Raw genomic sequence first — 144179 nt, forward strand, 5'->3', positions numbered from 1 at the left:
TAGAGGCTTTGTTGGGCTTGAAAGGAGCTAATTCAGCCAAACTCCGGCGTTTGTGGGCTTGAAACGTGCTGATTCTGGGGGTTTTGGTTCATAGCGAGGAAAGCGACGCATTTGTGAAGTTGCATTGCTGGTGAAACAGGGGGTTCAACCAAGCGTTGCAGAAAACTACATTGACACTGCAATTGCTGATGTGTAGGAGGACACCTGAGGGGAAAGATGTCCATGTATTGAAATGTCTTCCTTTAACATAGTCCAGATACATAGATGGGCTTGTAATTTGCAAATCATTGTAGATATAGAATAACATTTACTGATGGTAGTGTTTTTACATTGTCCTTCATTGTCTGATACTGTAAGAAAACATTGCTTGTGTTGCTTCCTCCCACCTAGGAGGTGAGCAGACATTCAGTGTTGCTCAAGACAGCTCTGCCGTCACACAACCTTCATTGAGTTCAGTTTCTCTATCAGTAGGGGACAATCTCCTAAATCACCATCCTGAAGTCTCCTAAAGCTCTTACATGAAATTGGGAACAAATCTCCAGGAAGCCAGGGGAGATTTAGATTAGATACTATGAAATATTTCTTCACCAAAAGGGTTGTTAAGTAATGGAAGAGAGGCTACCAAGGGAAGTGGTTGAGTCACCAACCCAAAAGTATTTGACAGATGTGTAGATGTGGCACTTAGGGACATGGTTTAGTGGAGACCTGGCCGTGCTGGGTTAACAAACTTGATCTTGACAGGTCTTTTCCAACCTCAATGGTTCTGTGATTTTAAGTATGTAAATTGCTTGCCTACCCACTAATAATAACTATCAGTCAGTCACTGCCCAATTCTTAAGCATCAGCTTTAGGCAGAGCAGTAGCCTTATCAGCCACGGTTGCCTTCACCGTACTTTGTTGCTGTCTCAGGTTTCTTGTGTAAGTAGAAACAGACACTATTTCTCTGTTCAGGGCATAAATCAACTTTGAAATCATCCAGCCTGTCAGACTTCTCTCTCGTTTGTTTCTAATCTGGAAACTTTATTCTGCAAAAGCACAGGACAACAGCACTATTGTTTCAGGCTTTCAAGCACGCTTGCAGTGCAAATAATAACACCCAGTCCTATAAGAATCACTGGAAAGGAAAATAGAGCAGAGCACAAACCATCAACTTTCAGATGATGTAACTTTGTGCCAATCTGCTTGTGTCATGGTCTTCGTGCCAATCTGCTTGTCTTCTGCAAAGATGATTTGAATATCTTAGTTATTAAAATATTTACCCTAATTGTTTGAGTTTTAAACACAAATTATTCTCCTCCCAATATTGACATTACTAATAAATTGTCAATGAGCTCCGTTTAGTATCCCAGCAGTAGCTGATCAACCCAGAACTTCATCAGCACTTTACAAACCAATTGAAGACTTGATGACTCCATTCATTTTTTTTAAGGCATTGATAAAATATGTCTAACACAAACCCAAACATCCTAATGTGCCCATGAAACCTTCTATTTCAGGACCTGAGAAATCATATACCTTAAATCAGTAGAAATCTGCTACAGGGTGCTACTTACACACTGTCCTATAGCAAGAATTTCTGAATCATTATAGTTACTAATAGGCTACCAATGCAGAGAACAAAGAATCGGCAAGTCCACAAATCCCATCTGCTCTTTTCTGGTAATAAGCCTGTTGGTTTATGCTGCAATAGCTGCAGGCTGGACCTGCCTTTCAGGCAAGCCAGTAAAGAATTAATTGCAGTAATCCAGTCTAAGCTATACAAAAGATGTGTAACAATAAGGTCGCAGCACAGACAGTAAACTCCAAGTCTGGTGAGATTATTTTAAAGAGCAGTTCCCATCTGAAAAATGAAGGTGAAAATAGTTTTATAAAAATAGAGCCACTACGATCCCAGCAGAAGTCCATCTAATTGAGTATTCTACCTTTAGCAAAGGCTGATAGTAGCTTTTTAAGGAAAATACCTCAGAAACAAGGAAAATATTGAGGGATTTTCTACATCTTTCAGAAGTAGTCAAATTGGGACATCTGGATCATTTATTTTTGATAGCTACCGATGTGTAATAATATTCCATTTGCTGAGCCCCATTTTTAAACCATTGAAACATTAGGCCTCTACAACACTTTGTGGCAATTAAAGCTGCAATTTAATAAGGTATTGTTAGAAAAACTACTTTGCATTATCTATCTTAAATCTGCTGCCTAGTAATTTAATTGGGTGTCCCTTATTCTGGTTTTCTGAGGAAGACAGAATGATTAATCATTCTCTATTCAGCTTCTCTTTGTCATTCATGACTATGTAAAACTCAGTTACTTCTCTTCCCAGCTGACAAGCCCTAATTTCTGTAGCCTTGCCCCCACAGAAGTCAGTCTGAACCCTCCATTGTTTCCTTTCTCCATAAAGAAAACTGAATTTTTTAGCCCATTATATTCTTTCTGTTCTTACTCCATGTTTTCTTATGTCATGATAACTTAGGGAAGAACTGTGAAAAAATTCTTCTAAATCCAAGTGTACTCAGTTAAAGAAATCAGCTTAACTGAAAGCATATTGGCTTCCTTAGAAACACTCATATATTCATGAGCATGCTCTGATTTTAACGTATGGACTTTTCTCCAATGTATCATACATATCCAAATGCCTTTGTATGCTGTTATTTATTATAATTTGTACAAATTGACTTGATAAAAAATCAGACTCACTGGAATGCAGTTCCCTAGACCAATTTTCATGTCTTTTTCAAGGCTGATGTCCCAGCTGATGCTTCCAATTGTTGGGCACCAAGCCTACTTTGAATGGTAGGGTAAATGTTTGTAAGAAGTTCAACATTGTCCTACTTGACCTTCACAAAGTTTATTCATAAATACTACCTAGATGTAGCAATTTTTTATTGTTAAATTTGTACATATGCTCTGCAATATTTGAGCAATAAAACATTTTCCTGAATTCTTTATTCTCAATGTCTCTTGCAAACATTTTGACTTTGTAGCTGTTGCTAATATCATGCTAATTGACTTTCTCTTTTTTTATACTGTTCCCTTCTCTGAACTACCAGGATATATTATAGGATGAAATCCAAAATTGCTCCAGAAAACCAGCATTTATGGTATCCAAAGATACTGTATGCACATTAAACTTAGGGTATGCTAGTTTGTAAATCCATCTAGACAAAATTATCCATGACAGCTCTAATTCAATGGATTGTTATTTTAACTAATCAGTTCTGTATCAAATCACTCTGACTTTCAAATGCTTTAGATCTTTCCCTCCCCTTCCCTTTTTTAAAATTAATTTCTGTTATCTTTACTTTTGTCTATCTATATATAGTTGGAGAGATTCTAGAAATTCATCAGTTTTGCAATAAAATGGACAAAATTGCTATCCATGTTAGAAACTCTATCATATGAATAACAAAGTGATTTTTAGAGTTTGCAAAATTTTAGGACGTGTAGGCCAACAAACTGAACAATTTAGGATGCTACAAAGTAGTTTAGAAGTTACTATCTTAAAAAAATATGCAGCAATATGCTTAGCTTTGATTATGTGATCTTTGTTAGAAAAATGAAATAATACAAAAACCCCTCAGTCTGGAAGTAAATGGGTTTCAGAAGGCCCATTTGAATGACACTTATCCTGTGTCAAAAGAGCATGGAAAATTTGCAGTTGCTTGAAAGGTTTTTCTTGTATCAAAGCGGGTGTGTAAAATTTTTAGATAGGGAATGGTTTAAAAAAATAAGTACCTGAACTTTTATCTAGGTTCAGTTTGGTTGAGCAAAAAAATCATTGCTGAATATCCAGAAAAGCCCATGTAACTTATTGTTATAATTTATTTTTTTCCTCTTAGGTGAGATTGAGTCAAAAATCCTAGCATGTAAAAACTTGTCTTGCACTGTCTGTAACCCACTCAATCACAAAAGATCCAGTAAATGGCAAAGATACCTAGAGGGTAATTTAGGTACAGTTAGAAAATCTAAATGCAAACTTTTTTCCAGACCCTCTCTTCCATATAAACTGTATAACTTGCAGGGTACTTCAGATCTTTCCTGCAACATATCATTAGACTGACTGGGTAGGGATGGATCTATCAGTCTTTCTTCCTCTGGGTCCCTTTTGTACATCCTGGAGGTGTGCAGTCAGTGTCGAACACACTTCCAAGGCTGGGGGAGAGCTGGTCTATAATCATCTCTTTCTAGGACAATCTGGAAATAGAAAAATGCTGTGCAGCAAAGATATTTCTCATTTTCACTGGATTGATGAAGGGTGTATGAATTGTGGTATTACAAAAAGAGCATATTCTTCTTAGTTAGATCTTTCCTTTGTGTTTGTTCCAATTTCATTATAAGAAGAAAAGTCCCTGCTACCTTAATTCCCTGATCCATTTATGTTCCTAATGAGGGGATCTTGATTCTGAGTTAGAAGGCAGAGGAGTTTTAAAACAGTCCTGGTCATCTCTGAATTAAAACCCAGAAACCAGAATTCTCAAAGCATGTCCCCTCCTTTGACTGGGCATCTGGTATCTCTCTCACTAGAGTGGAAGAGGCAGAAAAAGTACTGCTTCTTCCCTGCTTTCCTTCTTCAGCTTTCCGCAGATGTAATTCATATCAAAACTGGTATGCTTGCTACTGAAACAAGAAAAATGGCTTAAAGTTAACTCAGATGATGTTGGTACCTAGCTCTGCAAAGTACTGTGTGAACCTTTGATAGATTGTTCTGTCCTTCTGACTAAATAGAAGATGTTAGGAATGTACTCCAAGCACCCAGAAATCATAAATAAAGATTAGGTGGACACTCAGAGAAGATAGAGAGGACATGAGTCAAAAAGATCTACAAGCGTCAGCACTTGAATCAGGCTATCAAAGAAAGTTGAAAAGTTCAAAGTGAGGAAGAGGAGCAGAAGACCCCAAAAGTGAGGCTGAAGGCTGGAATGACCCCCCTGAAAACCCTGCCAAAAGAAGGTCCAAGAAGACTACATCAAGCTCCACCTAAACCCTGCCTATTATGAATATGATAATGAGATGTCAAAATTATATTTGTATGTATGTTAAGATGATGTAACTTTGTAGGAGGACTGTATAAATACCCCATTTTTCATTGGAACTTCGGAGCTAGATGCCCAGTGCTATCTGGCTAACCTCCTCATGCTGGAAAATAAATACCTTGCTGCTTAAAGATAAATTGTCTCTAAGCAGTTCTTTTGGTTCCATGCCATTTTGGCATAACTACCACAGAGAATTTTGCTGAGAGAAAACTGTTGTTTTGGTACAAAAAGCTTTACTGTTACTTTTGTATATGTTACTTTGCTAAATGGATGAAATCAATGTTCAAATGGATTGTCAGTTTTAAAAACACAAACAGTGTTCAAATGGACTAACAGTCATATACTTCCCAAATATTGTTAAAATATTTGGCTGTTTGAAATTATAATGCTACAAATATAGTTAGCTGGATTCTCATTCTTAATTCCAAGATCTGAACTGTGTGCTCAAAGTTCCATGCATGGAAACTCCCTATAGGAACCAGAGGATAGGAAGACAGGACAAGGTGTTCTGGAATATTCATCTTACAGTCAAGTTGGACTATTAATGGTACCAGTAATTACAGCAATATTAGTACTTCTAAAATTTCTTGATTGGCATTCATCTTTTTCTTAGTATTTTCTCCTTTTGCTACTTCTTTTAGTATTTGTACATGTGCAAAAATGGCTTGAATGCCAGAAAAAGTTTGCCTTTTCTTTCCAGAAATGATTGTGTCTTTTTTTTCCTGAGTAGGTAGTTTTAAAATGTTGGCTGCCCATTGTTTTGACCGCAATAGCTGTCTGAGCTGCCTGAACAGATGTGTGATGACTGCACAGCAATGCCAAGACTCAGACAAGTGCTTTTGGCATGATTATATTTAGGTATTGATTCTAGCAGGACAAAACCAGTCCATTTTACATCTTGGCACAGGCTAGGAGACTGTAGCTGTCAATTTATAACTGACACAGTTATAAAAACTCCCCGAAAAATAGTACATTTCCAACTGGCTTGCTTGGAAAGGGAGCTGAAATCTGAATTTTTCTTGGGTCACTTACACAGGTGCAGCAGTACCACCCAGAGGCCACTGTTGTGCTGGGCACTACTCAAACAGAAGATAGTTCCTGTCCAAAAGAGTTCAGAGACTGGAAAGACAAAGAAGGTTCTTAGGCTTAGAAGAGCTCATCATATGAAGATGTTTTTAGTACTCTGGGATGAAACCTCCCAAAATTTCGCTCCCTCACCATCCTACTTGAGCCAAATCTGAGTGACAACTCCTCTAATGTTGCTGGAAAGGAACATAGCATTAACAGAGATAAAGAGAGAATCATTCACACTGCTTTTAATTATTAATTAGACCACTCAGATGAGATGGTGAAATTCCAAGCTTTGCTTTTTGCTCTCAGGACTATGTGTGTTCTACCCAGAGTCATTCCTGAGGTATGTAGTGAACATGCAGGCAGCGTGGCTACCCTGTGGAACTTGGACCATAGGGATCCACTTTTTACAGGTCAGGGAACATGCTAAAACATTAATGGGAGCATCTTGTTTATTCCTCACAGCAGCCTGTTCCACTGTGTTAAGCAGCTTGATTAGGTACACTGAGGGAGAAATTGAACTTGGCACTCCCACTATCTGGGCCAAGTTCATTTGTTAATCTGGAGAACACCCTCTCCATGGTTTTAAAAGGTGGTAGTTACTGAGATTTTTGAGGAGATATGATTTTAGCAGTGTGTGCCAAACACATTTTGAGAATATCTGCAGATTCTTCTCCTCAAAATGCATGAAATGTTTGTAAGTCCTAGTTTTTCTTATGCCAGAATTGGAGTTGAGTTGCTCAGAGCAGGCAAAGCACTACACAGGAGAGGAGGTCAAAGAATGAAATACCTCTTCAGTTTAAGAACGCTGTTGTTCTGTATCCATTACGGAGCTAAACAGAGCTATTTTAGTCAACAATTTCAGACTTCGGCACACAAAACCTTCCTAAGTATTCTCTCTTTATCCTTTGTCTTTATGGAATGAAGGATGCCTCTGCTGTTATGCTGCCATGCAGAAAAACGAGATGTTTTGGTGCATTATAAGGAAGAAAGGGAGGCTACATTTCTCCCTTGTAATCTGACATCAACCAGACTGGAAAATAAAACCACCTCCTGGTGTTACAGAGTAGCTACAATGAGCCGTACGCAAGTATGATCAGAAAGCAAAACCAAGGAAGAAAGTGGATGCTTTTCACTCTAAACAACAGGATTATGTTAAACTACCAAGAGGCAAGCAGCGTAGCAGAGTTCTGACCGCCTATGTTCTGAGTAAATAAAGTAAGCACATTAAGCTATCCATATATGAAGGGGAAAGGAATAGAGCAGACCTACTAAATAAATGCAAAATGCCTTTGATGTTTTCTAGTTCCTTATAAGCCTAGATAAGGAGGCTCTATGAAGTAATGGAAAGCCTGTTTTGTCAAACTCACAGGGATGTTTATTTCAAGAGGAAGAGGAGGAGAGGAGAATGTTACAGATGTTTGTCACCTTGTGTTGAGCACTGCTAGAGAGGGATGCACAGGCTGAGCATTCTGTAAGAACCTATGCAGGATACAACAGAATATATTAACACAGGAAAGCTGTTCTTACAATATTCCTTGTTCTTGTAAATATCAGTAGCTTTGAAGGAATCAACATATTTAAATTCATCAATATGCATTGTATGCATTATTTGACTCCTGTCCTCTGATTGCTTGATTCCCCCACTATAGAGCTATACCCAGGCTTTGTAAGATAAAGTATCCATTACACACTGAAAAAAATGGGCCTGATGAATCACAAAACCCCACATAATTCAGTGCATCATCTCTCAATGCAGCTTTTCAGTCTAATTTGAGGCATTATTGAAGATACCACTTTCATTAAAACAGCTGCCAGCAAACTGTTTATTTGGATTGTTTCATGGAAGCAGTAGTCAAAGGGAAATAAACCATCACATGCTAATGATATGCAGGAAGGACAAAAAACATTTAAGTTTTGATACACTGGTATTGAGATGTTAATATGATTTTTCTTAATGAGTACTGCCATGCCAGTTTTTATATGGTAAATCACAAACCTGGTGTTTCTTTTCAGGAAACTTATACAACATATAATAAAAAATAACAAAAAACCCATATGGCAAAATATGGCAGGGCTGTTCAGCTAGGATGACTTAAGGAGGACAGAATTATTATTTGTTGTTCTTACTGGTACTTCACTGTCAGTGAGTGTTTAAGTAGCAGATATTTTGATCCAGAGTTTGCTCCTGGTCTCTAGTGGAGTAAATTAAAATCTCTCGTGCCCTCAAACCCAAGGAAGTCCTAGATCAAATGTGTTGGCTCAAATGAACATCTAACTTCTTCCACTGTAACTGGACCTTAGCAATATCTGTTGGTCTCCAAACAGGACCAAATGTGGGACATTACAATTCTGCCACTACTTTTCTCACCCTGTTGTGTCATTCTCATCGTTTCCTGGTGAAGCACAGAGTAATAATAAGTATGGTTTAACTAGGATATGTCATCATCAAGAGACACACACCAGAAAAAAATATCTACAATAGGTTTATTAGAGCTACCGCCATTAATTAATTAGAAATTTTCATAAAATTAACAAAACAAAATATCTGCTGTTTCATGGTTCCTTTGCATATTAGCCTGAACATCCTTTAAGCCAGCCAAGGCAGATTACATCATTATTCAACTGCATGCCCAATGGTTTAAATTACACAGACATCCATGCCTCCTGTCTCCACTATGAAACGTGGATTCAAGGAGAGGGAGTTTGACTGATACAGCCATTCACCAGTCTAATATTAATCTATGGATTTGACACTTTGTGTGCCTCTAAGCTCTTGCTCAGGTTCACCAACCTCCAAACATTCTAACCCTGTCATGGCCATATCCAAGAAGTCCCTTTAAGCTGAGGTGTAAGGAAGAAAACCCAGTTCTGAATAACATCTAATAGCAAAGACCAGGAGTCAACACCTTTATATGTCCAGTAAATTACTCAACTATTGATTATTTTAGGTAGCATAACAAAGCATGAATTCTTCTTTCAATTTCTATACTTTAATACACATACACTGTCCAAAAAGAAACAAAAAAATGCTTTCAGTGTAGTCTTGAGGGAGTTTATCTGGCCTAATGTAGATGTCTAGAAATCTGAACTTCCTTTACAAACCATGGAAAGTAAGACATAGATTCAAAGCATGGTTAACATCACAGCAAAATAGACGTTTCCAATCTGACCAATTGAATTGCTTCCTAAAAATGTCTGCTTCTTTCTATATGACTGCAAGACAGAATAGGTTAAGTAACTCAGAAATAGATGTCTACACTGTATATAAATTTATGCAAAATAAATCCATCCAAAGTGTTTAGACAGTTTAATAAAGTAGGAAAGATAAATACAACAACATAATATCATGCAAAGTATGTACTTCATTACTTCATGACAACTATTAAGTGTGCTCTTTTTAAAAAAAAATTGTAATAAAATAGTTAATAGAATTATAAACATGGAGTGTGATACTTCTTCTTCCTAAAACCCCCTAACAATTTTTGTCTAAAATCTTTCTGTAGTAATGGAGATGCATTTTCCAAAGATGATTTGTTCTGTCTCAAAATGACAATTAAGTTACTTGAGAAGAACCTTTTTCTTGAGATTGATGTCTCTCCTTGAAGGTACAGCATGAACCCCTTTCCCTCTGTACGAAAACAGTAGTTTAAACTAAATAGCTGACTTTTAAGTGGCTAACCCTGGAGGAGATGAATCCCATTCATGCTATATTAAGCCAAAAGCTCTTTATGTCAGAGGAGATGTGTTTTCACAAAAGAGAATACAGGCCCTTCATAAAAAGTGTCTAGGTATGTTCTGACATTCAGAAAATTTCAATAAATTATCATTGGTTTTACATATAGTTTAGCAGTTTCACAGAACTGATGAATATACTGAACAATATCTTCTTTTGCTTCCTGCAACGTGTGTATGAAAGGACACCTAAATTCCCAATAAATTAATTCCTTTGATAACCATACAGTAGGACTTGAGTTAGAAAATTTGTTCATAGCAATACAAGTGAATAATTTTCCACAATGCTTTGAATTAACAGGCCAATGCACTTAACTAAACAATAGCGGAACTTCCTTATAATGTGTTCTGTATGTCAAAATTAGTAGATCCATTTTTCTGCAAGAGAAAAAAGATTGGTCAGAAATGCCATGCAAAGCAGTGTACTCTAAATGTCATACAAGGAAACTTTAGGGTTTTTTTCTTTTTTAGAATGTCAACTGAAATCTGACTGCTCTATCTTGTAATTTGATGAAATAGGACATGTAAATTTATAGTATATAATATAGAGAGCCTTAGTATGTCTTTCTGTAGTTTTATAACTATTGCAATGTCTTATTAATTTTCTAATCTGATTAATTGCAAAATTCACTCTTCCTGTCAAATTTTGCAATGGCATAACACAAAGTATTTTAATGAAACAAATTTTAATATAATTTTAGTTAACATGATCTTATCTCAGAATTGTGTAGTTTATAACCAGTTTATCAGAGTATATAATCTACCTTTCCATTTGTCTTAATTTTGTACAGGGGTACTGATTTTATGAAATAATAATTGCTGTGAAGAAAGAATATTTAAAATCTAGCAACTTCTAGAAAAATTATTGTAATAAAATGTTCATTCGGCCCTGCTTTGCACATTTGTTTACTCACTATGCTCCTCACAAAGGTAAGAAGGGTAATCACAGTATAATATTTTCATTGTAACTTAATAGATTCTGTGTCTTCTCTCCAATGGTCATAGTTACCCCACTAGGTGAAAATACCTCTGAACCTTGGCTTATTCATTTCAACAGAGCAACCTGATTCTCAGATGACCTTGTAATTTATTCTTCTCACCTCCAGGGCATGGTGCCATTGCCTCACTCTAAGGTGTCTCCATTGACTGCAAAGGTAGGTCTCTATGGGTTACAGTGAGAACTTAAGAGATCTCCCTCACAGATGCAGAATAGTTGTGTCTAGCACCTGGGATTGGTTATCATCCATAAGCTTACTGAATTAGGTACTTTGAAAAGGCTTAAGTACACAGAAATGAGCAAAAGCAACAGCTATGTTGTATGCTGAAGTTATTTGAAAGTTCTCTAAATTGTTTTTCTTATGTTCAGTATAACACATCTTGTACCTTACCTTTAACTTTGGAATAGCAAGGCTCACAATGCACAGTCTGTCTGTAAATCCAAATGCTGTCTCCTGCTTTTAGATCTTCCAGGGGTCTCTTACATACTTCACACTTCAACACATAAGTCAAAGAAAAAAGAAAAACTAAATTGAAACCCTTCTCTAATATTCATTCCCAGCATGCTGTCCTTTAGGAAGAAAGCAATCCCAGACCAGAATAGGGCTTTTTAGTACTGTAGTATCATCAAATCTGAACTCTGAAATAGTAGTTTTAATGAACAAGAAGTTAAACGTCTGAATATCTCACCTTTACACATCTGAAAATCAGATACCAGTGTCTCAATTGGTTCCCTAGGTACTCATTATACCCAACAATCCTCTCCTTCCCTGAGACCTTTCCAAAGGGTACTTTCTCTGTCTTAGCTTAAAGGTTTATCCTAAAATAAGATGAATGACCATTTTGAGATCCCTTTCTTTCTTCACTGAGTAAAGGAAGCATGATCACACCTAACCATCCAACTCAGAGTAGATCTTAAAGGGAGTAAACCTGCTTACTTCAAAATATTTAAGACACTTTATCTTAACAGTTAACTATTTCTCCCATTCTTGCAGAACACTGCTTTCACAAATGTCTAAACAAAGGTAGTTTTTGAGATAGAGAAGCACTGCCTGCGTCCCACGTATTAAAATACACAGATACACATAGAGGGTGACTTCCCAAGATCACAAGGAAAGCCTAGAGTGAATCAAGGTGCATGGTAATTAGATATATAAACTAGAATCTTGATGCCCAGATAATCCTATTTATCTATTTAAGCCTAATAAAAGAATAGTAAATTCTAGTTTCTTTGGATATTTCATTCTCTGATAAGTGAAAATAAACATTAGTATTAAAGTGCTATTAAAACATTCTGTTTCTTTGTTTAAATCAGCAAAAGGATGGGCATGTCTTCAAAGCTTTGATCACCAAGATTATCTATTTCTTTTTTTATACAGAGGAAACCCCCTACAATTTGGATTATTTACTCACTGAACTTTTGGTATATACCTTTACAAGAAAATTAAGATGTTATACTGCTGTCAGCTACATGCAAATCTCTAATGGATACAGGGTATTTTTAAGGAGCTAAATGAATATTTATTATGAGAAATTGCATGGTTTAGCTAAATACATAACTACAAGCATGAACTACAGACCTACATCAGTTGTTTAATATTTCTGACAGTATTTTCATAAGTGTCTAGTTACACAAAAATTAAGCTGAATTTTGCTGGTCAGACAAGTCCCAAATGGAGAATACATAGCAAAAACAATATAGCTTAAAAATAAGCATAAATATATAACAGATAATTCAGCCAATACCAACATGTTAATACTCTTAACTACATAAAAAGCCCATTCCTCTTTAGGTGGGTTGATGTGTCTAAAAAGAATGGAAGCAAACCAAAGCTTATTACCTGCAACGATAGTATTGAGGAGATATTATATAGTGGTTTCCATGAAAGAAATTGCATTTCTGGTACTCACAGAGCTCAGAAAGTCCATATGAGACAAAAAGCACATGTAGCTTCAGACATGTTAAGTGCAACCTTACTGCTGTATTCTGCTTTGTGCTACTTTCATGAAGTAAATAGGGAAAAGAACTGCTGTCAGAAGCTGAAGTAAAAGCTGTGCAGGACTGGGCAGAAATATGAGCTATGCTAATGCAATGATATTGCAGAGTATTGCTTTAGAACAACAAACTGTGTGTAGATGAAAGCACAAATAAGATAAATGAGGCAGAAAGAAAACAGACTATAGGACTGGGCACTGTCAGGCATACCAAGAGAAAAGTTTAAAAGCAAATTTTAGGCTGAGGCTTAGATTTTGGTATACAAGCCAAAAAAAATTCTCTTGTGTGGCTCATTCTTAATGGAACCGGAGAAAAAATTACCTAGTTTTTAATAAGACTGTTTTACATGTCACTTAATCAAGAACATCTACAAAACTTCATAAAAAAAGAAATTGAACAAAATTTTATAATATGAAGAATGTGTAAGTTGGATGTAATTCAGTGTATCAGACTGGAAGTGTGTATAAGTGAAGGCTTATAAATGTGTGGGACATTCAGGATACATTCGGCAGCCACATCCTTTATCCTCCTTGTGGTTGCAAGAGAGGAGAGGCAGGAGAACACGAGTAGAGGGAGAAGGAGAGAGAGAAATAGAAAAAGGAAGGGCCTGAATAGGGGAGAGAAACAGAGAGATTAGTATTTCTTACATTAATCTCCTCCAGTTGGAAGCCTTCCTATTCTCCCAGGTGGAGAAGGCCTAAGGCCTGAATATTCTCTGATTATATGTGTGCAGGTATTACATTCAAATTCTATTTCTTAATAGCAGGTGAAATCTTACCTTGAAGCAAGTCGAATGACAGCAAATTTGCAAGGCATCTAAGATCATTTTGGCATCTATGCCCAAGGGCTTCCTGCAGTATGTACATATATCTTTTCCAATTATACTCCTGTGTATATAATATAACATCAGCTGTCAGAAAAAGAGCTGCCATTGAAATCTCAAGCAGAAAATTGATAACCTTAGTACACTGTGTGGGAAAGACATTTGTATACTGTAAAATGGCCATAAATGGAAAAATGTCATGTGTGTATTCCCTCCATTCCAGTTGACAAGTGTAATATACTCCTCCTGTGATGGGTAAATTGCTGAACATAATTGTCAAGTAGAAAAATACCTTCATAGAAAGAATAGTCTTCTCCAGTGAAATGAACTAAGCTGCTGAATGTCTGGGAACACGTATACTAAATAAGGATGAAGTGGAGGACAAGGATTTTAACATTTTAATCACAAAAGTAAATTGCAATAATTTGATCAGTCTGGTATAGAACTCTCTGTGTTGCTGAAATGCTTTAAAGGTTTTTTGATTTTCTGTATGTCAGACAGAACTTAAAATTCCATGGCAGTTACAGTGAACACATGTATAGAACAACCTACCTGGTATTCATGACAATAGTACTTTTAAAAATTTTCCCAGCTCATGTTGCATTCTTGTGTGAAATCAATCTATACTTTATCTAGATACAATCGTTGTTGTTTTTACATTAAAAAATGAACAGGTCTTGCTCTTTTCCACTCAATGACAAGCCATTGTAATATTTAATCATTCCCAGATTTCTTTATGTTGGAAAGGATACAGGTCTTTCTGATTTGGTAATTCCAAGTAATGGGACTGTCCAAATTATCCTTTAACATTTTTTTTTCACTCGTGAAGTAAGGTATTAATGATTCAGCAAACATGCTTTTTACATTTGGGAATATCCTGTTTGTTGTGAAAACATAGTTTTTAACAGCATTGTCACGTTAATGTATTCCTCCACATCTGTACATAAAATTGGTCATTACAGACACCATTCTCACAAAGGAAGGACATTTTGCAGAGTAAGCAGCTGCCTGAGAGAGAAACTACAGAATCACAAAGCCAACCCTATTGCTTGAGGCACTGGCTATTGTTACTATAGATATTTTAAAATGTCAGCTGTGACAAGCCTAACATAATATTAAGCTGCTTAACTGTGGTAATGATTTGATGGCAAGATCCCACGGAAGAGAGCTCTGTATGAAAAGCTGTTTGATGAGCCTAGTAGTGACTTCCACTGCTCCCTTTTGTCTGAACACTTGAATGCTTATGCAAATGTCTGTATCCTTTGGTACTCTACGATGTTATTAATGTGTACGTACCGATCAGAAGTAGAGTAAACTGTTTTAATAGTATTTCCACTTATATTTTCTTCATAGGAACCATATGATGATTTGCTGTGAAGCAGAGAATGCATAGCAATCACTAAACAGTACTCTATATTTTTAAAGGTTTCACTACACTGATGATAATACGCAAATTAAACTAAAGTAACATGCTTGTAAAAAAAAAAGTCATGGTGATGAGTTCTTTTTCGGTACCTTCGCAACCATAAGGAATAATATATCAAATAAAACCCCCCTAAATTAGAAACACGGTGTCTTTGGACTATGTTTTATTGTTGAATGATTCTTCAGCATTTCAAAATTAAATCCACATAAGCCCATTGAGCAGAATTTACATGGTATTGTGTTTGCCAATGCTGATATCCCAGCCTAAATGATACGTATCAGGAAATGGTGACAGACTGCCTTTTTTTTCCCTTTTCCTCTGCTTCTTTCACTAGTCCTCAAAGAGCTGTCAGCCAGCCAAACAAAATTACGTGTTCCTAGAATTAGAGTGAGGGTCTTTATAATACAGGCTGTTCAATGTGTGCTTTGTGTTCACTACAGTAACTGTATTGTTCTTTGTATCAGAGTAGAAAGGAATATACTGATTTAACATAAGAGTAGTTAAATCTTCCTTTTATAGCAGTCCCATTTCTAAGTTGCTTAACTGTCAGTTTTGTTTGCATGGAAGGGATGAACATGTATGTGACAGCTGAAGAAGCCGTCTTGCCATACATGTTTTGAATGTTTCTGAACTGATTTACTTATTCTTTTCTCTAGAAATTCATAAGGCATATGGCAATTATTACATGTTTCATTTCACTCTGGAATAACATTCAGCAATGTTAGGAACAATTGGTTGTAATCATATATGTTTGCAGAACGCATCTCATTCTTCAGGCAAAGTATAACAAAGTGATAATGTGTGTGTGTAAGGTGTTATAAAGCCCAGATACCCTTTTCTATATAGCTGCATTTTGTAATAAAAATATTTCTTATTTGATTTCTATGCAACATCAGAAATGTAATAAAATTGTGGTTACTGAGAGGCTTAAATGAAAAATGTTCTATTTATGTTTTGTAGAACATAACAACGTATTTGTTATTTAATAGTAATGTAGCAAACCTGGGTTTGCTCACCACAGAGGAAACTCCTCAAATAAACATTCCATTTACATTTCAGGAGAGATGAAAGTAAGCTTATGAAGTAGGAATAGAAACTGAGGCTAAGTGATTGCTTTTTGAAAGGGTTTTTCTGGCTGTTTTGCCTCGACCAAGGACAACACGTGTCACAGGGTGGAGCATATTGGTGGTGCAATTGCCTAAATTTTCTTGCTGCAGTGAAAAGAGGCATAGGGATATAACTTCTCTGTTCCTATAAAGTAGGAGCCTGTGCTGCTTTTTTTTGTAGTTATTTTTTCCTAAATCTTCTATTTAACTCATTTTACTTCAGTGTGGAATCTCATGCTGGGTCAGGCTAACATTTCAACCTTAAATCAGGGTTGATATCAGGACAGAGTACTGTGTATTGCACATTCAACATAATATGAGCATTTACATGCAGCATGACTAAAAGTAACACTATATTATAGCAAGTTTTATAGGGAAAAATAATTTTCTTCATTGTCTTAGTAGTAACTGACTAGAGCATTTTGGTTTAAATACACAAAAATAAATATAACCACAACTTAGGAAAAAAAATAATTGTACTCTATAGAACAAAAAATGTTGAAGCTACATCAAAAATATTTCCAAAGAATCAGCTTCTAACCTTGTCAACTTAAAGTGTGAAGAAACTCAGAACATTTTAAAATAAATGCATAGTCTGACAGTTTGACAAGTCACTAAGTGAAAACTGAGTCACAATGTAGCCTGAGAACTGTGTATCTGATCATGTCCAATTGTTCAGTTCACATCACTCACTCCTTTGCTTGCAGTGGTGTGACTTATTGACACAGCAAACTACTCGGCAACAAATACTCTGTAGAACCTATTGCCTAAGACGTGAAAGAAAAACCTACAAAGACCATTCATTTAATAACATATCATGAATTAAATTAGATTTAGAGCTTCAGATAGAGGGTAAAAATTTTGTGAAGAGTAAGGTAACGTTGCATATTGCAGCACATTCTTTGCTCAGCCATTCTTGTATTATTGTCTCTATTTTAACCATTAAAGATAATCAGAATATTAGAAATCAGAACCTGTATTTGTGTAAAATGCTGCAAAATGCTAATTATATTTTCTATTGGATATTCATTTTTAGTCTTGTATTGTATGCTGTTTTGCTTTGCCTTTATCCTCAGCCAATTTATGGGTTTGTCCTTTGAGGCCACGCAAAAGTTTCAGAATACATAAATTTTAACTCTTCTCCAACCTTCTACAGCAAACATAAGAAAATGAGAGATTAGAGATCCTGTGCCCATTTATATCCACACCAAGGCTCAGGTGTTCATAATGTTAAGGACAGGGAGATTGCCCATAAAGTACCAGACTGTGGCTGCTATTTTTCCTGTCAGTAAGAGTCAGCAGAAGATTTCTCATCTCCCTGCCAAGTCATGGGCCTTAACTCAGGTAGTTCACAACTACTATACAGCAATACAACTTACATATAGGGTTATGTCTTTAAACACTCCTGCCTACATTAATACTTAATTAATCCATATAGATGGGTGGATTAGTATTGTAGAGAGGTTTTCCTAATCTGAAAAGGTCTTTCAATCAAGAAGTTTTTGTTGCTGTTGTTGTCATCATATTTCTTGAAAATGCATTTTAACCATGAAGAACAAGGTATAATTTCCTTTGTTTCAATTATTTCCTGTTACTAACAGACCTGGTATATAGCTAGCTCTATTAAATATCCCTACATCCCCTTTTTTCACTCAGATTTGCAGTATGTGTGCTTGCAGAAGTAGAATCCAGCTAGAGCACGAGTATTGCAAGAGAAATGGCTTTTAAAATGGCTTGTTCCTGGTCAAAAAGTCAGAAACTCCTGTCACAGTTTCACAGATTGGATTGGTGTTACATGGGTACAGATTAATCCCATATAGTTTTAGGAACTTAATAGAGTCCTTGAGTAAAGTGCGTAATTTTTTCAGCCTCATAAAGAAATAAGTTCATAAGAAATAAGAGCCTTTCCTCTATTGAATCATGTTTCAGCTACATCTCTGGAGCTACAACAGTATATGTCTTGTGCTTCCCACTCTGTGCACCTGAGCTGTGATTTGTGGGCTTCTGTGCATGGGATCCTGGAAGCAGATTTGGAAGAGAGCTGGTATGATTCTAGAGACCAATGTGAGGTTTCTAAGCATCCCTGAAATGTCTTGCATAAAAATGTGTTTTCTTAATTTTTTTCAAGAAATGTCATTTTAGATGTTACAGTGCTCAATTCATTGTCCACAGTACCTGGTCTTTCTTTTGCTGTCACTAGAATAGTTTGTTTCTGGAAGACTATTTGGAGCCCTTGGAGGATTCTCATATGCCTTCTCAGTTACCCTAAGAAAAAAGAAACCATGCAACAGGAAAAGAAACACTTTTTAGAAATAATTTTGAGCTACACATCTTTAATTTACATTTACGGCCATAAATGCAGAAGATTGAGCTTGAAAAAGTAGGTAAAGAAATTTCTCTTTTGTTGCTTGTGAAAAATAATGTAATTACTGGCCTATAATTTTAAGTCCTTCAGTTTATGCTGATATATTCAGATATATTCATATCAGAAACTTCATCTAACTTTAATTGAATTCATTTCCTCGAAGTGCCCACTGAGGTTTTCAACTGTGCAACAATATCTCAGTGGTGGATGGCATTCCACATTTTCTTGTCAGCATTTTGTAATGTATTCTTAGGCTTGCTATATTTTGGTCCTAAATTTTCCTTTGGTTTTTTTTTCTTTTTTTGGATATACAACAGTTATGTATGTTTTTTCTTAGAAATGGCCAGCTCAACAGATATGTGGACTCACTTCAAAAAGCAGGATTGTGATTCAAGCAAAAGACACCTTGTCTCTGTGGTTTTCCCTGCCACAAACATGACAGTCAAACAATCATTAAAATAAAACTTGTCATACAAATTACAGAATTTAAAGAATAAGTGCTAATAACATTTTTGTTGACTTTACAAAGCAGCTCAGACAAAGGCTGCTCGTGTTTGGTTCTGCCAAAGGTTCTGAAACAACTTGATGATTGCAAGCCTTAACTCTGGATGTTTGGGCTGCAGTTTGCTTTATTTCAATGAGTATCTTATTTCAGTGAGCATGCCAAGGGCTAAAGCTCTGCTGAACGACCCTTGTTCAGTGCTGTCATGTTTTATATGCGTAGCATGCGGCATGAAGCAGCGCCGTCTATTGTGCTCAACTCCTAACTGGGCACACCTCCTTTCAGAACTGAAAGAGAAACATTCACCATAGATACTCAGTATATGCTTCTCTGGTCAGATTGTCAAGTGGAACTGCTAGGATAAAAATATTTTCTAATAAAAAATAACAAAACTGTCTATGTATACAGGTAGCTAAGCTCTTCTTTTTCACTCAGATATACACTAAATGAAAGACTCAAAAAGATACCATCAGAATGGTAGTTAAAAACATAATAATAACTTCACTTTAATTGACTGAAATGGATCCTAGCTTTTGCAAATAGTGAAACCTAGTAGCAGTGAAACTTTTATAATAGGAATGCATTTACTTGTATTTGTTTGAGATTCTAGCAGCTGAATTCACAAAACACCTAGATAAGCACAAAAATACTTATGAGGCTCTTATCACCAGTCATTTTCATTCTCTACAAGAGGTTATAGGTTTGAGTCATTGCTTATTATCAAAATACCTGCAGCTTTCTTGTTACATTTGGTCAATAAGGAACATCTTGGAAATAATACAGAGATCTCACTCATAATGGGAAAATTTTGCTTGCTTGTATTAGGAATTCAGATTTTCTGATACCACAATAAACAGCTACAACTGTTTAGCTCTTCAAATTCTAGAGAGAACTATGAATTGAGTCTCACCGCTTTTTACTTTGGTCATCAGAAGACTTTACTTCAGTGTTATCACCAAGATCCTCATCTCTGAAAGTGAGAGAGACCTCAGAATTAATAGAAGTATTTTATTTAATCTAAACGTATTAAACGGGCTGAATTTTGTTGAAAGAAGAAAAAATTTTATGTATTTCACAGGGAAGATTCCTGACTATATGAAGTAATTATCTGTTCAGGCTTCAATATTTTTCAGTTTCTTTCTAGTGTGACACCACAAAAAAATTACAAACAACTTAAAAATGCCAAGTTCATTATAGTATTGTAGGATAATTCAGGCTGGAATTCAGGGATCTCAAGGGCTCTCTAGTCCAATCTTCTGCTCAGAGCAGGGACTCTAAGGTCAGACCAGTTTGCTCAAGTCTTATCTAGTGGGTCTTGAAAGCCTCCCAGAAGAGAGGTGGCGCAACCTCTCCAGGCAACATGCTCCACTGGTGAACAGTCCTCCATATACCCAGTCAGAATCTCTCGTTTCAATTTATGGCCCTTGTGTCAAATTGTGTTCCCATGCTACATGTGAAGGTCCTGCCTACACCTGCTAAACTGATTGTGGCTTTATCATTTTAACTTCATAACAGAATTTCATTCAGTACAGGAGTCCATGAACTATGGAAATGGCTGCCAAAATATATTACTTGTTTTATTATTATATGTAGACCGAATTTCTCTTACAAGTGCTGTTATCTAGGGTTGTATGCAATTTCTAGGTCCATATGGCCACATTTATACCAGTAATTCATTAATCAATGACTGTGAAAAAGCTGATTTCAAAGAATAAATTTCATGCATTAACATGTCATATATATAATTGTATAATTTTAAGTTGATATTGTATATTAAATGCCCTGTAAGTAAACAAAAACATGACCCATTGGCAAATTGTTTAAGATTATTAAAAGGTCACCCAGGTTCTCATTTGTAAACAAATAAAAATCTAATGATTTTACAGAACAGATATTAATACTAATATCCAGTCAAACATAAACATTTCATAAGTATATAAATGAAAGATTATGACAGGCTTGCCTCTTATTTTTCTGATCAGCAGTATTTATTTCAGTAAAAACCTGAAGGTCTTTTCCTCTGAAACAACAAACAAATACAACTGTTAAAATATTCTCCCTGTCTAGAAAGGGCTAAAGTGTAATAAAAGAAAGAAATATATTTATGCACACCTTTAAAAGGAAAAAAGTAAATTGTTAGTTACATTTCTATTCGAAATTTGCAAACATTTATGCTCTTGAACATAATAAGAAAATATATTTACAATTTTCCCCATCGAGGTAAAGTTCTGTAGAATTAAATAAAAAATATTATCTAATATATCCAAGAAAATAAAAAGGCTTTGTTTAACCAGATCAATGCCATATTTTAAGATTGTTGTTTGCCAGTGAAGACAGTGAAATAGAAACATGAAATTCCAAAGAATTTAGAATTAATTTACAGGGTCCAAGCAGCTTAATCCATGTTTGCATCATTAATTTGCCAAAATAACTTTTTATTTAAAATAAGAAACTTGTATTTCTTAAGACAACACATAAAAATATGGCCAAATTTCCACATACTTTGCTTCTGGAATGACAAGAAATTTTCTCTGTGTGTCCTCATGGGGAACAATTAATGCATTGATTATGTCTGTATTTACACTAAAAATGTAAGCATCAAAAGACTCACATAGTTTACATATAAGGAAACAGTTTTTAAAAAATTCATAAATACAATTAAACTAGAGGCAAGTTTTCCCTCTTTATTCTTTACTATTTTAAAATGGTTCTGTGAATTAGAGGATGAAATTACTTACAATAAGCACTCTTAACTACTGCAAAAAACCCCATGATTTCCTTTAGGTAAATAGGGAGCAAAACAAAAGGCCAAGTTAGCTGCATGAAACTTGTAACTCAGTTCCTTCAATTAATGATGGACTTATTAATCTTAAAAATTCAGATACTCCTACAATTGAGTAGTAGTCTTGTACTCTATCCTATAAATTCTCTGTGAATTAAAATCTAAAATAAAAAAGGTACTCAACTTACAGGTTAGTGCTAAATGTACATATGAATGTGTATGTGTTCATATATGTAAGATGCTTGTCTACTGTAAAATAGATGATCACAGGTTGACAAAATTTATATGTTACTGTTTAGAACATAGTTCTTGAAATTTATCAGTAGAATATCAGTGTTAGGTGCAACAAATATTACATAGCTCTTACTAGCATGGTACCCTGCCAGTTCCTCCCCTTCCATATGTTCAAGGGCTGCTTGTAGACCTCAAGAAACTTGGACTGAAACACATGGAACTGACATGCTGTTCAAAAAAGTAAGTTCAAACTGCTCTCTGTGGATCACTGCCCTTGCTGACTGAAATGCTTTGTTACACTTATTGGGGCAACATTTATCATCTGTGAGTTCTACAATATTTTGTTTACTGCCCCTTCTCTAAACATATCAAAATATTTCATTAATAGTTTAATTGCAGAAGTATATAGAGCATGTATGGATGTTACTGTAGATATTACTTGGTTAGCTGACAGCATACATGCCAGTGAATTTGTCTGTAATTTTATATTCATCATTATGTATAAGGAATGCTACTTATTAAACATTTTACAGATTTGAACATTACCTTTCCTGGCATTCTCATAGTTGCAAATTACTCACTGCCTTAGGAAAGTAGAGCATGAGAAACTTTGAAGACTTACTCCTTGTCACTTGTGGAAGAACTTGGGTTCACTTTGCTGAGGTTGTCAAGGTCTTGGTTCCTTAAGAGATAGAACAAAACCCAGATCAAATCACAATCAGTATAATGAGCTGTCAATTAGTAAAATTAAATAATAAGTTAAAAATACTATAATTGGCACATCCTTTATGAAGGAAAAAATTGAACTGATTAAAAGTTCAAAACATACATGATTTTAGTCCTTCAAAGATAATCATAGACACAGCCATATGCTCACCATATGCAAATAAGCACACACTCTTCCTGTGATAATCAAAAAGTCCATTTGTCTGTTTGGTAGTTTGTCTAGACTAGCTCCTTCCAAAGTAAACTCTCCCTTCTCACAAGGAATTTCATGTTAAAAGTGAGGGAGGGATGGTGAGATCTGGTTAAATTCACTGATTCTTGAACTTCCAAACAAGACATAGGATATATTTATTGTTATTATTATTACTTGATGTAAGGGGAAAAAAATTGTTCCTTGAATTAGGTCTTGTTAGTTAATTAGTTTCCTTTTTCCAATATACTAACATTAAACATATATATTAATGTAATGTAAGTATTAAAAATAGAAATGGTAATTAATGTATTTTATACTCTTTGAATGGCACTTTTAGTAGTATCAAGTCAAAACATGGAGTATTGTTTTGACTACCTTTATTACCCTTCAAAGGATTGCGCTGGTGGTAACATTTTATAAAACACTTTATGTCTGTGACAATGTGTTTTCAAAATGCAAACTTCTTTACTGAAAATTTTCCAGCAGCTTTACCTATAAAGTTACCATCTGGTTACCTTAAGTCCCTAAAAATAATTGGCAAATTTACTCCTCAAAGAAAGCAATAGTAAAATAGTGATGCCTTTGACGATATGACAGCATAGGACCTGTTCTATAACCTGGCAGTCAACAATGTTCCATATGTCTGTTTACTGACTTTTCAATCTGACCTGATCTGTCACGAAACAGTATCTCAGTGAAAGATAAGGACAGACTTTTCAGTTGTGGGATTCCCTTTGATGAGATTATCAAGATCCCCGTTCGTTTAGGAATGAAAGAAAAATAGTCCAGTGCAAGAAGAGCTACTGTCCTTAACTACAATTCTAAACCAGTCATTAGTAAATGATATATTTTTGGAAAATGTCTTATCCCAGACTTCACACTTTCAGACTATTTCTTCAGAAGCTGGAGCCCTGCAGTTAGCTGAAAATATCCTTTCCTTTCCTGGATGGCAAATTGCTTCCTCAGTACATGGAGGTAGCAACACTAGTTTAGTAAGTGTAAATAAGGGCTCAGGTAGTCCCTTTAACTTATATTTTTGCAAATTTTATTTAAAAAAAACACAAACAAATGGAAAAAAACCCAAAACACATCCAGCTGTGCACGTATCTGGCAGGAGTAATATATGTGTTATCATTTTTGTCTCTTGCATCCTCCATTCTCTTTATGTTCCTAGACATATCTTAAACATGAATTCAAGTCTTCTCTAAAGCCTACTGAAGCTGTGCAATTGCAGCTACCTCAGTTCTGATCTGTACATGCTATGCAACCTGCACATACTTATTGGCCTTAGTGTCGTCTATTCACCCAAACCGCAGAAAGCAGGAGATTTGGGACTCCTGTTCATTCTGGCTGAAATCATGGGATTACATGCAGTTTACTCAGCATGGTTATCAGTAGCCTTTCTGCTTACTTCTGCTGACTTTCACAGCGTGGAGCAATTCAAAAGCTGTGACAGTAGCAAAGCTGTGCCCTGCAGGCCACTGTCTGTATGCCCCTGTGTCTGATTTTCAAAGGCATATAAACATTTGCAGAACCAAATTCCAATGTGTTTTAATGAGATTTAAGTCAGTAACACAGATATGTTTGAAATTTTTGCTCACAGTGCAGGTATAAAATATTCTACTAGCTTTTTTACAATTTTCAATGTAATATTTTTTGGTAATTCCTGGGGGCTCTTCTTTCAGGATTAGATAAATTATTTAAAGAAATCTTCCTATAAATATAGTCCAATGCAATGCAGAGACAATATGCTCCCACAACAAGGCCCAAATACTAGAATTTTCTGTGTTAATCTTTGTAAGAAATGTTAAAATATCTTAGTGTTTTTGAATCAAATACAATGCAATTGAATGAACAATGCTATAAAAATTTATTTTAGAACACCGGGAAGTTATATCACCTATATACTTGTTCTTGTAGGTAACAGTTTTCTGTCAAAAGTGAAGGAAGAAACTCCCTTAAGTTCAGCAGAAAATATTCTGGCTCTAAAACATGCTCTTTTTAAGTTCACATGTATTTTAACACTCTACCCACGTAACTTCAGACTTGCTTTACCTTAAATTGCTCTGTTCACTTTGCACAGAGTTTTCAAAAAACCAGAATTAGGAGGTATCTAAAATAGTTCAACCTTGACCCACTGCCTATTTGGATATAATGAGGGGAAAAAATTACAAACTTCCAATAATTTAAGACTTACTTCTTCAGAAATGGGTGTACTGGCCTATATTAATCCTTGGTGCAACACAGAGGGGAGATAAGTTAGTTCCCTGCTGTAGTCTTTAAATCATCATGACTTTGCAGCCAGCAGCATTTTTTACTTCCTCATACTTTATTTTCTGTGCTTTGGGTTTCCCAGTACACTGACTGGCTTGCAAGAAAGATTTCACTTATCATCCAAAGGGACAGTAACAAAAGTAATAGAAGTCTAGGCTACATGTGCACTCCTTGTCAACTACAGCCTGATTTATAGAACTCTAACTCTGAAGAGTCCTAATAAGTGAACAAAAACAGTTGCAGCTGCAGATTACAGCACCGAAATAGGTGCAGACTGACCTGTTCACTACACTTCATGGTTCCTATAGATCAAAACTTCTGTAAAACAGAACCCTTACAAGATATTAATTTATTACACTGGTAACACTTCTTGAACTTTTGCCTCATGGAACATCCTGACATGACTGCAGCAAGTAATCAGGACTGACATCTTTCAAGTTCCTTGCCTTGAGGTGGCTGACTAGTGTAAAGGAGAGGTCACAGGATATTCAGCTGCAGGTTACTTGTTCAAGCACAGTTCAGGCTATTAGCAACTAAAGTTTGAAAGCTGTTATTTATAAAAGGATAAAGTGTAAAGTAGGCAAGCTACAGGATATGATGCATAACTCATAATTTATCTGCCTATGTTCAGGGCATACTTTTGCTCACTTATTTAATCTCTGCTAGCAAAGCTATGTTTACCTTAGCATTAGCACACAGTGGTCACCAGTGTTGATATCAGCACTTAGTCCAGCCTCACATCAAAAATTAGAGTGAATATGTCTAAACAGAATTTCAGCTTAGGTTTTGGTTGAGAGTTGTTACCTTGTTAAAAGTCAGCAATGCATTTTATCCCTTTTTTAATACTTCTAAAAGAGATGACAAGCATTACAGGGAAAGAGACTAACCTATATTCATATATTAAAAAAGCTTCTGGAATATCAGAGTATTAGATGCAATGCAAAGCTGTCATGGAGAAGGATTTCCAGTTGCAAGTGTAACTTTCACTTGGAAAAATTAAACTATTTTGGTGGCCAAGATTGGCTGAATTGAATTCATACTGCTTACATTTGTCAACAATTTTTTTAAATATAGATGGTGATGGAAAACAGCAGCATAAAACTTCTATAGAAAGCAGTTTAGACAAACTGTGGAAATATATTTCTGATATGGTGGGTGACTTGTAATAGATGTTGACATTTTTCATAGGTCATTCCAAAGGATGCCACCTCCAAGCACAGTATTTTTTGAGACAGCCATTACATCCCTGTGAACATTCTGCCTAGGGTGAGTATTTTTGAAATGTACCAGAAGGAGGTCAGAGAGCCAGCCAGGAGAACAGATAGTTTACTTGCAAATTCAGTAAATGAAATATTTTATTAAAGACTCATGACATGACTGGAAGTTTTTGGGAGCACCTAACTCAGGATCATTAATATATGTTTTCTTATGCTGCGTAAAAATACTTGTGACAGCAGTACAGAGGATTTTGTATCACATTTTGTACCAAAGGATCTAAAGTGTTGAAACAATTAATGAATTTATTCTAAAATAAAAATATTAAGGCTTGGATTAAGACCTAGGTGTGCTTGTTATTATTGCTGAAGTATGGAAGACATTTCTATTGCTTCATTTACTTTTCTGTTTTTAAGTGAGCACCTTTAGAAAAAAAGTCTATTCTGCCTTTAAAATCACTTTGCAGAAAAATACTTAAAATAGCACTGTGAATCCAAAAGAAAGCCCTGCTCTACAGGACAGAGAAATCTGTGTGCAACTGGACCACTGTGGGCCTCATGCTATAAACTTAGTAACCATGATTTTTCTGCTGCTGTCTGCTATTTTGCCTCTAGCTGCTCGTGTAAAATAGGATTAGAAATCTGACAATTAATGAAGAGAGCCCAACAGAGTAAGAGGCGACCAAAGAACTTAGTAAAATAGGCTTTAAAAAAAGCTGTCAAGACAAGCTGCATGCAAAATTTGTGGCTTAGTTTAACCAGGGACTCTTATTCTGCCATGTCTTGGACTCCTTTGCCTCTCAGTTACAAACAGAAAGGGAAATTATGTAAGGCTTGTGTGACAAGCTCTGCAGCAATTAACTAAATTTCAACAGCTTAATATCTCTGACCCTGTATCAATATCAGCAAATGTCTCTTCATTTAGAGAAAAATTGTCTTTTGCATTACCTCATTCCATGAATGTTAGATATCTGATGTCTTCTTTGATTTAACATTCAAGGCATCTATGGACAATTTCAGTAAGTAACTTTTAAAAATATAAAATGAATCTATTATGTAATCATAAAGTATGAATTTTTTCCCCCCACTTTATGCACTGTATCAGAAAGTTAGAGAAATTGAGTTGTCTACATTTTGCTTTCATTTTCAGTGTGCATTTGATTACTAACTCAGTTCACTTGAGATAAAGATCTAATACTTTTCAGTCCTTCTGCTCTGTGAGCTATGCTTGTGGATCTCACTTACTTCAGTGGATAATAGTTCTGAAATTCTGGTTTAGCTGGTGAAAAGTCAGATCACCATCAAAAAAAAAAGCACAAATGAATCCCATCCACACATTCAACCACAGCTCTTAGTTCTTGTTGGTTTTTTGGTTGTTTTTTAATTTAATCTTGGAAACATTCCAGTAACATTTCAAATGGCACGGAAGCAGGAAACATGTGAATCATGCCTACAAAAGAGCTTCTGTGATGTCATTAGTTGTTTAGTGAAAGCAATGAAAGTCTTTCTGATGTTTGTATTTGCAAATTCTGAGGTCAATGAAGAAAACAGTCAATAAAAATACATTTTAACAGTTTGATCACATTTTTTCTGACTGTCCTTAATGCTGAGGTGAAATAGAAGTTGATCCTGGACATATGTACTAAAGGGAGCGAGAAACTAAATTTTAAACAGACCACAGCCATGCTCTTGAACCTCAAGGATCATGCAGGAGAGTATATACCCACAACTATCCAGGCATTCAGTGAATGCTTTTTTAACCTGTAAAAGTCTTGCTGAGCTCCTGTCTAGTTCCAAATGTTCCCTAATTCTTGAAGGCATTTTTGTCTAGTTACCTCGAATTTCATCATCCCTCTTTGCTGATACACCAACAGTTGACATAATACCCAAGTGCCAATATTGTAGGTGTCGTTTTATGGACTTGAAAACTGAAGGACCATGCATATGTACTGTCTTTACCTAGTGGGACACTTCCTGTCAGACCCCAGGATGCTCAGTGAGGTTTCAAGTCTAGTCACTCTGTCATCATCAACATAATTGTGAGCAATAGAGAGGCAGGTATCAAAGGATACTATTAATTAGTATTAAAGGAGCCATGCACAGTGTTTTTAATAGATCTCCATCTGTCTTCTGATTAAAAGCACAGAATTATAAAAACTACTGAGATGAATCCCTACTAGATGATATTGCAAGATATATATAGTATTTTAAAATGTGATACCAAACAAGTTGCATATGTTGTCCTTCCTTTGGGGATCTCTCCCAGCTGACCAACAAAGTATTCCAATCAACAGTTTCTTCTGACATGATGAACATGCAAAGAACACACTAACCAAGTCTGGCTAAAACCATAAGGGTATTTCTGACTAAGTCATGTCATCCCAGAAGACAAAACCAACAAATTTCCAAGTTGACTTTCCAACTCTGAATTAAAAGAGTTGATCTAGAATATATTAAATATGTCAGGCATCTTACTGGGTAAAATTTAACATCATGGGCACAGCTGAATTTTGATCTGCTGTTATGGCTATGTTACTGCCCCTGTATCAGGTTTTTGTCATGTCTAACTGAGAATGAATAAAGGAGTTATATGAGAAAAGGTTGGCATTTTTTCTGAAACAGGGTGCATTTCCTTCCACATCACTATGCTTACTAATCAGTGCCAGGAGCCCTCACTCAGACCTTTCATCAATAACAGCTGAGGATCAGAGAACAGAAGAGGTTTGCAGTCAACTGTGAAAGCCAGTTTAAACTGTGCCAAAACCAGTGTAATGCTTCGCCCAGAGGATTTTGGAGTTAAATACAGAGGAAGAAGCTATTGATCAGAAAGTTTTGTAGGAGGTAGACTGGGAAAGATCACTGAAAAAGGACAACTTATTCTGTTTAGCTTGAACACTAACTTTTCAGTTAGGAATAATGGGCTTGGGTCTATTCACATAAGCTGTGCAACTGTGAGTTGTTTGTATCAACATGCAGAAAAGCTGCAAACCAGCATTCCAGTGAGTGCTAAATCTGTCAGAATTGAGAAACAGAAGGTGCCTGTCACTTGGAAGTGCCTTCTGCAGAAATGCAAAAATGTATCATGAAAAATGACTGTATTGATTTGTACTGTCAAAAACAATTTAGAAAGTGTAAAGCCACTTCCCTGGAAAGAAATGATTGTCATTGTAGCCAAAGCAAGCTACTGAACTGTGGGTGTGCCTATATGACTTCTGTTTTACTATCCTTGCTTTCAACATTTTTTGAGGCTCACAGGTGTCCATCAGAACATTTTAGAGGTCTCCAGAAGGTCTAACTAAAAAGTGAAAGCAAATAAAAAGACATCCTGAAGGAAAGGTCACACAGAAATGACAGGTATGGGAGCCATGTCTTCAACTTTTGGTCAGTCTAAACTTCAGTCTAAACTAAGATAATTCCTTAGGATATTTCTAGTGGCTCTTTGGAATTGTCTATCTCATAGACTCATAGAATGGTTTGGGGTGGAACAGACCTGAAAAATCCTCCAGTTCCAACCCCCCTGCCATGTGCAGGGACACCTTCTACTAGACCAAGTTGCTCAGAGCCCCACTCAACCTGGTCTTGAGCACTTTTAGTGATGGCAACCTGTCTTTCTCCCTAAAGCAAATTTCTCTTTTTCATACAATGGGAACACATAATTGGCCAATGCCTCAAAATGCACCTACATGTTGTCTTAGTTTTCTGCTCTATGCAGCTCTAAAACATTAAAAGTTTTATCAAGAAGTATTCATTTAGGAGACCTGACGTGATGGTTTTAATTCCATTGGTTTAGAAAATTACAAGTTGATAACAATCTACTCATTTTTTAAAAGTAATTTGAAAAGAAGTTCTGTTTCTTATTTTTTTTCACTTTTCAAAGTTCCAAGATGTTGCTGGACACAGAAATGTTACAAGAGTTAGTTTAAGCACAAGTAAATAATGTGATATTCTTTCATATTCTGTGATAATTAAAACTGGCAATCCATCATTGGTCAAATAGGAATATCATTAAAAAGGAGCAAAATACAGACAGATTTACAGTGTTGTCTATATTTTCTGCTATCTGACAAGAGTAATGATATTAAATTACCCTGTACAGTATAAGAAAACCCTATACATGAGCAAGATTATGGAATTCTCTTAATTACGTCAGAAAAAAAGTATTTTAGTTCCTTGTTTCTGTTCCCTAGAAATTGTCTCTCTCACCCACATACATACAAATTCACAGCTGAAACATTTTCTTCAACCTAAATGCTATAGATGACTTACCAAAAAGATATGGTTTTGTAAAAGTTTCTGCAATATGCCCTGTGTCCCTGCAGACTAGCAGTCATTTGCTGGTAGCAGACAATCTTACTACAGATGCTTTACAAACTGAGTGAGATCTCTCTCTAATATTTAACCACTGTTACTATCACCTCATCACTTCTGGAATTTATGAACTCTTGGAAATATGTCTTTTGATTATTGTGCATCTTTTACTGGTAATATCTTTGTTAATGCTCTGATAAATGCGGCCCACAGTGCCAAATACTATTACTTTTTGTATCAGAGTGTGTGTGTGTGTGTGTGTGTGTATGTAAGGAAGCAGTGTATTTGAATACAAGTGAACCCCATTGTACTAGCATTTTATAGAAAAACACATCCTTGCACCCTAATTGTAATCATTAATGAAAGTGACTAAAGCACTATTAAACACTCTCAAGATATTTGAAGTAGTTTGCCAAGATTTTCTACTGAACGTGGGTCTTTTAAAATGCAGGGTTTTAAACACCTGCAGTTAATGGTTGCTACAATTATATAGTGGAAAAATGCAGAGTGAGAATCTTGGATCTTCCTGGAAGTGGAAATAAAATGCAAAACGAACCACATAAGCAACAAATAAAAGGCCCACTGAAGAAATCAGAAAAATGTCTCTGTAGCCAGTGTAGTGCTCATCTGCTGCCGCATTTTTACGATACCAATAGACCTGATTTGACCAATTGTGCTCTGAAAAATGCACAATTATTATACAGTAGTTATCTTTACTTTTTCTGGGTCCTAGCCTACTTATGCTGTTTAGGGTATCTATAAATGCCCTGACTAGTCATGACCTGCCTATTCTGTTCTGTTGATCATAACCAAGTGTGGAGGTCCGTATGTCCATGTCTCTAGATATGAGATAATTATATACATTATCATATACTCTGTGTTTTAAAATGGATGCCACATCTAACTGTTGTCCAAGAAAATAACACAAATTTGCTTTTTACATTAACAGAACCAATATTAGGCCTTACATGGGGCACTACACAATGACACAATTTTAGCCCAAAGAGATAGTATCTGGCATCCCTTCCAGGTAAATCCCTTCTGAAAGACTTTCCTTGTATCACTGACCAGTTTGATAGGAAGCCAATTGCCATTTTCCACTTATGTAATACTGATATTAATTCATTATTCTGTTAACATCCCTATTAGAATTCTGAGCAAAAGATAAATAATCAAGCATGACTTAAAAATCTTTCCATTCTAAGTAAAGATATAGGAAGCTAAAGGATGTAAGTTAAAAACATTATTCTAATAAAAAATGATGTTTCTATATATACTCTTCATGTAACTGTTTACTTTCTTTGTGTGACACAACCATTTTTGCTAAAACTGTACTATTTATATGACATCTTTAATAGAAAAAAGGCACTTCTGCTGACAGCTGATTAATACATTTTTCATTAGGGTAAATTTAACAAAAATCTGTAGTTTTGTAAAGCTAACACAGCAGCAGCAGATGGATGACATCTGAAGCACCAGCCAAGTGTAAAAGAATTACAGCAGCAGCAGAGAGGGCTGAATTTTGCCCAGTAAGATTACAGACTACTTACAGTTTATATACTGACACAAATAGCAGTGCAATGTTGCCATAGAAACTTGTAGACCAGTAAAATATTCCTCCAGCTCTTCACCAATGAAGGAACAGGAATATGGAGCTTGATATGGTAATGAGAGCAACCAGGGGGTGATGAATGTGAACTGATTGAGGGTGAGGATTAAGTAAGACCTTAACAAGCCTTTAGGAGTGAAGAATGGCTATGACTTCCCTAGTTAATATGGTGGCATATTTAGTCCTCTAAGATCTCCTACATTTGTTGACAGGAAAATGCCTTTTTTTTTTTTTTAGGGATTACACTGCCAAGCATCTTTTGGATGCTTCCTTAGTAATTTTATGCTGGTTTTACATACTGAGGACTTTAGGGGAGGGGAAGACAATTTCAAATAGTATAGACCATAGCTTCAGATCCCACAAAACTGAAATTTATGAATCTAATTAATTAAAATTAGATAATTATAATTAATTTTAGTGACTGAACCATTTAATATTTTTAAGTATAAACTGCAAAATAAGCTATTGTAATTCTCAATGCATATCTAGAAATCTGTTTCTAATTCTTTCAGTTTTTCATTTCATATTCAGGCATTTTATTCTCTTCAAGGTCATGGAGTAAAATTTTTTGCATGTTTATAGAATCATAAAATCATAAAATGACTTGGGTTGGATGGGGACTTAGAGATCATCTGGTTCAAACCCCACTGCCAAGGGCAGGGACACCTTCACTAAATCAGCTTGCTCACAGACCCATTCAGCATGGACTTGACTGCAGCCAGGGATGGGGCAATTATTGATAATTGTTTTGAAAAGTGTAACATCTCCATCAATACAGAACCTTACAATTTCCTGTAATTTTAGTTAAAAGAAGTCTCTGTCTTTTCCACCAACAGGTTTTGTGGTATTCTGTACACTTGCTAACATATGCCATCTAACTCATACCACAAGAACAAGTCCATCTGTTTAAACATACTAATTTTGTCACGTTAAATGGTATATGTTGGGATTTTGCTATCTAAAATGTTAACACTGCACTGCACATGTTGAGGTGTTTTTATATATGTAGTAGTTACTACCCATACCACAATGCATTGAAGAGCAAAGAAAATACACTGTATAATCCATACTAATCAAATATTTCTGTTTCCAAATGTTTGAAGCAACTATATATGTGCTGCTTTTTAAGATGCAGGCTAGACAGACTGAAAGATTAAAAAATGTAACATCTGAGATAGCTTAGCAAGTAAATGAGATGGAACTCAGAGTTTGTGCTTCTAGGTCAATATTTACGACTAGATAAATGCTGCATTAATCACACATATGTCCAAACAAGCTATCAAACATAGTAATAACACAAATTGAGTACTTTCTATCACATTCATCAGTGCTAATCAAAATATGGTTTTGATTATAGCTGTTTATGTTACCTTGCTGTAGCTTGAACGTCCACAACAGTCTTTGGTTTCTGAGGGGTCACCTGTTCTGGTGAAAGGGAAGCCCTGCAACAGAAATGGTGAAAACGTACTTAAGGTACAAGAAGATATTTGAAAAGATACTGTATCTCTTAAAAGACTATTTCCAAGAGCCTGTAGTTTCAGGAGAAGGGGGAATGGTTTCCAGTGCAAAAAGAGTAGGTTTAGGTTAGATATTAGGAAAAAATTCTTTACTGTGGGGGTGGTGAAACACTGAAGCAATTTGCCTGGGGAAGTTGTGGGTGCCCCATCCCTGGAAGTGTTCAAGTGTGTCTCTGAGCAACCTGGTCTAGTGGAAGATGTCCCTGCCCACAGCAGAGGGATTGGAACTAGAGCATTTTCAAGATCCTCTTCCAACCCAAACCATTCTGTGATTCTAAGAAATGGTTTATCATTATAGATATTATATTTCTTACAAGCATAACCACAATGAGTTTACATTTTCTTTGAGAATTTTTAATATTATATATATATATATAAATTTGTATAAAGAATTATACATATATTAAAATATATATAAATATATAAAGAGCTACATGTAATGCCTTTGCTCACTAGCTTACTGAATCTACTGAACCTTTTGAAAAATTAATATCCCAAGACTAGCTACTATGGATATAGTAGTTAAGTGGCATTTCCTTACAGTTTCAAAATTATTTTGGTAATAAAGGAACTTCTAAATCTTTTTCTCTTACCTAATAAATAAATTTTACTTATTTAGTAAAGACAAAACTTTTACTTAACTATCAAAGTGCAGATTTTTTAAAAGCTAAATAAGTGAACAATTACACTTTCCTCTTTTTATTTATTTGTGTGAACAATGAGATTGGTCATTACAGGAATACTAAAACTGTAAGAAATTAAAAAGTAAGGAAGAAGGTGGCTGATGCAGTTAATGAGAGTTATCTGCTTCTTTAGAGAATTTTTCTATTAGTATAGCAACTAAAACATGACAAGTCGTGTAGCCATCTTTATTATAAGCTGTGAAATTGCAGGTTGATTCAGTAATATTTTCTTAATTTAAACCATATGAAATGAACATTTAATTAATTTGTTTAATTAATTTTCTTAAATTAGAGCAACCTTTGCAGGCACTCAAATAAGTTTAGAGAACTTTACATCTATTCATCTTATGTTAATGCCATCTATTACAAGCCTTTGCAAATCTGAATTTACCACTTCCTTTTTCTTCACTTTGCTCACAGTGTCTTTCATTCTGTCCTTAGGGCATCAGTTGAATATAAAAGAATATTTGTATTAGCAACATATGTAACTGTGGGGCTAAAATTGTGAAGCAGTTTTCAATTTTTTTTTATGCAGTTACAGTTGTTTTTTCAATTTGAATCAATATCCAATAAACTGTTCTAAACCATGTGAAAATAATTGCATTTCTACAAGGAAGTCTTCTTCATGCATTGTGACATGAACTATAGGGGAACCCTCCCAGATAAATTGTGCAGAGTTTGTATTATAAATAAATCTAAAATGATACTCAAGGTTTATGCACAGGAGTGTGTTACATTTCTAAAACTACTGAGAAGCAAAGTAAGCAAAACATACCTTGTTGGAACCTCTGAATTTTCTGAAGTGGTCCTAGAGAAAGAAAAGAGTAACCATTTCAGAAAGCAAGTAGCAAAATGCTGGTATCAAAGCACTTTACATGATTTATATCAATCAACAGCAATTAATTCTACTTTTCCTTCCTTCCAAGATTATATATTTTTTAATGCAGAATACATGTTTAAGTCAAGTAACATATTAGTAAATTTTAATCATACTCTTCATACGTTACTAAGATAATCATTCTTCAGTTGCCATTCTCCAGTCAATCATTCTGATTAACAGTTTTGTTTTCAGCATACAAATCAAACCAAAAACCTCAATTCCAGTGAGCTGCTTATAGTCTTAGCTCTGACTGCAATTTCTTTTAAATGTTCTGTAAAGTGTGCATAATCAGCTGGGAACTGAGGCAGAGAACTCTGGAAGTTACATACCATGTTTATCATATATATCATATTGGCATATAAATAACTCTGACCAAAATATCCCACATAGCCATGATTGATGAACTCACTTCCTGAGGGTAGCAGAACTGCCAGCCATTCCCCAATTTGAAGAAAAGACAGCTCTTTGCTCAGTCTTTAAGACTGATAGTGACCTTTTAAAACTGTGCTTGTTAGCATCTATGCATGGCACTTCATTTCCTGAAACTCACAGGCATGTAAAAGGCTTTCCTTTCATGACTATTATTAGTTATAGTAATATTTGCGATTTTAAATAGCTTTCATATCTTCAAAGTGCTTTTAAAGGATAAATCAATTAATCATTAAATGCTCATCACTGCTCAATCAACTGTCCTTGATGATATTGTTGTTAGAGGATCCAGTAAGGGTCATAAAAGCTTCAGAAAGAATAGTCCTGTATTTCAGTCTCTGTGAACTATAACACTAGAGGAGTAACTGAATAACTAGTGTTTAGAACAATACAGGAATCCCAGCTTCGTACTGGGAGCAGTGTGGATGGCATAGGAGGATGCATCTTATCCTAAGCTTTCAAAAATACCATTATCTAGAAAGACACTGAAATGAAGCCAGGTAAATTCATCACAGTGGGCATATTAAAAACATCTAGTAAGCACTGACTTAAAATAAGCCTCAGCATCTCCAAGCTATCATTCTGCTGGTGGAGAGTGACTTGGAATGTTGGCCAAGAAGATGGATAGTAGTAAACATGTAAGATTAAAATTAATTGCTAAACTTGGTTTTAAGGATTCACCTTGAAATCTTCTGGTGACAGAGATTCCACAAACTCTCTGAATGATAGTCTACCAAGGGTTATACCTAACATAACAATGTATCCATGCATTTCTGGTTCATTTATTTCTCATTGTTGCTCTGCATGAGACTTGTGTTGGAAGTTCTTAGATTAAAACTAGGGAAATGGCAGGCCTACTGCAGACAGTTGGGGATTTAAGCAAAGAATATCATGGAAGTTCATTCATTAATATTTTGAATAATCCATATTCTGCTTTTACATAAGGGCAGAAGAAATGCTTTCCGTTCTCTTTCTAATCTGCCAGAAAGCAATCACAACTTCAGAAATGACCACTAAATGTCCATCTGCAAGTAAATTTATCCTGATGTTTTCTTCTAAACTATTTCTTAGACACTTAACTGACAAGTGATTAAGCAGATCTTGAAATTTTGTTCATATTGTTAACGAAAAGGGCCAAGGGTTAGCCCCTGTCTGTTAACCCAAATAGCACCAATAGATTCTTGTTCTTATGGCTAGTCTCTTTATCAGATTTGCCTTGAGGAGAATTAACTGCAGTAGTCCAAAGTGAAACATGAAAAAGCATGCAAGCATGAGAGGATCATTTGGGAGCACTTATGTAACCTCAAGTTGCTGGCACTTCATATACTCAGACCTCAGTCATGCTGGGTATCAGGCTGCTAAGAGCCCAAACAAGTACTTAGGCATGGAATGCTTTATCTTCACATGGCATCTTATGCAGCAAACTCAGTCCATCAAAGAATTGCCCTGTTGTCTCACTCACCAAATTAGCTCCAGCCAAGATTTAGGAAATAACTTGCAATCCTTCATACTTACTGCTTGGTTTCCACCGCTTGTGTTGTGGTCTTACTACTCAAAACCGGGGGAGGCATCCAAGATTGCCTGTCAATATTAACAAATTTTTGAGCATAGGCTTAATGCTGTGGGGCTGAACAGCATACTGTGAATGTTGGAATGTCAAAAGTGGTGTTAAAAATACCTTAATTTTTTCTGAAATTGTCAGTATTTTGAAAAACTGCATGTAGATACTTTTTAGGCCATTTTTTTACATACAACAGAATGAAATAGGAAATAATACAGTAATTTTAATTATTATTGTAAAAAATTATTCTATGGCTCTAGGTGATCTTTTCTGCAATCTGAATAGTACAAATAAATGGATCAGTCATGGAAAGAACAACAAAATAAAATGCACAAAGGACAGGGTGTCAAGTATCAACCCAAGGAACACATTCAACCTTTACAGGTCACATAAACAGCACAAGCACCAAACACTTTCAGTTCCTTTTTCTATCCCCTCAAAACTATCAATCCTCCAATTGTGTGTGAGGAAAAACCAATTGCACGAGAACTGCAGTTCACTGATGGCCTTCCATATCTTCAAAGAGCCTGAAGAGTACTACTGGACTGAAAACACCATAAGCTTCCACCAAATACGCAGGGCTATTTATCTAAAAATGATGGCATTTTAACTTCTACCTTCATAATTCTATTGATTGCATTTTTTATGCATGAAATATGAAATAGAACATAAAAAATTAACAGAATTTGCAGCTGGGAAGGATGCAAAAAATATGGCTATCACCAGCAGTACATTTTAAATACAAAATTTACTTTGTTCTACACCCTGTTTTTATTCTTGCCCACGTAATACAATCTGAAATCCAGACTTTTAGAGGTAGATGTGTATCATTTAGAAAACTGTGCTTCATATATACTGCTACAGCACAGGGTGAAGTTTAGCATGAGAGACTTCACAGTTCCAGTGGGCTACAATGCTTTAAATTTAGACACTGAAAAGGCATAGGGGCTGCAGCAAAGAGTTAGCACTGTGCTGTGTCCACTGGGGTCACAAAACTGACTCTGCAGAGATAACCTTGTAACTCCCAAGGAAAAAGCCAGAGCATTCAAAAGTTTAGTTCTTGATGCTGGCTGAGGAGTGTGAGTGTGCTGAAGAAGGAAGTTGGTATTTTTTTTATGTAATTGTGGTAAATTACTGAGGCTAAACACAGTGCTATGTATCTTCTAGCAACCAGGTAATGGTGGCAATGAATACCTTTTTTTCTTGATTGAAGAAGTGGCAGCAGTGTTTGTGGGTGCTGCATTAGGAGTCCAAGACTGTCTGTTAAGGAAATATAATTAATTCATTAATATTAATAGGAGTATCATTTTAAATTATTAAAAAATCAATTGTAAGAACTCATTTTTATACTCTCAGGATCATACAACTCTGTGTGGTAAGTGGTATAACTGTTTATACATGCCAAATGAAATTTTGGGAATACCTCATAGAATGCAAAATTTGGGACACCTTAAGGGATTCTGATGTTGACATCTGTACCTACACTTTAGGCTCCAACCTGTATAATATTTAAAATCCTTATTTGTCACACTTTAAATTTAATGTTTCTTGTTCAAGTAAGCTGCTCTATCTTATGATACACTTGTAAAGGAGATGGCATTCCTCATAATTCTATGTAATACACAAGCCAGTGATTTTTCTCATAAAATATATCAAAAAGTTATTGTCATGTCATCTGCAATTCTTAATGATAGTAACTGAACTATAGAGCTTTAGAGCTTTACAAATCATTTTATTGCTTTCTGGCAGGAAAAAATATACACTATTAAAGTTCTCACTTAAGTCCCATTTCAGGGTTCATGGTTGGTCTGTTAAGAAACCATCTCCAGGCAAAATAGCATAAAATCCAGTTTATATGATGTCATCATCACCATGATTTACAGCATAATGGTGCAAAATCATAATTTGAAAGAATGACCTCTCTTGAACTTTAAATGCCAGAGATACTCATTTGCCCTTCAAAGTAATATCTCAGCTCTTCACAAGATGACTTTTAATTGCTGTGCCCTCTAACAAGTATATTCTGTGCAATTTATTACTGATAGAACTCTGTTTACATTCATAAAGGCACAAAGTGATGTATTTGTCCCTTTACATTTACAAGTATAGTGGCTGAGCTCTTCTGATTTTCCTCACATTAATAAAAATTTCAGCTAGCCAGTAACTGTAAGTTCTTCGGAAAATATTTTTCTGTGTTGTGTAATCATATTACTTATATTAAGTAAACAATAAAAACTTTTTTAATAATAATATGTCAAAAAAGTTGTGCTAATTTATTTTCAATTAAAACTATTTTAAACAAAAGACTGACCTTCTGACAAAAGAAAAGTTTTCCACTGGAAAAATCAGTTAGCCTGTCAAATTTTTTTTTTAATGTTTTGATACTCAAGTTTTTCATTAGCAATGGACACTGGCATTTTCCACTGGAAACAATATTTAGAATTTTTTCATGCAGTTCTTCCTCAGAATTATGTATTCTATTTGGTTGACGTTATGCAAAGAAAACTAGAGCTCTAGAACATACCCACACTTTTTAAAACACTCTTATTCTTTCTTCTTTTGGTATTCAAAATACTGTAATTATTAAATAATCACTGTGCTGAGCAAATGTGTATTCTGAGCTCATCTCTCTTTTAATCTGTGTGAAGAAAGGCTCTTTTAAGGAAAAGTCTTTTTACTGTAAAAAAAGTATCTAAGAAACATCAGGTGAATTGTCCTTCAAAAGACCTTTTTTCTCCTCACCAGCTACAAAAAGTCTATGGTAATCTAGATATAGATGTCTACATTCCAGATGTCAGGTGGTGCAATGAAGGAAACTATTAGAAACATATGCTGTACAAATAATTTCTCTATATATTCTTGGTATGTACATGTATTCTAAAGTTATGAAAATATATAATACTCAGATGATAATGCATAATAAATGATAAATGATAAATTATAATACATAATAAGTGGATGATAATGCATGATAAATTATAATATCTAATACACAGATGATAACATTTCCAAAAGTCATACCTGTTGTTTTGCTTATCATTCATAGTTGGGGTGTCATTTACTTTATCAATATCACTTCTGGCTGAAATTCTGTCAGAAACACAGAAATTATTTAAAATACCCACTCTGAGTGTTTTTTAAACTCAGTTCCAATAAAATTAAAAGATGGAGTATCATTTTGCCCTGCGTACAGATAAAAAAATTCCCCATTATGAAAAATTGGTACAGAATAGAAGCTGAAATTATATAAATTTGGTGCCTTATCTGAAGAGTCTCAGTAGCTCACTGAAAAAGACTTTTCAAAGGTGATGTGAAACAATAATAGGCAGGCAGTATTAAGCCTCACTGTTGCTAACAATTTATTACAATTTATTACAATTTATTTATTGCTTTGAGTTAGATCTAAATACTAGAAAGAACGCAATCTTCAGTTAAGTAGTACACATGGAACTAGTGCCTTGAGAGATGTGACAGTCTTGTTTTCTTTACAGATTTTCAAGATCAATGTGATGTGAAAATATTCTGATGTCAAATCCCTGACAAAGCCTTTTAATGACCTATAGGAGCAACTTCTATCCAAAAAGTTAGATTATTTGTGTTTGAATTAAGCCATGAAATTTACATGAAGAAACAACCACGTGATTTTTCAAGCCTATTATGGATTCTACAGTTGTTGCCTAAAACCCTTCAGAATCTTCACAGAAAGCACCATGTAGCTATCCTAGCTAAAGCAGATTAGGTTCTTATTTTACCCTGCCTTTCTTCCCATATATGAAATACCCGTTAGTAAGAACACGGGGACTCCCAAAAGCTCAAATGTAAAGTGATGTACATTGAAATAGATGACAAATGCTGAATTGAAAGGGTTATCTTAAATACTTCATTAAATCAGCTACAACTTATTTACATATAGAAATTCCTTAATTTTAGTTATCCATTTCTATCTATGAACTGGAGCTATAGATGCAAAAGAACTAATCTTGGAACTATAATCTAATGTTATGTATAAAAACCTTTTGTATTCTGCCTTCAGCCAAGCAGTACAGAATCTGTTGTTTTTAATTAAAAGCCTTCCAGGGGGTTGTGGGACATTATCTGCACCAGTACGTGCTCTGTGCTTTTTGCAAATCAAATTTAATTGTGCAAACAACCATCACATGTCAGGGCAGCTTCTGACTGCGACAGCAGTTGCAGTTGCTCGGAAGATCACTAGAGGTCTCACCAAACTTGCTGACTTGCTACGGATGCAAACCCGAGCGTTCCTTCTCACAAACAGCATTTCTTTCACATTTCATCGCATATTTTCAAAATTTTAGCACAATGCTTTACATAGTTTTGTATTTCCTCATTTTAAGGTCTTAAAGGTTCTATCTGCCTTCCTGATCCGTTGCTGCCCGCTGGAGCAGAAGCTTTGAAAATAAAAAAGTGTTAACTGTTAACTTCTTGTTCAACTTTTCAGCTTCTGATAAGCAGTCAAAGAATATTCTCTCTGTTCATGCCCAGGTGTCTCCAACAGACACCTCTGGATCAATGGTTCAACCTATGTACTGTTTTTATTGAATCAATTTACATTTCTGGTCTCCACAGTGGTAGTGACTCCTACAATTAACATATGCATGAAAACAAATGTTCTCTTTCTTTCTTCTTTATTTTTTTCTTAAATCATTATCCAAACATTTATAGAGTATCTCCTGATCCTTACATTGCAAGAGAAAATATTTCTTCCTTACTCACTTTCTCTGTGTTACTCTTTTCCAAGCTGAGGACTCTTTGTCTCCTCAGACATTCTGCATATGAAAGCTATTCTATCTTTTCTCACCTTCTTCTTTAATTTTTCTTTTTTTTGGTGGTTCTAGTGTTTCTTCACATAAGTGAAAAGATGCATGCAGTGTTCAAGGTCTTCAAAACAGGTTCATACCACATACCAAAGTGGTTTCTGGTTTCCTCTCTGGTCCTTTCCTAATAATTTCTACCATTCCAAAGGCTTATATTATTAATAAAGCTTACAATGAAAGTGTCTCATTTTCTTCAGTCCCACCTATTGACACCTCATTCCTTTAAATGTAGTTAGAATTCAGTGTTTCTGGAAGTTATTTTGGACTCAGCAGCATTCAGTACTTGGAAAAATAGCAATGTAACTTTCAGCACTATCTGACTTAAGTTTTTCTCCCATCTTTTGTCAAATATTTAGTTAGTTGCTAATAATAACAGAAATAAAAGGATAAATAAAATGTTTCCACTCATCCAGAAAGGCTGTCTGTGGTCATCTGCACAATGCAATTGTCTGAGTTAGAAGTAGTGTAGATCTACATGCCAGTACAAGTACACTTGCATCTACTGCCATCAATCTATGGATTTCTGGAAACATCTTAAGAGGATTCAGTGTTTTCTTGTGCTTGCAGACAATGGTGCAATTGCATGCATTCTTCTGTCATTTTACAGAACTTTAGCTAGGCAAAAATGATTTTCCATAAAGACAACATGACATAATTCTGTAAACAGTTCTCCAATTCAACATATCTTCAATATCAATGCATTTTTTTCTCTAGAAGCACCTACTAGGAGCAGTCCTTTTGACATTTTTCTACATTCTGGACACATCCCCTGTTTTCAGATCTGCCTTTTACATTTGAAGAATGATATATATATTTATGTATGTATGTATATATGTGTATATATACATGTATGTATATGTGTATATATATGTATATATATGTGTATGTGTATATATGTGTATATATATGTGTATGTGTATATATGTGTATATATATGTGTATATATATTATATATGTATATATATATATATGTATATGTAAATGTATATATATGTGTATATATATATCTGTTTTGCAAACGGGTCAGTTCCAAGCTTGGAGACTTCCATACTATTGCTATGCTTGACAGAAATTATTTATAAGAAGATAAGGGAATTGTACTGAGTGAAGAACATCCTTCACAGAGGAGGGAAAAGTACCAAATTCACCCATAAAGAAGGTGCTAAGAGAAAATACATCACCAAACCCTGTTATGCCTTAGGTTGCAAATTTGAGGAGTTACAGAACATGTGGTAACCCCTTACTGAACTGCCTTCTGGCAACAGGTACACACAAATTCTTCCTGAAATGGCTATATTCCAGAGTTTTGAGAACACCTTTGATGACTGAAAAATAAACAACTTGACCACAGCTTCCTCATGGTGACAATTTCAAGGTAGAAACATCATTATTAACTCTGTTTAGGGACATATTGTGCACTAGTTATCAGAATTTATAGGCACACCTATAATCATTTCTTTGTATTCTCTGTCATCAGTTAAAGAACCCTTTATGTTAGATATTTGTGTATATGAAAACACAGATTGTATATCAGCTTACAATCTCGAGTAATTCAGACATTTTAATATCAGCATAACACGAAAAGATACAGAGTATGAAAGGACAGTGCTCTTCAGTGACACTGTAGAAACTGGAACTGTCATATGACTTCTAAATTAGTAATCAGAGTTTGATGCCTTAAAAATGGTTTTGAAGTCAATAAGCATGTTGATGTGTGATATAGCTGATATATTCTACTTGAATTTCTCAAAAGCTTCATAGAAATTTGCTTTAAGTGCCCTTAAATAAACTGGTCTCCTATTGGTAACAGAGAAGGTCCTTCCTTTCATAAATAACTGCTTAAAAATATGAAACAAAGGTTTGAAAGAAATGGCGAGTTTACAGAGTGGAAGCAGAGATCTGTGCAAGACCTGTGTTTTTCCATATGTTCATGAATTATGTGGAAAAGAAGAGTGAGATGATGTTGCATTCAAATGCCATTGATTCATGACAGTCAAAACAAATGCTGACTGGCAAAGTTTTCAGAAGACATCTGCTAACATGTCAGATTTCTAAAATGGCAGATGACATTCAGTTTTCTTAGATGCAAAGTAATGCCTGCCAAGAAAAACAATTGATCTCTGAACCAGCTATTATTACTAAGGAAAGAAATCTTGGAATTATACAGATAATGTTATGAAAATTAAAATTCTATTTTCAGTAGCACTCAAAAGAGCAAATTCAATGTTATGAAGTACAAGGAAGGGAATAGCAAGTGCACCAGAAGTAATTGTTATACTCCTCTGTGTACATACAAGATGTGCACACATCTTAAATATGTGCATTGGGATTTAGATCCCCAGATCAAAAAGACTAATGGAAATATAAAAGATACGGAGAAAAGCAATAGGTAAACTGAAGTTACAGAATGGCTTTCTCATGATGCAAGAACAAATAGAGCAGGATTCACTGGGCTGTAGAAGAATAGGCAGGGTGATCACACCACACAGGTCTGTAGCCTAATCTTTTCCAGCCTTCTGTGGAGAAGGTAAATTGTATGTAATAATTTTGCCCAGTTTCTTCTGAGAGAAGTATCATGAAATGAAATAACACAGTGCTAAGAAACAACCAAACAAGTGCACTTTTTCCACAGTGTGTGCGTAAGTGCAGGTATCTGTAGCCTCAGCATGTTTTGGATGCCAGATGTTAATGGGCCTGGATTTTGAAAATGCAATGCAGAAAGAATCTGCCAACACAGGCATGGTCATGTCTTAACAGAGGTCAGGGTTGAACATAATATCCAAATTAAGCACTTGTATGACAAGCATAGGATTCTGATATTTGTACTGATCATGGTATAAAGTGGCAGAGAGGATTTGAAAAAAACAAGGAGTTTAAACATGTGCTTAACTATTGGAGATAGGACTTTGGTTTATAGTTTGAAGAGCTGTATCATCTGTGAAAAGATACTTACATTTATGAGGACAAGAATACACAGAAATTGGTACAGAAAAAGAAGAACAAGATGTCAAAAGAACCTTTTCTCAAATCACATTTCCACTTGTCTCATTGAAAAATCTTGCAAAAATCATTCAAAGTCTTTTACTGAGATGCTTAATAAATAACAAAACTTTTAAAAAAACCCACATAAAACTGCTTTCATTTTTAAGACTTTTCACAGGTATGAGAATAACAAAATATACAACCTCCAGAAAAAAGTCCTACCTGTCCAAGGTGGTATCAGATCTGTATCGTCCAAGCACAGCTCTCTGATCTTCCTTTTCATTTGTGCTACTGCTGTAGAAAAACCAGTTAGAAATGCCACTTTGGTCACTGCTTTTATTAAACAGCTCCCCATCAATAAAACAATATCTAGATCTCAAATTAAGGTATCATACAGGATTTCAGACCATCCAGGTGTCAACAGATCCAACCCTACATTCACTGCAGTGATCAACTTAACAATAATTGACACTGGAGTTGAATTTACAGAGGAAATATATATAGACTAAATTTGAACAAAGAAGCTCTTGCTATAAGCAGGATATAATAAAAAGATAGTCATATTTCTTTGGTAATATCATTAGAAAGGGATTAAGATAGTCTACCATACCTGTGTAGGCTATCTTGGGATTTGTATTGATTAAGCACAGCCCTTCCATAGTTTTCATCAGCACTTCAAGTGAAAGAAAAACAATAGTTAGTTAATAATTTAGTATTAAAAATAGATATTTTTCTTGGCAAGACTTCTGTCTTCAATCATTTCACAGCCATCCACTACCACTGTAATTGTACCAGCTATAGACCTCTGCAGTTGAAGACTTCAGACATTTTGGAGTAAGAATTTTCTCTTCCTACAAGCTCTTCATGGGCCATATAATGAGGGCATGGCCTCAAGCTGCTGTTTCGCTGTAATGCAAGTCCTAGTTTGCATTAGAGTAAACCTAAAATGCTTCTGACTTCAGCTCCTTAAAAAAACTAGCCAATATTTATAGTCTTCATAGTTGTAAAAAGAAAAAGTCATATCACAGTCTTGCAACCTAAATATGTGAAATGGGGATTTTTTCTTGTAGAGCATAGGCCTGACATCTCATTAAATACTCAACACTTAGAAGTCCCAGGGAAAAACATAGTCAGTGAATATTCAGCAAACTACTACTTCCAAAAAAGCAATCAATACCTCACCAAGATTAATAAATAATAAATTTAATTCATCTAATTCTGGTTGATACCATCCATGAAAAAGTAGACAATCCAAGAAAATGTACATAGCATGCTGAACTAAATACAGAAGAAATGCATTTTATGTTTTTCTTACCTTTCCTCTTCAGGCCTCTTCTTTATCCAGCTGTTATCTTGCAAAAGGGTCCGTCGTTTGTTGATATCATGAGTGGCCTGTTGTTTGCTTTTAATTGCAACAGAGGGGCTCTTCTTGTCTGCAAATGCAGAGAAACAAGTCTTGAAGAGGAACATGTAAAATAACTTTGGAAACCTACAGTACTATTACAAAGGTTGACATATGTAAAAGTTTAGCACAGATTGAATTTTCAGATACTACACCCATTTAGTGCAGATTGTTTCCTTGATAAGTTTGTGGCTTCAACACTGAAGAGGCTGCAGAAGCCAGTTTACCAAACTAAATAAGTTTCATCCTTAATATGGAAGAGCTTCATATATTTTGATGTAAACAAATGTCACAGATCTCATAAAGGAATTATGAATTTTGCATACCACAGTAATCCCAGAAAAGTCAAACTAATGAATCCTGTTTCCTGGGATATTGTCTGTGGGGTTCATATTTGCAGATTTGTGGCAGGATGCAAATTTTGAATGCAAGCTAACCTTGAGTTGACCACATGGTCCTCCAACTACACCCAACTCAACAAATGTGGATTTTCATGTCACTCAAAATGTCAGACTCCCTCTGAAGCTTTTTCCTCAGTGGGAGAATTAACATAGTTTCTTTTCTAATGAGCTACTTAGTTTTATTGAGCTTTAATAAAAGCAATATCTTTAAGATCTATATCTTTATGTCACATTTAACTAAAATTAGTGTAAGATTTCAAAGGCTATTGGGAGAGACAGACAGACATGCACACTCACATGCTGTGTGAACATGGAAGCATTATAGCTACACTGAGTGGAAGAAAAAATCACAAAAAAGCGCAAAACATTTATTTTAAATGACAATGGCCAAGACTGACTTTTTAAATACATTTTTCTCATGAAAGAAAAGTGCTGCACTGCAAAGATAAAATTCAATCTAAGAATGTATATCTGACTGTAAATCAAATTGTGTCTGAAATTATCTGTTTCAATTCATTGTAGATATGTCCATACTGTCAAAGGAAAGAAGGCCAGAGAAGGAATGAAAGGCTTGAACTCATCATTCATGTTTGCCTAGTTGCTAATATTCTCTGGGCTTGTGTTGTATTTTCTCTCTCCAAGACTGAGGTGCCAGAAAATTTGCAAATGTTTAAGAAGCACGGCTGTGGTAGCGTGGATATGTGTCTGTCTCTTGGCCTTGATGCCAAGTTTTGACTTTCTCTTTTGAAGCAGCATAGATGCAGCCCTGTGACAATGACCAGCGACATCAAAGATGAGGTTTGTAAGCATGTGTTGAAAATCACAGTAGATGAAAAAAAAAGTATTCTGTACTCAATGATTTCTGCATCAGCCTGTTCACTGCCAATTGAGATACTTCTTCTCTTAAAAATATTTATTACAATCTGACTTTCAAGACTTGAAAAAATGAAGGCAACCCAGGCTTGTCTGAATAGGTCCAGTGGTTCATCAGAATATCTATTAAAAAAACACTTCTTGCAAACCAAAAGGAGGAAAGACCTTCACAAGTTTAAACAATAAAATTGTCTCATAGTCACTATCAAAAATGAAGATAGTTTTAATTAGCAAACAAGACTATATGAAGTCTGTTTGCTCTAAAAATGTACACCTTTCCGTTCTTGTAAATATTTAGATATTTTTAATTTTGTACCATTATTAGCATTAGAGGGAAAAAAATAAATTTTCAACAGTAGGAAAGATGCGAGCTCAAGTTTATGCATTCCAGAGAGAAAATTCCTCTACAGTAAGGATAGCTGATGGCAGCCTAAAGGGGTGGAAATGTTTCCAACATTCTTTTCATTCTAATAGTTTTAACCAAAGATGCTTTGATCTGTTTCCAGTACATTTTAATCTGTGCTCTTCTGAATCTCGAAGAAAAACTTCAATGACATGAAGATCACATAAACATTTCTATATAATCAAGAAGTGCTCAGTAAATTTACAATTATTAAAATTGACCATCCATGTGATGTATTGGCTTTTTTCCAATAGCATTTTAGGGAAACTATTATCACCTACCCAAAAATCACCTGTATTTCACAGAAATCATGGCTTTTTAAACTGTTTGGTACAAAGACTTTGGGAAACTTCCTATAAAGGTGGTAGCCAAGGGATATACACTGTTTTCTTGTCAAGAAATATCACAAGCAATTTGTTAATGCCTGAAGCCCTGGCTTTGCTGAAGAGTACTCATTTCTGGTCTAATGAATTTTCTCCTGAGCTTCAACTAAAAAATTAAACATAGATCTGATACAACAGTTCAAGTCACATGAATGCAGGCAGATGCAGTGTGTCCCTGTCTTAATTTGGAAGTAAAAAGTTTAAGTCCTCAACACATGAGAGCCAAGCAGCTCCCAGCAAAGGCTGCACCTATTTTAGTGTACTTAGGCCTGGCACATCTCACCCAAACCAGGTCCTCATGCATTTCAGAAACTTTTCAGCCTTTAGAAATATTTTTTATGTTTCAGGGAAATGGAAAAGTTCATCCTGCTTCAAGTTTGCCTCTGGCCATTTCTCATCATAGAAAGAAAACTCCAGCCCCCTGCAAGTTTTCTCCCTCCAGAGGAACAAACAAACCCCACACACAATAAATAAAAAGTTTTTCTCTCCCCTTCCCCATTCCCCTCAGTTTCTCCTCATTTTCCCTGAGCGAGTCAAAGAGGTGGCACTGATTATCAATGCACCTGCTCACTGCCCTTCCAGCTGCCATGCTCCTATCTGGTTCCCACAGCAGGGGGAACCACGACCTTGTACCAACCCTCCGGCTCCCCACCCACCCACCACACCGCACGGATCAGTGGGATGTCCTGCCCTGAATCCCTGCCAGCCACACTTTGGGCACAACACCAATAGTCCGGCATTGGAAGCGGGTTGTGCTGTGAGAAATACGCAGCCTGTCCCTGCTGAGGCGTGACGGGCGAGCCTGGGGAGGGAGCTGCGGGAGGGGATGCTTAGAAAGGAGGGGCCATGCCTCAGCCCCCAAGTGCCCTGAGAGCAGAAAATGGAGGAGACTCAGTATTACCACTTTGATTAGGAGACTGTTTTCGTATGCTGAAAGCTGACATTTGTTCTGTGGGATGTTGTCCTTCTGTGGGAACCTAAAAGAAAATAGGACAAAAAAAGGAGGAGATTAGGATTATCTCCAAAGACAGCTTAAGTTAGTTGTCCACTTTGATCACCTTCCAGCACAAGTGTAGTCTGATAGGGTGGAATGGCTCAGTACTGGCTGCAGCCCTCCTCAGACTGAACCTGGGGCATGGGGATGGCTTTTCCCTGCCCGGTGATGCCTGGGTGTATTCCTGCCCTGTGCTCTGCCTGTCACGCTGCCTCTCCCTCCTTTCCCTTGCTGGGAGCTCCTTCCCTGAGAACAAATAGTGTAGTGAGAGCCTTCAGAGGGCAAGACAGTAATGAAGAATGGGGTGAGGTGATAAGCTTGCTGGGAAGATAGTATCAGTCTGTGGCTCTGAGTGGCACCTAGAGCACAGGGGGGCTCACCCAGCCCTGCTGAGGGGTCCCACAGTGGCCAGCAGCTACCGCAGGGGGCCAGGACACAAAGTGTTCTGCTGCCCTGCAACAGTTTTCCATGCACTGATTTCTTCCCTTATCTCAAAACAGGTTAAAAAATGAGCCTCCAGGAGCGCTAGTTTAATAAAGCAATTATTATTTGAGAGTTGAGACACTCAAAAGATTTAATGTTTTGTTTTGAAACTGAATTGTGAATATCAGTTTTCCTAGAGAAAGCATCAAGCAGAACATAATGACATTTCAATGGCATAAACTTCTCCATTAAGTTAAAAAAACCTCTAAGCTAACATTGACTTAAGAGTGTGGCCAAAACTGACCCTCTTTAGCAAATGCTTTCCTTTTTGAAAAGCAGTGTTTTCTAGGAAAACAAAGTTAAGCTGGAGAGCTCCCAGCCAGTTCCATTGTCAGGCTGCTAAGATTTGCAGAAGCACCAGCAAACAATTTTTATGACAGAAGCACTCCTTAAGAATCAGAAACATTCCTGGTTCTCTGGGCGACACTGTATTTTTCTCACTACAGAGGTAAAGTGCATTGCTCCCCCATTTAAGGCAGAATGGATTGAGACTGGAGACTGTGGCTCTTTTGTTACTGATGGGAGGGGAAGAAGATTTTGGATTCTGGCAAAAGCTTAATAAAAATGTTAACATTGACAATAAAACATTGTGGATACCACAACGATGGATGGCATGTAGATTAGATTTTTCTTTTCTATGATTTTACTGCAGATAATTACTAAAAAATGCTCCAACTCACATTCTTATTTTTTTAAGCTTAGTTGTTGATGTCAAACAGGCATTGGCACAGTGCGTGTAGAAAACACGTGACTGTTGGATCTGGTTCCCACACAATAAAAATATGCTCGGGGCTATGGTAGCCTTATTTATTTTGCAATCAGTTATAAAATATCTTTTGAAAATATTTATATAAGTTTTTAAACATATATGCACTGAATTTCCTAGAAACTGTTCAGGTAGGTTATCAATCAGTTTTAGATAGTTACCACTCCCCTTATAAATTTTCCTCCTAAGATAGAAGAGATTTATTTATGTCTCTGATTTATTTACATTTTCAGCCTGGCAACATCTGATGCAGACAGTCAGTCTTGGGATAACAGAAAGTTTGATACTTCAGTATATTTTACAAACAATGATAACTGGCACTTCATCTCAAGAAGAAGTAATAGTTTATATAGAAGAAATTAGTATTTATTTTCTAGTAAGTAGTTTTAAAGCCATTTGCTAAGGGAAGTGAATCATAAAACTTTCAAAGAAGATATTTCTTATGTGAAAATTAAACCAAATGTGGTCCTTATAAGACTTAGAAGATCTTGCTTAAAATACAGATTTTGAAATTTAAATATTTCTTACTAAAAATGATAGGAAACTGCTACACAGACGTTACATTAGACTATAGCCCCCCTTCCTAAATATTTGCCATAGAAACTGAAATTTCTCACAGAACTGACAAGGAAGCATCATATGCCTTTGTTAGAAATAAATAAACTCAGGCATTTGCTCTGAAATAAAAATTATAGCCAAAGTAAAAAATCCATACATTTTGAAGTTTGTCTACTATTAACTATATAATAGTGACACTGAGAGCACGAAAAGCAGCTATAAAGCAGGTTTGCAGGTCCTTCGTGTAACCATGCAAGACAAAAGAAAGTCCATCAAGTGTGTTTCTTTCATCCTCCACCATTTAATTAAAACTGTGTTTTGTCTGTTGTCCTATATTTATTTTTTAATGATTTTAGGGCAAAACAGTATTTCTGTTCCACATGTGCACAGCATCCAAAATAAACTGCTATTTAGTCTCCCAACCCAAAAGTAGTCTGCATAAATGAATATAAAAAACAGGAACAGTCCCTTTTATAGTCAGGACTGAAAATGTGCCAGGTATTCTGAAATTTTAAATCCAGGCCTTTTAGGCCTACAGAATACTGCCATATTGCTCTCAAGGCTTTCTTCTTGCTTCTGAATTTGCAAGTTGTATATTATTAAAATTTAAAATGCAAATTGAAAAAAAAATCTCACTTTATAGCACAAACAATCAAGAATTGTCAGAGTAAGATTTAAATTTTGGGATCTTTGAAAAGAATAATGAGGCAGAATACAGCTCATCAGAGCATTTTTTTTCTTGGTCTTCACTATTTTGAACTCGGTGTCCATCTGTGTATTTGGAAAGGGGAATGAACAAGAGATTATGAGGATTAGTTTTAAAAATTCCAGCTCATAAAGATCTGGAACTGTCACATTGTTCACACAGGTCAGTGAACAGCTTATCTTTAGCCCATGGGGAGATTAAAATAAAAGTTTTGAACTTTGTGAGAAGGAGGAGTTCAGGCTTCTATATTATTCTATAGTAGTAAATTATGTTCAGACATCCTTAATAGGATCTCAGCCACTGAAGCAAAACAACTCAGCTGGAATGCAAAACAAAAACAAACAGGAATGCAGCTCCAGTGTAATTTGAATTTAAAAACAGCGTCAGGAAACTTAAAAAGAAAATTAAAACTGCCCCAGCCAGTCCAGTGAGCAGTTCTGAAATGGCTTTAAGACATGCCAGTCCTGGATTCAGACCCTCACCCATTTTTGAAGAAATGCAAATATAATTCCAAAGAAATTCAGAAAAAACTTGAGGGGAAGTCAAACTACCCTCTAACCTGACTTTATTCTGAAAGCAGCACAGGTCTCCAATCCTATTTTTATCATAAATATCTATATTCACACATCTCCTTTCTGCCTCCTGCAGTGTCTGATCAGCAGAATATCTCAGGCCTGCCTTAAATTCTGAAAGCTAGACCTTCTAGTTTTCAGATGGTCTGAACACACCCATTCTTCCATCACACATTCCTTTTGCCTTCCTTCTTCTGCTCTTGGCTGTAGCTTTCTATGTGATGAGGCTTCACATATATGCATTACTGTATTTAAAAAAATATATAAGAATAATACAAGCATTTCCTGTAAGATTTATATTTTCCACATCAGACTGAACTACTTGCAACAAACTACCCTTTGTTATTTGGCTTCTAGCTATGACAGTGATTAAGACCTTACTTATAAATATTCAGTTTATATGCATTTTGCTTTTAATAAACAATATTTATTTCCACAGCTTAGAGGCAAAAGGACTGCATATCATCACAGTGTATAATAAGTAAGTCAACATAGTATATGTTGAAGGAGGGGTGAGATAGATACACCTTCTTTTAAAAGTAAAAACCTTTGCTTTTATACTGAGGTTTTTGATATAAAGCATTGCCAAATGCAAATGGCTAAAATGTCAAACTTTCCAATATTATTAATGAACTGGGTGATACAATTAGTTGTAACAGAACAACTGGTTTAAAACAAAAATTTTCAGAATTTTCCTGTCATCCAGCTTCTCCTGCTGCATTTTTAAAGCAGCCTGGATTGTAGAGAAGTAGCTGAGTTTGGCACGTCCACATGAAACACCAGCTGGAACAAACAGGTTTCTTATATATGGCTCTACACAACCACAGCTTGCTGACTGCTGTTTGTTACATGTCCTTCAAGTCACAGCTTTTCAAAAGCATCTAATATTTGCCATATGGAAAATAGGTGTATATAGTTTGTTCTTCATTTATCCCAAATATGAAACTTGCCACCAAAATTTCATCTTCTTGAAAAAATATTCTGCTCTGGAGTAAGCTGAACACTCAGTACCTTGTGAGCAAATGGAGATGAAAATTTTAGAACTATTCCATTAGAAATGAAAACTTACTCCAGCTCTACTTTTTGATTTCCACCATAACTCTTAATGTCAATTCTATAGTATGTGGCTTAGCTTTCATTTATATGAAATTAATGTGGAAAATATGACTTTTACAGAAAAGCATATTTGGTCTTAATTACAGTTAAGAAACATAGAACAGTATTCCCTTGCTTTCAGTTAACAACTTTCATGTCAGCAAACCTCATTACGTTCTCCATCATTTCTCTTGAACATAGTAGGTGTGAGAAAGCAAGTGATTAAAGTAGTTCGTACAGAAGAGATCTCCAAACCTTAGAACTAAGGCACTGGGGACACACATCATTACAGTTGTTCTTCTAGACAGGGATCTATAAGTGTGTGAGGTAAAATCTTTCTGGTTTGGAACACCAATTTTTCTCTACATCCATTATTTCTCCTCTCATACATCAATAGTGCTGTGAATGGGCTGGCAGATCATGCCACTTCTATTTAAAATCAAATAAGAATTTATATTTCTTCATTCCAGATAAAGGCTGTTTTACAAATCACCATCGCAGCCAGAACCAGTCAGGCTGTACTATCTTTCATAATCCAAACTTGTTATTTCAGTCAAGAATATGATCTCTTCAAATAGCCTTAAAGGCCACTCTGTGAGGTGCAGATCTCAATGAATAACTCTTCTTTCTTTCCTACAAAATTACCACTAGTAACACATCCCTTTGCTAAAAATTGCATTTAAAAATAACTAAATTTACTTTACTGACATTAAAGAATAATAAAAATGTGTTCCTAGATTGATTTTTTTTTAAAAAAAAGATACATATCAGAGCAATAGCCATATAATATATTTAGGACCTTTTGGAATTGATACACTGTGTTTAAATTAATATTTTACTCTACTGTTTCAGCCATGGAATTAACAGCAACTCTCACAGAAAATAAAAATAAGATGTATGGGTGTAAAAGAGAAAACAGGCAAGGTTTGAACAGGTAAGGTAGGACTACAGAACACATGAATGTATGACAGAAATCATTCATCTTCATGGCTGAAAGAACTCTCAAAACTGGTTTTTCAGGACGTGGGTGGAGGAGATTCTGTTTTGAAAGAAGCTTAGGAACTGTCACTAATATAAAATCAGCTGCTAAGTCAAACCCTAAATTTGTACATAGTTTCAAATTAGAAATATGTGATCAGTTTTAAATGTGGTAGGTTTTCTGGTTTTTAATAGAGTGCAGAAGAGGGGGTGATAATTTTACTCATTCAGCTGCATCATTCACTTTCCTAGATTTTTGGTGGAGAATCCATTCTGTCTATACAGGGGTTCAGTTAATTGTATAGATAAGTCATTGTGTCCAAGTAGAATGGGTATTTTTGCTATTCCTTTTGCAGAGGTGAAAATGAAAGTGAACCGTTGCCAATTGGGTTTTTTGCCAAAAAATTAAACTTGAAGCAAATTCAAGTAAAGGAGAAAAGAGTAAATACTCTTCAATTTTATATAAAAATTCCAAAGAAAGAATAAACAAGCAATAAAATTAACAAAAGAGCAAAAATCACATAAAACCAGCCATTCATGAAAAGTGATCTGAACAGTGAGTCTGTCATCAGAGTATTAACACTAGAATAAAATACAATTAGCAATATAATGTAAATAATGAAGTAATTAAGATAGTATGGCCAGAAGTCAGAAAGATCCAGGGAATCCAAACACCTAAACCATAAAACTTTTATAGCTGGATTATCATAGTCAGTACCCCACACTTACTGAAAATCACATGCTCTGAAAGAGAATCCTTAACTGGACTCTAAGAAATCAGAGAACATCTGAAAATTCAGGACTTTCCATACATGGTGTATAAAGCCAAAAGAGTGAACATCCTTACCTAGGTATGGTAGAAGTTTGTGTCCTAACGTGGGTCAGTGTGGTTCGTCAGCCTGGAGATAGCTGGGAGTGAGGCACAGTCAAAGCAGACAGAGAGCTGAATTGCTGTTTGCCATCCAGCTGTCTGAAAACTCAAGAGATTTCTCTCTCAGAGGCTGAGTCACTTAAGAAGGAGGTAGGAGGTGTGGAAAAGGGTGGCACCTTGTAGAAATACCAGATCAATTAAAAGTACGGGTGAGTTGTTATCCTTCTGTGCTTGCTGTACTTTTCAAGTGCAGGAGGGCTGGGTTTCACAGACCTTGAAACAGAAAACCAAGCAATTACCATTTGGAAAAATGTACCAGAGTTATTTGGATTTTCTACAGAAATACATGTTGCAGAGCTATAGGGCTGCCTCTCAGCTACAGGCTTTAAGATATTCACACAGAAGAACGTGAAGAAATGCTTTATTTCACCAAAGAAAAATTCTGCAAAAGTGTTACATGGGCAACACACACTGGGATCTGATCTGCATAAAGTATTTGCACTGTTTGAGTATGCGGGCAGAGGCAAAAGACCTGGGAGGAAATCCCTCCCACATGAGAACTTGCAAGACTCTCTTATCTGTGCACATTTGCATTCTCCTTCAGTACAGCCAGCAACAAACAGAAACAAGAGAAGAGCTTGCCTTCACTTTTTTTCTCTCTCTTTAAAGTGGCTGCAAATAAATTTGTAGGCTGAGAACTGCCTTATTATTAGTAAATACAGTAGCATGGAATCAACAATTTTCTTACAGAAATAGTGTATACAACTCCACGCTTCTGTTTAACATACAGTGGCTGGTTTTAATGTAGCTTACACAAGCCCACGCTTCTTTTATATTTGGAAAACTTTTGTAATGAAATATTTGAGAAATCATCAAGCAAGATGCTGGGAAACCTTTAGTCCTATTGTCTTTTTGAAAGTTAATTTCTTTGAACACAAATAAACCAAACTCTGACATGACATAACTTAGTAATAGTCCTTATTTTTGTTGATGCTTACCTCTTCATAGGCTTGGTACTTAGTAGCATGAAGTTATTGTCTAAACATTAGTTATATCTGATGAAATAGAGCTGATGAAGCAGAGCAGCAGACAAGAAAATACCAAGTATAAATTACTAACTACCACAAGTATCAGAATTAATGAATACAAGCATGCAAATATTTCTGAATTTTCTACATCTCGACTTCTGTGTTTCTGAAAGTGAAAAATACTTATAGCAGTCCTGGAATGTTTCTCTTTTTGCAATCATGAAGAAACTTTTGTGAATATATCTCTTTACAGACATATTGAGAATTTATAGTTGCCTCCCAAATGAAACAGATGTCATTCCTCATAAGAAATGCAGAATTAGCATTAAATGGGAATTAACTTTAAAAATATACATACATTTTAATTTGAAATGATGTCTAGCTTTGAATTATAGTAATAACACCTGAGACTAGGAATATGTTTTTGTTTTGAAACATTTTTCTTTCACAATCCAGGTGTTACATGTTATGAAATTATCATTTTATGTTCAACCCAGACAAATTCTGCTTGTAAATCATAGATAAGCTTAACCTGTCTCACAGCAATGCCTTCTTTAGCCAAAATGTTTGAGAAACACAAATAGAGATGCAAACAATAAAGTCTGGAGAAATTAAATTGGTATCTTCCAGTATTTATGGCCTTTGAACACAGAGAAGAAATTATGGGACAGAGCAAGCCAGTTCTGCTACCCAAAAGAAGCCCAAGGCTTATTTTAAGTCAGTCCTTGCTAAGCATTTGGTGTGACAGAATAGATAGTCTACAGGAAATACATACACTATATGAAATTCCAACAATGGTACTGACCTCAGCTTAAGAATAATGTGGGCCAGCTGTCTTTTACTGGCTGATCTGCAACAACCAGTATATTCAATGGATAGCGAATATTTGGTGTGAGCTGTGCTGATTACTTACTATTTCAAAGCTGGGAAAAGGAAAAAATACCAACCCGAAGTATTTGTTCACACTAAAGCAAATCTAACTTACTGCTAAACATTCTGTCTTGTTTTCTGTATGAAAACCACATGCAAGTATTGTTCTTGGTGAATAAAGAATGTATGATGCAGTGCCATCTATCAGGAATTGAACTTGTTCAGCAAAACCATATGGTGAAATCAATCCATAACATTTTCCATGAGCAAATTTCACATACTCTGAAGAAATTCAGATTTCAGAAATTCAGAGGAACTCAAACTTTGCCTCTGGATCTCAGTATAACAAATGAGATCAATCACAAATCCAGCCATTCCTAGATTGTGTGAACTGTTCTGCAGTCAGGTTTCAGTTTTCTTTTAATTCTGTAGTTTAAGGTCCAAATTAATTGAAGGAAGACAGAAATATGGATACAGTGAAATTTAATTTCTCAGACTTTTTCAGAACTGAATTATGTCTCCATTATTCCCTTTCTCACTCTCAAGAAAGTAGCCAAGTTGAAGCACAGAAAGACAGTATTCTACACAAAGATTTTTCCATGGTGTCAAAAAAGAGCAATGCAAAAGAGAGAAGCAAGTCTATATATATTTGTATGCATATATATGTATATGCATCTGTACTGAAAACCAGTGGCTTTTAATCAAGGATGCAATTTTCCTCATCATTTCACTGGGTCATGTTCTACTATTCATTTATCAGATTTGAAGGATTTTATTTTTTTTTAGTTTATCTAGTATGGTGCTTTGGAGCTAACAGAAACTCGTGTCACATCTACCTATCAGTAACCTACTTGCTGAGAGTCAGGTAAATATTCAGCTTTTGCTTGCCATTCTCTCAAGAAAAAAAAAAAAAGAGAGTGTTCTCTGAAAAATAGATACAAGCATAAATGGCCTCATCCTAGGCTTATATAACTGGATATAACTCCACCAAAATCACTCTGATAGCTTGATTTAGCAGAGTGCATGGCCTGACATGATTTTTGAGAAAAACCAAGAAGTGTCTTAGAATTCCTTGCTAGGCTAAATCCTCTTTATTAATAACAAACAATAGGGACATATTAGTGATTAGTAATCAGAGGCCACTATCTCTTGCTACTTAGATTTCTAGCACATATTAGAGGACATTTCAATCAGGCTCATTTTAAATACCTCATCAACAATGGAGGCTTATTTGTCATTCACAGAATTCTTCGAAGGCCTGCTAAGAAACTGCCAGTAGGCGATGTTGACATTTTACAACACAGTAGCACTGGCAGAAAACTGAACCCAAGGAGTTCAGAAATGCCAGAATTGAGATTTGAATGGCTTATTCAGTATTACTAAAGCCAAATGGTCAAATGCTTATAGCATCCTACAGTGACAATACATTATGATACTTCCCAATTCTCATGGTTCTCTGAACAGCCTGGTTGTGTTCAGTGTTCTTAGCTTTAGCTTATACAGTTTTCTACAAAGTCTATGTCCTTTGATGGCTAGTAAAATGCACTTTTCTTTACATGATTTTCTTGTCAATTTTTGCTGAGTTTCCATTTTTCAGTGAAAAATTTATTGCAAAATATTGTGCTACCTCCACATTCTTACTAACATTTGTAAGATGGCATCATGAAAATATCATAATAGACTCTAGCTCTATTGAGCTTTATGTCGATTCACAACAGAAAGTTGGGAATTTGCAGTGACTCAGAGGGCAACTTTTTTGACAAATATGATTCTGTGACTCCTCCCAAAAAGAGAGGAATATTTCATGAATATATATATTTTTTCATACACTCAGTCCTCCAAACATGAAATCCTTTAATACTTCGAACTTTCCAAGTAGGATTGGTTGACTACTGTGTTTTGGGTTATGAGATTCTATTATTGTAACTGGTGTGTCTGAAAGATTTGAAGACAGTCTTGCAAGTTCTGTTACATTTTTTGAGTTTCAAGATATAGATAAAGCAGATACATTTATCCTATTAAATTAACCATACTAAGGCCAAGTCTTTGCCTTGAGGGCAAGTAGCACAGCATGTTCTGTCCCTGTATCACTAACTTGCTTTCCAGAAAGAACTGCCACCTCAGCAACAGTCCAATTGAAAACAGTCCAGCACTAGTACTGGAGATATCTGTGCCCAAGTCTTTTTTTCAGAGATAACTAATTGACAGCAGCAAAACTGTGTCAAGGAGTGTGCATGAAAATAGTATAGACAAACAGAGAATATTGCTCAAGTCCAAATCCTACTCCTAATTATTTAACTAGTTTGGCCCTATTTAGTGGATCTGATTTTTCCAAAGTTAATTGTGTTCAATATAACTCATGTCAAAAGATGACTAAAACTAAACACTCTGAAATGTACAGATAGGTGTTGGCAATGGATGATGGCCAGCTGCCAGGCAGCATTTAGCAGGCAGACACAGCTAGTTAATGTAACCTTTATCTGGGAGGTGGGTTGCACATCTGAGCCAGCTGCAAATTTTTCTTGGTCACAATTGGTGGAAGATCTCTTATGTACATAGGCAGCAGTTCAAACAAGTTAAGTCGAAAGGGGAAGGGTCACTTTTAGAAAAAAAGAACCCAGCACAGGAAATAGAAAAGGAAATGATGCTCTTACCTAGGGTGACACCTTCCTCTTGAAGGTGACTAACACAAGACCTGCTCCTCCCTAAATTCCCAGTCCAGCCCTACATAAAATAAGTCGATGCTTGGGACCTATGATACCTCTTTGTACAGAGGTACTTTTCACCCTAGTCAAAATAATTAACCAAGGGAACGTATTGCCTATGGGTACAACCTTACCAAGAGGTATGTGTGACTCAGAACCAGATTAGAAATGGTTGCATGAATACCAGTATCATCCATGACTGCAACAGAGAGGAGAGGGAGAAATAAGGAGCATGACTTTTTCCCATGGGCACATTATTCTATCATTAGACTCCATGGGATTTATTTAAATTGCCCCTGAAGATTCTGGTTCTCTTGCATCTAGACAGACATGTCAAAATAAAATATACTAATGATCTGGTGAGATGGAAACCCCCTTTCTCCATGGGCATCCTAGCTCCTACTAAGATGCAGGTTTTAAAAGTAGATAAGCAATGTCCTGGGCTGCCTGCAAAGGGCAACTACTGGAAGAGCCAGATGCCTGGTATCCTTTGTAACAACTTTGTTCTTTCCTTCATGCTCAAAAATTAGCATTCTTCTGCCTAATTCACGTGCAAGGCTCATCTCCAAACATGCTGTTACAATCCTGCTAGTAAGAGATGAATCTGTCCAAATTAATGTGCAAATGAGACCATATGCCCAAGTCAATAATATGGATTTTATGTAACAACGAATGTGAGGCAGAGAGATAGAAAGAAGTAGAAAAGAGGTGAGGAGGGGGTGGGGGAGTGGGGGGAGAGAGAGAGAGAGAGAGAGAAAGAGGGAAAAAGATCAAGCAGAAGACAGTCACTGCCCCTGGACCCAGTGGTGTCCTGTTGGTCCTTCTGTGTGGTGGGGATCCCAGGGTTGTTCAAAACATTTCACTATTTATACATCTTATTGGCTACAAATTAAATAGTTCTTTTAAGAATTAGTAGTCTATCTTCTATTGGTTAAGTGATTCCCTTGCCTCTAATGCTAATTAGTCTTCATGCTCAGTCTTTCTCTTGAATCTGTGGGTTTCTTGGGTCAGTTGGCTGTGAGTTGATCTTGCCCTGGCAGAATTACCTTTTACCCAGTCTGAGCTGCTTCAACACAGTTGCTGAGTTGGTTTTACTAGTTTCTTCCTTATCTTAGGAATTCTGCCAAATGTTCTTGTGTTCTGTAAATTTTACATTCTTTGTGTCCGCTATCAGTGGTACATCGTTCTTCCCAAGCTTTTTTAACTTCTCCCTAGGTCTGAGATCATTGAAGCATGTCAAGCCCTAAACTTTAGCCAGTTCTACAAACAAGTCATTTCTCTCCCTAACAGCCAGACAACAGTGCCACCTTTACATAGTCCAAGTTCTGGGTATCCACAGAGGTTTATTCAGTGAGGTGTCGTTGGTGGTCGCAGATGCCATTTGGCACATTAATTAGAGTGATCTTTGACCAGTGATGTGTGTATGAGCAGTTGCTTCTTTCCACACAGTTAGCCACAGTGGGACTTTTTATCCAGATGCATTAACCAGGATGTGCTAACCAGATCTTGCCTCTGCGAGGTCTGAAATTAGGGCTGTCCCATCACAAATTCCTCCCTTCTGTTATCTCAGGTTCTCACTATGGTGGCTTATATTATGGCAAGTTCCTTCTGTGGCCTTGACATTGTTCGAGACAGACAACTGTGCTCTTTAACCTCCTTACACATGCTTAACTCTTTCAAGGAATGGGACAAGAAAGCAAGAGCTTACCAATTGGAAAAGTCACTCGGCCTATAACTAAATCCAATCTCAAATCATTCTGCCTTGTGGTAACAGCCCATTTTTTACCAGCAGACTACCTTACCACTGAGTTATAATTTTTTGTTTGAGGGAAGACCATCACCACAGTTTTTCTACCTCCTGAAAATAAAGTTTAACAAGAGAGAATAAATCTACAGCTCTTTTCCTATGGCATACAGATATTGGTCTCACCACCATCTAAGTGAATATTTAGGTATTATGTATGGAATTCTCTCTTTTTATGTTGTAATTTTTCAGCATTTTATCACTTGGGTGACTAAAATAGCTAGATATAAGAGTAATTTTGTAATATCATATAGCGACAGCTGTTGTGCCGAAGCAAAAGAACTTAAAGATGTTTTCACTAGATTATATTACTGTTAAAGTGAGTACAACATTTCACTAAGTCTGATATGAAATTCCAAAATGCACCAAGAGTAGTATTGTGCTTTATTGATTAATTTTTGCCAGCCCAGCCTACATTTGCTATAGTTATTGCAGGTTGCTGTTCCTGGAGAAGAACTTTCAGCTGATTAAAGTAAGGCATGCAATATTTTTTTTTAACCACACCTTTATGAATACAGGAAGGAGCAGAGTCAGAGCTTTTTCATATGCATTTTTTAAATGCTAAGAAAACTTTAGTCATAATGCAGACGTATTTGCAGTCCATTGTTCTCCCAAAAGGTGTGGCAAAGTTCATAAACTAAAGAAGGAAGAAAAAAATGCTATAAATAGCATGCATAATGTCTAAACCTTTTCACATCTTCTAGTTGCCACGGAAAATGACTGAGCAGTGTCTTCTGTTTACAGCAGGTACCAACACATTTCATGGAGATACACAGTTCACAATGTTAGTGGACCTTATTTTCCCACAATTTGTATAGCTCTCTACACTGCAAATAAGTGAAATATCTTGCAGAAGTCCCTGAAAGTCTGGTCCATAGCATGCTAAACTTGAGCATCTTGATCTTGTACAACTGCCATTACTGCCTTAGCTAAAGAACACAGAGTTACTGATAAAATCAGTTAAGGAAAATTGTGCTGGAAATCTGGCTAGGTCAAATGACATCTGTGTGGTACCAACTGAATGTCTGTAACCAGTTTCATAAGTTATGTAGTTGATAAATAGCTTATTTGTTAATTTGTTGCCAGCACCTGAATTAGCAAAGAACATTCATATGAGTGGCTAAAGAAACTAAAATCAGATTCTGACCAACAGTAGAGGGAGTGTGAGAATTATGATTAGATGTGCTTTTTTAATTAAAAAATAAGAAAGACTTTGTAACATCTCTATCAATTAGAAATGCCAGAGCTCTGGGAAAGAACCAACTGTGCTGATCGCAAGGAAAGTCATCTTTTAAAAATATGTTAGAGGCAGCAAAGTTAAGGGCAGAAAAGTTTTTCTGCTCCCTATCTGAATTTTTCTCATAGCGATTAATTGGTCATGGGCATTATAAATACATAGGTGACACCACCCACCCCCACCCCCCCCCACCCCCAGCTGCTCTTTTTATGGTGCAGATAGGGACACGTACCTGCCCCATAAAATGGCATCCATGTGAGGAACTTCCCATTACACTCATCTTATAGATTGTTTCCTCTCCTTATCCTAGTGTTGTGCTAGGGCTGAGCAGCCTTTTCTCTGGTCATTTTTCTTTTATAATTTGGATCAAAATAGTTGATTGAGAACTTGACTGTGATTTGAAAACCTACATGGAAATTTTATATCAGTCAAAAAATCCTGATGAACCAGTATCTCACCTATTTCATGAAATCTTGACAGGTGCATTCCATAATGGTGTTATCAACACACATAACTGCTATGCATGCTACCAAATCTTACAGACTGTGATCGTGTTCTCTACCCACATGAAAGCTGAATATGAGTATGGAAGGAAGGTAGGGTTGACCCCTTTCCTGGAAAACACTGGATGTGGTACAGTTAGCACAAAACAGCTTCTTGTTAGAAGAGCTCTTAGAAAATATGTTCCAAAATCAATAACTGCAGAAATAAGACAAAGGCAAAAAATGGGAATTAGAAAGGATGGAATTGAATTTAAAAACATTCAGAGAAGGACAAAAAAGATGATGGAAGATATAAAATTACTTCTGAACACAAGGAACAAATGCATCATCTAGGACTCTTTAGTGTGGTGAAGGAAGGTGTAAGTGGTGTAAAAAGCATAACAAACAGTATGAGAAGGGTGTATTTCAATTCTCCAGCAGTACAAGAGCTGTTTGGCATCAATATTAAGTTATCAGGAAGAAAAAGAAAGAGCAAGAAAAAAAGGAAAAAAAAGGAAAAGGAAAAGGAAGAGGAAAAGGAAAAGGAAAAGGAAAAGGGGAAGAGAAAAGGAAAAGGAAAAAGGAAAAGGAAAAGAAAAAGGAAAAGGAAAAGGGAAAAAGAAAAGAAAAAAGAAAGAGATCTTTCTTCCCACAGATGTAGGACAGCTGTCCTTGCTTCAGGAAGATGTGTTTCCATTAGTTTATGAAATGAAACACTTTATTTATATATGTGTGTATCTGTACCTGTGCACATGTTCATATCTGTGTTCGTACATAAATATTTATGCATGTGTGTGTACCCATACATAAACCACTTCAATGAGGGTCAAGACAAGCTTGCGGAAGAAATGCATTGATGGTTACTGAGTAAAAAGAAACTACACTGGGCTAAGAAAGACTGTGACAAGCAAATTGATAGAGACTGTAAGAGCACTTTCCCTATTCTTCCCAAGTATTCACTTTTTACAACTGTTGAAGACAGAATATTGGGCTAAGGACTGTCACTGCTTTGTTATGTGGTCAAAATTTGTATAAGGCACATAACTAAAATTGCATTACAATTATTTCCTAAGTCTTAGGTGATAAGATAAACAATTACCAATACAATCAAGGTTATAATTTTTTTCAACTTTTGATGCTTCAGATGTTAAAATAAACCAGTCTCTTTTGTGATGGGGTTGTCATTCAGCCCATAAACCAAGAGCCATTTAGCATTGTTGTTTTAGTTTCTTCAGAATGAATTTTTTCTCTAGTTACATGACAAATATGGAGAGTAGTATATATGTAAATATGGAGAGAACTTTACTTTGTTAGCACATGTATAAGGCTCTTTCCTTACTCATAAATACCTTTGCAATCCAATAAAATTGCTCACCTCTTCAAATAACAGAAAAAAAATAATGAGGCAGATTTATGACATTTGTTGAAATGTGGGTAATCTGCAGGAGTAAAATTGAAAATTGTATCACAGAAATGTCATCTTCCCTCCACATTCCCCTCACAGTTTTTCTGGAGAATTCAGCTTTCTTGTTGTTCTCCCTTCTCCACAGAAGTAGAATGTTTAATAGCATTCCCAACCATCTTCCAAGGAGGTGCAGATTACAATCCCAAACTATGTGAAAGAAAGGAGAGTGCATTTCCTAAATTAGCACATCTTCAAATAGGGCTTTATGAGCTGAGAAGATGAAGACCAACTGAGCTTTCTTCTTGCCTTTATAAAATATTTATCCTTTGATATAAACTGGTCAAATAGACTTTTACAATGTGTGGAAGTTAGTACATTTTAAACATCAACTTCTCCTTCTCTTTTATTTTCAGGAAATTATCTTTTTCTAATAGTTGTTTTCCAAACTGCGAGTAATTTGGAAAGAATATTATCAGAAGAAATCTTTTGTGTAAGTTTTAATGTTCAGTACCCAAAGAATTGAGGCAAAGGTTTTTTATTTGTTTTTGTTCCTGTCGTTCAGTGACATGAAAACAAGGCCGTGCTTTGGAACAGGGTGATTTTTAAATAATTTGGGTGATATTACAAGGGAAAGAGTCATAGCAGAATTACTATAATTATCTGGATTTAATCACAGAGGCCCATGTAAGTTCCTCAGGTTCCAGATCCTGCCACGGTGCTTTAAGAGCATAATGTGAAGAACCCAATAATTTTGAGTGTAGGTTGCTCTGGATCCTCATGCAGATTATTAGCCTGAGAGACCTAAATGCCAATTAATTTTTAAGCAAATAATTTGAAGTCTACTCAATGAAGAAGAAGCCAGACAGGTGGCAGCTATTTTCAAACATTTCTTTCCTCAGAACTGGGTGAGACTTTCCATCCAGGCCCTATTTAGCCAAAAAGCTAGGCTACATCAAAAGCTACGCTCCTACCTCTAAATTTGTCACTCTAGACACCTCTAATGTGATCTCACACTAATGCAGATGACTAAAGTAGGTCAGAGGATTGGGCTGTAGAAGTTACTATTTCTCTCCACTGTTTTGAAAGGGAACATAAAAATGACAAGTGAGATGTAGGCATCTGCACCATAAACACCTAGACAAGTCAGATGAGTTCCATGTAATGGCAGGATTTCAAATAATTTTTTTTTCTTGAAGTAAGCTGTGACTTCATGCCAAATTAGAAGGAGAAGGAAACAAGGATTCAGATTTATTTTTTCTCTCTCTGTCTGGCCAAAATTCAGGCTGCAAGGCTCATTCTGCAGTCTCAACATAACTGCATCTATAAAACCAGCTTCCCTACTGCGTTTTGGCCACTTACACAAAAAGTGTGACAAGGAAACTATAATCTGGCCATGTAGGAGTCTGAACCATAGAGAAATTGTAAGATGAGACGACAGAGAAAAACAAAAAATCATTGTGCTTTCCTGGCAGTCCCTTTTTCTCACAGGTACAAAGTAAATATTCGTTACATTTTTAGAAGGAGTATGTCAGATTTTTCTGGATTTAAATCCTCCAGTTGTAGCAAGTGAGACTTTAGTTTAGGGGTTTAGCTGCTTTACTTGTAGATATCTATATTCACTCTGTTTGGATCCCTGAGCAGCAGACAAATAGTATAAATTAGGTTTGGCATATTCTATGAATCTCTGAGCAGAACCTCATAGCATTGTGCCAAAATCAAAATCTTTGAATTTTTAATAGTTCTCTAATTTCTTAATTTAATTTTGAAATCTGCAATTTTGCTCCAGCATATTTGAAACATTTAAAATTTCAATGCTGAATGCATTTTAGGCTGAAGCAGAAAGCTTCTAGTGAGTGAGTTCTCTTGTAGCTTAATTATATGGGCAAGCTGGGTGTGTGAAAATAGCCAGCGCACACTGGAGAATAAATTGCTGGGTTTGGTTTTTCTTGATTTACAAGTTGCTATAAGTGGTGTGTGTTCCCAGGGAGTGGTGAGAAGTAGGGGTGTGTTAAACAGGTTTAAGGACATTTTAAAGAAACACTGTCAGGTTTCAGACGTAGTAGAATTGGTGTACATCCTCCTTCCTTCCAAATAACATTTCTTGTTTCTGTGGTTACAAACAGCTGAGCTGCACCCTGGCTCTCTGTTTAAGTGATACCAAAAAATCCAATGTTGCAGTTATGTGTCACACTGGGGCACTCTCTGTCTTTTTTCATTTTCTTTTTTTTTTTTTTTTTTTTTTTTGATGAGTGGGGAAATGAAACTGCCAGAACTGCAGTTCTTTGCACCCATCGGAGAGCTCAATTCACATGCCATTGCATTCAGACAGTAAAAATCTTGTGGTTTTCTGCAAAAATAGTTGTGGTGAGGACAAGCAACATTTGGATCAAATTATTTCTTCACTCAGAGTGGTACAAGAGTTACTTCCTAGTGTTGCTGGGGCCACCATTTTAAAGTCTGAAACACCCCAGTCCAAAGTCTAGATTGCAAGTTCCCAGGAATCTTGGCCAAAGACACATGATTTTGAACCTGAATTTTTTTTGTTTCTCAGAAATTTTACTTGGAGAATGGACATAAGTTTAAAGCTTTTATACACATAGCATTGGTTTTGAGCCTTGGAGACCTACTCGGTATTTTCTCCTTCTGGGTATCCTACTGGAACTAAAGATAATTCCACTTAAACTGAGAGCAAACTTTCTTAAACAGATTTCATAAGAGATATTTGGAATATCCATTTTAATCCCTTGCTTAGTATAGCAGAATAGAATTAGCTGAGCACAATGTACATACAAACTTCTGTATACGCAAGCAACTCTTGGCCATTATTGCAAATAACACTGAAATGTTTGTTGGGAAGGATTCCACCTCACTTGCTAGGAAACATTTTTAAATCAGTTTTTTGATCTCTCCCTTGTCATTATACTATAGTACTTACAATGCTATTCAATATTCTATATAATAAAAATATTCAACACCAAAAGGTCCAGCAGAATCATAGACTATCCTGAGTTGGAAGGCACCCACAGGAGTCCAGCTCCTGGCCCTGCACAGGACAACCCCAAGAACCCAACGATGTGCTTGAGAGAATTGTCTGAATGCTTCTTGAACTCTGGCAGGCTTGGTGCTGTGACCACTTTCCTGGGGACTCTGTTCAGTATTCAGTTATTTGAGTAAATACATCTTTTATATTCCCCCTTCCAAAGGTAATAAGGGAGCCCCATTATATACACAAATCATTGCTTGCCAGGTCAAAACTTAGTCCATGAAAAGAGCAGAGGGGAGTTGTGACTAGCAAGTGCCACTGTTGGAAAGACACAGAGAAGAGGGAGCCTGAAATTTGGAAGTAGGTAGCAAAGTAACTGAAAAGGATTTGAAAGAAAAATAAAGGAAAAAGATGTCAAAGAGGAATTGGAAGCAAGCAGGAAAGGACCTCAAAGGTCAAAGATCAGCTGGTTAGAGCATATAACTAATAACACCAAGGTTGTGGGTTTGATCCCTGTATGGGCTGTTCATTTAAGAGTTGGACTCAATGATCCTTATGGGTCCCTTTCAACTCTGAATATTCTGGGAAGTCTGGAAAAATATACTGACAATGCAAAAAGGTTTTCAAGAACTGTATCATTGTAAATCATAGAATCATAGAATCATAGAATCGATTGGGTTGGAAAAGACCTCCAAGATCATCGAGTCCAACCCTTGGTCCAACTCCAGTCCATTTACTAGATCATGGCACTCAGCCCCAAGTCCAATCTGCATTTAAAAATCCCTAGGGATGGTGAATCCACCACCTCTCTGGGCAGCCCATTCCAATGCCTGATTACTCTCTCTGGAAAGAATTTTTTTCTGATATCCAACTTAAATTTCCCCTGGCAGAGCTTAAGCCTGTGCCCCCTTGTCCTATTGCTGAGTGCCTGGGAGAAGAGACCAGCCCCCACCTGGCTAGAACTTCCCTTCAGGTAGTTATAGACAGTGATGAGGTCACCTCTGAGCCTCCTCTTCTCCAGGCTAAACAACCCCAGCTCCCTCAGCCTCTCCCCACAGGGCTTATGCTCCAGTCCCTTCACCAGCCTTGTTGCTCTTCTCTGGACCCACTCCAGCACCTCAATATCCTTTCTGAACTGAGGGGCCCAGAACTGAACACAGTACTCAAGGTGTGGCCTCACCAACGCAGAGTACAGGGGAAGGATCACTTCCCTGGTCCTGCTGGTCACGCTATTTTTGATACAGGACAGGATCCCATTGGCCTTCTTGGCCACCTGGACACACTGTTGGCTCATGTTGAGCTTCCTGTCAATTAGTACTCCAAGGTCCCTTTCTGCCTGGATGCTCTCCAGCCACTCTGTGCCCAGCCTGTAGTGCTGCAGGGGGTTGTTGTGGCCAAAGGGCAGGACCCAGCACTTGGCCTTGTTGAACTTCATCCCATTGGAATCAGCCCATCTCTCAAGTCTATCCAGATCCCTCTGCAGAGCCCTCCTGCCTTCCAGCAGATTGACACTCCCTCCCAGCTTGGTGTCATCAGCAAATTTGCTGATGATGGACTCAATCCCCTCATCTAAATCATCAATAAAGATGTTAAACAGGACTGGACCCAGTACGGACCCCTGGGAAACACCACTGGTGACTGGCCGCCAGCTGGATGCAGCTCCATTCACCAGCACTCTCTGGGCCCGACCCTCCAGCCAGCTCTTAATCCAGGAGAGGGTACACTTGTCCAGGTCATGGGCTACCAGCTTTTCCAGGAGTATATTATGGGAGACAGTGTCAAAGGCCTTGCTGAAGTCCAGATAGACCACATCCACAGCCTTCCCCTCATCTACCAGGTGGGTCACCTGATCGTAGAAAGAGATCAGGTTGGTCAGACAGGACCTGCCCCTCCTAAACCCATGCTGGCTGGGTCTAATCCCTTGTCCACCCTGAAGGTGCTGTGTGATTGCACTCAGGATGAACTGCTCCATAACCCTGCCAGGCACGGAGGTAGTTGCCAGGGTCCTGCTTGCAGCCCTTTTTGTGGATTGGGGTGTCATTCGCCAACCTCCAATCATCTGGGACCTCCCCAGAGAGCCAGGACTGTTGGAAGATGATGGAGAGCGGTTTGGCAAGCTCTTCTGCCAGCTCCTTCATCACCCTGGGATGGATCCCATCTGGTCCCATAGACTTGTTAGGATCCAGCTGGCTCAGTAAGTCAGTAACTATATCCTCCTGGAATACAGGAGGGATATTCAGCTCCCTCTCCCTGTCTACCAGCTCCAGAGGCCAGTTGTCTTGAGGACCACCTGTCTTACTGGTGAAAACTGAGGCAAAGTAGGTGTAAAGTACCTCAGCCTCAGCCTTCTCCTCATCTTCCCTAACTATATTTCAAGGTTGGTGTATCCTCCTGGTTTTATGCAATGGCAGAGGTTAGTATAAAACCTAGAAAATTCTTCTCCCAGAAATCGTTATACTTTAGAAAAACTGCAGTCAAATGAAGAGAGACAGGATGAGCAGTGATGTTGCGTGAGAACTATGTCATGAACAATGCATGGCATGTCAGCTATTCTGTCCATATGGCTTGTGTTTTAGACAGATTAACATCTGCAAACATTATGCTGCAAAAGGGGCAAATAAAGGCAAACACACAAGATGAGAAAAAACAGTTGCTTAGTTGCAAACAAGGGAATCAAGTGATTTGAAGACAGTGCCACAAACAAGCAACCCTCAGAAGTTCATGCATATGGGTAGTGAGAGCCTCTCAATGCAATTTTTTCTCAGGGTTTTGCAAGGTCAGTCTCTTAAACACTCAAAGGTATAACTGCAGGGACTACTTGTTCAGGAAACACCACAGAGATTGTCTTGATTGAGTATCTCTGTCATTTATCTAACTGTACAGTGCACTGATCCAGTAAATGGGTGTTGACAATAGGTTTTGCAGTGAACATCAAGGGTGCGGTTTCTTTATCAGTTTAAACTGATCTAGTACCACATTCCCACCAAAAGTAACAGTTGCGCCTTCCCTGTCCTGCCCTTGGCAATGCTCTCTAACTAGTCCCTTAGACTGACTTGGTCAGATCAGCAAACATAAAGATATAATTCACTACAAATCTCATAATCAAAAGAACTGAAGCCAAGCACGTGGAGAAAAAATATTCAGGGTAGACCAAGACCATTCCATTGTCATAGTGTGTTATTGGGTGGGTTACATCAGTCAGGAAAACAGCTCTTTAAGTTCAGCAATTTAATTTAGCAACAACTGAAACAAGAGGACACTTCACAGCTCAAAATCAGTATTTTAACCTCTCTGTAAATTCAGTTATACTAGTTATTTCCCTTCACTAAATTCCTTGCCCTAACAGCTACAGTGTTTTTATTACAAGAGGTCTCCCACAGGATTTCAAATGAAAGGACTTGCTAACACTTAGAAGGAATCATCTATGGCCTTTCAGAGGATGTCGTAAGTTTCTTGAAGTAAAGCATTAGCTTTCCTCTCATCTATAAATCACACCTTGTTCAAACTTCTACATATACACTTATAGGAAAGACTATCAACAACAAAATTCGGTATATGTATATGTATGTATGGCCAAACTTCATGAACAAAGATTTGGGAAGGGCTCTCCCCGTGTGTGCGCCCTTCACACCTGCGCAGTGGATTTTTTAGGTGAGGCACAGCGTGTGCAGAACTGGCCCCACCGTTTAAGTCCTAAGGTCCATCTGACATGGCCGAGCAAGCTTGGACAGTGACAGTGAAGTCCTCAGAACTGTCTACAGCACCCGGTATTAACTGGGGCTGACCCTGTTGAGCATCCGAGATCTGATGGGATCAGATGGCAGGGAGGCATTGAACTGCAGGGGGATGGTTCCTACTGAGACTCAAACTCAGGTCCTTGGGATTCAGAGTCCAGAGTGCTCTCCATTACACCACAGGACCAACCCCATAATTTGGTATATGTAGGTGATTTGCCAGTTATTACCAATTCATGTTCTTTTCCATATGCAAGAACTTTTTCTGACCTCAACATTTGTTTTCATATTAGTCGTCTTTGACACCTTTCAGGTACTGCTGGGAAGGGTAAAACTTGAGGATGGGATTTGAATGACAGGATCTTCAGGCTTTAAAGAAGCAATCTGACCTCCAAGGTAGCCAAATGTGTTCCATTACTTTATCCATTACTTTAGTCATCCCTGCACTGGACTTGCTCCAGGAAGTCCATACCTTTTTTTGTACTGGGTGTTTCATAACTGGACCCAGTATTCCACATGTGGCCTCATCAGGCAAAGGACAACCTTCCTCATTTTTATGGCAGTGCTCTTACTAATGTAGCCCAGGAAGCTGCTGTTGCCACCGCTAGTTCTGGTGGTCTGAAGGACAACACCCACAAGTTTCGTTTTCACCTTAAAAGGACGTGTTTCCAGCCTTAACCTATGGAATCGGACATCCATACCTGGGGCGGGGTCATTTAAGGTGATAAATACCTGTGTTTTTGAATAAACTTTGGATTTGTTTGAACAGCACATTGGTGTGCGCAGTCTCCCTAGGCTCTGGTTTGCAACAAGCTGCTTCCCTTTTTTTGCCTCGAAGGGTGCACTGGTAGCTCCTGTGGAATTTATTGTTCATTTCCTGGAACCTTTCACTCCAAGTTCATTTTAAGCAAAGTAGCTTTTCAGCCATGGGTCTCCAGCATGTACTGGTGCCTGGGGCTATTCCTCTACACATATAAGGCTTTGCCTTTACCATTGTTGAAGTTGACGAGATTCCTCTCTGCCCTGTTCTCCAGCTCATGGTGGCACAACCACCCTCTAAATGGTGGCACAACCATCTGGCACATCAGCCAGTCTGCCCACCCTGTGAACCTGCTGAAAGGGCACTGTGCTCCCTTGTCCAGATCATTAATGAATATGGAGAACAGTATTGGCCCCAGTATTAAGGCCTGGGATACACCACTAGTGACTTCACTAGATTGAATTAAAAAATGTAAAGCATAGACCATGATCCCTCTCGTGATGAAAGACAAATCTCTTGTCCCTAAGCTGCATATATACTTTATAAATTGCTACTTCCCCAAAGGGAAGACCAAGCCATAATTAATAACTTTGGAAAGAAGTCCATGCTCGCTCTCTCTCTAATTATATATGTCTTCTTTTCATATGACAGCATTAAACTGTTTCCTTCCTCATTTTCTCCCCTTGTTGCCACATCCCATATCTGACAGCCATGGTAGATAGAAAAAAATTAAGGTCTTCAATGAACACTTCATTTAATAACAGACAAGAAAGAAGGAGGTAATCACCCCTACATTGGCAACTCTATAATTAAATGTAAACTATCTCCACTTCTGCCTTCTAAATAATTCATTGTAATTACTAAAATGTACTAATTTATTTTCATTCTTCTGTTGCAACAGAGATGACTATTACAAAGTTTGCAAAAAGAAAGACTAGTAGAAGTCCAAAATCCAAAATTCTTATACAGGAAGCTGTTAACACGTAAACAGAAATCTGTTTAGAAGCAAAGGAGCTGAACATAATAAATAGGCATATTATATTGCAATATTCCCACTGAGTCAAATGGCATTTAATCATTTGTAGTTTTGTGTAAGTACTACAGGTGTTGCTCCATGATGAACATTCAAGCTAATCTGAATCCAGAGGTACAGTATCTCATTAGCAGTAGTACTATGAAAGGTAAAGTATGTAATTGCTTTGATTTATCAATAAGGTACTGAATATGTATTCAGGTAAATATATGATGACACAGTAAAAGCAGACTCCATAGATAGTGTACAGATGAGTGAAACTTTAACCACTAGTTTTTATATTTCAATTCCACAGTAAATTTAATGTATTCATAATATGAAGATTAAATATGGTCATGTACAAATTTAATGTTCCACATGACAAGCTTTCTCTATAGTTGTCTTGGACAGTATGCCCCTGTACAATCAGGAGGAGTCCTGGTTCTGGCCCCTGGGCTGCTCATGTAGAGTCTTTGATCGCAAGGTGGCCACATATCTCTTGTACTACTTTCTCCTAAATTTGTATTTAATAAAGTGTCCTTAGTCGATGCTTTGAAGGAACAGTGGTGGAAACCCATCTGTCTCTGGTTCCAGGTGGATAGAACTCAGAATAAGGCATCTGCAAGCCAAATGTAAGACATGCCCTGCCTCAGTACTTCTGTATTGACCACTCCTAGGTGACTGCACAGAGGGTATTTCAGGTGGCTCCATGCATCATTTAAGGAAGGCAGAGATGGCCTGACTCAGGTTTGAGAGTCAGTGGCAGACACCTCACTGGTGTGGTGAGGTCACACATCCTCTGGTTATGTCTGACCTTCCCTAAACTTCTCTCATTTTCTTGTTGAGACCTTTATAAATTCTACCCATAAACTCAGGGAGAAACTCAACATTAAGACCGAGACAAGTGGAAGTTCTGAAATCCTCACAAAACAGCACCAAATACCAGGGGTTAGATTATTCCCTTGTAACAGACACAAAGAAGTGTTTTCTTACCTCTCTCAGGAGAGAGGGATTTTCAGTAAACGTTCTGAAGTATGTTCAGGTGTGAATTGTTATGGGTCTTGGACTAGGATCTGCCTGAGCTGATTCTGCCTCTGTCTCACAGCCCCATACAGTGCCTCCAAGTCACAGCAGATATTCCTTTTTTTTTACACTGAAGCTTCAAGAAAGGATCAGACTTGAGAGCTTCTGCTGTACTTCAGAACCACTCAGTACAACAGACAAAAATCTGTAAAGGGTGTATTCCTTATCTCTGGTACCACAAGATGAATCTTCAGGAAGCTGCTCAAGCTGTATGAACAGATGCATTATCTTCACACTAGAGGGAGAGCAGTGCACTCACTTCTGTCTGTAGGTCCTACATCTGAGGCATCTGCCTCTGGGCTGTCAGAAAAAAATTACTGGCCTGGGTGGTGTGTAGGTCTTATCTAGTGTGTCCATGCCTCTATAATAGGAAATACTAAAAGCAGAAGTGCCCTTCTTTCTACCAGCCTTTGCAATAGAAAAGAATGATTCAAAGTATGATATTGCCATAGAACTGTTACAAACATTGAAACCAAGTTCCTCTCATTTTTAACCCTAATAAGTGATTTAAGTTATTTAATTTTTCACACTCTCTCTCAAAAAAGCCAAATATTTTCATCCAAATACTCATTAGCACAAAGATCACAGGATAGGACAGTATACACAAGCCTGAAGAGGATATATAGTGCTAATTTAATTTAATCACAATCTATTAAGTATTTACATAAATACAGTCCTTCAAGGAAGTAAGCATTTATTTTGCCAAGAGCAGTTTCTCGAAGGATGATAGGTCAAGAAATACTATACGTATTATTACAAATAATTACTTAGAAGTGAATGTACTAATTTTAATTATATTGGGTAATGCTGTCAGATACAGGCAGTATTTTTTCACCTGTAACGAAGTCCTACCTTCCACCCCCTTAGAAGGACACTGTCTCAGTCACACTTTCTCTGAAGTATTAGAAAGCCTCAGATAGTCTTCACCTGACTTGGCAACTGTAGGGAATAAAACAGCCTCCCCTTACCATGATCCAAGACACAAGCAGCTGTTATCAAAATGAGTGGGACTTTCCGTAGACCCCACATACAGAGTCTGCTTTCTACACTGTAGAGCTACATCCACAGCAATCCCTTCCCTAGTTTACATTTCCTACTGGATGATTTAAGGACTGAAACCAAAGCACACCTGTGTTTCAATGCAGAAAACTCTCCTTCAGGAGCAGGGGACTCAGGTAGCAACAGACAGTACAATCACACCTCCTCCATGCATTCTTCATTAAAAGCATTATTTAATTAATATTATTTCACAAATTAGGAGAATTTAATTGTAAAAATATTTTGATTTTCCTATTCAAGCAAGAAGGTTGCATAATTTGAACTGGTGTATACTTGAGACATTCTGTAACTCAGAGTTCACAGTAATGTTCACAGTGGTGAAAATAATAGTGTTTTAACAAGGAGGTTCTGCTAGAAAAATGCTGACCTATACAGTCCTATGCACTTACTCTTTCAAAAGGTTAAACAGATTGTTCTGTAAAATGAAACTTTAATCCCTGTAACTTAAAGCCGTAACTGTAAAAATCTCAGCCCACCGGTTTCCTCTGTCTAGAAAATGAAAATTCCACAGGCAGGCCATTTTATTCGGAGTTCAATAATGACATACATGTATGTTTCTGTGTAGGTGTCTGCATGGATTGGAGCAAACAACTTTGTGTCTACCTCACATTCTAAGATGGGTGAGGATTATGCAGAAGACCTAAAATGAGTTTGGTTGCCTAATCCAGCAGTCAATGCTGGACACTTCAAAAAAACAGAGTTGCTGCATAAGTGTAATGGTTTGACCCATGGCTTCCTCAGTAACCATTGTATCTAAGGAAGTTACAAGTATTCCACACGTGTCTTCCACGTAGCAGTGGGGGAGTGGTTTTTTTTCTTCTTCCCTTCCTTGGCTGAGGAGCTGGAGGGAGGTGGTTGAAGCCTGGTCCCTCCGGTGCCTGGTGGTTCTCCTGTCCTGGGTGAGATTGTTTCATTCTTGTTCCCCTTCCTTGAGGTTTTTAATTGTGTTTCTTTTGATTCATTCGATTTCTTTGGGTTGGGTTGGTGTCTTCCCTATTTTCCAGCTAATCAATCCCTTTTTCTCCCTTCCCCTCTCCCCTGGGGGGTGAGATCCTATGTATTGTGTATACAGTGTGGTTTGTAAATGTTAGTAAATATAATTTATTCTTTTTATTCAGTTCAGTTTCTTTAGAGTGCGTTTCTTTTCAGTTTTTTTTTCCTTTCCTTTGCTGGGAAGGTTCTGGGAGGGGGAAGGGGGGGGGCCAGTCCAGGGTTGGCAACAGCTAGGCCAAACCTGCGACATTATTGGAGGTTCCACCGAGATACTGACCTTGAGTTGTTTGGTAAATAATTCTCTGTTTAGAGAACAGTGGCCGGGAGAACTGCCAACTGAAGTGGTATTATCAAAAGAGTATCTTTTTGTTATAAACAAGGTTTTTGTTTGGGAACAGAGGACTCAGGCATAAGGTAAACAATAGAAAGAATGGTTTTCACCCTTTTTAGCAAATACCTGAGAGGTACCAGAGGAGGTCAGTCCAACCATGCTGGCATGGCCTGGCAGTCTCTTGTAGTGAAAGGCCTCCTGTTAAGTGTCTTTCTATTCTTTTACATACTGATGGTGCTAATGCTTACTCCCACTCTGAGAGGTCTCCTAGGGACATACCTAGGTCTGCCTGATAATTGTCATCCATGTAAGGCCCTCCTGAATCTTGACATTAAAGGTCTGTTAAATTATGACATTAATGGACTATTGAGAGAGATCCCTACTGTTACAATTGGTCCCAGTTATTACCTAAATTGTATTGTGACAGCACTAGTGTTTATGAAGGTAATGAAACTGTTGTATAAGATTGGAAGAATGCTGGCACTTTGTTGCTTCCCTTGTTTCAGACCTAAGAAAGGCTATGCCTCTGGGGGACTCGCTGGAACTTTGGAAGGGGCTTTGGACAGGCCAGTCCCTGGGTGGGATGGGCCTTGGTCGGATCTCGGTAAAGTGCTAGGGCGTATCTCACCCTCCGCTCTTTGGAAGTTCACGCCAGAAGAAGTGTGTGACTCTGCTGAGGTGGCCCGCTGTTTATCAGAAGAGTGTTTTTCCTATGAGGACCCGTATACGCGAGTCTCTGCTTTGTGTTGGGGCCTGGCTAGTGCTTATCGATGTGCCATAGACTACTGTCACTGGCTTGAGGACAGGATAGAATATGGAGATATGCCATCCGAGACCTGTGCAGTCCCCGTTCAGGCTACCGAAAGTGAAGTCCAAACACAGCATGAGGTCGATGTTGTTTCTGTAGAAACCCAAACTCAAGCTGCAGACCCGGACATGGCTACCTCCGCTGTCCCTGCTAAAACTACAGTTGAGACTCAGACTCAAACAGAGGCCAACAAAGCCCCCATTCACTCTGTAGGGACCCAAACTCAAGTTTCAGCCTCTGTTTGCTCAGTAGAAACCCAAACTCAGGTTTCAAATCTGGACAAAGCCATTTCTGCTGTCCCTTCTACAACCACAGCTGAAACTCAGATGCAGGCTGAAGCAAATACAGTCTCTGTTTGCTCGACAGAAACCCAAACTCAGGCTGCAAATCTGGACAAGGCTATTTCTGCTGTCCCCGCTACAACCACAGCTGAAACCCAGACGCAAGCTGAAGCTAATACAGCTTCCAGTTGCTCGGTAGAAATTCAGACTCAAGCTGTAGATCTGGAGGTTGCCATCTCTATTAAGCCTGCTAAGACCACAGTTGAAGCTCAGACTCAGGCCGACGTCGATACAGTTTCTATTCGCTCTGTGGAAACTCAGACTCAAGCTGCAGATCTGGAAGCGGCCATTCCTACTAAACCCACCAAGACCACAGTTGAAGCTCAAACTCAAGCCGACGTGGATACAGTTCCTATTCACTCTGTGGGAACTCAAACTGAAGTTATGGACCGGAAGATTATCACTGCCCCCATAAAGAAGAGAACAACGAGGACAAAGGAGACTACAAAACCCATAGAGCCACCTCCGCAATTGGAACAAGAAGAAGAAGAAGAGGAACAAGAAGAAGAAGAAAAAGAAGAAGAAGAACAAGTAGACGAAGAAGCAGCTGCGAGAGAGGAAGAAACTACTGTGACGATGGAAGGAGCGACGGCACAAGAGGAAAGAATAGTCACAGTAGAAGAGGGAGCAGCCGCCAGAGAGGGAGGAGTGGTCACAAGGGATGGGGCACACCTAATGGGACTGGAGGCACGCCCAAAAGAGACCAGAGGCATGCCTGGAGAAAGGAAAGGGACGGTGCGAGCATCCTGGGATAGAATAACATTCGACGATTGGTGCTCTGACTACACACGCAAGTACCCAGTGGAGGAAGAGAGGAGGTCAACGCGCTTCCATCAGCCTGAGGAAGGACCGTTTCAGCCTCTCCAAAGGCAACCCTCCCTTGGAAGTATGATTCCGCCTCCCCATACTAGACCTACATTTGAGGGAATAGATGACCGGGGAAGGCCCTTACCCCGGCCTTCCAAGGACTATGTGCTACCTCCATTCATCAGACCTGATGAACAACGCAGGAGCTCCCTTTCACGGGGTGCACGAGCTAGGAGTCTTTCCCCACGGCTCGAACGAAGTAGAAGTCTCTCTCCACAGCGTGGGCGACGTAAGAGCCCATCCTCCCGGAGTGAACACCATAGAAGCTCATCTTCACGGCCTGAACAATCCCCATCTTCGCGTGAGAGGGTCAGAAAGGAAGTGAGAGAGGTTCCACGAAGGAGTGGAAGAGTAAAAACACAGGTAGAGAGAATAGTACGTGGAAGAGATGGACAGGAAATAATGAGGGAAAGTGAAATTATACGATCATTGACCCCAAAGGAGATTCGAGATATACGAAGGGATTACAGTCGGTGGCCCGATGAACGCATCCTCACCTGGCTGGTGCGATGTTGGGACCAGGGGGCCAGTAGTCATGTGCTGGAAGGTCATGAAGCACAACAATTGGGATCTCTTGCCCGAGACCATGAAATAGAACAGGAAATGGGACAGGGGGAGATGGCATCCATTCTCTTGACCCGAATCCTCCGTGCCATGAGGGCAAGATACCCATTTAAAGAGTATTTGGTGAGTGCTCCAAGAGAGTGGAATACTGCAGAAGAAGGCATCCAGTATCTGCGGGAACTGGCCATGCTGGAGATTATATACTCCGATCCAAATTACTATGACATCTTGGTCCCAGAGAAGATGCCATGCACACAGCCGATGTGGGATAAGGTGATGAATGGGGCCCCTAAGTCTTATATGCCATGTCTGATATCTGCATACCCTCTAAGTATGGACGAGAATGAGATACACGTTGACAGAATGTGTCACTGGATACGGAGAATATCGGAAACCATGAGGGTCCCCTCTAACCACCAGCATTCTTCCCTCTACAGTGGGGAAAGGGTAGGGAGGAATCCTAGACGCTCTGTGTATGAAGAAGAACCTAGAGGCAAAGGTCCCAGAGGTCACAAAGAAAGGTCTCGTTCTCATTCTCGTTCAAGTTCCTGTTCCTGTTCTCGGTCCCGTTCCCGTTCTTGGTCACCTCATGCAGCACGAGGGAGAACTAGAGGCCACCAGAGGAATACTAGACGCTCTGTGTATGAAGAAGAACCTAGACGCAGACGTTCTAGAGGTCGCAAAGAAAGGTCTCGTTCTTATTCTTGTTCCAGTTCTCGTTCTCATTCCTATTCCCGTTCTCGGTCATCTCATGCAGCACGAGAGAAAACTGGAAGCCCCAGGAGTAAGACACAAAGTGAGCGTGGTTTCTTGTGGGCCCTTCTGCGCGAACTAGGGGAAAACATGAAAAAATGGCACGGTGAACCCACCTCTAAGCTTAAAGCCCGAGTGCAAGAATTAAAACGGAAAGTAGCTGGCAAGAAAGCTGTCCACATAGTTGAAGCAAAGACCTCGAAAAAGAAACATCGATCTCCGAGACGCAAAAGAAACAACTCCCCCCATGCTGATGAAGGAGCCTCTGACAGAGCATCACACACGTCAGATGGAGAATGCTCCGACCAGAAACAACAATAGAGGGGCCCTGCCTCCTGCCAGGAGGAGGAGAGGGACGAGGATGATAATCGGGTTTATTGGGCTGTGTGGGTTCGATGGCCTGGCACATCGGATCCTCAGAAATATCGAGCTTTGGTAGATACTGGTGCCCAATGTACATTAATGCCATCAGAACATGAGAGTACAGAGACTGTGTCTATTTCTGGAGTAACTGGAGGGTCTCAGGACCTGTCGGTGGTAGAGGCTGACATGAGCCTAACAGGAGACCAATGGGAAAAGCATTCCATTGTGACAGGACCAGAAGCCCCTAGCATTCTTGGTATGGACTATTTAAAAAGAGGACACTTTAAGGACCCGAAGGGGTACCGGTGGGCTTTTGGTGTAGCCACAGTGATTGAAGGAGAGTCCAAACAGTTGTCTACTCTCCCTGGTCTCTCAGAAGACCCTTCTGCTGTGGGATTACTCCGAGTCAATGATCAAGAAGTACCGATGGCCACTGCAACTGTACATAGGCGACAGTATCGTACAAACCGAGATGCTGTGATTCCCATCCATAAAATGATCAGGAAGCTGGAGAGCCAAGGGGTGGTCAGCAGAACACACTCACCCTTCAACAGCCCTATCTGGCCTGTACGTAAATCAGATGGAGAATGGAGACTGACTGTGGACTATCGTGGCCTGAATGAAGTTACGCCACCGCTGAGTGCTGCCGTGCCAGATATGTTGGAGCTCCAGTATGAGTTGGAGTCCAAAGCAGCAAAGTGGAACGCCACTATTGACATTGCTAATGCATTCTTCTCCATTCCTCTGGCACCAGAGTGCAGGCCACAGTTTGCTTTCACCTGGAGGGGCGTGCAGTACACTTGGAACCGATTGCCCCAGGGGTGGAAACACAGTCCAACCATTTGTCATGGGCTGATCCAGGCCACATTGGAGAAGGGTGAGGCCCCAGAACACATCCAGTATATTGATGATGTCATTGTATGGGGAGACACAGCAGAAGAAGTCTTTGAAAAAGGACGAAAGATTATTCAGATTCTCCTCAAAGCTGGTTTTGCCATCAAAAAGAGCAAGGTCAAGGGACCTGCCAGAGAGATTCAGTTCCTTGGGGTGAAATGGCAAGATGGACGTCACCAGATTCCAACCGACGTCATCAATAAGATTGTAGCAATGGCTCCACCGACTAACAAGAAAGAGACCCAAGCATTTCTGGGAGCCATAGGCTTCTGGCGAATGCACATCCCAGAGTACAGCCAGATCGTGAGCCCTCTCTATTTCGTGACCCGTAAAAAGAACATTTTCCAATGGGGTCCTGAACAAAAACAGGCTTTCAAGCAGATCAAGCAAGAAATCGCACATGCCGTGGCTCTTGGACCAGTCAGGACGGGACCAGATGTGAAGAATGTACTTTATTCCACAGCTGGAGATAAAGGTCCCTCCTGGAGCCTCTGGCAAAAGGTGCCTGGTGAGACACGAGGGCGACCACTTGGTTTCTGGAGCCGAAGCTACAGAGGCTCTGAGGCCAATTACACCCCTATGGAGAAGGAAATCCTAGCGGCATATGAAGGCATACGAGCAGCCTCAGAGGTAATTGGTACTGAAGCCCAGCTTTTCCTGGCACCTCGACTACCAGTGTTAAGCTGGATGTTCAAAGGAAAAGTGCCCCCTACACACCATGCCACCGATGCCACGTGGAGCAAGTGGATTGCTTTGATTACACAACGTGTTCGAATTGGGAGCTCGAATCGCCCTGGAATTCTAGAAATTATAACCAATTGGCCTGAAGGTGGGAACTTCAGCCTGGCAGATGAAGAAGAGGAAGAGTCAGTGAGTCGAGCTGAAGAAGCTCCACCATATAATCAGCTGCCAGATGAAGAAACACGTTATGCCCTTTTCACTGATGGTTCTTGCCGTATCGTAGGGAGGAGCCGGAAGTGGAGAGCAGCTGTGTGGAATCCCACCCAGCGGGTGGCAGAAGCCACTGAGGGGAAAGGTGAATCGAGTCAGTTCGCAGAACTCAAAGCTGTCCAATTGGCCCTAGACATTGCAGAAAGAGAAGGATGGCCAAGGCTCTACTTGTACACCGACTCATGGATGATAACAAATGCTCTCTGGGGATGGCTAGATCGGTGGGAGAAGATGAATTGGAGGCGTAGAGGGAAGCCCATCTGGGCTGCAGATCTGTGGCAAGACATTGCTGCCAGAGTAAAGAAATTGAACGTGAGAGTCCGCCATGTAGATGCCCATGTGCCCAAAAGTCGAGCTAATGAGGAACAAGATAATAACAGACAGGCAGACCGAGCTGCACAGATTGAGGTGTCACAAGTAGACCTCGATTGGCAGCAAAAGGGAGAATTGTTCCTAGCTCAATGGGCCCATGATGCTTCAGGCCATCAAGGCCGGGACGCAACCTATAAATGGGCACGAGACCGAGGGGTGGATTTAACTATGGACACTATTTCCCAGGTTATTCGCGATTGTGAAACCTGTGCTGCCATTAAGCAGGCAAAAAGATTGAAGCCCCTTTGGTATGGTGGATGCTGGGACAAGTATAAATACGGAGAGGCCTGGCAGGTTGACTACATCACATTGCCACAGACTAGCCAAGGTAAGCGCTATGTGCTTACCATGGTGGAAGCGACCACCGGATGGTTAGAAACATATTCAGTACCACATGCAACAGCCCGGAATACTATCTTGGGCCTTGAGAAACAGGTCTTGTGGAGGCATGGCACTCCAGATCGCATTGAGTCAGATAATGGGACTCATTTCAAGAACAATCTAGTGGCCACTTGGGCACGGGAGCATGGTATTGAATGGGTATATCACATTCCATATCATGCACCTGCTGCTGGAAAGGTTGAAAGGTGCAATGGACTATTAAAAACAACTCTGAAGGCACTAGGTGGAGGAACCTTCAAGAACTGGGATAAGCATTTAGCCAAGGCCACCTGGTTGGTTAACACCAGAGGCTCTGTCAATCGAGCTGGTCCTGCCCAAGCAGAATCCCTCCACACGGTAGATGGAGACAAAGTTCCAGCGATTCACTTGAGAGGCATGTTAGGGAAATCTGTCTGGATTACCCCTCCCTCGGGCCAAGACAAACCCATTCGTGGGATTGTTTTTGCCCAAGGGTCCGGAAACACCTGGTGGGTAATGAGGAAGGATGGTGAGATCCAGTGTGTGTCCCAAGGCAATCTAGCCTTGGGGAAGAACTAATGTTGTGCTTTGAGTTGTGTTTTGCAGGAAACCAGACACGAGACGAGGAAAAAACCCAAACAAAGCCGGTACTGGTATCCCATGATGTCCAACGATAAGGCAGCCCTAAACTGTGGACTAGGCCTCAACTTGGAACTGTGACTCTAACCAAAAGGCAATGGACTAAAGCTGAACTTATGCTGGTGTTGATCCTTGATGACAAGACATCTGCCTTGAAGGACTGCATATGGACTATATATATATATGTGTGTGTGGGATATAAGCAAATGCAATAATACAAAGATTGCGAGGAAAGACCAGTGTGGAATAAGGGGTGGAGAATGTAATGGTTTGACCCATGGCTTCCTCAGTAACCACTGTATCTAAGGAAGTTACAAGTATTCCACACGTGTCTTCCACGTAGCAGTGGGGGAGTGGTTTTTTTTCTTCTTCCCTTCCTTGGCTGAGGAGCTGGAGGGAGGTGGTTGAAGCCTGGTCCCTCCGGTGCCTGGTGGTTCTCCTGTCCTGGGTGAGATTGTTTCATTCTTGTTCCCCTTCCTTGAGGTTTTTAATTGTGTTTCTTTTGATTCATTCGATTTCTTTGGGTTGGGTTGGTGTCTTCCCTATTTTCCAGCTAATCAATCCCTTTTTCTCCCTTCCCCTCTCCCCTGGGGGGTGAGATCCTATGTATTGTGTATACAGTGTGGTTTGTAAATGTTAGTAAATATAATTTATTCTTTTTATTCAGTTCAGTTTCTTTAGAGTGCGTTTCTTTTCAGTTTTTTTTTCCTTTCCTTTGCTGGGAAGGTTCTGGGAGGGGGAAGGGGGGGGGCCAGTCCAGGGTTGGCAACAGCTAGGCCAAACCTGCGACAATAAGCTTATTATAAAATAAATGTGATCACAGCTGGTGTAATAGCAAGGGACCTCTCCTGTTGTATTCAGACTTCATGACATGCTGTTTCATTTATGATTGGTACCCTGCTTTTATCCAGGAAAACGTGGCCACGGCTGTGTTGCCTTCTATCTACTGAACCAGCACCTAGTGTGCTCTCCTAAGCAAAGGACAGTTTCTTATACTGGGCATTCATATTTTGCACATGCTCAGAGAGAAAGCACAAGAGAAAAGCAGGAGCTGAAGCCTTTTTTCTAAAGAAAATATCCAAACTATAAATTGTGAAGATAGGATCTTCCTGCACATCAGATGCTAGGAGAAATAACAATCCTGTGGTGCAACTAAGAGTCATTTAGCTACTTTATGCTATTTACAACAGCAGGGAAGTAACAGGATTGCTGCTTCTAGATTTTGCTACAAAAATAGGAAAAAACCAAATTTTATACTTGTTGAAGTTAGTGCCATGCTTGTGTTGTGCAAAGTGCTGTTTGAGATAAGGAATACTAGTTTTTTTTTGCTTTTTGTAAGCATATATAACCCAAAATTTTTGTCTTAGAACAGAAAGAGATTTAAACATCACTTGTCCTGTCTGTGTGTGCTTCTATCTGTCCATTAGCTTCCTGCTACATTTCCCAAAATAAATCCAGAAGTTGTGTCTTCTAGCTCTCCTAACCTCCTGAAAAAATACAAATTTCATAGTCCAGCATAAAATCTCTCCTTTTCTCATCCTGCAGCATAAGTGAGTTTTTGAATCTTGTATTTCTGTTACTAAAATGTTAATTTTGTTATAAAATATGTGAGGTACTTTATAGCTTGTGTTCTATGGGGAAAGACTGAGTCCACCTCAAAATTTCCAGGTGGTTTAGCTATCCCTTTCTAGACTTTAACATAAGCACCAACTTACCTGTGAGAGTAATGAATGTCTCTCAATGACATGGTGTGGTCCCTTTTATTCACATGAAATCATTTATCTTCAGTTAACAAGAGAACAACCACAAAAATTGCATCCACAAGAGGGATGCTAAGAGTTAAATAACCGATACTTCTGTTTCTGAACAGATCACGCAGCAGACTTGACAGCCTTTAGTCTGGGAGCTAGTGCTTTTTATAAATCTGATATTTAATCCTACATTGCCTTATTTGTAATGCAGATTTCCTGCAATCAGAGCCCAATACCAATTTGCAGATATCGATTCTAGTACATACAAATAAGTGCAATGTGCGGTTTGAGCACTAGGTGGAAACAGAGCAATGAAAATAAGACCCGTTATCAAATCTTCAGCACAACAAATGGAAGCGCTTTTTCAAACACACATGACCGAGATCCCATAAGGGAGAAATGGCAGCTGAAATCTACTTCCTTTTATTGGAGGACTTCTGTCATTCTCACTTCTTTAGCACAAGAACAAGAGAAAATATTATCCTTAGTCTTCTTAGTCTTGATTTTTAATTTTCTTACTTCTCTGACTCGCTTTATATTTTCAGAGACTTGTATTCAGAGTCCTCAGATACATTTTTGTTGATTGTTTTTCGATTATTCCACTGGAAATTAGTATTCTAATTGGACACATAGCAATCTTTTCTCTATTTCTCTTGCAGATGTGCAAAACATTTTGTTGAGCATATACTGATGCTTTTCTCTGCTGCTCTTTTCTTGTCATAGATTATAAGCAAAGAAAATAGTAAAACCAAAAAATTAATGCTTTCATTTCACTTGCTTATGCAACAAAAAAAAGCAGAGCTTTTTTCCCTCCTCTATAAAACCCAGTTCTAGAAGCCTCTTTTTTATAACTCTATTATTTTTTTATCTCAGGAAAGAGAACCTGATATCTAGCTTTGGACGGTAGCCATATTTTATGTATTATGTTGCTTGTGGAAAACTTGGCTCCAGAAAAATCCATATGCAGAATGCAACTGCAGCAAAAGCCCACAGCAATAAGGACAAATGACGTAGCATTACACTGGAAATCACAAAGCAGAACTGAGATGCACAGCGGTAGTGCTGGTCCAAGCACACATGGGCAGAATGGGGCATTCAGAGTTTCTCATCTTACTTGTAAGAAATGATCAATCTTAGTATAAGACTGTCCATTTGAAAGGATAGAGTCATGGTTTACGCAGCCTCAAATGAGACTGAGACCTAGTCATCCCTCACCCCTTTCTGTACCATCTGCAGAGCTTGAAAATCTGGGTTAAGAAGCCAATAGAATAACAAAGGACATCTCTAGTTTTATTTAGGATTCATGACATGCTCTTTCATTTATGACCATCACCCTCTTTCATGCAATTTTTTTACTTCTTACAAATTGTTCTATTTTTTTTTAGTAAAAATATTGCTGATTACCAATAACTTGTTCTATTTCATTGTGCATATTCGCCCAAGTTCTGCATCTTTGCCCACTTTTTAACACAATAAGAGGACAGACAGTTGTATCATAGGCCAGTTTTACAAACTGAAGCAGATTTCAACTGCCTGAGGTGACTAAGTCAAGTGACTCAGATGCCAGAGCAAGTATTCATACTGGTGGAATGCAAGTCAAAATCTGAACTGAACTTGAAACCTGATGAAGCTGATGAAACCTGATGGGGGTAAGTAAGACCATTGTTCCCAATCCAAGTAAATATAACCTTTTATCTACTGAGTAAATACATTCAGTAAGTTAGATTAAATGATTTTGAGTCCATTTCCTATACTCTGTAGGAACAAATGCTAAGATAAACTAAAAGCACAAACATCAGGTAGGTGCATAAGGCCTACTGTCCACATTCCTGAAGAATGTTTGTGTGTGATGTGTGCAATGAAGGTTAGATAGGCCAAGATAGAAATGCAGTTGTAAAGTTAAAGCTTTGGCTGTGAAAAGGTTTTGAGGAATTCAGTGTCAGTTGCCATTGAATTAAACCTACCAGTAGGATACTGTATATTTCCTCAAAGCTTTCTGAACATAGTTTAAAAAAATAAATTCCATAGAACAAGTAGAATCTAAGTTACTCCTTTGTCCCTCACAAGAGGGTCATCTTAATCCTTATACTTACACTTATTTTTAGAGAAGAAACATGTTAAATAGCATAGAAATCTCCTGGCAATACAATAAAAATGTCAGTCATTCTTTGCTTACAATTGAAAGGTATGAACTCCTAAATAAAATACAGCAATTGTTAAACACATCTTTAGAGGTTCTTGTGTATATTCAGTAATGTCTCTGCTTGAAAGTGTCAGAAGATACTGGCATGTCTTCAATTTGTCCTATTATTCCAACTCTGCTAAGTGTCTGAGAACTGGATTTTATATCAGTGGAACTTTTTCGTACAGCCCAGCTGCATGAACTGAACAGTTTCCTGACGCAAATAACATATTAGAGCTGAAATAATACCAAAAAAAAAGAACTTTTGAAGACAATCAGAGCCTAGATTACAGATGACAGGAGCACAGAAGAAATCCTACTTGTAAATTAAGCAGAGGTGATATGGAAAACACTGAATATTGAACACAGATATTCTTTAAAAAAATCTCATTAATCCCCATTTCCAAGTTTCACAGATAAACATACTGCTATAACATGGACTTACCAATTTTGACACTGAAGAGCATAGGCTGGGAGAGCTTTCCAGATGCAAAAAACCTCCACTGCTTGTAAAACTTTTGATGATTTGATCACTGAATAGAGGATGCCTAATGCACCTCCAGTTACCCCTTCCAACAGCTAAAATGCCTTTTCTACCAAGATTCAAGTTTCCAGTTAAAGCAGACTGAAAGTTTGCTCTTATCTACTTTTGCTGGCTGGCAGTTGCTGTTGGTGACTGAAAGTGTTACTAGGAGTGGTTTTTGGCTCTGAATAGGATAGTTGTGAGTCAACATGTGGGATAAATCCAGACATGCCCAGCTTTCCTCCTGCTCTGTAAACAACAGTGATGTGATACAGAAATCTGACTTTTACGATCTTTCAATGCAATAAATATATCTGCCTTTGTGGCACATAAAGACTGTCTTGTGTCTTGTGGCACATAAAGACACAGGTTATTTTTGAGGCACTTTAAATTGCAGTGACTTCCTTGCCTGCAAGGTCAAGCATGAGTGATAAGCATCAAGACTGAGGTCCTGGCTGCTGTAAAGCCAAGAGAAATCCCATCGATCTCAGCAGAATAATGGCATTGCCTCAAGACATTGCAGGCCACTTTGGAGTAAACTTCCCATTTTCTTCCTCCACATCTTACTGTTCTGGCCACTTCTTTGAATCCTCTCCATCTACAGCCAGTCTGCTCTACCAGAAAACCCCTCATGACAAATTTCCCTGTTCTGTTTCTACTGTTTTCTCAAACAGGCTGCCTTTATATTCTAGTTTGTTTTGGCCAAGTTAAATTCCAGCTAATACCATAATCTGAAATCTTTACTGACTAATTTTTTTCCAGGTAAATGGCTGTGTCAAAGCAAGAGTTTTTCAGCCCAATTCTTTAGAGTATATCTTCATGCTACACATCATGAAGATAGTAATTTATTTCCTGGGCTTAGTATCACATGTCACACAGGTCTTGGCAGTGTAGAATATCTTCTTCAGACAGACTGGATTTTAAGCAGGTGACCAGCAGGATGCTGTATGCATTCACTGAGGCTACTAATTGACAGTAAAAATAGAATTGTATATATGACATGTTAAAGGAATATATTCAATAGACAAACTGAAACTGGGTTTTTGCAGCAGATGACATCATTGACAGAAACAGACACATATGGCCATATTCTTTGCAGTCTCTGCCTAATCCTACTGTCTCCAATAAACTGAACAAACTGGCATAAACAGTTTTCAAAATGTTTGTTAAGAAAACTCAAGGAGAAATGAAGACAGAAAGAAATAAGTAGACTGACTCCACTGAAGTCAAGATTTCTACAAGAATGGCTGCTTTTATCACCTGCTTATCCAATTATGAATTTATGGGGGTTTGTCCCTATAATATTGTAGAATCATAGTAATGGAAGAGACATCCTGTAAAGGCCACTGAACTGCTCTGAATTTTGTTTATATTAGAATGCCCGTTTTTTTTTAGATGAAGTGGATAATATCATAATTTATCAGACAGTGTAGTATACATTCATCATAGATAATAGAAAACTGGATCTTTGCAGCAATGCTAAATCTGCAACACAGGTATTTGCAGAATCTCTATACAGGGCATAACAAAATTTGTTCATTACTCAAATTAGGCCATCAAACTGGAAGGGCATGGAAGAATTCTTAAATGGTTCTCAGAAAATTTTCCATCATACTTTAACACTGTAAAATTTATTTGCCATTGGACCTTTGAGTAAACAGGAATGATCTCTCCCTTTCTTGTCAAAAAGTTTGATAGCACTTGATTAAAATGTATCTTAGATGCAGAGCTGCTTGTAAGATACTTTCAGAAGTTCAAGCCTTACCTAAAACTAAAAGTAATTTATCTATGTGCCTTGCTCAGCTTTTGGATGCTGGTCTTCATACCTATAAAAGGTTCTGAATGTAATTAATTTTGAGTTCTGTATACACAAGTGTACTCATGTTTAATTCAGTCTCCACATCAAATAGGTTATTTAAATAGACTGATGGATTGAATGACTTTATTATGAGTCTTGGATAAACTATAATGATAGTATACAACAAAATAGAGCAGTATCTGACAATAATCAGTGGACAGTACTGAAAATACCATTTATACATTAATTCATTAAGTTGACACAATCCTTTCCTATTGAATTAGTCCATAACTAAAAATTTCTTAGAATATTTAGCATACTTGATGCAGCATTTCTAACAGCATTTTAATAAGACAAAAGTGTATTCAATGTCAGTGATGAGTGTAGTTCTAAAAATCTACACTGTCTGCAAGTCTGTGATTCTTGGATAGTAATTCAGGACATGTTAATTTTGTAATGTCAGTCCTCTGTCACCCCATCAAAACCTTTGATTCAGTGCCCCTTGCAAAATGGCAGAAGTTCAAGAACATATCAAGGAGTGGAGAACTTGAAGCACATGCAGTCACTAACAAGTATTATCATGCACTCAGAATAATTGCTACTAAAAAAAGCCAGGAGCTATCAAGCAGCATTTTAATCTTAATTCAGAGTAACCACAGCATATTAAGCCCCCCTCTTCAGTTTCTAACTGGAGATATTTAAAAATATTTTCCTTCCCAGGTGGAATGAAGGGAACTATTGAAGAACTCTTATCGACTGGTGTTATCTCAAAGTACTGAGGAAACCACAACAGACTTTCAGTTACAAGTAGGCACAACTTCTCTTTCATTGTTTTATTTAGATTAATTCATTTAGATTGTTTTTTGATTAAAAATTTAAAAACAAGCTGGATTTTGACTGACAGAACATCTTCTTATTGCTATGTTTTAAATAGAAGCCTATTTGGCACATGAAAAAGGAAATCTTGTCTTCCTACACACAGTATATAAAAACATGTGACTTTTATTGTAAGAATTCAGTTCATAGTGTTTTGTATTAACCTACTGTACTGTGCCTTCTATGACTCTAAAGAAGACTAAACTCAAAATGTAGAAATACATATTACATATAAATTGAAATAGACTGCTTTTGGTCTTGAATAAAGAAATCACAAAATCAAGTAATCCATTATAATGCAGCATGGACATGTGACACACTAACAGAAAAAATCAAAAACTCCCTAGAGGGGGGATTGTTTCTTTCATAGAAGGTAGCTCAGCAATAAATGCCTGCATCCATTCTTCAGCATTGAAATGACACACCCTAAACCATTCCAAGGCAGAAAGGGCACATGCCAGATTTAAAGATGGCAAGAAATTCTTGCAATATCTGCTGTGAACTAAGCCAGCCTGCATAGCTTAAACAGAAGAAAATATAACACAATTACTTCCAGTGTTCTCAGTTGGCCTTATTCAAATTGGTAACCAAAGCTACGCATCACTTTTGTGATTAACTAAGCTGTTTCTTTCCACAGGTGTGAGGTAAGAAGAAAAAAATTATGGAGGCATAAACTCTCTTCAGGAGGGCTGTCAGCAGGTCACTTAGCTGCCACATTGGGCAGAGTGGCTACATGGGAAAGCCCCTTATTCACCAAGTAGCAGGGAGAAATGTCTCTCTTGCTTTGCTAGTGGAGAGCATGCAGGGTAGCAGACAAAGAAGTCAGCTGGTCACTTCAGCTTTGCAGAACCGGTGATCTCACCCTCTCCTCCCACTATTACAGAGTAAAGAGCTGCTACAGTTTGACTGACTGGGTTTATTTTATTACCTACTCTCCTGACATATAAAAGAAGTTAACACCCAGTTCTTGAACACTTAAATTAATTTGGAATTATTGGACAAAAGCCAGCTTATTATGACAGTGCTTGGGATTTTTTCTCCCTATAGAAAAAAGAAAACTGTGCCGGGCAGTTACATCAGAGCTTTTTAGCAAGGCATTAATAAATCATGTGAAGATTACTGATACTTATGATTACTCACAAGCAATACTTTAGAGCTCAAGTTCCTGAAAAGAAACAGGTGCCTAAAAACATGTATTTCTGTGATTATTTGTGTAGTGAGAATGTTTGCTTTCTCTGTTCTGTTTAATGGCATGAAATGAATGAATCACTTATAGAAATACAATGAAAATGTTTTGTTTGATTCAATGTTATGTTTGTGTAAAAATAAAAATAAAATCTGCTTCATTTCGAGAATTTTTTCTTATTAACAGAGTGCCTTGGTTTATTCATTGTCATTTAAAAGAAAAGTTTATATTTGTCTCACAAACAAAGAAAAATATTGGTAAAAAATGCTGTTTCTCACTGTAATGGAAAATAGAAACATTGTTTTGAGGGCTGAACTGATTATCTGGACTGACAAATGGATGCTGAAAAAATTTACATGCTCAAAATCTATATAAGGAATTTTTGGGAGAACAAAAATGGGGAGAATATCTGTTGACTAAACAATTTCAAAATTGTGTCATTTGATCTACCTAGTTATTTTGCACACTCGCAAACTGATGAAAAAACAATTTAGATAGTTCAGGTCTTGTGATTCTGCCTTGATCTGTGGTGCTATATCCAACTCTAGATGTTCTGAAATGCTGCTTTTCTATTGCTTTACACAAAACCTGCTGCTTTGATCATCTCTAGCATATACCAAGACACAAGACAGAGGCTCAAATGGTGCAGTTGTGCACTTTTAAAAGAAAATTTATTTATGGAGAAGAAATGATCTCTGCACTTGAGATTAGAACAAGGATTCACTCTTCCTTTGTTTATTCTCCTGCTGCAGGTAAAGTGCAACTGCCTCTGCAAATGGCCACTTATCATCAGAAGGGAAGATGTGTGATTAATGCAAAGGATTACTATTCTGATTTAACTGTTAAATGCCTCCCTGACATCCGATCCCGTCAGATCTCGGAAGCTAAGCAGGGTCAGCCCCGGATTAGTACTTGGATAGGAGACCTCCTGGGAAATGCCAGGTGTTGTAGGTTCTAGTCCTGAGGAACTTCACTGTCACTGTCCAAGTTCGCTCGGCCGTGGCAGATGAACCTCAGGACTTAAACAGTGGGTCCAGTTCTGCGCATGCTGAGCCTCACCTAAAATCCACTGCACAGGCAGGAAGGGCACACCTACGTGGGGACAGCCCTTCCCAAATCTTCATTCGCGAAACCAAGCCACACACACTATTCTGATCTTTCATCATCACCTGGGCAAGTTCCCTAACTGTGAGATGTACTACACCCACTCTTTAGTGGAGCTGATGATGGTAAATCTCCATCAGAAGCTTTAAGAACAAAATGCAAATTCAAGATTATTGTTTACTATTTGCAAGGGACATTCTCAAGTATCTTGGAGTTTTCCCTCAGAAACACAAGCATTTCACACTTTATAAAGAAGCAGCTGTAGACAGGCATATACCATGGCATACCTAAACTTCTACTTAGAAGGCAGTGCTAATAGCAAGTGCCGTGCTACTTGCTAATGGCAGGGGAGGTGGAAAAGGGACTGAAGAGATCCCACTGCTTGCATAACTGCAAAAAATAAAGGCAACTCTGTCTCTCACCAGCCTTCAGAAAGAAGGTCCCATTAGGGCTGCCTTCTCTGCCAAAATGTTTTCAAAAGGCAGCCTTACAGTCAAAGGTGCTGGCCAGAACATCCAGATAGCATTTTGGGAGGGCTTTTTTTCAGAGTTAATTTGCACTTAATTTATTTATTTATTATTTATTTTCTTAGCAGTTTAAGACCAAACACTGAATTAGTCTCAAAAGGTGGGTTCTCACTTCTAAATAAATAGGGAGAGGCTGTGGGCTCTTGCTTAGGATCCTTGACCACCCATGTTACTTAACTTTTCTTCTCTACATGGATGCACTGTGGACTACACCAACCAGCAGTCTCCAAGGCAAATTTGATAGAGACGTGAAAAGCCACAGGTAGTGGGGACTTAAGCCAGTCTGTGACAGATGACTATGGGGTCAGGAATTGGCCCCTTGCCCTCTCCTGTTAGCAGTGTAGATGTAGCCAAGCATTATGTGTTAAGCTATCACCAGTGGTATTTGGGGTCAGCACACACTGGGCAGTGCACTCTGACACTCGCATCATGATCAGCACTGGATTACTTCAGTACCAAGAAAAACTGGGAGGATATTTGAGCTTCTTGGGTTTCCCAAATGAAGTGCATTGGTATGGGATGAGTCAGTTGCTGAAAGCAGGGTCTTTATTGACAGTGAGAAGAGCACTGTGAGTTATCCAGGTTTTAGTCTAAGTTCTTCTCTGCTGTGGACAGTGTCTTCCTATGATACTCCTGGAAAACAGTAACAGGAAATTTTCATCTGGAGTACAAATTTTGGGAACTTTTAGGAATTTTGTGAATGACAAATGACATAACTGGCAGATGGCATTAAAGCAAAGAGATGTTCAGGCCTATGATGAAGCTCTGAGTATTGTTTACAGAAGATGGAGACACCACCATTTCACAGCAGTAATGAATGGTAGTTTGGTCCAGATTGCCTAGATTTGCAAGTAAAGGAAATAATCTACAAACAGTTTTCAGGAATGCAAAATATGCAATGAACTCCTCTACGTATAAAAGTGAAATACAAAGCAACACATATGTGGTAACACTGGTTGATTAATAAACATTCCGTAACTAGAAAATGGTTACAACTTAGTGCTAAAACAGCCAGGTTAATAGAAAGAGAGACTATAGAATACATTCACTTTTAAAGTCGGGGGGAAAAGGAAGGAAGGAAAGAAGGAAGGAAGCAAGCAAGCAAGCAGGCAAGCAAGGAGGCAAGGAAGAGAACAAGTGGAAGAAAATATAAAAAGAAAGGGAGAGGGATGGTGGAAAGGCTTTATTTTGGTGTTTATTTTCTTTGGGGTTTTTTTTAATTTCCCAATGAACTGCATGAGTAAATAAAATTTTTATATTAAAGCACCACAGAAATTCTACAAAACAACCTTCACAATTGACATATTCTGAGTTTCTTTTAGTTTTAGCAGTTTTTGCTGTAGTAGAGATTTGTGCTCCATCTCCTTCCCATCCCCTAAAGATTTGAGATGTAACCACCAGGGCTGTGTTAACAATTCAGAAAGACTCAGTCCTGTACTCCTGCCAAATCAAACCCACTTGTCTCAAATCAAGGAGGAACTACATGGTTTCTGTTAGATACTTCAAATATGTCCTGAATATAAACATTTTCCCTTATTTCCTGTGATCAGACAAGAAGAGCCACATCTTAAAAACAGTCTTGAAATGTTTTTTAAATGCCATAAATAGTGATGTTTAATGGCTGAAGTAATTTTCCTGTAAACTATTATTTAGGTTTAATTGTTTAAACACAATCATAGCTTTATACCAGAAATTACATTTATTGATACACCCACCTTGCTGTTACATTTTTGTGGAAGTGAAATGACCCTCTCTAATGACCATGCATGCAATGTCTCTCAAAAAAGAACAAAATTAAGAATAAACCTATTCACTAGTTAATATGGTTCTGTCATCCTTTCTTCTAAATCTCAGAGGTATTTATGCGTATACAAGAGTCAGTTACAGTCCATCATGTTGTTCCAGCTCTACATTTGCAGCAGCACAATGCCATTAGTCATTCCCAGAGCCATAGCTATTAGACATTGAAGTGACCTTTTAATGTCATCATATCCTATCCTGACTCCTACTATCCATGGTAACAGCCTAATGTAAAACACACAATTATGACTTCACTGCAAAATGTAGCAAAGAAGAAGCTAATTTAGTTGTAAGCCACATTTCAGAAGGCACAGGTCTAACCTTTGCATCCAAAAGAATGAAAGTTATTTTCCTTCATTCAAAAGTTGTTTGACAGTCAAGGTATTTCAAACCACCCACCTCACTTTGGTACCTAAATAAAAATCTGATTGTTTATTTTGGGGCAGAGGAGGGAAAATCAAAATGGCCAAGTCATGGAGAAATTGCTGTTTGATCCAGGAATCTTTCAAACAAAGGACAGCTTTTTTGTGAAGCTGGATGACACTCTTTATCTGTCTTCCTCATCCCCATCAAAGAATGAAGGCTTCTGTCTTGCAGAGATGGGCTATAGACAGGCCTATGTCCGTTTGTGCTGGTTTAAAGGTAAACCAGCAGGAGAAAGAAACCCACCACAAGAGAGAATATAAATCAGAGTTAGAATTTAATAAAAATATTACAAGAAATGGAATAGCACAGAGAGAAAATGGTTTTAACCCACAAAACCCAGAAGTGTAACCCAGCACCCTGGGGCACAAACACAATGGTGTTTGTTACCCCCTGTGCTGAGCCCCACATGGTTCCCCTGAGTTCAAAGTAAAGGAGGTGAAAAACCTGATGGTGCAGATGAAGGTCACAGCCTGGTCAAGAGTGGTGGTCTCTTCCTATCGAGGTTCTGGTCCTCCTCTGGATCTGATGAGTGGTTCCCCAAGCCCAAACCCTCCAAGATTATACCCCCTCAGGTCCAGGTGGGACTGCTCAGTACCTCCCCCAGGGTGGGGAATTACACAACGGGTGATCTAACTCTGTGAGTCACACGGTATTTGGAATCACTGATGGACCATTAGCAGACATGACCCTTCAGGCTGGGTGTGAAGGTGCTAACAACTTCCTGGAGGGGAGTTATCACAGCTTTTATCTCACAGGTGTCTTTCACACCCAGATCACATTCTGAGGGGTTGGGTGTGCCCTGGGCAGCTGCTGCAAATGGTCCATTGTTATCAATTCTTGGGAAATGGCATAGAGAGTTTAGAATACACAGCTTTGGTCACAGCCACACTGTGATAAACTGGTTCCAGCTTGCTGAACTAGGACACCATTTTATATAATGTGGTCTCCAATGCTAAGTACTTCTCAGTTGTGTCCCCCAACCCCAGAAGGAACCACTCTGCTCCACATCAGACTGAAATAGCATGTCTGCAATATAAGGAGCTGGAACCTGGGATAAACACAAGGTTAACCAACACTGGAGTGTAAATACACTTTTGGAGGTGAGTAATTAGTTTCTATCAGTTGCATGTATCTAAGTATGCATGTATCTGAAATTCCTCACTGTGTAAAGTTATTTCAGCTTGATTTAGACTAAATGCTATATAACAGTGCCCATGTAACACTACACTTACGGGAATTAGCCCTTCCTTAAGGGTAGGAATAATTACCCTGGGCCACTGCCATGTTAACACAGATCTATTGCTTGTAGGACCAGAGTTAATGTGTATGCAGAGCTATTTACTGGACCATACCCGCTCATTCCAAGCGCATTGCACTTCAGGAAACTCACTTGTGAGTTTGCTTGGCATAAATGTAGTACTGCAACATATTGAAAACAATAATCATCCCTTTTTATTTGTGGTTAATATAATTGCTACAGCAAATTTATTTCACTTGCAAGAAAAAATACTGAAGAGTTTGAACTTGAAATGTAATCACATCAAGATAACTTGTCAAGAATTGAGATGTGTGACTCAATTTTGTAGTTGGACCTCTCTCTCTAATAGGATTTAAAGGACATTTCAGAAAGAAATTAAAAACCTCATAATTACTGCAGAAGGTTGGAGTCCTATAGCATCTCACCATTGGTATATGTCCATAAGCTGTTGTGGGTAGAGAACTGTGGCAGTATAGCACTAGGTAACTGCAAAATGCTTAAAAATGTGCTCAGAAAATGACGTGTATGAAAGGGACATTATTTTCTAATGAAGAAGATTCATTTTCCACTGACATTGCAGTAATGAATCATAACAAGAGAGATGCAGTCTCAGTTATTTGTCTCAATTCAGACAAATTTGTATTGAAATACAAGAGATATATTGAATTAGATAATTTTCATTCAAAAGGACTAAACAGGACTGTGTAAGGGCTTACTCAAGGAGTTGGCCCAGGGCTTTGTAAAATGCAGTGTTAGGAAAGTGAGCATCTGTGGTTTTATATTTCAGGGATGATGCAAGATTTTTCAGCCTTTAAATTACAGCTTGTGCAAGCAGTACTCTGTTACTTAACAGATTTGCAGATGTGTCCATCTCCAAGGTAATGGGCATTGCATTTCTGACATTCAAAAGACTGAGATTCAAAATAAATCGAAGAATGAATTAATCCTATCCTCTCATTCTCTAAAAGGTTCTAAACTATTTGGAGAGATTCTAGCAGAAATAATAATAGATTTATATACAGATACTTTTAAAGAGTTTATGGAGAAAGGCAAAAATTTTTCACCTCTATTTTAGAACAAAACTCAGCTATACAAGCAATCACTGACAAAGCTCAGAGTAAATGGTCCAAGGTGTAGGCCTTTCTATTACAATCCTCGACCTCTGCCCATCCCCTGGAAAAAATCCAGGATAATAAGACAGGGGGAAGGGAGGAAGGGAGGAAGGGAGGAAGGTTGGTAGGTTGGTTAGTTCTGGAAAGTTAGAATTGATAATAGTTTTATGACAAGGTTAATAGGTATTTGACTATTGAGCATAAGACATAAAAAGCTGTGTATGTTTATGCCTGATAATATATTCAGTGATGCAAACTAAAATAACATTTTTTTCTCAGGAATAAGACCTGAGTTCAGTGAAAGGACACAATGTTACATGTGTACAAACACTGGGAAACACTGACTGGCATTTTCCCTTTTGACCTTACATGACAGTGTTACATTCCAATGGAAAACATTGCCAAGTCTCAGTTCAGCATAAAAACAACACTGAGGAAAATACTCTGTAGCAAACAAACAGAACAGAAACGTGTTTCAATTAAAAAAATGTCACACTTGGAGGCAATAGCATTTCTGAATGCTTGTTTATTCTGTTCCCTCAAATCTGACAGGCCTGTGAGGAATTAAATGAACTACAATTAAAAGAAGTGTTTGGGATGAACTAGAAATGCTTTGTTTTCTTTTTTTGCTCTAGGACTCAGCTGACTTGTATGCCTCATCACAAGACGCAAGGATGTTGTAACTGTGACCTTCTGATGTGTAACAGAAACATAAAAAAAAATCCATGCATGACAAAATTAGAACTAGAAATCTTGAAAGCTTAATATTATGTAAGCTCTTCTGAAATACAGGAAAAAGACTTTTTTTTTCTTTTTTACACTTTAGTTTCATGATTTGGAGCTTGTGGCTGTCAGTTTGCAGAAATAAATCTAAAAGGAGAGTCAGATTTGTGTGAGACTTGAATAAAGTGCCACCTCAGTTTCTTAAGCACTCTTCTTATTGGGTTGGAAAAATCAGGCTGTTAAGCCACTTTTTCTGAAATAAAGGAAATAGTATCTTTTACTTCTGAACACATAAGATTTTGCCACCTTTTCAAAGGTGTTAGCTGAAATGAATCTTCTGAAAATCAACCTCTCTGCAGTGTTTTCTCTTCTGAATAAAATTTTTCAGACTCTGAATCATGAGAAAATTTTGATTTTCCAAAAAGGACAGAAAATAAAGCCACTGTCTGTAAAATAAGAAGTGACACTGTCCCTGTATGGCAAAAGCCAGACTTGTCTCCCTTTTTCACAGAGAGGACAAGGATACTGAAAAAGTGCTTTTTGAGGAGTCCCTCACTTGTACCACAACTGCCTGGGCTGGGAGGGGAGAGATGAAGATTCCCTACATTTAGGTGCCCCTCCAGCTCCAGAGGAGACTGGGGATTCAAGAGGAGATTGAGGAAGATCTTAAAAAGAAGTCCACCTGGCTATGTCTCTATTGGCAAACTGACAGACAGACCCTGACTCCATGACTTTGCCCTCTCTACTGTTAAAGAGGTAAAACAGCCCCTGGAATGGTTCTGGCCCTGACCAACTAGCAAGTTCCCAAACAAATCCTTAGTTAGATCCAGAAACAGAAAAAGACAGGCACTGTTTCCCAACAGATAGCTGGAATGTAGCAAGCTTGTTTATGAGACTTCAGGAGTATGAACAAGACTAGTCCAAGTCAGCTGCCAAGAGGATTGAAGCATGGATCCTGGCACTGCTGAATCTCCAAGTACAGGGATAGCCCTTGTATCTCATGTGTTGATGAGACAAAAGCTGTGCTGTTTACTACTAGGAATGGGAAGACGTTAGTATGACTCCTAACATTAATAACACTTGTAGAAGGGCCAGAAGACCTAGAGAGGTGACAAAACAGCTTATTTTCTGTAGGTCAGTAAGGGCCTATGTTGATTGGAGTAGGGATGAAAGCAGGTGGAGTGAATGGATATGCTATTTGGAGCTCCTTCCAGAACATTATTTACATTAAAAGTCCAATGATTTTTTTTTTAAATTCCTCAATGTTTGCAAGTGTGTTCAATATTTTCAATATACAAGTTGTTTTGTGTTCCTTTGTATTTTTGGTCAGCTGTTTCTCATGGCTTTAGGAGCTGTTGGCATTATGGCAAAGCAAGATAGGTCTTCCGTGTCATGGGCTTTTGTAATAAGTTAAAAACACTGAGTAAAGTCCCTCAAATTTGCCAGTATTTTTAGACAAACTATTGTGAAAGCTAATCAAGAAAATTGGAAAGGAGCAAATGCACATCTACTAAATCACCATTCTTTATAATCTTTTCAAATGGATTTACTATCTGCAGACAAAATTGACATTAAGTTCAGTAGCAAAAGAAAACACTTTAATAATTTGAATTTGCTGGAAAGGTTCACTGCCTCTGAAGCAGCAGTAACAATTCAAATGAAATCCCAAGCAGTCAGGTTTACAAATTTTAATAATTGCCTTTTTTTTTCTTTTGAGGAGACAGTGGTAATTTTATATCATTACACCATTCTGAGATTATCCAATTGACCAGGTTAAAAAATTGCTTCCATCACCTTCAGAATTATTTTGAAACAAATAAGGATTATTTCGACTGCACTTGTAGATGAGAAAAAAGCTCATTTAGACTCAGTAGATTGTAATTCCTTTCCTTTATCATTCTTTTTCCAACTAAATCAAAAGAGGCTATTAAACACTACCCCTTTTTTAGGAATTCAGTAAGATAAATTAAATGCTAGATTTTGACTATTTGACTTAATTAGAAGATAAATTTACTTTTGGTACACTGAATCACTAAATCATATTAACAATCATTTCAATTAGGTGTTAAACCCCAAACCAGAAAACATTTTGCGTGTCCCTGAGCCCAAACTGATGTGGATATTCTTCTCTTACACAGAGTGAGCTAAATTGAATGTTGATTTTATCTGACATCTACTTTCACTGAGGTTTCTTCATTTCCTGTATGAATCTGTTCTGCAACAGCATTTTCACGAATAACTAACACACTAGATTCTAATGAAAGATAAAAGATGTTAAAGCATTTCTTACTGCCTTATGAAATAATTGCTTCACCTATTACCTCCTCACCACATCTTCATTAAAATGCCACACCCATATAATAATTCAAAACAGCATCACATAGAAGAGACAGATTTAGGGAATGTAGGGCCCCCTAAGAAAATTTTGCTTCCAGCAAGAGTCACAAGAAATGGTCAATAGATAGAGATACCTTGAATGTATCTTAAGATCAGGCTTAAGATGATCAGAGAAGAGAAAAGTCTGTGTCCTAAACCTTTAATACGGCACCTGCTGTCTTGGTGGCAGCACTGCTTTTCAAATTGGCTCCAAAGGGACATCTTCCCACTGTACCCTGGAGCAGAGCTAATCCTGACAAGTCTAAATCAGCTAATGATTTCACACCACAGGAGGCCAAGTTGTGGAATGACAGCAAACTACAGTGTTCCAAGTACCACAGATACACCAGAGATGTGTATGTGAAGCAAAAGATGAACAGGGAGACATTCTTCAGAATTAATCAGTTTTTCTTTCTACATAAATGGTTCTTGGTGGAAGCAGTATTGTGACAGAGTGTGTGGCTCTGTATCCAACACTGCAACAGCAAATCTGCCTGACTGCTGCCTACCCCCAAAATCACATAGGTTTACCAATCCCCTTCGTGTTTCGTTTTAATGTCCTTTATATGGATTGGCCTTACAAACACATCCCAAGAGTCACACCAACTATAACCTAATACCTTTCATCAGATTCACCCCCACAAAGACACCAATTCAGTATTTGATCTGAAGATGAACTTCAGTAAAATGAGGTTCTATAAAATAGCAATTGAACTTTGCAATTCTTTTAATGTACCTCCAAAGGCAAATATGATGATGAAGTTACCCACTCTGAGTAAAATTATATTAATATTAAGGCACTCACTGGGACCTGGGACCTATTCCACCTTTTTTCCTGAGACTGACAGAGGTACTCAACCCACATCTCCCTTCTCTGAAAAGGTAACTTAACCATGTGGCTACTAGTCATGCAGAGAAATGAACAACTGGCAGGGTAGTTCCAGAAATAGGAGGAAAAAGCATCTAAACCCAAAGTAGCCTAGTAGTAAAAGGAGGAATTGGGTTGGGCAATGATGTGAATCTTAGTTTCTCAGTGCTTGAGCATGAGCTGAGATCACAAAAACAAAAAAGCAAAGGGAACAACTCCATGTTATAATTTCAACGTTTGAAATTAAGTGTGTCCATTTTGAAGGAAAAAAATATCTTTCGAACATGACTCTTAGTAGTGCATCACAAGTAGAAAAAGGCTTTGCAAAAAGAAGCAAGGCATAAAAAGGCTCATAGACAATATGCCATGCCAATTCAGATATTGTACTTGGCTTAGTGCTGCCATATCATGAAGTACTAGTCATTCTTGATTTAAATGCTTACTCAGTGCAGAGAATCACTATTACCCTCAGGAAAGTAATGTAGAACCTACACCACTTAGGTTGCCAATGTAGAGAGGAGAGTTTTATTCCATCCTTCACTTTCTGCTGCTTCCTACATTTTCTCCAGCCAAGACACAAAGTGCAGAGCCTTGTTCTTCCCCTCACATCTAACTTGGTGAACCTTCTGTTGAGCACTCAGGGAACTTGTTCCATCCAGAGTGCATGCTGACAGGGCAAGGTGCTTTCTCCACTAGTTCATGTTTTTCCTTATCTAATTTCATCCTAGAAATTCTTCTTCTTAAAGCACAGATATAATGTCACTGGATAATAAGATAAGGAATATCAATAATCATTTATTTTCATACTGATATTAAATAGGCATGTCCTAGGTCTGAAAGATTTCTCTACAGGTTTGGTGTTTACATATTTAAATTCTATAGGCACATGGGAAAACATGGTAAATATTTATAGTTCTTTGGGGGAGGAGACCTGAAAATTAGCAGAAAGAAGGTTTCCAGACTGCAGTGAAGGCTGTGAACACTTGCTTTCCTAGATGAAATGTGCCTATTTTCACCTTGAAGACTTGCCACGCAGTAAGGCAGAGTTAAAGTACATGGCAAACATGAGTTTTGGGTACATCTGAGATGTCAGTTGGGCCTGCTCCTATTGCCTGTGTGCACATGCTGGATCCTTCATGAAAAAACTTGGTATCCACCCAGCTAAAACCTGGAACTGACTCAAAGATAAAACCATCTCAGGGCCTGCTCCAATAAGCACTATGGATGGAAGCAAGCCAGCTCTCATCACCTCCACCTGGCTCAGCCTTCAAATCCCTTCCCACCAGGCAGTGAGCTGTCATAATCCATATCTCCTTATGCAAACACACCCTTGGCATCACATACAAATACACCAATGTTTGAGATGCTCGTGAATAAGGGGCTGCAAAGGATACCTGCTGCCTCTGTGACATCCAAGTGTTACAGACAGGGCCAGGCTGCTCTAGGGGAAGCACAGCAAGTTGTAGAACACAATTCACTGGTTGGAGAACTGAGAGTCCATCCCTAGAGCAGGTGGTGTGACTAGCACAGACACAGCCATCCTTTCGCCACTGAATCCTTACAGAGAGAGGTTGTGTGCAAGCCAACACCAGGAAAGTTGCAACTGAGAGAAGTCTGGCAATGCCAGCTACTAAGCTTTTTTAAAGCTCATTTCCTCCTAAGTCTAAGCTTGAGAACTAGTGTCAGTCAGTTATGCACTGAATGCCCTACTTATTTGCCTTTTTTTATGAGGAGGGGATGTCTGTTTTTATTTCAATCACTGATAGGGCCCGTGCTGAATGCTGTAGATCAGGTTTGGTTAACCAGCATTGCTCCAGGGCTTCAGGTTGTGTACAGATTCCAGCACTGCAAAGCATAATTTTCTTGTTTGGTGACTCCTTCCTGATTCACCGCCCACTTTCACCTCTATGCCTTTTTCTATTTCCTTTACTTACTGTGGTTCTGTCCAAATGCCTTCTTACATGCATTTTCAAGGATCTGAGAAGAATTTTGTTATTTTTATGTATTCTTATTTTCAGTTGATTTGGGTTTGTTGTTGTTTGGGTTTTTGCTTTGGGTTTTGGTTTGGTTTCTGTTGTGTTTTTTTTTCTTTTTTTGCTTTTCTTTATGTCAGTTCCATGGTTATTTGCAACACCCTATTGCATAAGAACACAAACACATTGTTCAAAGGTAGAGCATTTTTTTAGACAATTAACAACTATGATTAGATGGTAACACTGAACACTACAGAAAAGAGTAGACTACATTCAATACATTGCTCAAAGCTCACAGTCCTCATAGTTTTCTGAGATTTTCTTCAACTTAAGTGGCAGATTTTCTTGCAAATTTGTTTAATAATTATTTTAAAAATAATTAGTAGCTTATTGAAATCCACATAAGAACTGTACCACTCTATTCCTTCCACGCAATGTTTTGTTCCAGCAAACATTTTTTTGAATCGTTTGTGTAAAGTAAAATCACTGCATACAATAATTTTGTTTTATGTTCTTTATCTGTATATTTTTTCTGTATACTAGTTCCATTAATAATGGAGGTTAAAACACAATTAATTGAAATTATTATCAAAATCTTCATTTTTATCTGATGAGTAGTCTTTTCTGATTTTGTTAATGAGTTAGCTTACCCTTTTGACCTTTTAATTTAACTCACATTTATAAGTCTTACCTACTGATGCCTATGGGGTTTTTTATTTTTTTCATTTTTATAGATTTTAGAAGTACTTGTAACTGCAGCAAAAAAGCAAATTTAGTGTGTTAATATTTCTGGCAGCTTAAGTTCATTATTTATGTATCCTAACCTCTACCACATATCAATAGCTCAAATTCTTTTAGTGTTTAGACATCTTTTGAAGGTAGAAGGCTGAAGAATATCAGAAGGCCTGCAAAACAAGACATAAGCCAACAACCTTGGGACTAAGAACACTGGAAAACCTCCAAGAGCCCTATGTGTGCTGAAGAAGACAAAAATGAAGAACAGAGGGTCTCATGACCCCAGACTCAAATCCTGAGGAGGTGTGACCAAGGGAAGGATGCGGCTAGACCGAGAGATGTGTGAACTGGGGATTGGGTGGATAATATTACAAAAAACATGGAAATCAGTGTTCACGAGGGCATGTCATCATGTATTCCTAACAGCCCTAAGCCTAGACATTAAAGAATCTACCTTTTTATCTTATCCCACACTAACTTGGCTCAGAGTCCATTTTTGGGGGTCTCTCACAGCATCACTGCTTTTATAATATTTGTAAGTTTGGGGAGTATGTTTGGAAGCTTTGAGGCAGTCTTTGTCTCTGCCTCAGAACTCTGAGCAGCTATCTCTCAACACATTTCATTATTCTTGCCATTTTACATTGTGATCCCAGATCTCAGATTTACTAAAGAACTATTCACAGCTGTCCTGGCTTTGTCTGGGATTGAATTAATTTTCTTCCTAGTAGCTGGTATAGTGTTGTGTTTTGGATTTAGTATGAAAATGAGGTTGATAACAAACTGATGTTTTAGTTGTTGCTGGGTAGTGTTTTTACTAAGTCAAGGATTTTTCAACTCCTCATACTTTCCTGCCAGCGAGAAGGCTGGACAGGCACAATAAGTTGCTAGCCAACCAAGCCAGGGCAGCTGACCCCCAAGTGACCCAAGGGATATCCCCAAGCATGTTGTATCATTCTCAGTATGGAAACCAGAGGGAAGACTGACCAGGTTCCACTGCTCTGGAACATCAATCCAGAGCATCAGCTATGGTATGGCCATTGGTCAGCGAGTGGTGAGCAAGAGCACTGTGCATCATTTGGATTGTATATTCTAATTCTTTTATCATTATTATTATTTTCTTCCTCTTTTGTCCCATTAAACTGTCTTTATCTCAATCCATGAGTTTGAGCTTTCCTATTGTCTCTCCCATCCCACTGCTTGTGGGGGAGTGAATGAGTGACTTGTGTGGTGCCTAGTTGGTGGCTGCAGTTAAACCATGACACAGCCATATGCTTTGTGTTGTCTGCCAGAGGAATTGCTATTTTTTTTCTTCAACTGGCAATTTTTCTCCACTCACAGAATCAAATAAGTACCTGACTTACATATTGCTCACCATATTTCCTTGTTCTACAGACATCTGTCTCAAAATTTGATGGCCTTGTAATATTATAATTTATAAACTATTTTCTTCTTATATTATTAGACATAAGTATTCTGCTAAACTGGTTACAATTTTTTTCTTTTTTTTTCCCATTCATTAGAATTATCATAAAGAAACAGATGAAGAACTTAAGCATTCGGTGAATATTCTAAAATTTATATTTTAAACTTGTTCTCTAACCTATTTTATAAAGCGCATTCATGATGGTTTCTTACCCAGTGGTGGCCAAATTACCCAAGATTCTCCTACAAAAAATTATTTTGTGACTAAATCTTTCTTTTTTTTTAAGTGTGCTATGACCAAAGTCTACTGAAACTTCTTTCAGTCTTTATCCATTCCATCTTTATCAAGACAATTTTCCAGCCAGGCTTTACCTTCACTTCACATTTAATCATTACTGTACATGACCCTATTGTTCTTTCCAGCTTACACCATCTCCTATCTCTTATATTGTTTAGTGAACTGTAATAAAAAGCAAAAGCACTGGAGCAGGAGCAAGCTACTGATGAACTTCTGTATTGGTGGGTTCAAAATTAGGTATAAGCCATACATGAGCCATCAGTACACTTTGGCAAAAGATGACAAAGATGGCTGACATCATCTGAAACCATGTTAATAGGACATCCAGCATTTGTTAGGCCACAGGAATAATATTGTGTCCAGGTTTAGGCCTTCAGTACAGGAGGCATCAATAAACTGGGATGAGTTCAGCAGGGACCACCAGGATGGTCGTGGCTGAACTACTTGTCCATGAAGAGAGACTGTGTGACTGGGGCTTGTTCAGCCTGCAGAAGAGATGGCTCTGGAGGGACCTGACTGCAGTCCCTGGTGTCTGTAGGGATGTCAGCAGGGAGATGGAACCATGTGTTTCACAGCAGTGTGAGGTGTGAGGCTGAGAGGCAGCAGGCACAAATTAATAGAGTGGTTCAGACAATATATGGGGAAAACCCTGCATTCCCTTGAGTGCAGTCAGGTGGTGGAGCAGGTTGTGCAGAGAAGTTATGCCATCTCCATTCTTGGAAGAGATGACTGGGTAAAACTCTGAGCATCCTGGTGTGACCTCAGAGCTGCTCATGATTTGAGCGGGAGGTTGGACTAAACCTCCTGAGGTCCTTCCCATTTGAATTAAATTGTAATTCAGTGGTTACAAAGATTACCTACAGAGCAGCATTAAATATCACATAATGTAATTCTCACAGATCCTCTTATTAAAATTGTTCAGATTTATCATTTACTTGGTTAGCACGAAGACTACATTTCATCACTTGTAACAGTCATAGCTGATGGTGAGATCTGTAGCTCCAGCTCATTTCATATACTCCGCTATTGTGTAGAGACACTAGAGAACATTCATGCTCTTGTTCTTTGCCTTCTGTCTCCTAGCAACTCCATCTGCTGCCTTATTTTGAATGTTGGAAGTACAAGTCAGATTTATTTTTTTTTATTTCGGGAAAAGCTGGTCCTTTCCTGCTTCCAACCTAGCTTAACACACAGTTTTATATTTAAGATGCTGGAATGCCTTTTGCATAAGTAAAGATGATTTCCTCCTGCACTTTGTCATGTCCAGACCCTCTTTTCCACATACCTAGGCCATTTCTTTACCCATAGGTTCTTGACCACATAGGAATTTCAGTGACTATTAATATAGTCAGTTATCTCAAGTAAAAAATCATTAACCTACCTTTGGTTTCAGGGAATGATTCTGTTGGGTTTTGTTATTGGTTATTGTTTGGTCTTTCATGAGCTATAATTAGACATTCTCTGGCATACATATTTCACACAAATCTCTATTACTCATTCCCTGGCACATGACATATTTCCTTGCCAATATTTGTGGAGCATGCTGTGAACTGAGTGGCACTGCGAAGTACGTAATAAAAAGTGCTTATCCTGTACATGCCTGTCAGTTACACACCCGTTGAATTTAACTCATCCAGCTCCACTGCGATATTTGTATCTTGAACTACAAGTGATGAGCAATCACAGCAACATAGTCTCTTATCCATCCAATGGATTAAAGATGATAGTATTGGACGATGGATAGAAAAAGGAGAGAAAAATCAGGCTGCACATGGAGGATGAGAGTGCCTCAAGAGAGCACCAAAATAATGCAAAACATTTCACCTTTCTTAAAACTTTTGGTTATTTGTACACGAAGATTGACTTTTAATTACAAAGGAAGAGACTGCAACCTCAGTCTTTGCAGCATACAGAAAAGTCATGATGACTTTGATGTACTTTCAATAGAGTTGGAGCTGAACCTTTTGTTTTAGAGGTCACTGGTTCCTTAGTCTGAGTCTTCCCCCCCTCAATATCTTCAGACCTTTCCATAGTGTAATTTTTATGTTAGTCTTCTGTCCAAAGTACCCTCATTGATCATTATGTTAGTCTTCTGTTCAAAGTAACTGCTTCAGACATCACCTTTTCTGATATCAGCAAAAAATATTATTGGACTGTTCATTTCTGGAGTAGAGTTTGTGCTTAAAATTTTAAAAAGTGGATTGAATGGGAAAAGTAGTCTGTCTTTACTACATTCAGGTTAGATTGTACCCTCAAACAGAATCTGAAAATGGAAAACAGCAAGTGCAATGGCTAGAAAGTATTTTTTGTGAACATTCATGAATTTTCAGCTTTATAAATCATCATTCTTAGGACCGTCTCAATCTATAGGACTAAGTTGTGACACAGAAGCTAAATTGGTAGTGATTATTGCAATTTTAGGAGAACAGATTAAAAGAAAATCCAAAAATCAAAGTATGAAACAATATAAGAAGCTTCCCTTACATATAACATACAGCCTGTTTAGCTGAAGTGCAGACAAATTGTTTATTGTGACTCCTTTATATATGTCTCCTTATAAGGAAGGGTGAGCTTCAAAAGAAACCACATACTAACAATGTGTAGGATTTTTATTTTTAAAACATTCCTGAGCAATAGTTAATGGCCAATGGTTAAAAAATACAGGTGATCACTGTGTTGGTATATAGGTGATGTCATCAACTATAAAACCTCACCTCATTCCTAAATTCCCATGTGGAGACAAGCTAGAATGTAGCCCAGCAGCCCTTATGTCTTCCTGTCTCTATTGAGGCTGTCATGACCAGAACCAATAATCACCTAATTTAACAGACAAAAGTTATGATGAAGATTTTATCTTCTCAAATGTTTTGCCCATGACACAGTAACAAATAGAAAACAAGCACAGAACACACTGGCTGTTTGTATTTATTTCTTTTGTAGTTGCCCTTGGCAACAACAAAATTAACATGGAAAAATTAAAATACATATTGATTTTAAATGACAGAAAACATATAGTTTTAAAAATAAAAAATCCTAGCGGGGAAAAAAAAGAAATAAAAAATTATGATCTTTTTAAGACTTCTATTTTAATTTGCACAGCTGTGGTCTTCTATCATAGTGAACTAAAAGAACAGTAAATACCAGGCAGCTGACACTTAAATCACATATATCTTCTAGTTTTCAGCTCAGCATCTGCTGCATCATTTCTTAGACTTTGAAGTGTCTGGGAGGAGAGACCAAGGATAAGAAAAATGCATCTTTTCAGCTGAAATCATGTATTTTTCAATTACAAAGGACTACAGACCATTTTCCATAGCTATTCCACAATAGAGAGGCACTCTGAAAATCTCATTTTAATTTAAAGAGAAATTTACCCCTACAACAGCAATTTAGAAGGTTACAGGAAAAAGAAACTTGACAAAAACATGTGAAATTTTCGTGTTTGGGAAAAATGAGCATGTCTATTTTCCCCAAAGAAGTAAAGTTGAAGTGCAGACAAGCTGTTTCTGACTGGGATAATGCCTTCAAGTGCCTCCAGAAACCAGCTCAGGGAAGTGGTTGTCTTTCCAGTGCTGCACTGATTTTCAGTGCCAGAGTAGAGTTGTGATTTCAAGGATATTCTCCTTAAAAAGAAAGGGCCTAATTCTTCTCTTACACCAATGGAAATCAGGAGAGAAAGACAATAGAGTAATACCAGCATTGAAGCACGTAAATGATAAGAAAAAAGAGCTTGATGACCGCTTTACTTATTACCCCTTTCATTAAAAGGAATTAGAGTTAATTAGCCCAGCCTGTAGCAAAATTAAGGCATTACATGCATATCCTATTTAACCTTTCTATTGTTTTTTTTCTAGATTTTCTGTGTTTGTCAGAGCTTCTATAAAAGGAGCATATTAGATGACTTTGGCCCACAACATCATTAGAAAAGTCAGTGTTTTAGTTTAGAATCAGGTCAAAACATTGTAGCTCAAAAGATAAATCAGCATTCTAGAGCCTTATTTAAAGTCTTTCCTCTGTTAGGGGAAGTTACACAATTTTCAAAGCACTTTAGAAGCCCTAGTACTATATTTTAAAAGGACTGAAGGACTAAAACACCATTGAAGCCCCATTGCTAACCCATGGACCCCAGCAATCCACACTGCCTAAGCACTGCCTAAGCACTGCCTACACCCTGTACTCTACATAGGACATATTTAGACCAAATCATTTTGCCACAGAGAAAGCTAAGCCTGTGTAGCATGGATTGCAGCTAGTCCATGCCATTTGAACCCAAGGCCAACAATAAATCTCCAAAGTCAGCAATCACTATTTCACAAAACAGACATACTCAGAGAGACAGGAACTTAAGGACTGGCACTCATCACCCCAATGGGATGAAGTGGTGAGATTCCCTTCCTACACTACTGCTCATGGGCTAACCATGGGTGTGCCATCAAGCCCTAACTAGTTTGATGTGGTCAGAGGAACACTTTTCATGAATATTACGAAACACTGATAAAGTTGCTGGGGCAAAAGAACGGAGCTGCTTTTTCTTCCTCCAAACTTCCTGTGCAATAGGAATGATACTCTTGTTTGGTTGTCCTTCCAGCTGGAGCAAGTGCCTTTTTCCAATCAGAATTCACCACTAGGAAATATTTGCTGATTCCTACAAGTTAAAAGCGTGTCACAAAAATTGTTCCTGATTCTTAAAGTACAGTTGGAGGGTAATGAGCCATGTTAGGTGATTTTGGCTGCATTCTCTATGTTCCTCAGAATCATTTCCAATTTTTAGACAGTAAGAAGGTTGTCCTGGAAAGAGGGGATACCCTCAACCCTTCCTGCTTAATTAATGATTTTTAGAAACAAATGTGACAAGGAGTGTCTGCACTCAAATGCACCCTGGTCTCCAATTAGGTTCATTACTCTGGATCCTGGTTTAATTGCAGGTATTTTGTGTAACACAGGGTTATATTACTGTCTTTTTAAGATATCTTTCCTCCTGTATATCTTACTGACCTGCTGTAGCTGCTGGTTTTTTTGACTTATGGGGTTTTATGCTCCAAGCCCTAGTTCTACACACACATGCACACACAAACACATTGGCATATAGATACCTCTCTTAGTGTGCATGGTGCTCTCATCCCATGGTGCTACAGAGGGATGCCCTTGCAAGGCAAATATTGTAACAGCACATTTTACTGTGAATTTAGCTCTGGTATAAGAACCTAGTTAGGTGCTTTTCAAAATGTTAGTCATGTTGCTTGGTTACAACACATGATATTTAAGAATTGGACAAAATAGACTCAAGTAACCTGGTGCAAGAAATAATTTAAAAAAGAAAATGGAGCCTACCACAATCCCTATTCTGGACAAATATAGATGAAATGTTACAGAAGAAATTTTGTCACAAACTTCAACAAACCAAGCTTTTCCCGTTACAGCTAGTTGACAATTCACCCACTTTGAACAATAAACATGAAAACTTATTCCTGAAACAGGTTACTTTGCATATTGATTTGAAAATTTTGAAGAGCAATTTCAAAAAACATCTGAGAGTTTTTGCTCCCAGTATAACAGGCCTCTTGTGATCTGTCGCATGTCCTTAAAAGAGATACATGGGAATAAGAATTCACTCTTGCAGTGCTAAATAAATGCCATCATTAAGGAATCAAAAGTAATCAGGTTCAACTTGTTACCTTTATAGCATTATTTTACTTGATTTTCCTTCTGACATAGCAGTATACTACACACTTAACAAGGATACTCATAATCATTCAAATATTGACACAAACCTCTGTCTGTTGCTATGATACTGCACCCATTTTATATTCCCAGCTAGGTTATAATAACATTTGCTCTGTTGTTTACTACAAAAAAGGCAAGACAAAAATCTGTGTTTTAATTCCTCTGCTATTTGAGGACAACTTAAAATAACATACTATACCCCTCGCCCTGCCCGCCTTTTGTTAGAATTACAGGGCTGAGACATCACATTGGATAGTGACATTGACTGTGCTAACCTATTGTTTTTAACCTAGTTACTATAACACTGAAAATTTATAAATATTACATGTAGGCTCATATGGTATGATATACATGTATGATAATGAAACGGCACAGAAACAAGTAATGATGGTTTGAATTTTCTCTTCCACCTTTGCCCAACCTGACAATTAAAAGCACTTTGTAGAGAGTCACAGTGATGGTAGGTGTGAAGCTTGCCTTGAAGATGTTTTGTTGGCCTTGCAGATGAAGAGGAGAAAGTAATATGGGGAAAACGACTGCGTAGAGAAGATAAATATGGGTCAGATAAGGTGTTGCGCTTTTTTTCCTTCTTTTTCCATCTCTTTTTTCTTTATCATTTGAAGTGCTTTCCCCCTAGTTTTAAGTAGGGTCTGGGAATGACTACCCTATATCACAGAATGGCTGGGGTGAAGGGACCTCTGGAGTTCCTCTGGTCCAAACCCCCTGCTAAAGCAGGTTCACTTATAGTAGGCTGCACAGGATCATGCCCAAGAGCATTTTAAATGTCTACAGAGAAAGAGACTCCACAACCTCTGTGGGCAGCCTCTTCCAGTGCTCTGTCACCCTCACAGGACAGAAATTTTCCCTCATATTCAGATGGAACTTACCAAGTTTCAGTTTGTGCCCGTTGCCCCTTGTCCTGTTGCCGGGCACCTCTGAAAAGAACCTGACTTTAGCTTTTTCCCAAGCCTTAAGTTATTTGTATGCATTGATAAGATCCCCTCTCAATCATCTCTTCTCCAGGCTAAATAGGCCTGGCTCCCTCAGCCTTTCCCCATAACAGAGGTGCTCCAATCCTCTAAATAACTTTGTAGCTCTCCGCTGGATCCTCTCTGGTAGTTCTTTGTCTTTCTGGTACTGAGGAGCCCCAAACCAGACAGACTACTCCATGTGTGACCTCACCAGGGCTGAGTAGAGGGGCAGGATCACCTCCTCCAACGTGCTGGAAACGCTTTTCCTAATGTACCCCAGGATATCATCAGTCTTCTTGGCCACAAGGGCACACTACTGGCTCATGGACAGCTTATTGTCTGCCAGGACACCCAGGTCATTCTCCACAGAGCTGCTTTACAGAATGTGTTATCCTGCAGCTATTTTATGGCAAGATGAACTCTTTTTTCTGTTCCTGAACTGGTGATGGGGCTATTTTACCCTGAAAAATTGTGTCTCTTCCCATACCGTGTTCCCAAGCAACATATACTTACAGTTATGTGGTGTCACTCTGACTTTGCTGTGCTTTACATCCTTTCCATCTTCAATAGGATAGCCTTGCCTCTTGCTTTTTCTACAGTTTGAGAAACTCTGGAAGGTGAAAAGCTGTAAACAACATGACCACCACAGAAATGACAATGGTCTGAAAGGGAGCAGTGGCCATGGAGAGGAATGAGGGCATCCTAGCTTTTCACAGCATCTTATACCTCTTTTCTCTTGGTATCTGCTTGTTCTCTCTGTAGTTTCCTTAGATCCCTACAGATCTTCTTCCACCCTCTCCTACCCCCTGGGATCACATCAGCTTCCTAGAAACCCGCTTCTCTGCAAAATTTGTCAGCAGCACCAAAAAGGCTTGAGTTAGGTCTGGTCCTTGGCCAGATGGGAAGTGGTGGCTTTGGAGATAAGGGAGCAAAGGTCTAGCAAGCATCACAGTGGAGAGAGGTCAAAGCTGATCATATAATTGCCCACATTATATGGTGGACATATGCAACTCCGAATTCCCTGTTGGATGGGGATTACTCCCTCCCTGAATTATATTGACAGGAGGCATTGTGGGTGCCTACGATAAGCCCAGCTAGAGGGGATTTCATGGCAATAGTTGGAGCTCTCTGTGTAAATATAAAATGGAGTATTTCTTCAATGAGAGAATCAATTGGTACGCAGGAGGGCATTTAAACTGCATAAGAAATAATCTTGGGCAGTGGGTGAGGACTTCTATAGGCATAGTAGTGCAGCCACATGTCATATGTTCATACTTTCAGAACAAAGGTGCTATCTGAAATGGAGAAATTTATGGTGTAACTATTCTGGCATAACAGTAGAGGAACAAGCCTTGTAGAGGAAAATGCAGAGTCTTTCATCATTCCCTGATGAAAGACAGAAATGTAAAAAGAACAACATGCACAATCTGCCCTTTGAAAAGAAAAACAGCAATTCTGAGCATCCCTCTTCCTCTCAGGCACATAAAGGACTTGAAGGCAAACCTGTTGTATGCCTCCTTTAGTGCTCTCTGCCCCTCATTTTAATTAATGCACAGCACTGAGGAAGAACTCAATCCTGCTTGTTTTACTCAGGCAAGTGATGCCATTGACTTGAATTAAGCTACCTGCAGGATTAGAAGCAGAAGGATTAAGACCTCAGTGTAGCAAATTCATTTCACTCTTTTTTTCAAATGCAAATAGTTGCCTCTCGATTGTCAGCTTGATTCATCTGTTGGTTGTTTAGCACAATAAGGCCCAGATTCCGCTCCCTGATTGTGTCTCCTAGGCTGCTCTGTGCCAGAAACATCCTCAGCTTCCACAGTATAATTGGGATGGAGTGGAACAGTAAGTCCTCTAATGATTTTTTAAATATATACCAATATCTATTGATATATAAACATAAAAAAGACAAAAAATCTTTCTCATACAGAATTTGTTCCATTTGTTGAATTCCCGAACTTCCACTTTGCAATGTGGTATTATACCTATTTTACCATTTATCAAGATAAGATTTTCTCACCTCTCTCTTCCACTGTGATGCTGAGGGAGAGATACTGATACTTGATATGCAACATGAGAATTCTCACATTATTTTAAAATTGATGAAACTATCTTGTGAAGCCACTTTATAATTGCTTTCATTAGAATAAAAAATAAATTAATAAATAAATTACTCAATATTAACTCAGCTGTAACCAAGAACAAAATTTTATCTGAATTGTAATTTTAGTCTCTAATCTGTCATTTTAACATATTCATTAGGGTTTTTTGGATGGGACAACACTGACAGATTACTGTTGCTTTTATTTACATTATTTGAAAAATCTAGTACAAGAGACTGTTCCTGTATTTATCAGAGGCCTCACTGTACCTTGAAACTCTGCCAAATTATTCCTAATTATTCCTAATATGTAATGCATATTTTTACCTTTACAGCAATGCTGAATCTTTCCAGAGCTTCTCTTTGATATTTTTTTTGATCTGTCTCTAAACTTATATTTTACCTTTCTACTAAAAACAAACAAACTAACAAACAAATAATAAAAAATTTTAAGCATTCTCGCTAGGTCAGTGTTATAAATTCTTTAATTTTTAATGAAAAAATTAAATTGACATTATGTATCACTGAAAATTACTGCAAAAGAGCAGTGACCTGTTGGGTTATATATTATACCAAGGCATTGAGTTTCAAACAGAAACTAAAAACTGATGAAAACCAGGAAAAGAATGCAGCTTAGCAGAGCACAAATAAACATTGAAATGGTTTCTAAGAAAATATAATCCATTTGTCTGCATTTATAGTGTCTCAAAATTGTATCTTAAAAAACATGGTCTATTTTAAGCACTTTAACTTTGTAGCAAGGATCACTGTGTGTTAGCTGCTTATATGAAAATGTTCAGCATTCTGAACATTTTTTTTAAATATGGAGCTTATTAGAAGCAGCATATTTTTGTAACCCTCAGAAACTAAGTGCTTTACTGAGTGTTTGGACATCAGGCTTATAGCTGCATTTTCCTACTCTGGTCCTACAAAAGTCAGTACCCCTGGGTATGTGCCATCTTTACCAACACAGAGCTGGTTGAGGAGTAAGAACTCAAAAGTTGGCAAGCTTGTCTAAATAAATACTTCACATCTTATTTCTTGAAGCTTTAATGTTGTTGATTTTTTAATGCCTTGCCAGTACAAACCTTTTGGCTTTGGCTTTATCATTACATTGTCCCAGTTTGGCACTAAGACTTATTTAAGGGAATGGAGCCTTAGAAGACAGAAATCTAGGATGTCAAATCCTGGTCAAATTTAATAAAAAAAGTAGGAAAAAACCCTAATAAATTATTTATCAACTCTGACTTTGCAGCAAGAAAGATCCTGGGAAAACTTATAGTTCCTTAGGGAACAAATATGGTGAAATTGGGATTTGGGTGTTGTATTGAACATACTGCACTGGCTTTGGATGGGATAGTATATTTTCTCCATAGTAGCTGGTATGGGGTTATACTTTGGATTTCTGATGGAAACGAGATAAATGACATGATGTTTTAGCTATTGCTGAGCAGTGCTTACACAGAGTCAAGGCCTTTTTGCTCCTCACCCTACCCCATTCCACCAGCAAGGATGCTGGGGGTGCACAAGAAGCTGGGAGGGGACATAGACAGGACAGCTGACCCCAACTGACCAAAGGGATTTCACACACCATATGGTGTCATGTTCTACATATAAGGCTGGGGGAAGAAGGAGAAAGGGAGGGACATTGGAAATGTTGACTTCTCATCCCAAGTCACTGTCAGGCATGATGAAGCCCTGCTTTCCTAGAGACAGCTGAACATCTGCCTGCCCATGGGAGATGGTGAATAAATTCTTTGTTTTGCTTTGCTTGCATGTGTGGCTTTTGCTTTACCTGTTAAACTGTCTTTATCTCAACCCTTGAGTTTTTTCACTTTTAGTCTTCTGATTCTGTCCCCTATCCCAACACAAGAAGGGAGTGAGTGAGTAGCTGTGTGGGGCAGAGTGGCCAGCTGGGGTTAAACCATGACATATCAAACTTAAGAATGATATTTGACACAGCAGTTCAGCAGATTGAAAATAGTGAGGGACAAATTAAACACTTGCTTTTACTCTTCAATGAACTGCCTACACTGAGGACAGACAGCACTTAACCATGTTTATTGTAAGGTCACAGTGCAGACAAAGACTTGCCAATGAGGTAACACATTTAAGTGGAAAATAAATTATTATCCTGGTGATATTTCACCATAAATACTCCAATGTCCCAAATTGCTTACTAAAACAATGATATAATTCCTAGTAACTCTAAGATACTCAAGCAAGTCTCTACTGTGTTGCAATAAATATTTTTCAGGTAAAATCTAACGTAAATTAAACATTAATTTCAATACATTAGTTCTTTAACTGGCATGGCTCATAGGATTAAAAAATATTCTGTCCTTAACTAGTGCTCCATATAGGCTCAGGCAATTGACTTTACAAATCTATGGCCAACCTGTACTGCACTGGGTAGTAACTGGGTAATAACTAGATAGTAACTAGACCTGATGGCAACTAATTGCATCTAGAGGGTGGTGGTCAACAGCCCCAAGTCCTGATGGACATCACTGATAAGTGGTGTCCCTCAGGGGTCGATAGTGGGACCACTGTTATTTAGTATCTTCATCAATGACATAGACAAAGGGATTGAGTGCACCCTCAGCAAATTCGCAGGTGACATCAAGCTGAGAGATGCAGTTGACACACCTGAAGGATGAGATGCCATTCAGAGAGACTTGGACAAGCTCAAGACATGGACCCATGGAAATCTCATGAACTTTAATGAGACCAAGCACAAGGTGCTGCTCCTGGGTTATGCCAACCCCAGATATCAATACAGGCTGGAGGATGAACAGACTGAGAGCAGACCCTGCCGAGAAGGACTTGGGGGTGCTGGTATATGAGAGGCTGGACATGATCCAGCACTGTGCACCAGCAGTCCAGAAAGCCAATTGTGTCCTGGGCTGCACCAAAAGCACAGGGGCCAGTTTGTTGAGGGAGGGGATTCTGCCCCTCCACTCTGCTCTGGTGAAACTCCACCTGGAGTGCTGCATCCAGCTCTGGGATCCCCAGCATGCAAAGGAGATGGGCCTGTTGGAGTGAGTACAGAGGAGGGTCACCAAGATGATTCGAGGGATGGAGCATCTCTCCTATGAGGATGGGCTAGGAGAATTGGAGAAGAACATGGAGAGCAGGTTTTGGAGGGACCTAATTGTGGCTTCCAGTACCTGCAGGAAGTCTGCAGGAAAGCTGGAGAGGGACTTTTCACAAGGGCATGTAGTGAAAGGACAAGGGAGGAATGGCTTCAAACTGAAAGAGAGTAGGTTTAGATTAGATATTAGGAAGAAGTTAATTACTGAGAGTGTGGTGAGGCACCGGAACAGGTTCCTAGAGAAGAGGATGCCCCATGCCTGGAAGTGTTCAAGGCCAGGTTGGATGGAGCTCTGAGCAGCCTGGTCTAGCAAAAGGTGTCCCTGCCCATGGCAGAGGGCTTGGAACTAAATCCTAAGATCGATTCCAAAGCAGACCATTCTATGATTCTATTATTCTATGAACTGGAGTTCTCTCCATTGGTTGTTGCTTGATCAACATAAGGCACATCTGACAGAGTTGTGGAGGGCACATTGGTCATTTTCTCAAGCCCTTTATGATAAGTCAGAAAGCCCATAAACCATAAGGTCAGAAACCAAAAAGTCTTCTAAATAATGGTATAGTTTCCCCTCCTCACAAATGCATTCACAGTAGGAAACAAAGCAGGAATAAATCCATCACTAACATCCTTCAATGATGCTTCATTTAGACCACAGCTCAACATCTCTGACAGCAGTGGGATTGCACCTCTGTTCAGCACAGGCTGTGTTGTCCAGTAATGAAGAATTTGTGTATGTTTTTAGAAAGAGCTGGGATTTTGTTGCTGTAACTGATCATCAAATACAATGACAGAATAGACTTGAAACACAGAAAAAAGCAATACTGTTCCTTTCAGAATGACGCCTTATTTTCATTTTGCATAAAATCATTCACATAAAAAGGTCAGAGAAGACAATTTTAAGACTAATCCACAGAAAGAAGTTAGAGGCCTAAAAGTTATGTGATAATGTAACATGCTTCTCCAGAGACACTCCCTTGTCGCGGGGGAGAAGCTTGCGTGCCCTCATGAGGTTGAGAGCTATGCTGGAGGTGGTCTGTGCCGCCGGTAGGGTCTTCCATGCCAGACAGGTCTCAGCTGAAGGGTCAGACAAAGTGTGTCCACGGGCAGGATGGGCTCGCTAGCCGTCTGGCAACCATCCTAGGAGAAGGACAACTCCAACCCCAAACCCGGGCAGATGGAGCTCATTTAGCTCTGTAAGGCCATCCATCCAAGAGAAGGATACTCTAACTAAACCTACATCCTGAGGTATTCGCTGTCACCGTCCAAGCTCGCTAGGCCGTGGCAGATGAACCTTAGGAGTAAAGGGTGGGGCCAGTTCTGTGCACGCTGTGCCTCACCTAAAAAACCCACTGCGCAGGCTTGAAGGGTTCACCCACATTGCAAAGCCCTGTAGCGACAGGAGAGGGTCGAAAACGGCAGGTGATAGGAAGCAGCTGGAAGCCGCAGACCCAACCCTGCATGCAGGCGGTTCAGGATACGGGTCATTAGAGACTTGACCCCGGAGATGACAGTCTCTTGCAGCAGCATCCTGAATGACCAAGCAGCCTTTTCTAGGGACAGCACTGCTTGCTCCATACGGAGAGGGGCCTAGCAAAGGCGGCCTAAACAAAGCTCATCTCCACACCCGGTTGGATAACCGCGGCCAACCGGCATCTTCCATGTGGTCAAACAGAAACAAAGAGATTTCAAAGGCATACACATGCCTGCAAAGGTGTGCTCAAACCAACACTCCCATCATCACCCTGTACAAGAAGAAAGGAGAAAAATCAGACTGCTCAAATTACCGAGGTATTATTTTGCTCTCCATTGCTGGTAAAATCCTTGCAAGAATACTTCTGAACAGATTAGTACCCACTATTGCAGAAGATCTTCTACCTGAAATGCCAGTGTGGTTTCAGAGCCAATAGGAACACCACAGACATGGTGTTTGTTCTCAGACAACTGCAAGAGAATTGTAGGGAACAGAACAAAGGTCTCTATGTAACCTTCATTGACCTCAACAAAGCTTTCGACATCGTGAGCAGAAAAGGCCTGTGGCAGATCTTGGAACGTTTAGGATGTCCCCCCAAGTTCCTCAAAATTATCATCCTGCTACATGAGGATCAGCGTGGACAAGTCAGATATGGCCATGCACTCTCTGAGCCCTTTCCAATAACCAATGGTGTGAAACAAGGTTGTGTTCTTGCACCAACTCTATTCACAATCTTCTTCAGCATGATGCTCCAAAGAGCCACAGCAGACCTCGATGAAGAAAACGGCATCTACATCCTATATTGTACCGATGGAAGCCTATTCAACCTAAGGCGACTGAAGGCCCACACCAAGACCCTGAATCACCTTGTCTGTGAGCTGCTTTTTGCTGATGATGCCGCTCTCGTTGCTCACACAGAAGCAGCTCTGCAGCGCTTAACCTCCTGCTTTGCAGAGGCTGCTGAGCTTTTTGGGCTGGAAGTCAGCCTGAAGAAGATGGAAGTTCTCTACCAACCTGCACCTCAAGAAGTCTTCCATCATCCTCACATCACCATAGGCAATTCAGAGCTTAAGTCAGTCTAGCAGTTCACCTATCTGGGAAGTATCATTTCCTCAGACAGTAAGATTGACAAAGAGATAGACAACAGGCTGGCAAAGGCATACAGAGTCTTCGGAAAACTCCATAAAAGAGTCTGGTCCAATAAACACCTGAAGAAAAGTACAAAGATTAGTGTCTACAGAGCCATTGTACTGTCTAATCTTTTATAAGGGTCTGAATCCTGGGTCATCTACCGCCACCACCTGCAGCTTCTCGAACGCTTCCATCAGCGCTGCCTCCGTTCAATGCTAAACATCTACTGGTCTGATTACATGACCAATGTGTCTGTTCTTGAACAGACAGAAGGTCAGCAGTATCGAGGCCATGCTGATGAGAACGCAGCTGCGCTGGGCAGGGCACGTCTCCAGGATGGAGGATCACTGCCTTCCCAAGATTGTGCTCTATGGTGAACTTGCCACCGGCTGCCACAAGAGAGGAGCCCCGAAGAAATGATACAAGTACTCCCTGAAACAACACCTCAGCCTTGGCCATATTGACTGCCACCAATGGTCCACTCTGGCCTCCAATCGGGATTCATGGAGACACACCATTCACGATGCTGCTGCTTCCTTTGAGAATGCACAGAGAGTCAGTCTTGAGGAGAAAAGACAACGCAGAAAGAACCGTTCCTCACCAATATCACCTAGGGAGACGTTCTGCTGTGCCTTTTGTGACCGGACCTGCCTATCCCGTATCGGCCTTTTTAGCCATCAGCACGCTTGCAGCAAGCGTGGGTAGTGCCCTTCCCAAATCTTTGTTCGCGAAGCCTGGCCATGATGATGAATGTAACATGATGTAATAAAATGTCTGCTGTGAATGATCTGCACTGTCACTTTAAAGGGAGATATCTCAGAATACAATTGAAAAAAGCCAGCATGTTAAGCAGTTAAATGTCTAAACTTAACTAAAATACATCTGAAATCCCACTGCTCGAGCTCAAGGCCTTTTGATCTGCATAGTGTTCTCTTGAAAATATAGGTTCACATCCTGTATTTCAATGAACTTTGCATGACTGCAAATGACTACTCAAGAATACTTATGCTTTCCTAACTGCTAAAAGTAAAATCATGTCAGCCTTAGAGCACAATAGTTAGATTTTGCATGTTCAGTGGTTTTTCTGGGCATTTCTGTGTTATAATGTTGCTTTCTTTGTCGTATTCTTGCTACCCAAACCTTTGAATTGCTTTCAGATTTGACATGGGGCAGGATGGAGCCTGCTCTTAAGACACTGCCATGAAACTCATGGTTTTTACCTCCTTCAAAGACACCATTGAGTCAGAATTACCCAAGATGGAGAGATAGCAGCCCTTCTAGGTTACTGCAAAAAGAATATTTTTCTTCCCTTCTAGCTCCCTTCAGGAAGAAGAGACATTTTCAACTAAGATTTTTGAGAAGCCTGATCCATTATGTTTGTTGGAATTGCTCCAGAATCTCATTTGGTATTTGAGTTCCTGAAAGGATTCAGATGCTGAGAGGAATGCCTAGGTTTTGGTTCCCACTCAGTCTTTGATGGAAGGAAGATGCCGAGCTGCTTAGAAAGGGCAGTTCTCAACAGTGGATGAAAATGTGGTACTTAAACTTAAATGTCACAAGTACACATGGTATATTGTGTCAGACAATCAAAGAGGAAAAACACAGGCAATTCAGTTATAGCATGTTGTATTGTTTCAGACTGGTGCAAAAAACTTTTTCAAAATTCAAAGAAAGAAGCATTTCGGCTGAAAAATTAGAATGCTACAAGTGACAAATGTTACAAAGAAAGGAAGTACATTTTTTAAGAGACAGATAAGAGAGGGACACCAGAAGTCTACAAAGTCTTGTGTTAGTAAAAATTCAAAGGACAAGAGACCCCATTTTTAGGTCCCATAAATAAGGCAATAAATTCTGCTAGATATAATGCATCTTAAATGAACAAAGACTTCTAACCAGCTTGTTTGAGGAAAGTCCAGGGAGTAAGGAAAAATATGTGCAGGCATTTAGATATCTGCAGTAGTATGCCTGCATTTAAAACAAGTTTGGAAAATTTTCCTTGAAATTGCTTTATGGTGGAGGTGGGAAACATATTTATCACAGAAAAAAATGCCATCATTTCAATTGTAGTAATTTCAGAATAGGGTATCCTGAATATGATGAGATACAAGAAAATTTGATGCAAATGAAAAGAAGGCAAACACACAAATCTGCTCATAAACTACGATTTATTCTGTATATGGCTTACTTGTAGGCATCCCTAGTATTTATCTGAATAGTTACAGTGAAAAAGATAAACCTATGTGTACTTAAGTATACTTTTCAGTTCATACCAAGAAAATATTCAAGTCATTTAATTAATTTTGCTACATTCCAGGTTTTCTCGTATTAGAGTAGAAGTACAAAATCAGAGGAAATCAGAGTTTGACACGAGACTATCAAGGTTTAAAGCACTCACGTTTGAAAAGGTTAGCTGAAATTTGGAAATGAGATAGTAATCAGAATAATTTTCTAATAACACATTTTGTGTTGTGGGTATTAGTTTTTCCTTTTTTATACCTCAAAGCTAATTAAACACGACTGAATATTTTAGCATTGTAATTTCAAAAGACAAAGTTTACTAGCTATCTGTTGTTTCTTTTTTTTCAATTGCAGTAAGAGTATGCATTATGCCAGTTTTTCGAACACAGCTTTGAAGACATGCTTTCCTCCAGAAAAAAGAGGATTTGATATTGAAACCCCAACCATCAGCATCTAGTGGCATTTTAGATACTTTACGACATATGCCACATCCACGTTGGGTTGGTAGGTATGACATAAGAGTTTTGGAAGGCTGCTTCATTTTGAAATGCCTGCTGTAGGACAGTTTGAATTCATACTTCCAGTTTCATACTTTAAAAATGCAGTACTCTCACGGTTTCAGACCTTTGCAACTAAGAACAAAATAAACGTAATGGCAAATGATCAGGTTTGATTTATGACCAAAGAAAGGAGGCGCTAGGGTAGGGTGAGTTAGCTCAATGCATCCTTCTAGTTGAGCGAGTTAGCTCAGCACATCCTTCTGGTTGATGTGCATGATAAGAGTTTTCACTGCCATAACCACCCACTGCTGCATTTTATGCCTGTGTGTTTTCTGGGAGAGCATTTGCTAGACCAAGGGAGGAAAGTCAGGCAGTACCACAGCTGTATTCAGCACAATGCTGTCACATGCATGGTCAAGTTTACAGAAATTTCATAGAGCAATTTCTCTGTTCAGCAGCTGGGAGAGCTGATGTCATATGGCTGATCATTATTTCCTTCCCTGTATTCACAGTATTACATGGGGGCCATCATGCTTGATAGCATTTACCAGCTGTGGATATAAAAAAGTCAAATACCTGGGTTATTGTTTATTATAACTGTAATTGTAATGGTTTCTGTAATATTTGCAATTCAGAACTCTTGCTAAAGATTACTGTTTCTTACGACATGAAATAAGTGTATCAATCATTGTAATTCTATACCACTTTCTGAAAGAAAATCTTGGGACTGCAATATTAACAATTTCTGTGACAGATAAATATGCATTTATTGACAGCATGCGTGGCAACCTGGCAGAATGATTGAGGCTTTCATAGTAAAATTCTAAAATAAATTCCCCTATTCTTGTGTCTTTTGCTAAGACATAAATGTCGATAATAATTTAATTTCTTTTTCATATGAGTGATTATTTATGATAATTTATATGGGTATTGTCTGTGCTTTTATGCTCATTTTTGTTTGAAATAACATGCCAGTGCTTCATGTAGACATATGCCATGATTCATTGGTTTACTCTGTTAAGAAAATAATACAAGCTAAGTAAGTTGTATTACTTAAAAAAAAAAATATATATGCTATAATTAACAAAACACAAGCTAAAAACCTCCATGTGGTACTTCCAAAGAATTACCTATGCTTTAAAATAACTTCAAATGAAAATAGAGAAACCACCTCATTTAACTTCACTGATTTGCAAACAGTCTTTAGGCCCTGTGTTACATCCTACACATTAAATTAGTCTTTTAAAATATTCATAGATCTAAATTAAGTATTTGAAATAATTTCCATTTTGAGTCTTAGTATGAATATTAAAAACCCAGGGCAACTCAGATCTTGCATATTTAAAACACATTTTAAATTTACTGATAACTTCTGAAAAATGCAGTAATCTGCTGATTTAAAGCTTGAAAATTAAATCGCAAACAAGCTGTTTAATAACATAATCTATGCTTTAGAAAAAAATTATGGAGAGATCATTGGTGGGTTTATAGACTAATCCTATGAATGTCCTCTCACAGTTACAAGCACAAAGAAGTTCTCTCTCTCACTATCTGTGTTGAATTAAAATAGGAAAATAGTTACCATTTTCTACATAAATTTTAAATTGAAGTTGCTAGCTGAAAATGAGGAGGAATCACTACATGGATTTCATCATGGCCCACTAAAAACAGGAAAGACAGGTCAAGCTGCAGGACCTGTTACAGTACCAAATACATGTGCATGAAAAACCACTTTTGTAAGAATGTCTACTTCAATTATGCAGTTCCGCATAATCTCATGGCCCAAGCAGATTTTTGGGTCTATATAGACCATTTCAGCAGAGCTTTAAAACTAGTCTTGTCAATCTCAGCATGAAAATATTTTAAATTGGGCACTCAAATGTCTCCAACTTTAGCTGTAGAACAGACTGCAGAGCACTGACAGAAAGACTGAGAGTTTTGAAAAAGATGCTGAAAATAATAAGGAAGTTTTTTGTGTGCACCTTACTCATAAACTATCATAATTCCAGGTGATTTTGTTGCATAAACATCATGTAGAAATCCCAGAAAAAAATCTACTATGCAATTGTTTTGTTAATGCTGGAAAATTTTGTAACAAATCCAAAGAGCAAATCCTGACAAATTATATGAGATTAAGGTGGCAATTCATTTTCCTCGGGGATGGGCAGATGACTTTTCAGACTGCAGTACTTTTTATGAAGATAAGTAAGAGCAAGATGTTACAATTATCTATTTATTAAACTTAGAAAATATGCATATCCATTGATTTCTGAATTTCATTTCAGCTTTTCGCAGTTTATACCATAGCTCTACAGCTGTTTGTTTTGTGTCTAAAAGGTTAAAGTAAACTTGGTGGAATACATTAGTGAAATGTGTTATACTATAGTTTTGCTGACTTACACCTATAGTTGCAGAAACTCTAAGGAGAAAGAAATGCTGAGAAGACTAATTGATATTTTTATAAGAACACCTGGGTGCTGTTCTGCACATTGCAATCCCATGTTCATAAATAGCAAGCAGTATAATGAGGCAGCAAGTTTGGCCCCATTAAGCCTAGCCACCCCCAAAGCTATCTAAGTAGGTTTTGAACCCTTTTCTTTCTCTCTATTAACTTTTAGGAATCACCATGACTACCTTAATTTCACTCCATTAAAACCTCATATTGGGCCCCATCACAGCCTTCCCATTATCTCAGATGCTTTCAATGAGAGCTGGCTGCATTTACCAATATAAACGTGGTCATGAAGGGCAAGCCTTGCAAACACATTGTGGCAATGAAGGTCGAGCAGAGGGAAGGCAACAAAACTATAACCATGTGGGCTTTTCCTTCACCTTTCTCTACGACAGTTGCACTGTGGTCAGCCTCTGCTCTTCTTGCACCTGTAATTTTGTGCCCTGCTTCTCAGTTGCAGAGATAGATAATTGAGCTTTCCTCTCAGCCAAGATTCTGAAAAACTGGAGAGTCCCTCTCTTGCTTAATGCTAGAATTTTATCTCTGTGAGCAAGAAACCTGCACCTGTAGGAACAGAAAGGTCTGAAAGGCAACCTGCTTGAAAAAAATGTCTTGTTTGACCAAGTTAGAAATTCTTTTGCTTTTTCAGCAAACAAAAATGTCTGCATGTTTTATCTTCCTGTCTTGGTTTGAGATAAGCAACTGCCAACCCCCCCAAGCACAGAGAGAAAAGCCTCCCTCCTAACACCAGGGAAAGGGAGGAAAAGAGAGGGGAAAGAAAAAAACACTTCAAACTGCATTTATACTAAAACTACATATATTTTTTCACAGAAAGAAAGAGACAATTAGAAGAGAGTACAAATATACACTCACACAAGTCTGCAACAACAACAAAGTCCAGTTCCCCACCTCAACTTCTGAACGAACACACAAATTCTACTGTCTTAACTACACATTACTTAAGAAGAAGCTTATTCCCCAGGGAGACAAACTCAAGCAGAAAGGAGAGACCCAGAACAACACATTTTACTTTCCTGAGGTACCCTGTGAGCCAGTGGTGGGCCTGGTCCTCTCCATCCCCCCCTGGGACAGCATCGTGAGTCCTCCCAAGAGGAGGGCTGAGAAGCAACTGCCTTAACCACTCCCACACTGGTTCCTACTTCCCTGGAGATGATGTCATAATGTGGTATGGAATACAAAATCACTGGCTAGAAGAGGTCAGCTGTTAGGTCAGCCCAGCTCAAATCAGCTGACAGCTTCGGCCTAGTCCAAACTCCAGAGCCCAAATCTAGGCCCACCTAGGTGAACCCATAATACTTCCCAAGGTTAAGTATCCCAAAGACATGCCAGGGTTTTTTCCACCTTCCTCCCAAAAAACTCATTCCTTGCATTCTTTTAGCTTTTGATCATTTAGGATTTAGCAGGGGTCTTTGAAACATCTGACAAATGTTTTGTAATACATTTGAATGTCAAAGGGAATCTTACTTTTTCATTATATCAGAACTACACAATTTTTTTACCCTCACACTTGTTCTCTCAGCTTCATGGCCTCTAGTTGCAATTTTGAATAAAGCACAGAGATCACATCTGCTTATTTACTTTTGTTCTAAACTTGAATGGACTGGCAATGAAGTAATTACTGACAAATAAGCTCAGTACCTAGGGATGTGGGCATGCTCTCACAGCTAATGTGGTCCACATAATGTGGTCTCAGGTATCAGGGAGTAATAGTGCTGGCAAATTTTACTTCCCATTCTGACTGGAATCAGAAGTTTTGCAGCAATAGTTCCTTCCCACAGAAAACTATAGATGCTGCAAATTTTATTCATTTGCCTCCAGGATGCTTTCAAAAACTCTCTAAGGGAATCATTAACAGATTGGAGAAATCAGCTGTCACTTTAAAAGATCTGCCTTTCTCTGTTTCTCCTCTGTAGGGACCAAGTCAATAATTTCCATTAAAGATCAGCTTTTAGCTGCACTTTATACAAAATTCTCACTAAACATAAATTAACAGAAATAAGATTTATGAATGCAAGTTACTATTTGTTTCCTTTTTTTTTCTTTAATTTGATCAGGAGATGGCAAATAAGTCAAGTCTTATTTCAATAACATGATGCAGTTTCTACTGAAACTTGGCATCAGATTTTCAGAGATTTGAAATGTAAAATAGAAATATGCATCATCTTATGTATGTAATTTCTGCATTTTTTGCATTATTAATCTCTTTCTTAGAGGAAGGTACAAGCTACCCCGATGAAGTTCTGCTACCTAGTTAATCAGAGGAAGTAGCTATGGAATGGTGTCTTGAGAAGCTATAAAGATATATTCTGAAACATGCTCTGTTCTTAAACTTTGGTGTTGGCACAAAATTCCTAATTTAAGGGTTCCTAACACAAGTCATTCACCAGCAAGATTCTGATCCAGTGTCATGGGTTAGATGGTTACGATGAGTTACAGGTCTGATCACTCTTGCAGAAGCGTGTTATCAGTCTTATCCCAAGAGGGAAGATATGGGTTTGAACTTTCTGAGAGAACCCACAAATCTGCTACTTCAGCACTTCAAAACTTTCTCACCCCAACCAGGCACCTGAGAGCTGCCTCCCACACCTGGTGCTTCTCACTGCTAATGCCATGAGTGTTCTAAGAGAATTATTGATATTACTTAACTGCTGATTTTCCTAGCCCAGCAGGAATATGCCCTGTACATGGAATAACAAATCAGACATACATAGAGGAGAGACATTGAGTAACTGTATTCTTTTGTCTATTCAACTACAAGAAGTTATAGGAGACAATTTAACTTAACATCATTGGATTCTAGTTTTCATTAAAATCTCCTTGCAGCAAGGAGTTACATAAATAAAAGGTGAAAGGGAGCTATTTACCAAAATTAACACAGCAAGTTGTTAGATATTAAGGACCACTCCCTCATCTAATGATACAAGAGTAGAGAAAGTGCAAATCCATCTGGATAGACATATATTTTATAATTTGAGGCTTTCACAGGCAAACAGTAACTCATGCAAAAAAATTACATTGAAAAATAAATATTTAACTGAAGTTTTTACTTTGCTCAGATTCCTGAAGATAGGCTTATCTAGTCTATTCACTCTAGTCACTGCTGAAGAACAGTCTCTTTACGAGCTTCTTATTAAACTGCAGCCTTATTTACATTTTACAACAACATTTCTTGCAAATTAGATCTCACTGTGCATGCTTGGTTCAGTCAAATATTTTTCAAGCACCTAAAAGGCACTCATCAACAGATGTTTTGCTCTTTCAAGCTTTCATCTCATGGTTCAATGTTCATGATGTTTTCATGAAGACTTTCTTATTAAAATAGGCATTTGTATGTACGACATGTCCTCTAATCACGAGTGCAGTAAAGCATTTGTGAGCAAACTAATTTGTGGGCAGCAACTACTTGTTACTTCTGAGACATTTAATTAGGAATCAAAAATGACATCTTATGATTTGAGTTGCCAGCATCATAGACAATCAGGAATAACAAGTCAGAAAATTTGGCAGTAGCTTGGCTAACCTTGACTGATACACATACGCAAATTAGGATGATTATAAATAACAGAAAAAATTAGTTAATTTATCTAAAATTTAATCTCTAAGGACAGTTTAGATAAATATCACCCAAAGCAATATCAATCACAAGTATCATAATACAATAAAACCATTAGAGAGAAAAAAGTTCTTTTGTTATGCAACAAAAAATTTTTAACTAAACACACAAACCTTTATTTATACCAAACAGAAATATCAACTCATTTCACAGTGTGACACCTGGATCATCAGAAGATGTTAATCTGATATCAACATGACAACTTTCCTCTAGGAAACTTTAAAAAGCACATATCACACCGGGAATGTGTAAATATTTTCATGCCAAGAACATCCTAATCTGCTGTGTCCCATCTCATAAATTGTGGAAAATATTCAGTAAGTACTGCATGACAATTACTCCAAGTATCAACATGTTTGGTACATACAGTCCTAGAGTCTTTTACCTGCAGTAGTATCCAAAGAATTTTTAAAAATTCCACCTGCTTTGATCAGACTACAGGAGCCAATCATGCCCTCTTTGCACTGAATTCTAGTTTGAGTAGGTCAGTTTCTTATCAACAGAAGATTCCATTCAAACTGAATAAAAAACATAAGCAAATATCACTAATTTGAAGGAAAGAAAATAATGCAACTTGTAGAATATATTACCCATTATTATTTGGTATCACTGAATGAGTCCACAAAAATTTACCTTGTATTAACTAAAGTTAAAATTCCTCTTTCAAAACTGTAAGGGGGAGAATCAAGGTCAGGCTTTTAATGAAGGAAGGTGGCAACATGCCACTATTCTTTTGTTGTCATTGGCAAGAACACAACCATATGCCCTTTAATCTTTGTTATTCAGCCTGTTGCTCATATGGATAACACAATCAACCACTTCTTTCAATCAAAGAAGTCTGCATTGAGAAAAATGCCAGGACTAGGTGAAATTTTTGAAATCCAACTACTAGATTAAAATTTAGAGAGATAAAAGGTGTCTTCATTTTGATGCTGAATTTACAAGATATCCATAGTGTGACACAAATTAATTTCTTAAGTAATAACTTTAACTTATTCACATATTTTTTTCATACATCACCAAGTATGGTACACACATACTGCATTATTATTACTGCTAATACACTTGAAAAATTTCACATATTCAACTTTATAGATTTTTTTTCACAGTTTTCCTAATGCTCAGTCCAATTTAAGCCTAAAGAGCTAAAACCACTTTCACTGGTAAACTCCATGAAATATTTTGTGATTCCTTGTCACTTTATTTTTTTTAATAGTACCATCTGAGCAATTGATAAGCCCTAATGTAAATTATTGTTGACTTTTAAAAGCCAGTTAGAAAATGTTTCAGGCAGTATAGTGGCCTTGCTGATTCAGTGCTTTCACTGTCTTCTTTTAAAGAATTTCTTTTAAAGGGCTTCAGTGTAGCAAGTCACCTTTAAGTAGAACAGAGTCCAGAACTCCCACAGAGTGCATGAACAGCTGCCTGAATTTAAAGCAGTGAGTAGCTGTCATAAAGAAAGCCTCATATTTCAAACTCTACCCTTTTGTGCATGAAATCCCAATGCATCTATGTGGGATTCACATTCTAGATCTTCATACTAACAGTGTGTGTCTCTACTAACCTTTCAGGTGGAGCATCTGCTTAAGATGTAGAAGACCCATTTTTAAGTTTTTTTTCCCTTATGTGCCTGAGAACACAGGTGCTTTGGCATGACATCATCCAGCAATTAAGAACCTTGATTTACTGTAAGTGGTCAGGGTGCCAGAGATGTGATGGGTGCTATCCAACCAATGGGAATGTCGCTGGGGAGTGATCTACATGCTGAACAAGTAACAAGACTGGAACAGGAGTGAAAAGACATTCATATAAAGACACGCTCAAAAAAGATGTCTTTCACACTGTAGATTAGAAAGTTATCGCTCCTAAGGACTTAGAATATCTGACTCTTCTTATGAAGTAGGCAGCTAATTAGGTAGGAAACTTGTCTTTTTCATAAGAACTTATCAACCAGTACAGTTTCCTTTAGATAGAGGTTTTATTAAAAACTGCATAGGTGCCTCCACATCCTAATTGAAAACCACAGCCTCTGGATTACTGAGTTGTCGTCTTCTATACCTCTGTTTCAGATTTTTGGCTGCAGCCTACCCTGGATTCAAGGAGAATGGGAGACAATTCTCCACTGATAGTGGTAAAGGTGTTCTCATGAAAGGAGATCTGTGCATATAAATCAACTCAGGCTGCAGAAGATAGGAACTCAGGTTTCCTATTTCTTCCATGTATGTTGCAGTGATGAGGCTATAGTGGAAAAAAAAAAGATACTGGTGTGCCCATCATGTTTTTTGAGAATGTGTCCTGGTTCAGCAGGTAGGACCAGTTTATCACTGTGTGTAAGTGACCAAAGCTGTGTATCCTACACCTTCTATTGATTTCCCAAGAACTGTTAACAATGGACCATTTGCAGCAGCTGCCCATGGCACACCTGACTCCTTAGGGCATGAGCTGGGTGTGAAAGACACCTGTTAGATAAGAGCTGTGATAACTCCCCTCCAGGGAGTCGTTAGCACCTTCACACCCAGCCTGAGGGGTCGTGTCTGCTAATGGGCCATCACCAGTTCCAAAATACCCCATGACTCACAGAGTCAGATCACCCATTGTTTAACTCTCCACCCTGCGGGAGGTACTGGGTGTTCCCCACCTGGACCTGGGGGTACATAATCTTGGTGTTTGAAGACCTTGGGGAGCCACTTGCTGGATCTGGAGAAGGAACAGAACCTTGATAGAAGGAGGCCACCACTCTTGACCCAACTGCGACCACCACTCTTGACCAGACTGCAACTGTCATCAGCACCAGCAGGTTTTTTCACTTCCTTTTGCTTTGGACTTCAGGGAACCACGTGGATGTCAGCACAGGGGCTAACAAGCACCACTGTGTTTGTGCCCCAGGGTGCTGGGTTGTACTTCTGGGTTTTGTGAGTTAAGGACAATTTCTCCTTGTGCCATTGCATTTGTTGTGATATTGTTATTAAATTGTGACTCTGAATGTGATCTCTTTTGTGTTGGGTTTGTTTGTCCTACTAGTTTACATTTAAACCAGCACAATGATAACACTGACCTTTGTGCACAGCTCAGTGCAATTTGCATGGGTTAAGGCTGACTAAAATGCTTGGATGTTTAGGATTCTCTAACAGACTTAGGTAGTGTTTAACCACTTCACAGCCTAGTATTTCAATTAGAAAGGGAGCTTAAAGAAGCGATATCACGTAAGTTACAGGCAGCATGATTTTTAAAGAGCGCTTGGATTATCATCTCTTGAGACTAAATTTCACTCAATTGCTGTTAGGACCTGGGAAGTCATGGGACAATACACTGTCACTATTGCCCATGGCACTGAATATTACTTAAAGTATTACATCTGTACATTTAATAGTTATGTTTATATTTAGACTATTTTGCTTGTAAGGAAACCAAAATTGTTTTCTCTTCAGATATTTCAATGCAGTAGTAGAAAGCTGATACATTAAAAAATAAGCAAACAAACCCCCCCCTCCCCCCAAAAAAAACACAAAAAAGTAAAAAAAATGAGTAGCCAATAGACCATCATTTTCTGTACATGCAATATTCCAAAAATCAGAAAATTTTCTGATCTGTCAAATGCTAACCTTGTGCTTCAGAGACTTTACTAATTAAAGTAGCCTGTAGATCATGCTTCAGTCTTCTTATTTTACTAGTTTCAACTTCATCATTAAATGTGAAACAACACAGAAAAATATTAGTAGTTATACATGGAAGTTAGGTGTAAAAAGAATATCAGAATTGAGACATTACTATGATGTGTGATCCCACTAATTATATCATTATTCAAGGAAAAGTCTTGTTCATTTAACAATCTGCCATTAGCAATTTAACTGAGACATGTTCACTACAAAAATCAATGGGACAAAGCAGATTTCACACATGGCATTCAGTCATAGTTACAAATTCATATACTTCATACAATCACAATTAAGTATTGCTCCATTTGGATTAGCTATGAATATGAAATTAAGAAATAGTCATTATTTGGATAAACCAGTCTTTATAGATCATTATAAGAGATATTTGCAATCTGAAAGCCTCAGTAAAAGCTAAAACAAAGTACAGTGCACCTCACTGAATCCTTGTCTAGACTATACCTACTTCTTTGAAAACCCCCACACCTCCCAATACTGAGGCAGTCCAAAAATTTCTGAGAAGGCTCAGTACCATTTCCCAGAGCCGTGTACGAACATTTATAATCAAGACAAATTATGTAAATACAATCTCTGTTCTATCTAAGAAAATGCTAATACCTCATACATGCCTTAAAACAATTTAAATAATTTGTGTACAGCTCACCTTCATCTTTGTGTCATTGTATACATAGTTAATCATACTCGTACTAAACATTTTACATTCCTCAGGCTCTTAGGGGACTCAAAATGGAGTAATCTAAATTTCTAGGAAGAAATCTCACTAGAACACCAACTCAAGTAGTAAAAATGCTTATGGTAGCAGAGGCCTCACATTTAAATACATGACAACTTTCATAAAAAATGAAGCCAAGACCAGGCATTCAATGCAAGAAGTAGATAAGAATCGAGCTTAATTTTAAGTCTGATCATCTGAGATCATAGACAGGCAGTCTTCTTCTGTGAAAGCTTATCTAGGGTGCAAAGCCACTTTCATTCCTCTCATGACAGCTGGGTAACTTCATAGCTCCCTCATACTGTCTCCCTAAAGAGTCTTGCCTTACATCTTTATGTGTTATGGACCTAACACCAATGCATTCAATGCTTTGCTAAAATGCTTTTATTAATACTCTGTCTAGTCTAATTTAAGAATGGCCATCACAGTGCAATAGATCTCAAACCTTAAACATTTTTCCAGATAATCTTTATAAATTTCATTAATTTGGTAAGTGTTGCTGAGGAACTCTATTTCAATCAGTTCAGATATTTAGAGCTACCCAATTCCTCGATTTTAAGTACTGCATATGCCAAATATATGAAAATGTAAATACATGTATGTCTAGAAATTGTAAACCTTTATAAGTTATTTTAATAATTCCTTAGATATAGATATGATTGTTTGTTTGTTTGCTTATTTGTTCATACAAATAAATTCTAAGGGGCAGTGATCCGGAATTTTATAGGAGGGTGGGCCCTGGACATGAGCTTAAGTGACTGCTAATCCTTTCCTATGTCCAAAGAAATGATCAGCTAAAACTGATTTGTTCCAGTACATGTTTGACAAGGGAGTGGCCCCACTATCCTAGAGACAGAAGGCTGCAATATTCATAGCAGTACTTCACAAGTGTCACGAGTCAGGCAGCCTTAGGTTCAAGCAAACACAATAGCTATCAACTGGAAATAAACACAGCATTGGATTTCTGACACAAGCTACCGTTCTACAAGAAGGGCCATCCAAGATTCAAAGATTTCACTTCAGAGTTTTGGAGAAAAGATAAATTAAGCTTACGATACATATTGGGTGACAACAGCAGAAATGGATCATTCACTGCTAAAGGAGTGGAGAGTGAGATGCATCTGACTAAAAACTTGGGCACAGGGACATACCTTTCTCCAACCATGAATATCATCCATCTAACATGATTGCTTTAAAAATTAATTAACAAATAAAATATGGTTTTATGTTCCATTTTCTTTCTAATCAGCAAACCAATTGTTTCATAGAAAAATTAAGGCTAATACAGCCTTCATCTTATATTTCTGCACTTGATTTTTTTTCTGCCTATGTGTAAAACTTTTCACTCTGTGTTATATAATTCAAACATAACTATTTCAGTCTGACTGACTCCTGTCAGTCAATATTACTTTGAATTTAAATTCTGCCATTCTTAGTTCTTATAGCCAGATTTATATTGCTTGCAAATGTAGAAAACACCCTCTCCATCCCTGATATAAAACATTAGGGATAACTAAGTGGTGTCCAGCTTAGACAGGTTTTTGTGCAACCCTTCTTGGTACATCCCTATAGTTTGGCAGTAGGCCATTGAAACCACTTTCTGAACTTTATTTTTGCACCTAGTTGTGTAGCCTTATAGTGGGATTATCTTGATCCCTAGTCTCTGCATGAAACTGTCATGTGCAATGGTGCCTGAAGCCTTTCAGTAGTCAAAATAAATCATATTTGCTCTTTCTTTGCCCATCAGCCTATTACCCTGTCAAAAAGACAAATAATGTGGTTTGACATGATCTGTGACGGACAAATTGATGAAGGCTGTTACTTTACATCTTGCTGCTTTCAATGAGTCTATTTGTTATGTTGCTTTTACAGGAATTTAAGTTGTTTAATTGTATATATTCTCTTGGTTTACTTCCTTCCCCCTAGTTTTCAAGTATTAGTGCTGTTTTTGTCTTCTTATGACCTTTTGGAGCTTCATACATTGTGTATGAATTCTCAGATACAAAGGCTGATGGCTCTGAGATCATCTTGTTCAGTTTGATGAATATCCTGCTTGGAATTTTACTTGGCTAAGCAGATTTAAAAATGACACATGAATCTCCTCCCTCTTTTTTTTACTTATACTACAATGGTTCTTACCTTTATTTCCATGTGCCTTAATTGTGTTAAACGATTAGACATTTTACCAAAAAATGAAAAAAACCCAAACATTAAATACTCCAGCATTCTCAGGATATTCCACTACTGGATATCCTGTTCTTTGTGTGAAGATTTTTCTTTACTCTTCTAAATATCACTATGCTTACAGAATATTTTTCCCTCCCGATAACCGTATGTCATTTATACTTTTGTGATTTCATCTCTACAAATTCATGCTATTCTTTTATATTCACCCTTAATAATTTCTGAGAAATCCCTTCTGGTGTGTGAGATTGCTGAAGAGTTTATATTCCATTTAAACTCCTGGCATAGCATGCTTTCTAGCCTTTCTTTGCACTGACTTGCAACCCGTAAATGGCTTTTAAGAATCTATTAGACTTTGTGGTCTTTGTTCCTTTAAATTCACTTTCCATGGTTTCTCACCTATCAGTTCTCTCAGTTAATTGAAGTCTGCCTTCCTGAAAACAATTCATATTAGTCTCTTTCTCCATCTTAAGAGCAAAGAACTTTAAAATGCATTATTTCATGTTAACTTTTACCTATCTACTTTCATTTCTCAGTGAAATCTTCCCAACTGGCCACAACCAAGTACAAATTAGTCTTACTTTGCATCACCTTACCTTAACTATCTGTTTTAGCTCTCTGCATACTGATGACCAAAGTTCCAGCAGCTTCCAATGACAAAAAAAATCCTTTTTTCACTTGGTAGTTCCCTTTAAAAAGACAAAATATTTATTTTCACAGCAGTAAATAATCTTTAGTCATGAGCCCCTGAGTGTGTTGGATTTGGTGGGGATAGAGTTAATTTTCTTCACAATAGTATGGGGTGGTCTTCTCCGGGGACACCCCCTTATTGCGGGGGAGAAGCTTGTGTGCCCTCATGAGGTTGAGAGCTATGCTGGAGGTGGTCTGTGCTGCCGGTAGGGTCTCCCATGCCAGACAGGTCCCAGCTGAAGGGTCAGACAAAGTGTGTCCATGGGCAGGATGGGTTCACTAGCCGTCTGGCAACCATCCTAGGAGAAGGACAACTCCAACCCCAAACCCGGGCAGATGGAGCTTGTTTAGCCCTGTAAGGCCATCCATCCAAGAGAAGGATACTCTAACCAATCCTACATCCTAAGGTATTCGCTGTTACCGTCCAAGCTCGCTAGGCCGTGGCAGATGAACCTTAGGAGTAAAGGGTGGGGCCAGTTCTGTGCACGCTGTGCCTCACCTAAAAAATCCATTGTGCAGGCTCGAAGGGTTCACCCACATTGCAAAGCCCTGTAGCAACAGGTGAGGGTCAAAAACGGCAGGTGATAGGAAGCAGCTGGAAGCCGCAGACCCAACCCTGCATGCAGGCGGTTCAGGATATGGGTCATTAGAGACTTGACCCTGGAGATGACAGTCTTGCAGCAGCATCCTGAATGACCAAGCAGCCTTTTCTAGGGACAGCACTGCTTCCTCCACACGGAGAGTGGCCTAGCAAAGGTGGCCTAAACAAAGCTCATCTCCACACCCAGTTGGATAACCGCGGCCAACCAGCATCTTTCATGCGGTCAAACAAACCAAAGAGATTTCAAAGGCATACACCTGCCTGCAAAGGTGTGCTCAAACTAACACTCGCATGCTGGAACATCAGAACCATGCTTGATACTGGGGATAGTGGACGTCCTGAGCGTTGTTCTGCTCTAATTGCCCACGAACTGTCACGGCTCAACATTGACATTGCGGCTCTCAGTGAAGTTCGTCTTCATGAGGAAGGCAGCCTTAAAGAACATGGTGCTGGCTACACACTCTACTGGTCAGGCAAACCCGAAACCGAAAGACACCTTTCAGGAGTTGGCTTCATGATTAAAAACTCCATTGCCTCCAAACTTGAAAATCTGCTGACAGGTCATTCCGATCGCATTATGTCCTTACGCCTCCCTCTACACAACAAGCAACATGTTGTTCTTTTTAGCGTATATGCCCCAACTCTCCAAGCTGACCCAGTGGAAAACGACAAATTCTACACAGACCTGCGCCGCCTCACCCAAAATGTTCCTGCAGATGATAAGATCATAATCCTTGGTGACTTCAACGCCAGAGTAGGTAAGAATTCTGAAGCCTGGAAAGGAGTCCTGGGCAAGCATGGTGTTGGAAACTGCAATGACAACGGACGCCTCCTGCTAGAGTTTTGTGCAGAACGGCAGCTCACCATCACCAACACTGTCTTTCAACAGAAAGACAGCCTGAAGACAACCTGGATGCATCTTCAATCCAAGCACTGGCACCTCACCGACTATATCTTAGTACAACAGAGAAATGTCAGTGATGTCCATCATACTCGAGTGATGCCGAGTGCAGAATGTCAAACAGACCACCGCCTTGTGCGCTGCAAACTTAACCTCCACTTCAAGCCCAAACCTAAGAGAGGTGGCATTCCAAGGAGGAGGCTCCAAGTCAGCAATCTTCAAACAGCCACAATGAGAGACAGCTTCCAGGGAAACCTTCAAACTAGACTTAAAGATAATCCCATAGATCCCTCTCCTGAAGCGCTTTGGCAACATATTAAAAGTTGCATCCTACAGTCCTTCGAAGAGTCCCTAGGGTTCTCCTCCAAGAAAAACAAAGACTGGTTTGATGAAAACAATCAGGAGATCCAGGAATTGTTGTTGAAGAAGAGAACTGCTCACCAAGCACACCTTGCTCAGCCATCTTGCCATATAAAAAAAGCCGCCTTTCGTCTTGCATGCAGCAAGCTCCAACAGAAACTTCGAGACATCCAGAACAAATGGTGCCTCAACCTAGCAGAAAGGACACAACTATGTGCAGATTTGGGTGACCAAAGAGGATTCTATGAGGCCCTGAAAACAGTGTACCGACCCACACACCAGGTTCAAAGCCCCCTATTCAGTGCAGATGGTCAACTGCTTCTAACAGATAAAACCTCCATCCTGAACCGATGGTCTGAGCACTTTCAGACTCTCTTCAGTGCCAACTGTGTAGTCCAAGGCTCAGCAATTCAGCACATTACACAACAACCGGTGAAACATGAATTGGATGCAGCCCCTACTGTGGGAGAGATACTCAAGGCCATACAACAGGTGAAAACTGGCAAGGCACCTGGGGTTGATGGAATTCCACCTGAAATCTGGAAGCATGGAGGTCAAGCGCTCCATGCCAAATTCCACGAGCTTGTTGTGCGTTGCTGGGAACAAGGGGAACTACCACCAGATCTCTGTGATGCAGTCATCATCACCCTGTACAAGAAGAAAGGAGAAAAATCAGACTGCTCAAATTACTGAGGTATTACTTTGCTCTCCATTGCTGGTAAAATCCTTGCAAGAATACTTCTGAACAGATTAGTACCCACTATTGCAGAAGATCTTCTACCTGAAACGCCAGTGTGGTTTCAGAGTCAATAGGAGCACCACAGACATAGTGTTTGTTCTCAGACAACTGCAAGAGAAGTGTAGGGAACAGAACAAAGGTCTCTATGTAACCTTCGTTGACCTCAAAAAAGCTTTCGACACCGTGAGCAGAAAAGGCCTGTGGCAGATCTTGGAACATTTAGGATGTCCCCCCAAGTTCCTCAAAATTATCATCCTGCTACATGAGGATCAGCGTGGACAAGTCAGATATGGCCATGCACTCTCTGAGCCCTTTCCAATAACCAATGGTGTGAAACAAGGTTGCGTTCTTGCACCAACTCTATTCACAATCTTCTTCAGCATGATGCTCCAAAGAGCCACAGCACACCTCGATGAAGAAAATGGCATCTACATCCGATATCGTACCGATGGAAACCTATTCAACCTAAGGCGACTGAAGGCCCACACCAAGACCCTGAATCACCTTGTCCGTGAGCTGCTTTTTGCTGATGATGCCTCTCTCGTTGCTCACACAGAAGCAGTTTTGCAGCACTTAACATCCTGCTTTGCAGAGGCTGCTGAGCTTTTTGGGCTGGAAGTCAGCCTGAAGAAGATGGAAGTTCTCTACCAACCTGCACCTCAAGAAGTCTTCCATCATCCTCACATCACCATAGGCAATTCAGAGCTTAAGTCAGTCCAGCAGTTCACCTATCTGGGAAGTATCGTTTCCTCAGACGGTAAGATTGACAAAGAGATAGACAACAGGCTAGCAAAGGCATACAAAGCCTTCAGAAAACTCCATAAAAGAGTCTGGTCCAATAAACACCTGAAGAAAAGTACAAAGATTAGTGTCTACAGAGCCATTGTACTGTCTACTCTTTTATATGGGTCTGAATCCTGGGTCATCTACCGCCACCACCTGCAGCTTCTCGAACGCTTCCATGAGCGCTGCCCCCGTTCAATCCTAAACATCCACTGGTCTGATTACGTGACCAATGTGTCTGTTCTTGAACAGGCAGGGGTCAGCAGTATCGAGGCCATGCTGATGAGAACGCAGCTGTGCTGGGCAGGGCACGTCTCCAGGATGGAGGATCACCGCCTTCCGAAGATTGTGCTCTATTGTGAACTCGCCACCGGCTGCCGCAAGAGAGGAGCCCCAAAGAAGAGATACAAGTACTCCCTGAAACAACACCTCAGCCTTGGCCATATTGACTGCCACCAATGGTCCACTCTGGCCTCCAATCGGGATTCATGGAGACACGCCATTGACGACGCTGCTGCTTCCTTTGAGAATGCACAGAGAGTCAGTCTTGAGGAGAAAAGACAATGCAGAAAGAATCGTTCCTCATCAATATCACCTAGGGAGACGTTCTGCTGTGCCTTTTGTGACCGGACCTGCCTATCCCGTATCGGCCTTTTTAGCCACCAGCACGCTTGCAGCAAGCATGGGTAGTGCCCTTCTCAAATCTTCGTTCGCGAAGCCTAGCCATGATGATGAGTATGGGGTGGTGTTTTGGATTTCTTCTGGAAATTCTTGATAACACAGTAGTGTTTTGGTTATTGCTGAGTAGTGCTCACAGAGTGTCAAGATCTTTTCTCTTCCTCACCCTATTGATGTGGAGGCTGAAGGAGCACAAGGACTTGGGAGGGGACACAGCTGAGACAGCTGACCCCAGCTGACCAAAGGGCTATCCCATACCATAGAGTGTCATACTGTCCTAGTTCAGCAGGAGGGACCAGCTAACCCTGTGTGGGGATGATCAAAGCTGTGTATTCTACCCCCTCTATTCATTCCCCAAGGACAATGGGTCATTAGCATCAGCTGCCCAGGGAGCCATTATCACCTTCACACCCAGTCTGAGGGGGGCGGAGCTGCTAATGGGCCATCATCAGTTCAATACCCCCTGGCTCCCAGAGTTAATCACCCATTGTGTGAGTCCTCGCCCAGGGGGAGGGACTGGGTGCTCCCTGAGGGTACATAAGTGGTGGGTAAGAGGACTTTGGTAACTTCTTGTCAGATCCAGAGCAGCAGCAGGACCTTGACAGGAGGAGATCACTGCTCTCACCCAGACCACAGCCCTCGCCTGGACCAACAGTTTTTTTCTTTTCCTTTTGCTCTGGACTTGGGGGAACCACAGGGGTCTCTGCACAAAGGGAAACAAACCCCCTTGGGTTTGTGCCCCAGGACACTGGGTTATACTGCTGGGGTTTTGTGAGTTGAAAGCAATTTCCCTTTTGTGTCAGTGTTGTTATTGTAATATTAATATTAAATTTTAGCTCTGACTTATAATCTCTCTTGTGGTGAGTTCATTTCTCCTGCTGGTTCGCCTTTAAACCAGCACACATACTCAGCATACAAAGCTAGGGAAAGAAGGCGGAAGGAGGGGATGTTCTGTAAATATGTCTGGTGCAATGGTGTTCATTTTCCCAAGTAACCTTTACACAGGACAGAGCACTGCATTCCTGGAGATGGCTGAACACCTACCTGCCGATGGGAAGTGGTGAATAATTCCTATTTTTGCTTTGCTTGCATGTACAGCTTTAGCTTTACCTGCTAAAATGTCTTTCTCTTGACCAACAAGGCTTTTGAGTTTTACTCTTCAAATTCTTTTAAATATCCCATCAAGGATGAGGGAGGGATGGAGTGATTGTGTGGGACTTAAACCATGACATTACGGGAATGCCTTCACAAATATATTTTTTTTTTTAAAGGCAATATCTGCTTTCTTCTACATTCAAAAATCAAACTATACTTTCCTATATTAATATTCTAAACCTGTGAACTTATTTCCTGTAATGCAAGTTAAACCATTATTTTAATTGTGAATTAAAACATCATTACCATCATTTGTATTGATCACCTAAATCTAATCTGCTGTATTAGATTATACTACTTACATGTTTACAATAAAAGTTGTATTCTTTCTATCATGATTATGGCATAGTAACTTCACTCTTTTCATCCTGGGGTCTGTAATACTGATTTGTAAACTTATGCTGCCATCATTTGCTACTTTAGTCTCAAATTCTTCCCTTCCATAGCACTGGAAACATTTCTTCATCTTTGGTATCACCTGAGTGAAAACTCCAGTGGAAGAAAAGCACTCCAGCTTTGGTCAATTATTCCCCATGGTCAATGAAGACAAAGTCACCCTGCCTGCAACTCTGCCGCTCTATGTTTTTATTAATTTTTCTATACCTATATGAACTGTTATTGATTGCTATGGACCCCAAATGGAACTCCAACTGAGCTTTCAGTTTTGCTCCAAGAGCTATTTTGCCACTTACCTGCCTAAGATCACTCCTGGTATCATCCTTACAGCCTATGACTTGGGCTTGTAAGAAGACTATCGAGGCCAGGAGTTTGGGTAAGTGAATTAATCTGCTTTCCCACCACTGTTTTTCTGTGGTTCCTGCTCATTTTCTTCTCTCTTCTCCCTTGAAAAAGCACTATTTCCTACTTAATTTGAAAAATGTTATCCACCTGACTGCTCCATTCCACTCTTAATCACATTTATTCTCCTCATTTTATCTGATGCACGTAAATGTACTCAGCATCCCAAATGGGATCTCACTTCTCTGTTCTGTTATGATTTTAAATACTCCTAGCACAGGATTTATTGAAGAACTTTCCCCTGTCAAGACTGTATGCTTTTTTCCCCAGCTAGTCAAAGCTAGTCCTTGATTTTTTGTAACTCTTTTCTTCAGAAATACTGAAGCAACATATACTCGGTCAGATTTTCAGCTAATTTTCATTAGTCTGACTTCTTTAAATTGTCTATTTTTAGAGTACTATCTGGTTAATATCATTAGTGAACCCACAAAAAGCTCTCAAGACGACCACATAAATACTAATGGTTAGACTTCTGCATGACATGTGC

At 38.4% G+C, this 144179-nt stretch overlaps 1 protein-coding gene and 1 long non-coding RNA gene across 3 annotated transcripts; one reads left to right on the forward strand and one right to left on the reverse strand.

Moving 5' to 3' along the window:
• Positions 1 to 7916: 7916 nt before the first annotated feature.
• SCEL (sciellin) lies at positions 7917 to 88785 on the reverse strand. Of its 2 annotated transcripts, none has more exons than XM_071549687.1 (19): positions 88542 to 88785; positions 55742 to 56038; positions 49644 to 49719; positions 46596 to 46713; positions 45891 to 45953; positions 45503 to 45571; positions 40485 to 40553; positions 38658 to 38723; positions 37418 to 37483; positions 35369 to 35401; positions 33764 to 33835; positions 22692 to 22751; positions 21017 to 21073; positions 19964 to 20023; positions 18362 to 18451; positions 14951 to 15025; positions 13610 to 13718; positions 11228 to 11330; positions 7917 to 10217 (listed from the first exon to the last, which is right to left on the reverse strand). In XM_071549687.1, the coding sequence occupies exons 3-19, from the start codon at positions 49684 to 49686 to the stop codon at positions 10201 to 10203; spliced, it is 1170 nt and encodes a 389-aa protein (XP_071405788.1). In that variant the 5' UTR covers positions 49687 to 49719; positions 55742 to 56038; positions 88542 to 88785; the 3' UTR covers positions 7917 to 10200. The 2 variants fall into 2 exon arrangements, with proteins under 2 accessions (XP_071405788.1, XP_071405780.1); XM_071549679.1 differs by having other exon boundaries at positions 45503 to 45574.
• Positions 87322 to 92542, forward strand: LOC139669251 (uncharacterized). Its single transcript, XR_011697214.1, has 3 exons — positions 87322 to 87563; positions 91138 to 91224; positions 91931 to 92542. It is a non-coding gene; the product is annotated as an uncharacterized lncRNA (long non-coding RNA).
• The last annotated feature ends 51637 nt before the right edge of the window (positions 92543 to 144179 follow it).

The sequence above is a fragment of the Pithys albifrons genome, chromosome 1, assembly GCF_047495875.1.
Source record: "Pithys albifrons albifrons isolate INPA30051 chromosome 1, PitAlb_v1, whole genome shotgun sequence".
Lineage (NCBI taxonomy): Eukaryota > Metazoa > Chordata > Aves > Passeriformes > Thamnophilidae > Pithys > Pithys albifrons.

Excerpts from the sequence above, each read along its gene's own strand:
- SCEL (XM_071549679.1), bottom strand. The coding sequence starts at position 49,686 with ATGTCAGCTTTCAGCATACGAAAACAGTCTCCTAATCAAAGTG. Across the intron at positions 46,714-49,643 it reads ACAGTCTCCTAATCAAAGTG|ACAAGAAGAGCCCCTCTGTT; the intron begins GTAATACTGAGT and ends CTGCATTTGCAG. Across the intron at positions 22,752-33,763 it reads GACGTTCAAGCTACAGCAAG|GAACCAAGACCTTGACAACC; the intron begins GTAACATAAACA and ends CTATCTCTTAAG.